Genomic DNA, 144179 nt, shown 5'->3' on the forward strand with positions numbered 1-144179 from the left:
ATGGGCTATGTACAGGTGCAGTGATCTGTAAGCTGCTCTGACAGCTGGTGCTTAAAGCTAGTGAGGGAGATGTGAGTCTCCAGCTTCAGAGATTTTTGCAATTCGTTCCAGTCATGGGCAGCATAGAACTGGAAGGAAAGACGACCAAAGGAAGAATTGGCTTTGGGGGTGACCAGTGTAATATACCTTCTGGAGCGCATGCTACGAGTGGGTGCTGCTATGGTGATTAGTGAGCTGAGATAAGGCTGGGCTTTAGCTAGCAGATTCTTGTAGATAACCTGTAGCCAGTCAGTGGGTTTGGCGACGAGTATGAAGCGAGGGCCAACCAACGAGAGCGTACAGGTTGCAATGGTGGGTAGTGTATGGGGCTTTGGTGACAAAATGGATGGCACGGTGATAGACTGCATCCAGTTTGTTGGGTAGAGTGTTGGAGGCTATTTTATAGATGACATCACCGAAGTCGAGGATCGGTAGGATGGTCAGTTTTACGAGGGTATGTTTGGCAGCATGAGTAAAGGATGCTTTGTTGCGATATAGGAAGCCAATTCTAGATATAATTTTGGACTGGAGATGCTTAATGTGAGTCTGGAAGGAGAGTTTACAGTCTAACCAGACACCCATGTATTTGTAGTTGTCCACGTATTCTAAGCCAGAGCCGTCCAGAGTAGCGATGCTAGACGTGCGAGCAGCTGAGGGCAATGATCGATTGAATAGCATGCATTTAGTTTTACTTGCGTTTAAGAGCAGTTGGAGGCCACGGAAGGAGAGTTGTATGGCATTGAAGCTCGTCTGGAGGTTAGTTAACACGGTGTCCAAGGAGGGGCTAGAAATATACAGAATGGTGTCGTCTGCGTAGAGAAAATCAACAGCAGCAAGAGCAACATCATTGATGTATACAGAAAAGAGAGTCGGCCCGAGAATTGAACGCTGTGGCACACCCATAGAGACTGTCAGAGGTCCGGACAACAGGCCCTCCGATTTGACACACTGAACTCTATCAGGGAAGTAGTTGGTAAACCAGGCGAGGCAATAATTTGAGAAACAGAGGCTGTCGAGTCTGCCAATAAGAATGTTGTGATTGACAGAGTCGAAAGCCTTGGCCAGGTCGATGAATACGGCTGCACAGTAATGTCTCTTATCGATGGCGGTTATGATGTCGTTTAGAACCTTGAGCGTGGCTGAGGTGCACCCATGACCAGCTTTGAAACCAGATTGCATAGCGGAGATGGTATGGTGGGATTCGAAATGGTCAGTAATCTGTTTGTTAACTTGGCTTTCGAAGACCATAGAAAGACAGGGTAGGATGGATATAGGTCTGTAGCAGTTTGGGTCTAGAGTGTCACCCCCTTTGAAGAGGGGAATGACCGCGGCAGCTTTCCAATCTCTGGGAATCTCAGACGATACAAAAGAGAGGTTGAACAGGCTAGTAATAGGGGTTGCAACAATTTCGGCAGATCATTTTAGAAAGAGGGGGTCCAGAGTGCTGTGGAGGGTGCCAGGCAGTTGACCGGGGTAGGGGTAGCCACGTGGAACGCATGGCCAGCCGTAGAAAAATGCTTATTGAAATTCTCAATTATAGTGGATTTATCAGTGGTGACAGTGTTTCCTAGCCTGAGAGCAGTGGGCAGCTGGGAGGAGGTGCTCTTATTCTCCATGGACTTTACAGTGTCCCAGAACTTTTTTGAGTTAGTACTACAGGATGCAAATTTCTGTTTGAAAAAGCTTGCCTTAGCTTTTCTAACTGCCTGTGTATATTTGTTCCTAACTTCCCTGAAAAGTTGCATATCACGGGGGCTATTTGATGCTAATGCAGAACGCAACAGGATGTTTTTGTGCTGGTCAAGGGCATACAGGTATGGAGTGAACCATGGACTATATCTATTCCTAGTTCTACATTTTTTGAGAGGGGCATGCTTATTTAAGATGTTGAGGAAGGCACTTTTAAAGAATAGCCAGGCATCATCTACTGATGGGATGAGGTCAATGTCATTCGAGGATACCCCGGCCAGGTCGATTAGAAAGGCCTGCTCGCAGAAGTGTTTCAGGGAGCGTTTGACAGTGACGAGGGGTGCAGGCAATGAGGCAGTGATTGCTGAGATCTTGATTGAAAACAGCAGAGGTGTATTTGGACGGCGAGTTAGTTAGGATGACATCTATGAGGGTCCCCGTGTTTACTGATTTGGGGTTGTACCTGGTAGGTTCATTGATCATTTGTGTGAGATTGAGGGCATCAAGCTTAGATTGTAGGATGGGGTGTTAAAACCTGTTGATGCCAGGAGTTCCTCTAGAGGAACACCCCCCCCCCCGTTCAGCTCAAACGGTGGCGCATGGAACGCAAAAATATTCTTAGAAATATTTAACCTCCACACATTAACAAGTCCAATAGCTCAAATGAAAGATAAACACCTTGTTCATCTACCCAGCATGTCAGATTTTTTAAATGTTTTACGGCGAAAACACACCACACATTTATATTAGACCACCACCGAAACCAAGACAAGCGGCAGCCATTTTGTCCCAGAAAATATAAAATTATAAAAGCAGGATTAAAAAATAAATCGCTCACTAACCTTTTGAAAATCTTCATCAGATGACAGTGATAGGACATGTTACACAGTACATTTTTTTTTTTTCAATAATATGCCATATATATCCATAAATGTCCATTTACAATGCACTCATGTTCAGAAATTACTCAAAAATGCCCGCAGGAAATCTAGGTAGCTCGGCAAGATAACGTAAATAGACATCATAAACTTTGGCTAAATATACATGTTCTACATATAGTTAGAAAGATACACTGCTTCTTTATGCAACCGCTGTGTTAGATTTATTTTTAACGTTACAGAAATCGCACACTATTCCATATGCTGAGACAGCGCTCAGTTCCAAGCTACATTTCCACGTAATGTTGGAGTCAACAGAAACACAGATTTAAGCATAAATATTCCCTTACCTTCGATGGTCTTCGTTCAGAATGTTCTGGAAGGCTTCATACTTACCCAATACATCGTTTGGTTTCAAGTCTTGCGTCTTTGTATTAGCTACTGCTAATAACATCAGCTGAAATGCACCCAAAACGTCCTCCGGTCCGGAAACGTTGCGCATCAAAACTTCAAAATTACATATTATATGTCGACTAAACAGGTCAAACTAAGTGCAGAAGCAAGCTTTATGATGTTTTAGACGTGCAAAACAAACTTCAATTCAACCGGGCATCGTTTGCTCTTCCCAGGAGTGCTGGAACAAAGGAATGGCTGTGACCAATTCGCGCCCTAACGCACAGGTTTTTTTCTCGCGACACTTACTCCAATCACTCCTATAGGGCCAATTCTCGCGCGATTTGAACGATTGAACGCTCTAGAGAAAGAGGACATCTAGTGGAAGAGATGGAAAGTGTCCCCAGATCCATAAGTGGTCGGGAAGGGTGGGGGCCATGACGTCAAAGTTGCTCCAACTTTCATGGCCACAAAAACTAGTTTGGAAGAATGCATGCCCTGTGAGTTCTGCTATACTTACAGACATAATTCCAACGGTTTTAGAAGCTTTAGAGTGTTTTCTATCCAATAATAATTATTATATGCATATATTAGCAATTTTTGATATTTTTTTTTTCAGTTTACTAGGGGTACCCAATTTCTCCAAAGGGGGCGTAAATCTGCCATGCCCTCAAAAGGTTATTAAGCATGTCCCAGTTTAGGTCACCTAGTAGCACAAACTCAGAAGATAGATGGGGGGCAATCAATTCACATATGGTATCGAGGGCACATCTGGGGGAAGAGGGAGGTCTATAGCAAGCGGCAACAGTGAGAGACTTGTTTCTGGAAAGGTGCATTTTTAGAAGTAGCTCAAATTTTTGGGGTACAGACTTAGATAGTAATACAGAACTCTGCAGGCTATCTTTGCAGTAGATTTGCAACACCGCCCCCTTTGGCAGTTCTATCTTGGATGAAAACGTTATAGTTAGCGATGGAAATTTCAGTTTTTTTTGTGGTTTTCCTAAACTAGGATTCAGACACGGCTAAGGCATCTGGGTTGGCAGTGTGCTAAAGCAGGGAGTAAAACAAACTTAGGGAGTAGGCTTCTAATGTTAACATGCATGAAACCAAGGCTTTTACGTTTACAGAAGTCAACAAATGAGAACACCTGGGGGGTGGGAGTGGAGCTAGGCACTGCAGGACCTGGATTAACCTCCACATCACCAGAGGAACAGATGAGAAGTAGGATAAGTGTACGGCTAAAGGCTATACGAACTGGCCGTCTAGCACGTTCGGAACAGAGAGTAAAAGGAGCAGGTTTCTGGGCACAATAGCATAGATTCAAGGCATAGTGTACAGACAAAGGTAAGGTAGGATGTGAGTACATTAGAGGTAAACCTAGGCATTGAGTAATGATGAGAGAGTCTCTAGTCTCTAGAGATGTTTAAACCAGGTGATGTCATCGCACATATAGATGGTGGAACAACATGGTTGGTTTAGGCATATTGAGCAGGGCTAGAGGCTCTACAGTGAAATACGACAGTAATCACTAACCAGGACAGTAATGGACGAGGCATATTGATATTAGAGAGAGGCATGCGTAGTGCACCCATGATCAGCTCGGAAACCAGATTGCATAGCGGAGAAGGTACGGTGGGATTCGAAATAGTCGGTGATCTGTTTATTAACTTGGCTTTCAAAGATTTTAGAAAGGCAGGGCAGGATGGATATAGGTCTATAACAGTTTGGGTCTAGAGTGTCTCCACCTTTGAAGAGAGGGATGACCGTGGAAGCTTTCCGATCTTTGGGAATCTCAGACGTATCGAAAGAGAGGTTGAAAAGGCTAGTAATAGGGGTTACAACAATTTCTGTGGATAATTTTATAAAGAGAGGGTCCAGATTGTCTTGCCCAGCTGATTTGTAGGGATCCAGATTTTTGCAGTTCTTTCAGAACATCAGCTGTCTGGACTTGGGTGAAGGAGAAGCGAGGGGGGGAGGATTTGGGCAAGTTGCTGCAAGGGGTGCTGAGATGTTGGCCGGGGTATGGGTAACCAGTTGGAAAGCATGGCCAGCCGTGGAAAAATGCTTACACCTGTTTCATTCGGCGCATGTGACAAATGCAATTTTATTTGAATACACTCTCAATGTAGATGCCGCTTGGCCCGCATCAAGCAGTGACTGTGGAAATGGCAAAACCGTTTGCACATATGGCTCTCAAACCAGGTAAAGAATATTCCCCATCACATTTGATGAAGCATTGGTAGAATAAGCCATTGCGCTCCATAATGTGTTCGCCACTTTGTCCTGAAGGCCTAGACTGGTACACTAACACCTCTCAGAGGCTAAGCCCGAATCTGGAGGTGGTGCGGGTCCGGATGTCACGTTGTCCCCCCAGCCTGAAGAGAAGGTCAGGCCAAGAGGAGAGACGACAGAAGGATGAACCATGGTGTTCTCAGCCAGCATTGAGCTATCAAGAGCAGCTGGTGGCCAATCAAGATGACCATGTCTAGCGTAGCTGTGATCAGGGGAAATGGTGGGAAAGTGTTGCCGGCCAATCGTGAGCGAGGACGTCCAGACCCATAGGGTCCGACATCGAGAACCAACTGGGGCAATGAGTTTTCTCCTGAAATGTGAACAGGTCCCCCTGTGCTATCCCGAACCTTTCCCAAAGCCGTAGCACCACCTGAGGGTGTAGACTCTAGCCCCCTTTGCAGGCCGTCGACAGAGCATGTCCGCTTTATTGTTCAGGACGCCGGGGATAGAGGCTCACTGTGATGCTAAAGCGTGTCTGGGTTCACGGCAAGAGCTCTTGAGCCATTGGATCAGGAAATGCTGTCCTACCAGGTAGGGCTTTAAGTGTTGAAGAGTCAACCCGTCAGAAAGGCTTAAGTACACACCAGCTCTTTGTGGTGGACTCTGATCTAAGAACCCCCACTCCCATTTAACAGGAAGGAGCGGAACAGCCACTTTGATAGAGTCCTCTAACATGCACTCAACACCAACAGTTGACAGTGTCTGCATTGTTTTGTGTGCTGGACGTGGAAGTTGAACCATCGCTGGAATGACGTGATGGAGAATGCCCATAAAGAATCAACAGTGAAACCACCATCAGTAGGCCGAGTTACTGTTGGCACTCTAACACCGACATGGCTCATCCGAGCCGTAAACAGTTGAGGTAGGATAGGATTTTGTTAGGCTCACCTGAGGGAGACGTGCCCTAATGAGAGTCGAGTCCATGGACTTCCCGAGGTACATCAACTTCCGTAAGGGGTCAGGTGACTCTTCTCCTCATTTAGGGTGAGGCACAGAACTCAAATCTGGTTCAAGAGGGTCCTTGTGTCCGTTGTGGCCTGTTCCATGGATGGGGCAGACTATCCAATCGTCCAGGTAAGGCAATTACTCCTCCAGTAGAATGTACCACCACAGCAAATGGCAAAGGCCAGTGGGCCAGCCGAATTTATGCAGTTGTGCTGCCAACGGCAAGCACCTCAGGGTGACTGCAGAGTGTCACCCTTCTTAGACCCAGTCTGCTGCCTGTGGGCAGGGACACCTTGCATTTTTCAAGGTGAAAATACATACTGGAAATGGTAGTTTCTCTCTGTGGGAAGAAGAGATGGGAAGTGTATATAACAAAATGCAGTAGAACAAAATAATATGGCAACCCCCGTAAGACCAGCAGTGTATTCTAGTGTGTTATGTGAGTTTCAAAGGGAAACTAGGATGGTTACTGTCAGTATGGAAACTAATGTAAGAAGCTATAGTAAACCCATACTGAAAACCTCAGTGTAATAGATTTGAGTTGTGAGTTTCCAGGGGAAACTAAGATAGTGACTGTCTTAACTGTAAGTAAAACAGAAAACGAGTAAACCCAGCTACACACTGTGCAAGACCGCAGTGTAATCGCTGAAAAGTGATTTTTTTTTGACACTAGGATAGTAACTGGAAACTAGCATAGTTACTGTACTAGTAAACCCAGCTACACACTGAAAAAAACAATGTAATAATGCTGTCAGTTTCCAATTAAGGTATAGTTACTGTCTGTACTTTAAAGTAGTGCAACAGAACTACACACAGATTTTTGCAGTTCTTTCAGAACATCAGCTGTCTGGACTTGGGTGAAGGAGAAGCGAGGGTCGTGGACCTCAGTGTAATAGAGCTGAGATGTGAGTTTCCAAGGGAAACGTGGAAAGTTACTGTCTGTACTGTAAAATAGTGTAACAAAAACTATCGCAACCCAGCAACTGTGTGAAAAAAACAACAGTGTAATCTCACTATGGTTGGGCTAACATATAAACTCAGCCCAATACGTCAAAATGAAGCCAACAGTGTAATATTACTGTGTCTATAGTACTGTATACAAAGCAAATTGAGGAAAACACTACCGAAGTTCTATCAACACATTGACTGTAGTACCAGCTTAGGAAAAACATTAGATCACTGCTACTCACCTTTGAGATGCCTACAAGGCCCTCCCCATTCAGCAAATCAGATCACGACTCCATTTTGCTCCTCCCTTCCTGTAGGCAGAAACTCAAACAGGAAGTACCCGTGCTAAGGTCTATTCACTGTTGGTCTGACCAATGGGAATCCATGCTTCAAGATTGTTTTGATCACGCGGACTGGGATCTGTTCCGGATAGCCTCAGAGAATAACATTGACGTTTACACGGACACGGTGGCTGAGTGTAGGAGAATGTTGTTCCCACAGTGTCTATTAAAACTTACCCAGACCAGAATCCGTGGACAGATGGGAGCATTCGCGCAAAACTGAAAGCGCGAACCACCATATTTAACCATGGCAAGGTGACTGGGAATATGGTTGAATAGAAACAGTGTAGTTATTCCCTCCATAAGGCAATCAAACAGACAAAACGTTAGTACAAAGTGGAGTCGCAATTCAACAGCTCAGACACGAGGCGTCGCAATCGCTGTCGCATTGCACACTGCCCTATCCCATCTGGGCAAGAGGAATACCTACGTCAGAATGCTGTTCATTGACTATAGCTCAGCCTTCAACACAATAGTATCCTCCAAGCTCATCATCAAGCTTAGGGCCCTGGGTCTGCACCCCGCTCTGTGCAACTGGGTCCTGGACTTCCTGATAGGCAGGTAGTGGTGAAGGTAGGAAACAACACCTCCACTTTGCTGATCCTCAACACAGGGACCCTCAAGGGTGCGTGCTCAGCCCCCTCCTGTACTCCCTGTTCACCCATGGCTGCGTGGCCACCCACGCCTCCAACTCAATCATCAAGTTAGCAGATGACACAACAGTAGTAGGCTAGATAACCAACAATGCCGAGACAGCCTACAGGGAAGAGGTGAGGGCCCTTTTTCGTGGTCTGAGAGTCTTTTAGGTACATTTTGGCAATTTTCAAGTGGGCTGTCATGTGCCTTTTACTGAGGAGTGGCTTGGGTCTTGCCACTTTACCATAAAGGCATGCTTGTTGGAGTGCTGCAGAGATGGTTGTTCTTCTGGATGGTTTTCCCATCTCCACAGAGGAACTCTGGAATTCAGTCATATTGACCATCGTGTTCTTGGTCACCTCTCTGACCAAGGCCATTCGCTTCCGATTCCACAGTTTGGCCGGGTGGCCAGCTCTAGGAAGAGTCTTGGTTGTTCCAAATTTCTTCCATTTAAGAATGATGGAGCCCACTGTGTTCTTGGGGACCTTCAATGCTGCAGACATTTTTTGGTACCCTTCCCCAGATCTGTGCCTCGACACAATCCTGTCTCGGAGCTCTATAGACAATTACTTCAACTTCATGGCTTGGTTTTTGCTCAGACATGCATTGTCAACTGTGGTACTTTATAGTGTGTGTGTGTGTGTGTGTGTGTGTGTGTGTGTGTGTGTGTGTGTGTGTGTGTGTGTGTGTGTGTGTGTGTTTCCAAAACATGTCCAATAAATTGAATTTACCACAGGTAGACTACAAGTTGTAGAAACATCTCAACGATGATCAATGAAAACAAGATGCACCTGAGCTCAATTTTGAGTCTCATAGAAAAGGGTCTGAATACTTATGTAAATAAGGTATTTCTGTTTAGTTTTTTTCATAAATTTGCAAATATTCCTAAAACCTGGTTTTGTTTTCATTATGGGGTATTGTGTGTAGATTGATGAGGAACCAAATTAATACATTTTACTATTAGGCTGTAACATAACAATGTGGAAAAGGGGAAGGGATCTGAATACTTCTGAATGCCCTGTATGTGCATTGCATAAAGCTTGCTAATTAGCTTGTACTAGGACTAGTGAGCTGTATCCGTTGAAATAATAACTATACTATTCTTCTGGACTTGGAAATGTATGCAAACCTCGAGATTCCACCAAGTAGGTGGAAGTATCGTAGTATCGTTATAGGCTACTTTTAGCCATTTGTTAGGGTTGTCTCCCCAGCTGGTCTCCGGGAAGTTTGAAAGGACATATAGGCAAGCCATCAAGAATCAACTTTATCTAAATACCTAGACCGTTCAAGAGCCTGAAAGACGAAGGAGTTACATGACATATCAAAGACTAGCAAATGAGATTGAGATAAACCTTCTCACTAGCCAGCCAGCTAACATCAGCTAACGGGCAAAAAAGCTAGGGGTAAACAAACAGTGGCTTAAAGCATAATGCGACAGCTTTACTGTCCGTGTTAGTATATCAGCTAAGAAATTAGTGGGAGAGTAAGTATCATGCAAATCATTTGTTGTGATTGCCAAGTATGGTAATAACGTCACGTTAGGCTGCTGTAAACGTTTATTGAAACAACAAAAATGTGTCAGTTGTTTCCTTAGGATGATGCCTAAGTTTGGCTAATTACATGGGATTACTAACGGTACCCTACGGCTGTACCCTACTCTGGGGCGTGGTCACGTTAAATAACACCTCGCCTTGTGTATCTATTTGATACAAATATTTTTAAATAATTAGCCAATCAGAGTTGAGCTGAGTTCAGCTGTGGGTTGTCCTGCTGCAGCAAAACGTCCCCAAGGGAGGCAGGTTTGGATTTGGCACCACATCAGAAGCAAAACGTAATTGTTTGAAAAAAAAGTATGTTTCTAGTCTGCTTGTGATGTGTTGTTGTCCTGCACTAGCTAGCTAGCTAGCTAAGTCTGCCCTTTCCAAAGCCATTGATGGAGACGAGGATTTTTACTTAATTATTTGTGCAGGCCAATGACTATAATGATGATTCTGATCTAACCATACACTGTGCCACTGGCTTGAGACAATTGCAGTTCAATATGTATCCTACATGTAGCTGGCTCATGTTAATTATCTAGCTAGTTTACTTATCTCATTCATTGTTGCCCATGCGAGGAAGTTAGGCTCGCAAGCATTTTAGCACCGTAGCCTAGCTTAGGACATCAAAAACCAAACGCATGTACTACTATATGACAGTCATAAACCATTTTGCCAACCAGAAAAGGAGGTTAGCATTGGTGTTCATCTAGTCTTCCCCTTTTAAGTTTTTTAATTTATTTTCTTGCAACGTTTTCTGTAAGTCTTCACAAGCTTTTCACACACTGTTGCTGGTATTTTGGCCCTTTCCTCCATGCAGATCTCCTCTAGAGCTGGGGCTGTTGCTGGGCAACATGGACATTCAACTCCCTCCAAAGTTTTTTTATGGGGTTGAGATCTGGAGACTGGCTAGGCCACTCCAGGACCTTGAAATGCTTCTTACGAAGCCACTCCTTCGTTGCCCGGGCGGTGTGTTTGGGATCATTGTCATGCTGAAAGACCCAGCCACGTTTCATCTTCAATGACCATGCTGATGGAAGGAGGTTTTCACTCAAAATCTCATGATACATGGCCCCATTCATTCTTTCCTTTACACGGTCGTCCTGGTCCCTTTGCAGAAAAACAGCCACAAAGCATGATGTTTCCACCCCCATGCTTCACAGTAGGTATGGTGTTCTTTGGATGCAACTCAGCATTCTTTGTCCTCCAAACACGACTAGTTGAGTTTTTACCAAAAACTTATATTTTGGTTTCATCTGACCATATAACATTCTCCCAATCTTCTTCTGGATCATCCAAATGCTCTCTAGCAAACTTCAGACTGCACTGGACATGTACTGGCTTAAGCAGGGGGACACGTCTGGCACTGCAGGATTTGAGTCCCTGGCGGCGTAGTGTGTTACTGATGGTAGGCTTTGTTACTTTGGTCCCAGCTCTCTGCAGGTCATTCACTAGGTCCCCCCGTGTGGTTCTGGGATTTTTGCTCACCGTTCTTGTGATAATTTTAACCCCACGGGGTGAGATCTTGCGTGGAACCCCAGATCGAGGGAGATTATCAGTGGTCTTGTATGTCTTCCATTTCCTAATAATTGCTCCCACAGTTGATTTCTTCAAACCAAGCTGCTTACCTATTGCAATATTTAGTCTTCCCAGCCTGTTGCAGGTCTACAATTTTGTTTCTGGTGTCCTTTGACAGCTCTTTGGTCTTGGCCATAGTGGAGTTTGGAGTGTGACTGTTTGAGGTTGTGGACAGGTGTCTTTTATACTGATAACAAGTTCAAACAGGTGCCATTAACCTGTCTACGATACTGGTTCCCAATTGGGAATCAACCCTCCCACGTTCAGCTGAAACGGTGGCGCATGGAACGCAAAAATATTCTTAAAAATATTTAACCTCCACACATTAACAAGTCCAATAGCTCAAATGAAAGATAAACACCTTGTTCATCTAGCCAGCAAGTCAGATTTCTAAAATGTTTTACGGCGAAAACATAGCACATATATATGTAAAACCACCACCAGACACAGCTCATTTCAATAGCCAAAACATGCAATCAACAAACGCAGTACATATCAATGTTACACAGTACATATTTTTTTTTTCAATAATATCCATTTATATCCATAAATGTCCATTTACAGTGAGTTCACGTTCAGAAATTACTCAAAAATGCCCGCAGGAAATCTATGTAGCGCGGCAAGATAACGTAAATAGACATCATAAACTTTGACTAAATATACATGTTCTACATATAGTTAGAAAGATACACTGCTTCTTTATGCAACCGCTGTGTTAGATTTATTTTTAACGTTACAGAAATCGCACACTATTCCATATGCTGAGACAGCGCTCAGTTCCAAGCTACATTTCCACGTAATGTTGGAGTCAACAGAAACACAGATTTAAGCATAAATATTCCCTTACCTTCGATGGTCTTCGTTCAGAATGTTCTGGAAGGCTTCATACTTACCCAATACATCGTTTGGTTTCAAGTCTTGCGTCTTTGTATTAGCTACTGCTAATAACATCAGCTGAAATGCACCCAAAACGTCCTCTGGTCCGGAAAAGTTGCGCATCAAAACTTCAAAATTACATATTATATGTCGACTAAACAGGTCAAACTAAGTGCAGAAGCAAGCTTTATGATGTTTTAGACACGCAAAACAAACTTCAATTCAATCGGCCATCGTCTGCTCTTCTCTTGAGTGCTGGAACAAAGGAATGGCTGGGACCAATTCGCGCCCATACGCACAGCCTATTCTCTCGTGGCACGCACTAATTTCACTCCCATAGGGTCAATTCTCGATTCAACGATTCAAAGCTCTAATGAAAGAGGACATCTAGCGGAAGAGATAGAACGTGTCCCCAGAATCATAACTGGTTGGGAAGGGTGGGGGCCATGACGTCAAAGTTGCTCCAACTTTCATGGCCACAAAAACTAAACTTTATTTGCATATATTAGCAATTTTTGACAGATTTTTTTTCCAGTTTACTAGGGGTACCCAATCTCTCCAAAGGGGGCGTATGTCTGCCATATCCTTAACAGGTTTAATACAGGTAACGAGTGGAGGACAGAGGAGCCTCTTAAAGAAGACGTTACAGGTCTGTGAGAGCCAGAAATCGTGCTTGTTTGTACGTGACCAAATACTTATTTTCCACCATAATTTGCAAATGAATTCATTAAAAATCCTTCAATGTGATTTTCTGGATTTTTTTTCCCTCATTTTGTCTGTCATAGTTGAAGTGTACCTATGATGAAAATCATATTTTTAAGTGGGAGAACTTGCACAATTGGTGGCTGACTAAATAATTTTTGCCCCGCTGTATTACCTCAACTACCTCGTACCCCTGCACATTGACTCGGTACTGGTACTCCTTGCATATAGCCTCGTTATTGTTATTTTATTGTGTTACTATTTCTTCTTTTATGCAACATATTTATTTTGTTCTTACTTTTTAGCTCTGCATTGTTGGGAAAGAGCTCATAAGTAAGCATTTTATGGTAAAGTCAACACCTGTATTCGGCGGATGTGAATCAGTACCATGGACAGCCACATGATATCTAGCAACGTTGATACGATTAAATCGATTATTATTATTTTTTAAAGATTTTTAAAAGTTTAGTTTTCACTATTAGGCTAATCATATGTCAAGAATTTTCAATCCCAATGATATTAATATCTTGTGACTAGGGGGCAGTATTTTCATTTTTGGAAAAATAACGTTCCCAAAGTAAACAAGATATTTTGTCAGGACAAGATGCTAGAATATGCATTGAATTTACAGCTTAGGATAGAAAACACTCTAAAGTTTCCAAAACTGTAAAAATATTGTCTGTGAGTATAACAGAACCGATATTGCAGGCGAAAGCCTGAGAAAAATCCAATCCGGAAGTGCCTCATCTTTTGAAAGTTCTGCGTTCCAATGCGTCCCTATTGAGCAGTGAATGGGCTATCAACCAGATTCCTTTTTTCTACGTATTCCTCAAGGTGTCTACAGCATTGGGACATAGTTTTACGCCTTTATGTTGAGGAATACCCATAAGCGGCTACATTGTGTAAGTGGTCACCTGATGGCTCTGAGTGATTCTCGCATAAAATACAGAGATAGCCATTTTTCCAATCGGTCCTACTGAAAAACCAATTGTCCCGGTGGATATATTATCGAATAGATATTTGAAAAACACCTTGAGGATTGATTATAAACAACATTTGCCATGTTTCTGTCGATATTATGGAGCTAAAGTGGAATATTTTTCGGCGTTGTCGTGACCGCAATTTCCGGTCGATTTCTCAGCCAAACATGAAGAACAAACGGAGCTATTTCGCCTACAAAAATGATATTTTTGGAAAAAAGGAACATTGGCTATCTAACTGGGAGTCTCGTGAGTGAAAACATCCGAAGCTCATCAAAGGTAAACAATTTAATTTGATTGCTTTTCTGATTTTCGTGACCAAGTTACCTGCTGCTAGCTGGACATAATGCTATGCTAGGCTATCGATAAACTTACACAAATGCTTGTCTTGCTTTGGCTGTAAAGCATATTTTGAAAATCTGAGATGACATGGTGATTAACAAAAGGCTAAGCTGTGTCTCAACATATTTCACTTGTGATTTTCATGAATAGGAATATTTTCTAGTAATATTCATGTCCGTTGCGTTATGCTAATTAGTGTCAGTCGATGATTACGCTCCACCTGACACCCCACCTGGGATGGGGTGTCACTAGAGGATAACTAACAATCAATAAGCTTTGACCAATCTCAGAGGTTTGTAAGACCCTGGGTTTAATCATAATTAGGCAAAGACTCAGCTTATGCAAAAGGCTCGTAACGTTTATTCACGAGAGTGCTCTGAAGTCCATAATACAAAGACATCCATTGTATGACTTGCGCACGTACCTCCACACAAACAGTAGATATCCTACGCACATACATACACATGAACAGTAGGTGAGTTGTATCCTTCCCCAGAGTTCTCACCACTGTTTATCACTACCCAGTGCTGTTAGTTCCATTCCCCCGAGATTAGAGGAACCTTGAAAAGGACTCCCTGTCCTATCATAAGTTTCTCAGAGTTCTAGCCAGGTCGGGTCAACCACAGTTGAATTGTTCTCGGTATTTTCTTAGACACACACACACACAAACACCTTTCTCTCCCTCACATGTCTCTACCGAACATTATTGGACTTATGTTTAGTACTTTAATCATTCATTATACATGCTACATAAAGTAATAATCACTAATAGTTACGTTTCAGGGTGGAATACTTTAATCATTACCTTTAAGCATATAATTCCCTTGTCATCATATTATAGACTGATTGGAGGATGTTTAAAATAGTGTTGAAGTAGTTTCTTTGTGTTGATAGTTCACGCTCCCAGGTCTAGAGAAACTTTATCTATTTAAACTACCTTGAACATAGGCCTATCACAATCATAGTGTAATACCTCTGGTTCACAGTCTAAGATTAATTTAGAACATCTAACCCCTTTTAAACATTGTGTGTTTGAGCTACAGGCTTCGGTTGTACCATTGCATTTGTCCATTTCTTCTGCATCTGTTGCTACCAACAATTAGCCTGTGTGATTACTGGGGACTGAGCTAGAGCGGTGTTCGTGAGACAACGGTGGATCCCGACGGGGCCCAGGATTGGATCTTTTTACAAAAACTACTGTAGAGCCACAATGGTTTGAGCTATCTATGAAAAGCTGAGACTCTCACAAACACGCACATGTTACATGTTTTGTTCTGACGCTCACAAGCTAAATAACAGTTGTTGGAAGGTAAGGAGTTCTTCTACATAGACGATCGTAGGAAATCACAGTATCTATAATACTGTAATAAGCTCACGTAGTTGCTTTCATAAATTCCACACAGTTGTCACTGACTATTTTCTGTACTTACAGCATTCCTATAAATTCATTTTTATCAGGTTTTTGCTTTGGTGGACCAGATATTTTTAGGTGAACGAGCTACCAGCGCTTTGAAAAGTTCATTTAATTAGACTTTACTGTGAATATATTGTCTCACATTCCTACCTGCAAAAGGACCAACCGACTTCTGTTGACTCCACAACATGACGGGTATTTGTATGGCTTGTTTTTGTGTCTGAGCGCTGTTCTCAGAATATTGCATTATTGCATGTATTTTTTAAATCTGACACAGCGGTTGCATTAAGGAGAAGTGGATCTACAATTCCATGCATAACACTTGTATCCTTTAGCAATGTTTATTATGAGTATTTCTGTAAATTGATGTGGCTCTCGCAAAATCGCCGGATGTTTTGGAGGCAAAACATTACCGAACATAACGCGTCAATGTAAACTAAGATTTTTGGATATAAATACGAAAAAAACATACCTGTATTGTGTAACATGAAGTCCTATGAGTGTGCAACATGAATTAAAAATTCTTTATATATTATAACAAATTTCGCTTTCTCCCGCATTGGATAGCGGTTGCTGTCTGCGGTTCTGGAACATCAGTGCACTGGAATGATCTAGTAACCGAAAAAGTGCTAAACAAATCAAAACATATGAGATTCTTCATAGTAGCCACCCTTGCGTTGATGACAGCTTTGAATTCTCTCAACCAGCTTCATGAGGTAATCACCTGGAATGCTTTTCCAATAGTCTTGACGGAGTTTCCAGATATGCTGAGTACTTGGATGCTTTTCCTTCACTCTGTGGTCCAACTCATCCTAAACCATCTCAATTGCGTTGAGGTTGGGTGATTGTGGAGGCCAGGTCATCTGATGTAGCACTCCATCACTCTCCTTCTTGGTCTAATAGCCCTTACACAGCCTGGAGGTGTGTTTTGGGTCTTTGTCCTGTTGAAAAACAAATGATAGTCCCACTATCGCTGAAGAATGCTGTGGTAGCCATGCTGGTTAAGTGTGCCTTGAATTCTAAATAAATCACTGACAGTGTCACCAGTAAAGCACGCCCACACCATCACACCACCTCCTCCATGCTTCACGGTGGGAACCACACATGCGGAGATCATCTGTTCACCTACTCTGCGTCTCACAAAGACATGGCGGTTTGAATCAAAAATCTCAATTTTGATCTCATCAGACCAAAGGACAGATTTCCATGTCCATTTTTTGTGTTTCTTGGTTCAAGCAAGTCTCTTCTTATTATTGATGTCATTTAGTAGTGGTTTCTTTGCAGCAATTCATCCATGAAGGCCTGATTCACGCAGTCTCCTCTGAACAGTTGATGTTGAGATGTGTCTGTTACTTGAACTCCGTGAGATAAAATCTGAGGCGCAGTTAATTGCAGATTTCTGAGGCTGATAACTTTATTGAACTTATCATCTGCAGCAAAACTAACTCTGGGTCTTCCTTTCCTGTGGTGATCCTCATGAGAGCCAGTTTCATCATAGCGCTTGATGGTTTTTGCGAATGCACTTGAAGAAACTTTTAAAAGTTCTTGAAATTTTACGCATTGACTGACCTTAGTTTCTTAAAGTAATGATGGACTGTCATTTTTTTTTGCTTATTTGAGCTGTTCTTGCCACAATATAGACATGGTCTTTTACCAAATAGGTCTATTTTCTGTATACCACCCCTACCTTGTCACAACACAACTGATTGACTCAAATGCATTAAGAAGGAAAGAAATTCCACAAATTAACTTTTATCAAGGCACACCTGTTAATTGAAATGCATTCCAGGTAACTACTTCATGAAGCTGGTTGAGAGAATGCCAAGAGTGTGCAAAGCTGTATTCAAGGCAAAGGGTGGCTACTTTGAAGACACTTTTTTGTTTACTACATGATTCCAGATGTGTTATTTCATAGTTTGAATATCTTCACTATTATTCTACAATGTATAAAATAGTGAAAATTAAGTAAAACCCTTGAATGAGTAGGTGCGTCCAAACTTTTGACAGGTATTGCATATCTACAGAAATAAGACAGATCCAGCTTCTGTTTGAGTGCTTGTTTAATTGCCTACTGATTCCGTGAATTTCATGTCGGATAAACAATTTCACAAATTCGGCTGTTTTTAATCTTTGTTATGCTGTACTGAAGGCTTTACACTTTTTTTTGTTAGAACAGCCTCTCTGGTATTACTTATAATTCTTGTTAACACTCTTCCAAATTGTCAGATTTAAAAAATAAAAATAATAATAATTCTCCTTTATCTAAATTTCATTTTCATTCATTATATTAATAAGTAATGTTGTTATCATTAGTTGGCTTAGTATAGCTGCCTTGTACCACCATCAAGATGTTGGCCAAAGAGGACATCCTGTTTATTCTTAATACCGTAACGTCCTTAGGCCTGTATTTCAATAGTTACAGTATATAGGTCACTGTATCAATCAATATTCATGTCATCACACAGAACTTTTCAGTCAGAAATGGCTGTAATTATGTTGCAGGTTCAGCAACATGGACAGCGCGACAAACATTGTTTAAGTTTTGTAGTGGTCGCTGCAGGATGGAGGGGAGAGAGACAATAGGTGCTAGTCACACAGTCATGCGCTGTCATTTTTTAACACAGCACAGCAAGTCTGAGCACAATCAAATCAATTGCGGTTGGACTCCCTCTAGTCATTTGTGTGCCTTAATTATTTCATCAAACATGTGCTTAAAGCATCAGACAAGGTAAGTGTATATAATTTATTTAATTAAGATTGATTAAGTGTCTATATATGGAAAAATACACGTTCTGAAATTTCAACCAATCGAATGGTCAAAAGAACAGACGACTCAAAGAAAATGACTCTCATTCTGTGACACAACATGGGCTATGTCATAAATGGCACCCAATTCCCTATGTAGTGCACTACTTTTGACCAGAGCCCTATGTACTATGTAAATGAAGGGAATACTATGTACTATGAAGGGAATAGGGTGCCATTTGTGACTTTACTATCTGCAGGCCAACCCTAGTATGACTCCATACTACCAACCCTTCAGTGATCCTCCCTACTTCTGCATGTTCAAATACTGAGGGACACCCTGTATTTCATGAAAGGTAAGTGAACAGGTCCCACTGCTTCTCTCCTATTGTTTTGCAGTTATTAATGATCATGCTAAGCTGTAGTGAATCCCCAGATTCATAGACCTCTTTGCAGGTATCAATAAGATTAAATCAATTTTGGTGAACCAATCCTTTTAAAGTGCATTAATAACTGTGTTCTCAGCCTTGCAGCAATGATTTGTGATGGTGGTAAATGAAGATGTATTACATGGGTTGTGAATTAGTAATAATGTGTAATGTTGAAATTTGAAGAAATTGGACTTTTCACCCAAAACGCCGACAAACTTTTACAGATGCACAATAGAGAGCATCCTTTCGGGCTCTATCACAGCTTGGTACGGCAACTGCACCGCCCTCAACCACAGGGCTCTCCAGAGGGTGGTGCGGTCTGCACATCACCTGGGGCAAACTACCTGCCCTCCATGACACCTACAGCACCAGATGTCACAGGAAGGCCAAAAAGATCATCAAGAACAACAACCACCCGAGCCACTGCCTGTTCACACTGCTGTCATCCAGAAAGCGAGGTCAGTACAGGTGCATCAAAGATGGGACCGAGAGATTGAGAAACAGCTTCTATCTCAAGGCCATCAGACTGCTAAACAGCAATCACTAACTCAGAGAGGCTGCTGCCTACATTGAGTCCCAATCACTGGACACTTTAATTAATGGATCACTGGTCACATTAAACAATGCCACTTTAAATAATGCCACTTTAATAATATTTACATGTCTTACAATACTCATATCACATGTATATACTGTATTTTCTACTGCAGCTTGCCTATGCCGCTCGGCCATCGCTTATCCGTATATCCATATTCTCATTTACCCCTTTAGATGTGTGTGTATAAGGTAGTTGTTGGGGAATTGTTAGATTACTAGTTAGATATTACTGCACTGTCGGAACTAGAAGCACAAGCATTAAGCTACATTCACATTAACATCTGCTAACCATTTGTATGACCAATAAAATATGATTTGATTTGTGTTCTAAGCCCTCCACCCAGCACGACTTTGTGCTGGAGCAGTTCAGCAGCAGCCAATTAGCGCTGCAGAGTGTGCTCCATGATGCAGGGAGGCTGCCAGGGGAACACAACCCCCTCAAACTCCGTTGCCAGGCCAATTCAGCCTGTGTAGACCTCAATGGTGTGGGCTGTGAAAGACGAGCCATCATTTATACAATTTGCTCAAAAGGGGCAGTTCTGGCAGGCTGGCAAGCTCCCTGACTTCACACAGGGTGGTAACTAAGTCTATGGACAACAATTATCTATAATTTTTCATATTGTCACACCCTGACCATAGTTTGCTTTGTATGTTTCTATGTTTTGTTTGGTCAGGGTGTGATCTGAGTGGGCATCCTCTATGTTACATGTCTAGTTTGTCTATTTCTATGTTTGGCCTGATATGGTTCTCAATCAGAGGCAGGTGTTAGTCATTGTCTCTGATTGGGAACCATATTTAGGTAGCCTGTTTGGTGTTGGGTTTTGTGGGTGATTGTTCCTGTCTCTGTGTTTGTTTTCACCAGATAGGCTGTTTAGGTTTTCTCACGTTTATTGTTTTGTTAGTCTATTCATGTATAGTTTATTTATTAAAGAACCATGAATAATAACCACGCTGCATTTTGGTCCGCCGATCCTTCAACTCAAGAAAAGCGTTACAGAATCACCCACCACAACAGGACCAAGTGGTGTGGTAACTAACGGGCAGCAGCAGGAGCAGCGAAATAAAGACTTCTGGACTTGGGAAGAAATCCTTGACGGGAGAGGACCCTGGGCAAAGCCAGGGGAGTGTCGCTGCCCCAAGGTGCAGCAGGAGAAGCGGCAGCAGGAGCAGCGCAAGGAGGAATGGACATGGGAGGACGAATTGGATGGAAAAGGACCCTGGGCACAGCCTGGAGAATATCGACGCCCCAAAGAAGAGCTGGAGGCTGCGAAGGCAGAGAGGCGCTGGTATGAGGAGGCAGCATTGCGGCGTGGATGGAAGCCCAAGAGTCAGCCCCACACAAGAAGTGTGGCGAAGCCAGGTAGGAGACCTGCGCCAACTTCCTGTGCTTACCGGGGGGCGAGAGAGACCGGGCAGGCACCGTGTTATGCGGTGGAGCGCACGGTGTCCCCAGTGCGGGTGCATAGCCCGGTGCTAGAGTGAGCATCATCGAGCCAAGTGCCATGAAGCCGGCTCTACGCATCTGGTCCCCAGTGCGTCTCCTTGGGCCGGCTTACATGGCACCAGCCTTGCGCACGGTGTCCCCGGTTCGCCTGCATAGCCCAGTGCGGGCTATTCCACCTCGCTGCACTGGCAGGGCGACCGGGAGCATTCAACCGGGTAAGGTTGGGCAGGCTCGGTGCTCAAGAGCTCCAGTGCGCCTGCACGGTCCGGTCTATCCAGTACCACCTCCACACACCAGCCCTCCGGTGGCAGCTCCCCGCACCAGGCTTCCTGTGCGTGTCCTCGGTCCAGTACCACCAGTGCCAGCACCACGCATCAGGCCTACAGTGCGCCTCGCCTGTCCAGCGCTGCCGGAGCCTTCCTCCTCTCCAGCACTGCCGGAGTCTCCCGCCTCTCCGGCGCTGCTAGAGCCTTCCTCCTCCTCTCCAGCGCTACCGGAGTCTCCCGCCTGTTCGGCGCTGCCAGAGCTCCCGCCCCTCATTCCAGAGGCGCTAGAGTTCCTCATTCCAGAGGCGCTAGAGTTCCTCATTCCAGAGGCGCTAGAGTTCCTCATTCCAGAGGCGCTAGAGTTCCTCATTCCAGAGGCGCTAGAGTTCCTCATTCCAGAGGCGCTAGAGTTCCTCATTCCAGAGGCGCTAGAGTTCCTCATTCCAGAGGCGCCAGTGCCCCCTCAGCCCCTCTGTCCCGAGCTGCCCCCTCTGTCCCGAGCTGCCCCCTCTGTCCCGAGCTGTCCCTCTGTCCAGTGGGGTCATTTAGTAGGGTCGCCGTGTTTACGAGGCCACGGAAGCGGACAAGGTGGTGGACTAAGATTATGGTGAAGTGGGGGCCACGTCCAGCACCAGAGCCGCCACCGCGGACAGATGCCCACCCAGACCCTCCCCAATAGGTTCAGGTTTTGCCGGAGTCCGCACCTTGGCGGGGTGGGGGGGGGGGTGTACTGTCACACCCTGACTATAGTTTGCTTTGTATGTTTTGTTTGGTCAGGGTGTGATCTGAGTGGGCATTCTGTTACATGTCTAGTTTGTCTATTTCTATGTTTGGCCTGATATGGTTCTCAATCAGAGGCAGGTGTTAGTCATTGTCTCTGATTGGCAACCATATTTAGGTAGCCTGTTTGGTGTTGGGTTTTGTGGGTGATTGTTCCTGTCTTTGTGTTTGTTTTCACCAGATAGGCTGTTTAGGTTTTCTCGCGTTTATTGTTTTGTTAGTCTATTCATGTATAGTTTCTTTATTAAAGAACCATGAATAATAACCACGCTGCATTTTGGTCCGCCTCTCCTTCAACTCAAGAAAACCGTTACACATATTACATGCACAACGCTTTTTATGGAAACTTTGTACAGTATATGTATTGGGTATACTTTCCAAGTTACAGTATATCCTTTATAATATTTTTTATGATATCACAAATTGACATCAGTGTTCTATAGATCGCCTCTGACCATTCTCCATGTACCATGTTAGAAATATTGTTCCAGTATTTGCTGTTGGTCTGTTGAAACAAAGGACATTCGTTTGGTGAATGTTGAGAGCGCAAGCCTGGATCTTCTCCCTTGGTTTACAACAAGTAGTTATTTCCCCCCTCTATCTATCAATCAAATGTATTTCTAAAGCCCTTCTTACGTCAGCTGATGTCACAAAGTGCTGTACAGAAACCCAGCCTAAAACCCCAAACGGCAAGCAATGCAGGTGTAGAAGCACGGTGGCTAGACAAACTCCCTAGAAAGGCCAGAACCTAGGAAGAAACCTAAGATGAGAGGGGATCTTGTTTAAGTTATTCATTGCAAACCTGATCTGACCTATTTTGATTCTAGTGGACAGTCATGAGACATAGATAGTTTGATTAATCATGTTGACAATAGCAGTCATGCTTGAATGTAACACTAACAATTGCTGCTTAATATTTATAGGGACATGTCCTGATGGGCCTTCTATTGCCATGAGCCACTATTTCAGTGTCCCTAGAGATTTAACAACTGCTGCCTATCTCCTCTTTCCTCCCTTTGTGCTCGTAGAGCCATTAATCTGTGCCTCAAACTTTCTGAGAAGCTACAGTCCAAGACCTCCAGTAAAGTCATTATTGCACACATGCCCCTGCTCATCTGCTGTCGACAGGTAATCTTCTCCTTCTTCCTCCTTTTTCTATGGCTCTTGTCTTCTATGCTCTGTGTGTCACACCCTGGTCTTAGTATTTTGTGTTTTCTTTATTATTTTGGTCAGGCCAGGGTGTGACATGGGTTAATTATGTGGTGTGTTTTGTCTTGGTTTTTTGTAGGTATTGGGATTGTGGTATAGTGGGGTTATCTAGGAAAGTCTATGGTTGCCTGAAGTGGTTCTCAATCAGAGGCAGTCAGGCACCCAAGCCAACTGGCTAATGTTGGCTAGCTTGCTCTCTACTTCCGGACACAAATGAGGGAACAGCTCATTCTGACCATTTTACTCACCCTAGCAGAGTTGGTTAGGCTGTATTTATGTTATCCAGAGCGTTGGTGACTGCAACTGTGCTTCTGGCAATTTAATTATGCTTTTTTTGCCAACGTTTACTGACACCATCCATATTCAATGGATGTTGAGCATTTGTAAATGTGTCTTTAATTTTGCCAGCGAATTTACAGTTGTCGCAGTGGCATCATGAACATTCTATTAAAATGTTTAATTGCATAGTGGAGTATTTTGTTTAGACATGTAACTTAGTTTGCTAGCTAAACAATGAACCATAATCCCAACTCGTAACGTTAATATCCTGCATGAATTTGCAGGTAGCTAACCCACCAGGTTTAATGTTAGTTAGCTAACATTAACATTTGCTAGCAATGCAAATGGCTCTGAGATACGAATAATATTACTACACAGATCAGACACGTAACGTTAACTAGTGAGACAACCAGCTAACGTTAGCTAGCTAACAGTATGCTTTAACTTGGAACTAAAATTACTTTCTGACTAAATTAGAAACGTGTAATATCTGAAAATGTATACAAAAATGGACGCTTCTCCCTCTCTGTCACAGATGCCTTGGTTGCCTTAGTTTGAAGATGTAATCCAGAGACAGATGTATTATAACAGCCTTCTGTGTGTTCTCTTTTCGACTCCGTCTGCATATTTGCAATCAAACGCCAGAATTTTCTCCATCTCCTTAGCTATCATATTCTAATTCCACTGTGCATTCCACTGATTTCAAGACTCAGTCCTCCAGAAAGTGGAGAACAATACCTTTGCAGTTCTATTACGTAATATCTTTCAAAAAAGCGGTGTTAGATTACCTACACATACTGACCGGCTCATGTTATAGACAGAAGAGGGCTACATGGCAGACCAATCATCTCATCTCTCGACATATCCAGCCACCCATTATCTCAGCCAATCATGGCTAGCGGGAAGGTACCTGTCTCTTTTCTGTGGCTAAACCAACTGGGCTCTTAATTTAACTATTTACATATGGCATGCGAGTTTATTATTAAGGCACATGAAAGTTCACATGTTCCAGATGGCATTTCTGCCAAAAACGCATTTTGATAAAAAATGTCTTAGACTGATGGACTGTGCCATCAAATTAAATCAAATGTATTTATACAGCCCTTCGTACATCAGCTGATATCTCAAAGTGCTGTACAGAAACCCAGCCTAAAACCCCAAACAGCAAGCAATGCAGGTGTAGAAGCACGGTGGCTAGGAAAAACTCCCTAGAATGTCCAAAACCTAGGAAGAAACCTAGAGAGGAACAAGGCTATGTGTGGTGGCCAGTCCTCTTCTGGCTGTGGAGATTATAACAGAACATGGCCAAGTTGTTCAAATGTTCATAAATGACCAGCATGGTCGAATAATAAGGCAGAACAGTTGAAACTGGAGCAGCAGCACGGCCAGGTGGACTGGGGACAGCAAGGAATCATCATGTCAGGTAGTCCTGGGGCATGGTCCTAGGGCTCAGGTCCTCCGAGAGAAGGAGAGAATTAGAGAACGCACACTTAGATTCACACAGGACACCGAATAGGACAGGAGAAGTACTCCAGATATAACAAACTGACCCTAGCCCCCCGACACATAAACTACTGCAGCATAAATACTGGAGGCTGAGACAGGAGGGGTCAGGAGACACTGTGGCCCCATCCGAGGACACCCCCTGACAGGGCCAAACAGGAAGGATATAACCCCACCCACTTTGCCAAAGCACAGCCCCCACACCACTAGAGGGATATCTTCAACGATCAACTTACCATCCTGAGACAAGGCTGAGTATAGCCCACAAAGATCTCCGCCATGGCACAACCCAAGGGGGGGCGCCAACCCAGACAGGATGACCACATCAGTGAATCAACCCACTCAGGTGACGCACCCCTTCCAGGGACGGCATGAGAGAGCCCCAGTAAGCCCGTGACTCAGCCCCTGTAATAGGGTTAGAGGCAGAGAATCCCAGTGGAAAGAGGGGAACCGGCCAGGCAGAGACAGCAAGGGCGGTTCGTTGCTCCAGAGCCTTTCCGTTCACCTTCCCACTCCTGGGCCAGACTACACTCAATCATATGACCCACTGAAGAGATGACTCTTCAGTAAAGACTTAAAGGTTGAGACCGAGTTTGCGTCTCTGACATGGGTAGGCAGACCGTTCCATAAAAATGGAGCTCTATAGGAGAAAGCCCTGCCTCCAGCTGTTTGCTTAGAAATTCTAGGGACAATTAGGAGGCCTGCGTCTTGTGACGTGTAGGTATGTACGGCAGGACCAAATCAGAGAGATAGGTAGGAGCAAGCCCATGTAATGCTTTGTAGGTTAGCAGTAAAACCTTGAAATCAGCCCTTGCTTTGACAGGAAGCCAGTGTAGGGAGGCTAGCACTGGAGTAATATGATCAAATTTTTTGGTTCTAGTCAGGATTCTAGCAGCCGTTTAGCACTAACTGAAGTTTATTTAGTGCTTTATCCGGGTAGCCGGAAAGTAGAGCATTGCAGTAGTCTAACCTAGAAGTGACAAAAGCATGGATTAATTTTTCTGCATCATTTTTGGACAGAAAGTTTCAGATTTTTGCAATGTTACGTAGATGGAAAAAATCTGTCCTTGAAATGGTCTTGATATGTTCTTCAAAAGAGAGATCAGGGTCCAGAGTAACGCCGAGGTCCTTCACAGTTTTATTTGAGACGACTGTACAACCATTAAGATTAATTGTCAGATTCAACAGAAGATCTCTTTGTTTCTTGGGACCTAGAACAAGCATCTCTGTTTTGTCCGAGTTTAAAAGTAGAAAGTTTGCAGCCATCCACTTCCTTATGTCTGAAACACATGCTTCTAGCAAGGGCAATTTTGGGGCTTCACCATGTTTCATTGAAATGTACAGCTGTGTGTCATCCGCATAGCAGTGAAAGTTAACATTATGTTTTCGGATAACATCCCCAAGAGGTAAAACTTATAGTGAAAACAATAGTGGTCCTAAAACGGAACCTTGAGGAACACCGAAATGTACAGTTGATTTGTCAGAGGACAAACCATCCACAGAGACAAACTGATATCTTTCCGACAGATAAGATCTAAACCAGGCCAGAACTTGTCCGTGTAGACCAATTTGGGTTTCCAATCTCTCCAAAAGAATGTGGTTTTCTAAAATGTTTGAGAGGAATGGAAGATTATTTATATGACGATAGTTTTTTATATTTTTGGGGTCAAGGTTTGGCTTTTTCAAGAGAGGCTTTATTACTGCCACTTAGTGAGTTTGGTACACATCCGGTGGATAGACAGCCGTTTATTATGTTCAACATAGGAGGGCCAAGCACAGGAAGCAGCTCTTTCAGTAGTTTAGTTGGAATAGGGTCCAGTATGCAGCTTGAAGGTTTAGAGGCCATGATTATTTTCATCATTGTGTCAAGAGATATAGTACTAAAACACTTGAGCGTCTCTCTTGATCCTAGGTCCTGGCAGAGTTGTGCAGAATCAGGATAACTGAGCTTTGAAGGAATACGCAGATTTAATGTGGAGTCCGTAATTTGCTTTCTAATAATCATAATATTTTCCTCAAAGAAGTTCATGAATTTATCACTGCTAAAGTGAAAGTCATCCTCTCTTGGGGAATGCTGCTTTTTAGTTAGCTTTGCGACAGTATCAAAAATTAATTTCGGATTGTTCTTATTTTCCTCAATTAAGTTAGAAAAATAGGATGATCGAGCAGCAAGTAAGGGCTCTTCGGTACTGCACGGTACTGTCTTTCCAAGCTAGTCGGAAGACTTCCAGTTTGGTGTGGTTCCATTTCCGTTCCAATTTTCTGGAAGCTTGCTTCAGAGCTTGGGTATTTTTTGTGTAGTTTCTTATGATAAATGTTTTTAGTTTTTAGGGGTGCAACTGCATCTAAGGTATTGCGCAAGGTTAAATTGAGTTCCTCAGTTAAGTGGTTAACTGATTTTTGTCCTCTGGCGTCCTTGGGTAGACAGAGGGAATCTGGAAGGACATCAAGGAATCTTTGTGTTGTCTGTGAATTTACAGCACGACCTTTGATGTTCCTTGGTTTGGGTCTGAGCAGATTATTTGTTGCAATTGCAAACCTAATAAAATGGTGGTCCGATAGTCCAGGATTATGAGGAAAAACATTAAGATCCACAACATTTATTCCATGGGACAAAACTAGGTCCAGAGTATGACTGCGGCAGTGAGTGGGTCCAGAGACATGTTGGACAAAACCCATTGAGTCAATGATGGCTCCGAAAGCCTTTTGGAGTGGTTCTGTGGACTTTTCCATGTGAATATTAAAGTCACCAAAGATTAGAATATTATCTGCTATGAATACAAGGTCCGATAGGAATTCAGGGAACTCAGTGAGGAACGCTGTATATGGCCCAGGAGGCCTGTAAACAGTAGCTATAAAAAGTGATTGAGTAGGCTGCATAGATTTCATGACTAGAAGCTCAAAAGTCCACATCATTTTTTTTGTTGTAAATTGAAATTTGCTATCGTAAATGTTAGCAACACCTCCGCATTTGCGGGATGCACGGGGGATATGGTCACTAGTGTAGCCAGAAGGTGAGGCCTCGTTTACACAGTAAATTCATCAGGCTTAAGCCATGTTTCAGTCAGGCCAATCACATCAAGATTATGATCAGTGATTAGTTATTTGACTATAATTGCCTTTGAAGTAAGGTATCTAACATTAAGTAGCACTATTTTGAGATGTGAGGTATCATGATCTCTTTCAATAATGACAGGAATGGAGGTGGTCTTTATCCTAGTGGGATTGCTAAGGCGAACACCGCCATGTTTAGTTTTGCCCAACCTAGGTCGAGGCACAGACACGGTCTCAATGGTGATAGCTGAGCTGACTACACTGACTGTGCTAGTGGCAGACTCCACTATGCTGGCAGGCTGGCTAACAGCCTGATGCCTGGCCTGCACCCTATTTCATTGTGGAGCTAGAGGAGTTAGAGCCCTGTCTATGTTGGTAGATAAGATGAGAGCACCCCTCCAGCTAGGATGGAGTCCGTCACTCCTCAGCAGGTCAGGCTTGGTCCTGTTTGTGGGTGAGTCCCAGAAAGAGGGCCAATTATCTACAAAATCTATCTTTTGGGAGGGTCAGAAAACAGTTTTCAACCAGCGATTGAGTTGTGAGACTCTGCTGTAGAGCTCATCACTGCCCCTAACTGGGAGGGGGCCAGAGATAATTACTCGATGCCGACACATCTTTCTAGCTGATTTACACGCAGAAGCTATGTTGCGCTTGGTGATCTCTGACTGTTTCATCCTAACATCGTTGGTGCCGACGTGGATAACAATATCTCTATACTCTCTACACTCGCCAGTTTTAGCTTTAGCCAGCACCATCTTCAGATTAGCCTTAACGTCGGTAGCCCTGCCCCCTGGTAAACAGTGTATGATCGCTGGATGATTCGTTTTAGGTCTAATACTGTGGGTAATGGAGTCGCCAATGACTGGAGTTTTCAATTTGTCAGAGCTAGTGGTGGGAAGCTTCGGCTTCTCAGACCCCGTAACGTGAGGAGTAGAGACCAGAGAAGACTCAGCCTCTGACTCCGACTCCCTGCTTAATGGGGAAAACCGGTTGAAAGTTTCTGTCGGCTGAATGAGCGACACCGGTTGAGCGTTCCTACAGCATTTCCTTCCAGAAACCGTGAGAAAGTTGTCCGGCTGCGGGGACTGTGCCAGGGTATTTATACTACTATCTGTACTTACTGGTGGCACAGGCGCTGTTTCATCCATTCCTACACTGAAATTACCCTTGCCTAACGACTGCGTCTGAAGCTGGGCTTGTAGCACAGCTATCCTCACCGTAAGGCAATCATTCTCCTGTATATTATGAGTACAGCGACTGCAATTAGAAGGCATCATGTTAAAGTTACTACTTAGCTTCGGCTGTTGGAGGTCCTGACGAACCGTGTCCAGATAAAGCGTCCGGAGTGAAAAAGTTGAGGAAAAAAATATCAACGGTAATTAAAAAGTAAAAACCGTAAAGTTGTCAGGTAGCAAAATAGGTTGGCAACAAAACGCACAGCAACTCGAAAACAAGTCTGCAAGTTGTGACCGGAAATTACGTGTGGTCTATACACCAGTAACGTGTAACGGAAAAAACAACAGGCAAGAGCATGAAAGAATCACAGTGACCTCCACAATTGATCAGTCCGCTAAGACAGGCGCAAATCAGACAGGTGCCTTGTACACCATGATTTTTTTACAGTTTTTTTTGCTACTGCTCTACTAAGGAAATCTGGGTCGACCAACAGCCTGTTGACTAAATGGGGTCAGCCTTAATGTGGCGATATGGGATCAGGGCATGTCGTTCTATTTCATACCGAGGTTTGGTGGTTATCGAGGGGGAGTGTTGGAAAGATTTTTTGCATTGAAAGAGGAACTGCTGTTATTCAATGGATGTAAAAAAACCAGACTTCCTGTGTAATGAAAAGAAAATAACAGAAAACAGCATCAGTAAGTGTCCCACATGAGTGATGACTGCTCACCTACAAAGCTTGGAAGAGCACTTTGGAATCGAACAGCCGATCTAGCCGTCATGTGACCGAATGCTGCAAACAACCCATTTACAGGTCACTACAGAGGAGTTTTGGTTCCTGACTCAAAGAAAAATACTCTGCCGTCTCCCTCTGATCATTAATGCTGCATTCAAAACAACTGGGAACTGGGAATTTGAAAATCTCAGACTTCAAAGCATTCAAGACAACTGGGAAATCGTAAAGAAACGAGCTCCGACTGGGAAAAATATTTTGAGTGGTCATCCAACTTAGAATTCCAACTCGGGAACTCGGGAGCCTCTGTCTAGAGCTCTGACTTTCCGACCTAAAGATCACTGACGTAATATTTTTCTGAGTTCCCAGTTGTCTTGAAGCACCATAAAACTAATGGTAGGCTACCCTTTGCCAGCTCATATCTGTGTGAAGCTGGAGTCAGTGCTCTAGTCTACATTAAAATCAAATATCGATCCAGGTTGGATGTGACAGAAGAGATGACCACGACCCCTGACTTTGAGAAGCTCCGACAAGAGCTGCATCAAGCACACCCATCTCATTAGTGATGGTTAGATAAGAAACATTGTCACACTATTTTGCAATTGACTATTTTGCAACGTGATGGTGAGTTGAGAGGACAATCAGAAATACTGTTAGAAATGTTTTTCTATTGACTCCCATAGCCCCAAATAGAAAAGTTAACATTTGATTTAAAAAAGTCATAGTCAATTGATCAATAATACAGTAATACTCTTACCAAAAATTATTATCTTTAATTTACAATCTGTAGAAACTATGAAAATAGAAAGGTTCAGAACTTTTGTGAAACATCACAGCACAGTTGAAAAATATATGGCAAATAGAAATCAAAACTGGATGGTGTTCAGAGATCGATGGGAGGGGTTAAGTGGAGCTGAAGGGTGGGACTAAAAATAACAAGATAACTCATATAAAATGTACTGCATCTGTAAAATCTATATAGGTTCAGAACTTTTGTGAAACAGCACAGCATAGTTGAAAAATATATGGCTAATATAAATTAAAACTGGATTGTCTTCAGAGAAAAAAAAAACACATTTCACCTGTCACCTTATTTTACATTAGCGTTCTATAGTCTCTGTTGTGTGGCGCTCATGAGGTGATGAAGTTACACAATTTACTTGTAAGTGTATGCAATATCTCATTGTTTTCTGCCAGAAGTCAAAGCGCTCTGGATTAGTTATCTGTGCAGTTGCCATTTTTTCTCCTCCATTCTTCTCCCCTCAAAGAACAAAGAAAAAATACCATGATTTTGTACTAGCAGCATGTAGTGAAACATGAAAGCATGATAGTTGTTTACAATGTTTTATGGTGGTCTGTGTCCCACCGTTTTTCAGGTAAAGTGACCAAAGATATAGCAATTTATGGTACTCACATAACGCAACATTGACTACTCGTTCTGCAATGGCAAAGTGTAGGCCAATAACCCTCTTGAACCCCTTTAGCTCATAGTGAAAAACCACAACACACATGGTCTAGTAGTAAACCTTGGAACCTGGATAGGGTATGGTGAGAAGCATCAAGGGATTCTGAATCCTTGAAGATTTAATATAGTCAGTTTATCTGTTGCATCTCTCTTTAACTTTTTCAGTTGTCTCTCTCTCTCTCATTCAACTGACTTGGCAACTCTTAATTCTAAATAGCCAACATACAAACAGTTTTGGGGGTAAAGTATTATCATCTTTTCTCATAGATACATTTTCATGATGTAATTCTAATCATATCCTTAAAAACAGCAATATAAAATGTTTCCCTTTGTTTACACTCTGTGTGAACCTTCGTTGGTCCTGTTGCCATGACTATGACAGGCTAACTTGACTGAAGTTAATTTTAGACCACGTTAGCTTATATGCTAATTGCCTTTTGGAAATTAAACTGTCAAGCATAATAAAAAAATACAATTAAATCATTACACTCTGCTTAATCTGGTGTGTCATATCCTATGCTTTATAACTCGCTAACCGTGATAACGTTTAAAATATTTTTTTATCTGGTGCTTCATTCTTCAGTTTTCAGTTTGCTCTCATTCAACTGTCTCACTGGCAGGCTAGTGCGAGAGCCACTGTAGAGTGAGAGCGTGTGTGGCAACCATTAGACCGAGCGGCTCCCTCTGCGGGCCAAATCAAGCACAACATCCCTTGAATATAAATACTGTAAATTATTACAAAATGCTAAAGATTAGACTACACTATATCTCACATTCCCCCACATTTCAGGTTGGCAACACCGGGAACCCAAACAGACAAACTTGGACCAACAATAATAGCCTGCCTCTGACTTTATCAGAAAGTTGCCCATACTGGTATATAAATTAATCAAATAATACCAACCAACCTCTTTTGACTCTGGGGGGTTTGTTAAAATGTAATGCATTGTACTATGGTAACTCACAATTAAAGATGGTACAATATGATAATTTTTGGTACCATTTATCATAATTGTGCATTACCATATGGTAGAATGTACAATGCAGGTAAAACCATGTATTTCCATAATATACATCTAAACCATGGAAAAATTAAACAATTCCATGGTATTATTTAAGTGCATGGCAGTACCATCATATTTCAAAGCTAAAACCTTGGTACATTTCCATGATTCAGATCTATACCATGGTATGACTGAAAGTACCATGGTACATTTTTTGTAAGGGTTGCACAATTTCTCTTGTTCACTTTCGCTTGTAAATGTCCACGCTCACAAAAAAATGACATTCGGCAGCTATTAGCTATGCTTGTATATGAGCTGGATTTGCCTGTCTTTGCAATTACATTTTTTTGGGGAGCTTGCTAGCATTTAGCTAACAGCGTCTGTGATTTTGCTATTAGTTTGTGCTAATTTTGTTAGCATTCTGGTAATAGAAGCCCAATGGTATTTTCTTGTGTTTTTAGCACAGTCTGCTTTGCCAGGAATACCGTAAATCCCAGGATGAGGGAAGGACGGTATGACAATATGAAAATCTTGATACCGCCCAAGCCTAGCGTGCTCTGCTCTGTGTAAGTCTGTATTGTCCAGGGGTATACAAATCCAAGACTGGAGGCCAGGAGTACCTGATAATTAATTGAAACCACCTGGTGTCTCATGCCTTAATCAGACTTGTTTAGAGGGAAAGAATGAAAATCAACAGTGGAACTGGATTAAAGGTCCAGATTTTAATGTATCTGGACTATGGCACCTGTGTGAGAGGTTTCCACAACTTTGCAGTAGTAGCCCACTCTGCTCTGAGTCTGTCTGTAGGGTCTAGGGCGCCTGGGTTAGAGGTGTCCAGTAGTAGCCAACTCTGCTCTCTCTCTCTGTGTCTGTCTGTCTGTAGGGTCTAGGGCGGCTGTGTGAGAGGTTTCCAGTAGTAGCCCACTCAACCACCACATCACTCAGAGACTTCCTGGTTGTGCCCTCCCCGGTACTCATCAAGCACTACAAATAACACAGCCAATACAACGCAGGTAACCATGACTACCATCGGCATAAGTTTCCACAATATTTAAGAGTGGATTTATATCTACCAGATACGGGACAATCAAGTACCGTCTGACCGCTCAGCCTTTCAGTTCGATTCTCCCGGAGAATCTTGTCAGAAGTTCTCACATTACGTGCTATCAGTTCACATTTGCATGCGCCATGGCTGACCATTAATCACACAGTATAAATTGCGTGTCGTTCGTGTGGGGAAAAAACTTAGAGGTTTTGGAGCTGGGACTGTTGTTCCGACATCTCAGAAATATATAAATCCATTCTAAGTCTCTTGCGCTCTCTGTCTACATCTCTCAAATTAAAATTAAAATTACTTTATTGGCATGAAAAATGTTACCACATACATTGCCAAAGCAGACATATAGACACATATCAAATCAATGATGATGCAGATAGATAATAAGAGGAAAAATAATACTCAACGAGTAGTAACAATTAACAGGACACTACAATAAGAAATGAATGAGGACAATAATTAAATAGTGAGAAAGACACGGGTAGCGATGTTATTGCTCTGGTTGGTTCCACTAGCTGTCCCTACGGGTGTGGCAGAAAGCTACTTATTTTGCAGCTAATATGGCACAAAGGGGGTTTTCTCTCAATAGATATATGATTTTCTCCTTTTCTGTTTAGATTTAAATTATTATTATTCATTTTAGGGAAGGAAATTGCCCGTCAGTTTGTATAGCTCTCGCAGTTTAGGAGAAAATGCAGCTCTGTCTACAACTTGATTGGAGTCCACCTGTGGTACTTTCAATTGATTGGACATGATTTGGAAAGGCACACACCTGACTATATAAGGTCCCACAGTTGACAATGCATGTCAGAGCAAAAACCAAGCCATGAGGTAGAAGGAATTGTCCATAGAGCCATCAGAGCCATCGGTTCCCATTTATGTTGTTGTTCTTATCTAAGTTTTTCCTGGGGGGTTATGAGGGGAGAGACATGCTGATGTTTGTCTTGTGGTGGATTAATGAGAATTAGTTGGGTAACATAAGTCATTACGATGTCATATCTGCATAATATTCTTATGTGATATACTTTTTATTAGAATGTATTTCTAATAGACTCTAGTGTTGGCAGATGCATTTCTTCCCTCAGCTGGGGCTCAGTCATTTGGGGCCCAGAGAGGGGAGAGGTCAGGCTTGTCTTTTACAAGTCTCTGGTGCTATGCAGAATATCAGAAAGGGAAGAGGACAGTATGGAACATTGTCTTCATATGTGAATGTATCTGTTAAACCATGTGAAGGGATGGCGTGATTAAGAGGGAACCAATTACTTGTCTCCACAATGTCTGTGTGCAAGTCACTCCCCTCAGTGAGCTTGTCCATCAGTGGAGTCAAGAGGGGGTTTACTTGAGATGGGAGTATCTAGAATTGAGTTATGCCTTGGATGAGGTATTGTTTTGGTACTATGAAGTACCAGGAACGAGATTAGAACCTCGTTTTAGAGACCAAACTGAGTGATAATTTATAGCGAATGCTATCTCACTAATGGATACTACTTTCTCAAGTAAAAGGCCCTTTCTGAAGAGTTCCTAAGATCTGTGGTTTGTCATGTAAGTTGAGAGGGGTGTATCTTGGCTATAAAATATATTTGTATTCTTCTGTAGTCACTCTCAAAAGGGCTCTTATTAAGCTATTAAGCTCATATTATTAAAGATTAAGTTTAAGTATAACTCTGACTGGTGTGTGGTTTGTAACTCTCCTCATTTGGTAATACAGGAAAATGCCAAAATGTCTCCCTGTGTGCTAATGGTGCCTGGTTCTTCGACAGTCCTAGCATTAAGATCCCCACAGATCAGAGCATTCTTCTAGGCCTGGAATTGACTGATATCTTCTAGGATGGAGAATCTCTCTCTTTCTTGTAGGCTCCTGTTGCATGGGTGGAGGTGCTGAGGGGTGCAGGAGTGGCTCAGTCCTGGTGAAGCCCATAGGGGGGTATCTGTTGCTGGTTTGGGGGGTTCGGTTGTGCTGGGTTTAGGTGCTGGGGGGGGGGGGGGGGGGGGGTGGCAGGGTGGAGGTTGGCTGTGCTGGCTTTGGGGTTTGATGATGGGTGTGGTCGGTGGTACTCCTCTCTTGGCGGGGGGCCTCTCAGTGCATGTCTGCTGGGGTGTGGGGCTGGTCTCTGCTGGGTTGGAGCTCTTCTGATGCTCCTATTGGATTTGATGCGCTGGCATTCTAGGGTGACGTTCTTCAGCCAAAGGTGGGGACTGATGTACAGTACCAGTCAAAAGTTTGGACACCTACTCTTTCAAGGGTTTTTCTTTATATTTATTATTTTCTACATTGTAGAATAATATTGAAGATATCAACACTATGAAATAACACATGGAATATGTTACTTTTGGGATAGGGGGCAGCATTTTCACTTTTGTGGATGAATGGCGTGCCCAGAGCGAACTGACTCCTACTCTGTCCCAGATGCTAATATGTATATCATCCAGACAAAAACTCGAAAAGTTCCGTTACAGGTCATAGAAACAAGTCAAATGATGTATGGAATCAATCTTTAGGATGTTAACATAAAACATCAATAATGTTCCAACCGGAGAATTCCTTTGTCTGAAGAAAAGCACTGGAACGAGAACTAAGTCTGTCAGGAGCGCGCGTCACAAGCCTGAGACACTCTGCCAGACCACTGACTCAAACAGGTCACATGAGCCCCTCCTTTATAGTATAATCCTCATTCAAGTTTCTAAAGACAGTTGACATCTAGTGGAAGCCGTAGGAAGTGCAACTTGACTCCATAGACACTGTGTATTCGGTAGGCCAAGCTTTGAAAAACTACAAACCTCAGGTTTCCCACTTCCTGGTTGGATTTTTCTCAGGTTTTCCCCTGCCATATAAGTTCTGTTATACTCAGACATCATTCAAACAGTTTTAGAAACTTCAGAGTGTTTTCTATCCAATACTAATAATAAAATGCATATATTAGAAACTGAGACTGGGGAGCAGGCCGTTTACTTTAGGCACCTTATTCATTAAGCTACTCAATACTGCCCCCCAGCCATAAAAAGTAAAATTCCACCTGTCTCAATCATTTCTAGTGAGGTTGATCAGGCCTCACCAGAAAGTCAGGACAAAGATCATTCAACACCATTACGTATTTATTTTCTATTTTCTTTCCCTGTCCTTCAGAAACCATTTAAAAAATATTTGAAACATTTCCAACATTCTGCTTACCCAATTTAAAACCAAATTGAAGAGACCCCACACAATAAATCCCACAGTATTAACACCACTAACCCATTTTCATAACCAGTAAGTTGTGTGTGTGTGTGTACTAAACCGTAGGTCAAAACACACACATAACCAGGCCTTACTTATCTGGGAGCTCCTTTTACAGCCTAATCCGGATACCTTCATACTTATAACACTGTAGCATTTCACTAACTGCTCTCCCAAGACCACAGTCTTGGGAAGCATTCCAAAGAGATAATGAAACCCCCACTTCTGGTAAAGAAAGTGTACATTTCATTAGCATTTACTATGCTACATCTTAATCAGCAACCCAAAAATTTCAACTACAAACAAAACATGAAAATGAGTCCACTGTCATCCCTTCAATCATTAAACCTTTGCTTTAATCCACCCAACATTTATGTATCCTTTATTAGCATACTACCCTTAGACACAGCGGCATATCTCTCGCCACAAATCTAACGATTTACTGGTCTCTCTTTCCCCCAACAACAGTTTTTTTAAGTTAATTTTAGATTTGGTAACTCCAATGCTGTTGTTTGACAGACTTTCTTCTTTAAACTCTACTAACAATTACTCACACTTAACTCCACTCTAATTCCCTGTGACTCCTCCTACCTTTTGTCCATTCTATAGATCTATTTCAGAATAAGACAACATAAAATGTCTCATGAGATTAAAAAAAAAACAGGGTTTCCAGATTTTTGCACGGAATGTTTGGCCTCATTTTAATATGTTACCTTTTTTAGAATCCATTCCCCTGGCATTTCACAGATTCTTCAACCCAAAATACCCTTTCCTGTGGCAAATTCAGCCAATTCTTCATTGTAAGGAATCGCGATATTTAATCCCAGGCATCTATTAAAAAGTTGTTTGAAACATTGCCTATGTCTCTCTTCACATAGAAACTGTAATCTCCATTAACCACTATCAATCGAACCGAGACCATACACTGTTATGTAACATTTTCCTGTCCCGCTGCATTCAAGAGGGCTTGTTGCTGCTCTTTTGACAAAGATGCAAACACTTGCAACGTAGCATCCCCCTGAATCCCACGAGTGCAGTAGTCTCCATTACCACTCTACATTCTTCCAATGACCAACAGCCCCACATTTAAAACAGGGATCTGTCCACCTACGCTTTGATGTTTTTTCACAATTTTTTCCTCTTTGTCTTACCTTGGCCATTGAAACCGCTGTTAGTGACTTTCACTGTGACCATATTAATCCCGTGCACGACTGTGAAGTGAGAGGAGTTCTATTCCACTTTCAAAGCATCCTGATCCATTTCATCCACTACCCCTGCAATTGCCGTTTTGATCACAGGTTTCAAACCTGCCATCAAAGCCAACGTACAAATTCCATCAATGTACTCATGACCCAGTATTTTTGGAGCTGAGTACATCGGTTATACTCTTCTGTTGATAAAAGACCGACATCAAAACACTTGCAATTTCTCATTGATGTTATTGTGCCATACTGCAAAAGCATCTCTGAGTTCTTTATTAGATTGGAATTTTCCGTCAGCGGGTTATGCTGACCAATTTTATCTAGATCGAGCCGAATTAATAAATATAGGCAAATTTGGGCAGTCTTGATACAACATTTTGAACATTAATGCAATGGTTCATTGGATCAGTCTAGAACTTTGCACATACGCTGCTGCCATCTAGTGGCCAAAATCTAAATTGCAGCTGGCTGGAATAATACACTATGGCCTTTCTCTTGCATTTCAAAGGTGATGGTAAAAAAAATACAAAATAATGTTTTTTTTCTCTTTGTATTATCTTTTACTAGATCTATTGTGCTATATTCTCCTTCATTCCTTTCACATTTCCACAAATGTCAGTGTTTCCTTTCAAATGGTGCCAAGAAATACATATCCTTGCTTCAGGGCCTGTTACAGGCAATTAGATTTGGGAATGTCATTTTAGACAAAAATTGAAAAAAGGGGCGGACCATTATAGGCAGAATCGGGGCCATCTGTCGCCATTTCAAAAGTTATTATTCCGAAACCTGATGGTGTCCAGGGTGTTTAGAACTCATCAGATGGATCTGATGGCATCACATTCTAACCCAAACAAATCTGAGCTCCATCTAATTAGTTTAACCTCTCTAGGATAGGGAACGCTCGCGTCCCACTTGGCCAAAAACCAGGGAAAAGCAGTGCGGCAAATTCAAATAAATTGATATAAAACTCAAACTTCCATTAAATCACACATGTAAGATACTCAATTAAAGCTACACTCGTTGTGAATCCAGCCAACATGTCAGATTTTAAAAAGGCTTTTCGGCGAAAGCATAAGAAGCTATTATCTGATGATAGCACAACAGTAAACTAAGAGGGTAGCATATTTCAACCCTGCAGGCGCTACACAAAACTTTTGTAATACAACTTTAGGTATTTTTAAACGTTAATAATCGATCAAATTGAATACGGGTCTATCTGTTTTCAATAGAGGATGAGAGGAAACTAACGCTACTTTTCATGTCTTGGCCAACTCTCAACAGTGTTACGCAGTTCCTAGATGGCATACTTCTTCATTGCATAAATGAAGAACCTCAACCAAATTCCAAAGACTGGTGACATCCAGTGGAAGCGGTAGGAACTGAAAACAGGTTCCTAAGAAATATAATTTGCCAATGAGAACTCAGTGAACAGACAGAGACCTAAAAAAAAAGAAAAATCTGAAAAGCCTTGTCCTCGAAGTCCACTGACTGGGGCTCCGCAAAATACTCTCGGTTCCACCACCACCTCTTTTTTTCACGTACAGGTCGTTAACGGATCGCAATGTTGTATCCAAAGTTCCGTCGGAAGAGTCTGTGCGTAAGCTTCCGTAACAGCTTGTGTACAGTAGCGTTGTCATAGTGATGGCTTGCATTGACGAAATCGGCAAATCCCAGCGTCTGGGTATAGCTGCGTATATGTTTTGGGCCCCGCTCCAAGTGACATCATTCCCATGGCAATAGAGATTCCGATGGGCGCCAGCAGAATGTTGTCGGTCTGGTTGACATCGTTCCGAAGGCTACGGTAGAGTTTAAAGCCAAAGTGGGCGTTGACCAAATTGATTCGTTGGAGGCGCGAGTGGCCATGGAATAGGCATAGGAGTCTGGCCCGCCGCGTCTTTGGGTCTGGGGGTTCAGCGAAGATGTCGATATCTGGAGCGGAGTTGCGATCTCATCAATCTCATCCCCTTCACTGTAATAATATAAATATTTTGAAAATAGCTAACCCACAAGCATGCACCATGCTCCAGCCAACTGTGCCACTTCAATCAAACATATGTCTACAGAGCTTCCCAGTGCTCAAATCACATGACACAAATATAAATTTTCACAAAGTTTGCTGCTTCAGTGTCTTTAGATATTTTGTTACTATGGAATACTGAAGTATAATTAGAAGCATTTCTAAGTGTCAATGGCTTTTATTGACAATTACATGAAGTTGATGCAAAGAGTCAATATTTGCAGTCTTTTTCAAGACCTCTGCAATCTGCCCTGGCATGCTGTCAATTAACTTACTGCTGGCAGCACATTCTGGCATAATCAATGCTTGGAGTTTTTCAGAACTTGTGGGTTTTTGTTTGTCCACCCGCCTCTTGAGGATTGACCACAAGTTCTCAATGGGATTAAGGTCTGGAGAGTTTCCTGGCCGTGGACCCAAAATACAATGTTTGGTTCCCCGAGCCACTTAGCTATCACTTTTTCCTTATGGCAAGGTGCTCCATCATGCTGGAAAAGGCATTGTTCGTCATCAAACTGTTTCCTGGATGGTTGGGAGAAGTTGCTCTAGGAGGATGTGTTTGTACCATTCTTTATTCATGGCTGTGTTCTTAGGCAAAATTGTGAGTGAGCCCACTCCCTTGGCTGAGAAGCAACCCCACACATGAATGGTCTCAGGATGCTTTACTGTTGGCATAACACAGGATTGATGGTAGCGCTCACCTTGTCTTCTCCGGAAATGTTTTTTTTTCCGGATGCCCCAAACAATCGGAAAGGGGATTCATCAGAGAAAATGACTTTACCCCAGTCCTCAGCAGTCCAATCCCTGTACATTTAGAAGAATATCAGTCTGTCCTTGATGTTTTTCCTAGGAAGAAGTGGCTTCTTTGCTGCCCTTCTTGACACCAGGCTATCCTCCAAAAGTCTTTGCCTCACTGTGCATGCAGATGCACTCGCACCTGCCTGCTGTCATTACTGAGCAAGCTCTGTACTGATGGTGCCCCGATTCCGCAGCTGAATCAACATTAGGAGACGGTCCTGGTGCTTGCTGGACTTTCTTGTGCTCCCTGAAGCCTTCTTCACAACAATTGAACCGCTCTCCTTGAAGTTCTTTATGATCCGATAAATGATTGATTTAGGTGCAATCTTACTGGCAGCAATATCCTTGCCCTTGAAGCCCTTTTTGTGCAAAGCAATGATGACGGCACGTGTTTCCTTGCAGGTAACCATGCTTGACAGAGGATGAACAATGATTCCAAGCACCACCCTCCTTTTGAAGCTTCTAGTCTGTTATTCGAACTCAATCAGCATGACAGAGTGATCTCCAGCCTTGTCCTCGTCAACACTCACACATGCGTTAATGAGAGAATCACTGACATGATGTCAGCTGGTCCTTTTGTGGCAGGTCTGAAATGCAGTGGAAATATTTTGGGGAGATTCAGTTCATTTGCATGGCAAAGAGGGACTGCAATTCATTGCAATTCATCTGATCAATCTTCATAACATTCTGGAGTATATGCAAATTGCCATCATACAAACTGAGGCAGCAGACTTTGTGAAAGTGAATATTTGCGTCATTCTCAAAATGTTTGGCCACGACTGTACTCATCCTCTAACAATGTATATCACCTACCTGTAGTCATCCCCCCCCTCGGCCAGGATCTTGTCAAAGTCAATGTAGTCTTCGTCCTCGAAGCCTTCCAGGGGCAGATCGTTGGTCACAGTGTTCTCTTTGTGGAACTCCAGAGGAATGTTCTCCATGTCCAGACCTCCACCCTGGCTAAGGCCTCGTGGGTCTGGCTCAGGGTTTGGGGTCGGACTCTGGTCATAGAATCTGAAGTGAGAGCCCAGGTCCTTGACACCGACCCCAGTGTTTCTAGTCAGGACTGCATCTTAAGCCACCACACAGCAGGAATCAGGAACCCACCATTTGAGAAACACTGACCTAAGGTATTTATCATGCGCAAATAACCATGGTCAATATCAACATGTTTAGCCTTTTTTTGGTTGGATACCTAAGACAGTTTCCCCATACACCAAAGAACATCCAAACGGGTTATTAGACTTGAATTAACACTTTATTAAAACCCTTTCATTGTGGACAGTTTTCAGCAAGTTGCAACATTGAAATACAGAAAAACTTTTTTACATAAACAAGCTCTAAATCATGTTTGATGCACTCTGGATGTCCATGTTTTGCTGTGCTTTCTATTTGAGATGAAATGAACATTGTGGACAGTTTTCAGCAAGTTGCAACATTGAAATACAGAAAAAACTTTTTTACATAAACAAGCTCTAAATCATGTTTGATGCACTCTGGATGTCCATGTTTTGCTGTGCTGTCTATTTGAGATGAAATTAACATTGTGGACAGTTTTCAGCAAGTTGAAACATTGAAATACAGATTTTATTTTTTTCCATAAACAAGCTCTAAATCATGTTTGATGCACTCTGGATGTCCATTTTTTGCTGTGCTGTCTATTTGAGATGAAATGAACATTGTGGACAGTTTTCAGCAAGTTGCAACATTGAAATACAGAAAAAACTTTTTTACATAAAAAAGCTGTAAATCATATTTGATGCACTCTGGATGTCCATGTGTTGCTGTGCTGTCTATTTGAGATTAAATGAACATTGTGGACAGTTTTCAGCAAGTTGCAACATTGAAATACAGAAAAAACATTTTAAAAAAACAAGCTCTAAATCATGTTTGATGCACTCTGGATGTCCATTTTTTGCTGTGCTGTCTATTTGAGATGAAATGAACATTGTGGACAGTTTTCAGCAAGTTGAAACATTGAAATACAGAAAAAAAATGTTTTTCCATAAACAAGCTCTAAATCATGTTCGATGCACTCTGGATGTCCATGTTTTGCTGTGCTGTCTATTTGAGATGAAATTAACATTTTGGACAGTTTTCAGCAAGTTGCAACATTGAAATACAGAAAAAAACATTTATTTCCATAAACAAGCTCTAAATAATGTTTGATGCACTCTGGATGTCCATTTTTTGCTGTGCTGTCTATTTGAGATGAAATGAACATTGTGGACAGTTTTCAGCAAGTTGCAACATTGAAATACAGAACAAACTTTTTTACATAAACAAGCTCTAAATCATGTTTGATGCACTCTGGATGTCCAATTTTTGCTGTGCTGTCTATTTGAGATGAAATGAACATTGTGGACAGTTTTCAGCAAGTTGAAACATTGAAATACAGATTTTTTTTTTCCATAAACAAGCTCTAAATCATGTTTGATGCACTCTGGATGTCCATTTTTTGCTGTGCTGTCTATTTGAGATGAAATGAACATTGTGGACAGTTTTCAGCAAGTTGCAACATTGAAATACAGAAAAAACGTTATTCCATAAACAAGCTCTAAATCATGTTTGATGCACTCTGGATGTCCATGTTTTGCTTTGCTGTCTATTTGAGATGAAATGAACATTGTGGACAGTTTTCAGCAAGTTGCAACATTGAAATACAGAAAAAACTTTTTTACATAAACAAGCTCTAAATCATGTTTGATGCACTCTGGATGTCCATGTTTTTATGTGCTGTCTATTTGAGATGAGATGAACATTGTGGACAGTTTTCAGCAAGTTGCAACATTGAAATGCAGAAAAAAACATTTATTTCCATAAACAAGCTCTAAATCATGTTTGATGCACTTTGGATGTTCAATTTTTGCTGTGCTTTCTATTTGAGATGAAATGAACATTGTGGACAGTTTTCAGCAAGTTGCAACATTGAAATACAGAAAAAAACATTTATTTCCATAAACAAGCTCTAAATCATGTTTGATGCACTCTGGATGTCCATTTTTTGCTGTGCTGTCTATTTGAGATGAAATGAACATTGTGGACAGTTTTCAGCAAGTTGCAACATTGAAATACAGAAAAAACTTTTTTACATAAACAAGCTCTAAATCATGTTTGATGCACTCTGGATGTGCATTTTTTGCTGTGCTGTCTATTTGAGATTAAATTAACATTGTGGACATTTTTCAGCAAGTTGAAACATTGAAATACAGATTTTATTTTTTTCCATAAACAAGCTCTAAATCATGTTTGATGCACTCTGGATGTCCATTTTTTGCTGTGCTGTCTATTTGAGATGAAATGAACATTGTGGACAGTTTTCAGCAAGTTGCAACATTGAAATACAGAAACAACTTTTTTACATAAACAAGCTCTAAATCATGTTTGATGCACTTTGGATGTTAAATTTTTGCTGTGCTTTCTATTTGAGATGAAATGAACATTGTGGACAGTTTTCAGCAAGTTGCAACATTGAAATACAGAAAAAAACATTTATTTCCATAAACAAGCTCTAAATCATGTTTGATGCACTCTGGATGTCCATTTTTTTGCTGTGCTGTCTATTTGAGATGAAATGAACATTGTGGACAGTTTTCAGCAAGTTGCAACATTGAAATACAGAAAAAACTGTTTTACATAAACAAGCTCTAAATCATGTTTGATGCACTCTGGATGTCCAATTTTTGCTGTGCTGTCTATTTGAGATGAAATGAACATTGTGGACAGTTTTCAGCAAGTTGCAACATTGAAATACAGAAACAACTTTTTTACATAAACAAGCTCTAAATCATGTTTGATGCACTTTGGATGTTAAATTTTTGCTGTGCTTTCTATTTGAGATGAAATGAACATTGTGGACAGTTTTCAGCAAGTTGCAACATTGAAATACAGAAAAAAACATTTATTTCCATAAACAAGCTCTAAATCATGTTTGATGCACTCTGGATGTCCATTTTTTTGCTGTGCTGTCTATTTGAGATGAAATGAACATTGTGGACAGTTTTCAGCAAGTTGCAACATTGAAATACAGAAAAAACTGTTTTACATAAACAAGCTCTAAATCATGTTTGATGCACTCTGGATGTCCAATTTTTGCTGTGCTGTCTATTTGAGATGAAATGAACATTGTGGACAGTTTTCAGCAAGTTGAAACATTGAAATACAGATTTTTTGTTGTTGTCCATAAACAAGCTCTAAATCATGTTTGATGCACTCTGGATGTCCATTTTTTGCTGTGCTCTCTATTTGAGATGAAATGAACATTGTGGACAGTTTTCAGCAAGTTGCAACATTGAAATACAGAAAAAACATTTTTTCCATAAACAAGCTATAAATCATGTTTGATGCACTCTGGATGTCCATGTTTTGCTTTGCTGTCTATTTGAGATGAAATTAACATTGTGGACAGTTTTCAGCAAGTTGCAACATTTAAATACAGAAACAACTTTTTTACATAAACAAGCTATGAATCATGTTTGATGCACTCTGGATGTCCATGTTTTGCTGTGCTGTCTATTTGAGATGAAATGAACATTGTGGACAGTTTTCAACAAGTTGCAACATTGAAATGCAGAAATAAGCACTTTTCCATAAACAAGCTCTAAATCATGTTTGATGCACTCTAAATAAAAAAAAAACATTTATGTTTATTCGAGTTGTTATGAAAACACTGTAGACAGTTTTCAGCAAGTTGCAACATTGAAATGCAGAAATAAGCACTTTTCCATAAACAAGCTCTAAATCATGTTTGATGCACTCTGGATAAAAAAAAAAATATTTGTTATGTTTATTCGAGTTGTTATGAAAACACTGTAGACTGTTTAGAGCAAGTTGCAACATTGAAATGCAGAAATATGCACTTTTCCATAAAAAAGCTCTAAATCATGTTTGATGCACTCTGGATAAAAAAAAAACATTTGTTTATGTTTATTCGAGTTGTTATGAAATCACTGTTTTCAGCAAGTTGCAACATTGAAATGCAGAAATAAGCACTATTCCATAAACAAGCTCTAAATCATGTTTGATGTACTCTGGATAAAAAAAAAACATTTGTTATGTTTATTCGAGTTGTTATGAAAACACTGTAGACTGTTTTCAGCAAGTTGCAACATTGAAATGCAGAAATAAGCCATTTTCAAAAAACAAGCTCTAAATCATGTTTGTTACACTACTGGATATTTTTTTTTTGTTGTTATGTTTATTCGAGATGTTATGAAAACACTGTAGACTGTTTTCAGCAAGTTGCAACATTGAAATGCAGAAATAAGTACTTTTCTATAAACAAGCTCTAAATCATGCTTGATGCACTCTGGATAAAAATAAAACATTTGTTATGTTTATTCGAGTTGTTATGAAAACACTGTTTTCAGCAAGTTGTAACATTGAAATGCAGAAATAAGCACTTTTTCATAAACAAGCTCTAAATCATGTTTGATGCAATCTGGATAAAAAAAAAAACATTTATGTTCATTCGAGTTGATATTGAAAACACTGTAGACTGTTTTTCAGCAAGTTGCAACATTGTAAAGCAGAAATAAGCACTATTCCATAAACAACCTCTAAATCATGTTTGATGCACTCTGGATGTCCAATTTTTGCTGTGCTGTCTATTTGAGATTAAATGAACATTGTGGACAGCTTTCAGCAAGATGCAACATTGAAATGCAGAAATATGCACTATTCCATAAACAAGCTCTAAATCATGTTTGATGCACTCTGGATAAAACAAACATTTGTTATGTTTATTCGAATTGTTTTGAAAACACTGCAGACTGTTTTTCAGCAAGTTGCAACATTGTAATGCAGAAATAAGCACTATTCCATAAACAAGCTCTAAATCATGTTTGATGCACTCTGGATAAAAAAAAAAACATTTGTTATGTTTATTCGAGTTGTTATGAAAACACTGTTTTCAGCAAGTTGCAACATTGAAATGCAGAAATAAGCACTATTCCATAAACAAGCTCTAAATCATGTTTGATGCACTCTGGATGTCGAATTTTTGCTGTGCTGTCTATTTGAGATGAAATGAACATTGTGGACAGTTTTCAGCAAGTTGCAACATTGAAATGCAGAAATGAGCATTTTTCAAAAAACAAGCTCTAAATCGTGTTTGTTACACTACTGGATATTTTTTTTTTTTTGTTATGTTTATTCGAGATGTTATGAAAACACTGTAGACTGTTTTCAGCAAGTTGCAACATTGATATGCAGAAATAAGTAATTTTCTATAAACAAGCTCTAAATCATGCTTGATGCACTCTGGATGAAAAGAAAACATTTGTTATGTTTATTCGAGTTGTTATGAAAACACTGTAGACTGTTTTTCAGCAAGTTGCAACATTGAAATGCAGAAATAAGCACTTTTACATAACAAGCTCTAAATCATGTTTGATGCACTCTGGATTAAAAAAAAAACATTTGTTTATGTTTATTCGAGTTGTTATGAAAACACTGTTTTCAGCAAGTTGCAACATTGAAATGTCCAAATAAGCACTTTTCCATAAACAAGCTCTAAATCATGTCTGATGCACTCTGGATAAAAAAACAAACATTTGTTATGTTTATTCGAGTTGTTATGAAAACACTGTAGACTGTTTTTCAGCAAGTTGCAACATTGAAATGCAGAAATAAGCACTTTTACATAACAAGCTCTAAATCATGTTTGATGCACTCTGGATAAAAAAAAAATCATTTGTTTATGTTTATTCGAGTTGTTATGAAAACACTGTAGACTGTTTTTCAGCAAGTTGCAACATTGTAATGCAGAAATAAGCACTATTCCATCAACAAGCTCTAAATCATGTTTGATGCACTCTGGATTAAAAAAAAAACATTTGTTTATGTTTATTCGAGTTGTTATGAAAACACTGTTTTCAGCAAGTTGCAACATTGAAATGTCCAAATAAGCACTTTTCCATAAACAAGCTCTAAATCATGTCTGATGCACTCTGTATAAAAAAACAAACATTTGTTATGTTTATTCGAATTGTTTTGAAAACACTGTAGACTGTTTTTCAGCAAGTTGCAACATTGTAATGCAGAAATAAGCACTATTCCATAAACAAGCTCTAAATCATGTTTGATGCACTCTGGATAAAAAAAAAAAAAATTGTTATGTTTATTCGAATTGTTTTGAAAACACTAGACTGTTTTTCAGCAAGTTGCAACATTGAAATGCAGAAATAAGCATTTTTCAAAAAACAAGCTCTAAATCATGTTTGTTACACTACTGGATAAACTTTTTTTTGTTATGTTTATTCGAGATGTTATGAAAACACTGTAGACTGTTTTCAGCAAGTTGCAACATTGAAAGGCAGAAATAAGCACTATTCCATAAAAAAGCTTTAAATCATGTTTGATGCACTCTGGGTAAAAAAAACATTTGTTATGTTTATTCGAGTTGATATTGAAAACACTGTTTTCAGCAAGTTGCAACATTGTAATGCAGAAATAAGCACTATTCTATAAACAAGCTCTAAATCATGCTTGATGCACTCTGGATGAAAAGAAAACATTTGTTATGTTTATTCGAGTTGTTATGAAAACACTGTAACTGTTTTTCAGCAAGTTGCAACATTGAAATGCAGAAATAAGCACTTTTACATAACAAGCTCTAAATCATGTTTGATGCACTCTGGATTAAAAAAAATCATTTGTTTATGTTTATTCGAGTTGTTATGAAAACACTGTAGACTGTTTAGAGCAAGTTGCAACATTGAAATGCAGAAATATGCACTTTTCCATAAAAAAGCTCTAAATCATGTTTGATGCACTCTGGATAAAAAAAAAAACATTTGTTTATGTTTATTCGAGTTGTTATGAAAACACTGTTTTCAGCAAGTTGCAACATTGAAATGCAGAAATAAGCACTATTCCATAAACAAGCTCTAAATCATGTTTGATGCACTCTGGATAAAAAAAAAACATTTGTTATGTTTATTCGAGTTGTTATGAAAACACTGTAGACTGTTTTTCAGCAAGTTGCAACATTGAAATGCAGAAATAAGCACTTTTCCATAACAAGCTCTAAATCATGTTTGATGCACTCTGGATAAAAAAAAACATTTGTTTATGTTTATTCGAGTTGTTATGAAAACACTGTTTTCAGCAAGTTGTAACATTGAAATGCAGAAATAAGCACTTTTTCATAAACAAGCTCTAAATCATGTTTGATTTACTCTGGATAAAAAAAAAAAACATTTGTTATGTTTATTCGAGTTGTTTTGAAAACACTGTAGACTGTTTTTCAGCAAGTTGCAACATTGTTATGCAGAAATAAGCACTATTCCATAAACAAGCTCTAAATCATGTTTGATGCACTCTGGATGTCCAATTCTTGCTGTGCTGTCTATTTGAGATTAAATGAACATTGTGGACAGTTTTCAGCAAGTTGCAACATTGAAATGCAGAAATAAGCATTTTTCAAAAAACAAGCTCTAAATCATGTTTGTTACACTACTGGATAAACTTTTTTTTGTTATGTTTATTCGAGATGTTATGAAAACACTGTAGACTGTTTTCAGCAAGTTGCAACATTGAAAGGCAGAAATAAGCACTATTCCATAAAAAAGCTCTAAATCATGTTTGATGCACTCTGGGTAAAAAAAAACATTTGTTATGTTTATTCGAGTTGATATTGAAAACACTGTTTTCAGCAAGTTGCAACATTGAAATGTAGAAATAAGCACTACCATAAACAAGCTCTAAATCATGTTTGATTTACTCTGGATAAAAAAAAAACATTTGTTATGTTTATTCGAGTTGTTTTGAAAACACTGTAGACTGTTTTTCAGCAAGTTGCAACATTGTAATGCAGAAATAAGCACTATTCCATAAACAAGCTCTAAATCATGTTTGATGCACTGTGGATAAAAAAAAAAAACATTTGTTATGTTTATTCGAGTTGTTTTGAAAACACTGTAGACTGTTTTTCAGCAAGTTGCAACATTGTAATGCAGAAATAAGCACTATTCCATAAACAAGCTCTAAATCATGTTTGATGCACTGTGGATAAAAAAACAAACATTTGTTATGTTTATTCGAGTTGTTTTGAAAACACTGTAGACTGTTTTTCAGCAAGTTGCAACATTGTAATGCAGAAATAAGCACTATTCTATAAACAAGCTCTAAATCATGCTTGATGCACTCTGGATGAAAAGAAAACATTTGTTATGTTTATTCGAGTTGTTTTGAAAACACTGTAACTGTTTTTCAGCAAGTTGCAACATTGAAATGCAGAAATAAGCACTTTTCCATAAACAAGCTCTAAATCATGTTTGATGCACTCTGGATGTCCATTTTTTTGCTGTGCTGTCTATTTGAGATGAAATGAACATTGTGGACAGTTTTCAGCAAGTTGCAACATTGAAATACAGAAAAAACTGTTTTACATAAACAAGCTCTAAATCATGTTTGATGCACTCTGGATGTCCAATTTTTGCTGTGCTGTCTATTTGAGATGAAATGAACATTGTGGACAGTTTTCAGCAAGTTGAAACATTGAAATACAGATTTTTTGTTGTTGTCCATAAACAAGCTCTAAATAATGTTTGATGCACTCTGGATGTCCATTTTTTGCTGTGCTCTCTATTTGAGATGAAATGAACATTGTGGACAGTTTTCAGCAAGTTGCAACATTGAAATACAGAAAAAACATTTTTTCCATAAACAAGCTATAAATCATGTTTGATGCACTCTGGATGTCCATGTTTTGCTTTGCTGTCTATTTGAGATGAAATTAACATTGTGGACAGTTTTCAGCAAGTTGCAACATTGAAATACAGAAACAACTTTTTTACATAAACAAGCTATAAATCATGTTTGATGCACTCTGGATGTCCATGTTTTGCTGTGCTGTCTATTTGAGATGAAATGAACATTGTGGACAGTTTTCAGCAAGTTGCAACATTGAAATGCAGAAATAAGCACTTTTCCATAAACAAGCTCTAAATCATGTTTGATGCACTCTAAATAAAAAAAAAACATTTATGTTTATTCGAGTTGTTATGAAAACACTGTAGACAGTTTTCAGCAAGTTGCAACATTGAAATGCAGAAATAAGCACTTTTCCATAAACAAGCTCTAAATCATGTTTGATGCACTCTGGATAAAAAAAAAATATTTGTTATGTTTATTCGAGTTGTTATGAAAACACTGTAGACTGTTTAGAGCAAGTTGCAACATTGAAATGCAGAAATATGCACTTTTCCATAAAAAAGCTCTAAATCATGTTTGATGCACTCTGGATAAAAAAAAAAACATTTGTTTATATTTATTCGAGTTGTTATGAAATCACTGTTTTCAGCAAGTTGCAACATTGAAATGCAGAAATAAGCACTATTCCATAAACAAGCTCTAAATCATGTTTGATGTACTCTGGATAAAAAAAAAACATTTGTTATGTTTATTCGAGTTGTTATGAAAACACTGTAGACTGTTTTCAGCAAGTTGCAACATTGAAATGCAGAAATAAGCCATTTTCAAAAAACAAGCTCTAAATCATGTTTGTTACACTACTGGATATTTTTTTTTTTGTTGTTATGTTTATTCGAGATGTTATGAAAACACTGTAGACTGTTTTCAGCAAGTTGCAACATTGAAATGCAGAAATAAGTACTTTTCTATAAACAAGCTCTAAATCATGCTTGATGCACTCTGGATAAAAATAAAACATTTGTTTATGTTTATTCGAGTTGTTATGAAAACACTGTTTTCAGCAAGTTGTAACATTGAAATGCAGAAATAAGCACTTTTTCATAAACAAGCTCTAAATCATGTTTGATGCAATCTGGATTAAAAAAAAACAACATTTATGTTCATTCGAGTTGATATTGAAAACACTGTAGACTGTTTTTCAGCAAGTTGCAACATTGTAAAGCAGAAATAAGCACTATTCCATAAACAACCTCTAAATCATGTTTGATGCACTCTGGATGTCCAATTTTTGCTGTGCTGTCTATTTGAGATTAAATGAACATTGTGGACAGCTTTCAGCAAGATGCAACATTGAAATGCAGAAATATGCACTATTCCATAAACAAGCTCTAAATCATGTTTGATGCACTCTGGATAAAACAAACATTTGTTATGTTTATTCGAATTGTTTTGAAAACACTGCAGACTTTTTTTCAGCAAGTTGCAACATTGTAATGCAGAAATAAGCACTATTCCATAAACAACCTCTAAATAATGTTTGATGCACTCTGGATAAAAAAACAAACATTTGTTATGTTTATTCGAATTGTTTTGAAAACACTGCAGACTGTTTTTCAGCAAGTTGCAACATTGTAATGCAGAAAGAAGCACTATTCCATAAACAAGCTCTAAATCATTTTTGATGCACTCTGGATAAAAAAAACATTTATGTTTATTTGAGTTGTTATGAAAACACTGTAGACTGTTTTTCAGCAAGTTGCAACATTGAAATGCAGAAATAAGCACTTTTCCATAAACAAGCTGTAAATCATGTTTGATGCACTCTGGATGTCCAATTTTTGCTGTGCTGTCTATTTGAGATTAAATGAACATTGTGGACAGCTTTCAGCAAGATGCAACATTGAAATGCAGAAATATGCACTATTCCATAAACAAGCTCTAAATCATGTTTGATGCACTCTGGATAAAACAAACATTTGTTATGTTTATTCGAATTGTTTTGAAAACACTGCAGACTGTTTTTCAGCAAGTTGCAACATTGTAATGCAGAAATAAGCACTATTCCATAAACAAGCTCTAAATCATGTTTGATGCACTCTGGATAAAAAAAAAAACATTTGTTATGTTTATTCGAGTTGTTATGAAAACACTGTTTTCAGCAAGTTGCAACATTGAAATGCAGAAATAAGCACTATTCCATAAACAAGCTCTAAATCATGTTTGATGCACTCTGGATGTCGAATTTTTGCTGTGCTGTCTATTTGAGATGAAATGAACATTGTGGACAGTTTTCAGCAAGTTGCAACATTGAAATGCAGAAATGAGCATTTTTCAAAAAACAAGCTCTAAATCGTGTTTGTTACACTACTGGATATTTTTTTTTTGTTGTTATGTTTATTCGAGATGTTATGAAAACACTGTAGACTGTTTTCAGCAAGTTGCAACATTGATATGCAGAAATAAGTAATTTTCTATAAACAAGCTCTAAATCATGCTTGATGCACTCTGGATGAAAAGAAAACATTTGTTATGTTTATTCGAGTTGTTATGAAAACACTGTAGACTGTTTTTCAGCAAGTTGCAACATTGAAATGCAGAAATAAGCACTTTTACATAACAAGCTCTAAATCATGTTTGATGCACTCTGGATAAAAAAAAATCATTTGTTTATGTTTATTCGAGTTGTTTTGAAAACACTGTAGACTGTTTTTCAGCAAGTTGCAACATTGTAATGCAGAAATAAGCACTATTCCATCAACAAGCTCTAAATCATGTTTGATGCACTCTGGATTAAAAAAAAAACATTTGTTTATGTTTATTCGAGTTGTTATGAAAACACTGTTTTCAGCAAGTTGCAACATTGAAATGTCCAAATAAGCACTTTTCCATAAACAAGCTCTAAATCATGTCTGATGCACTCTGGATAAAAAAACAAACATTTGTTATGTTTATTTTAGTTGTTATGAAAACACTGTAGACTGTTTTTCAGCAAGTTGCAACATTGAAATGCAGAAATAAGCACTTTTACATAACAAGCTCTAAATCATGTTTGATGCACTCTGGATTAAAAAAAAAACATTTGTTTATGTTTATTCGAGTTGTTATGAAAACACTGTTTTCAGCAAGTTGCAACATTGAAATGTCCAAATAAGCACTTTTCCATAAACAAGCTCTAAATCATGTCTGATGCACTCTGGATAAAAAAACAAACATTTGTTATGTTTATTCGAATTGTTTTGAAAACACTGTAGACTGTTTTTCAGCAAGTTGCAACATTGTAATGCAGAAATAAGCACTATTCCATAAACAAGCTCTAAATCATGTTTGATGCACTCTGGATAAAAAAAAAACATTTGTTATGTTTATTCGAGTTGTTATGAAAACACTGTTTTCAGCAAGTTGCAACATTGAAATGCAGAAATAAGCACTATTCCATAAACAAGCTCTAAATCATGTTTGATGCACTCTGGATGTCGAATTTTTGCTATGCTGTCTATTTGAGATGAAATGAACATTGTGGACAGTTTTCAGCAAGTTGCAACATTGAAATGCAGAAATAAGCATTTTTCAAAAAACAAGCTCTAAATCGTGTTTGTTACACTACTGGATATTTTTTTTTTGTTGTTATGTTTATTCGAGATGTTATGAAGACACTGTAGACTGTTTTCAGCAAGTTGCAACATTGAAATGCAGCAATAAGCACTACCATAAACAAGCTCTAAATCATGTTTGATTTACTCTGGATAAAAAAAAACATTTGTTATGTTTATTCGAGTTGTTTTGAAAACACTGAAGACTGTTTTTCAGCAAGTTGCAACATTGTAATGCAGAAATAAGCACTATTCCATAAACAAGCTCTAAATCATGTTTGATGCACTGTGGATAAAAAAAAAAAACATTTGTTATGTTTATTCGAGTTGTTTTGAAAACACTGTAGACTGTTTTTCAGCAAGTTGCAACATTGTAATGCAGAAATAAGCACTATTCCATAAACAAGCTCTAAATCATGTTTGATGCACTGTGGATAAAAAAACAAACATTTGTTATGTTTATTCGAGTTGTTTTGAAAACACTGTAGACTGTTTTTCAGCAAGTTGCAACATTGTAATGCAGAAATAAGCACTATTCTATAAACAAGCTCTAAATCATGCTTGATGCACTCTGGATGAAAAGAAAACATTTGTTATGTTTATTCGAGTTGTTATGAAAACACTGTAACTGTTTTTCAGCAAGTTGCAACATTGAAATGCAGAAATAAGCACTTTTACATAACAAGCTCTAAATCATGTTTGATGCACTCTGGATAAAAAAAAATCATTTGTTTATGTTTATTCGAGTTGTTATGAAAACACTGTAGACTGTTTTTCAGCAAGTTGCAACATTGTAATGCAGAAATAAGCACTTTTCCATAAACAAGCTCTAAATCATGTTTGATGCACTCTGGATAAAAAAAAAATATTTGTTATGTTTATTCGAGTTGTTATGAAAACACTGTAGACTGTTTAGAGCAAGTTGCAACATTGAAATGCAGAAATATGCACTTTTCCATAAAAAAGCTCTAAATCATGTTTGATGCACTCTGGATAAAAAAACAAACATTTGTTTATGTTTATTCGAGTTGTTATGAAAACACTGTTTTCAGCAAGTTGCAACATTGAAATGCAGAAATAAGCACTATTCCATAAACAAGCTCTAAATCATGTTTGATGCACCCTGGATAAAAAAAAACATTTGTTATGTTTATTCGAGTTGTTATGAAAACACTGTAGACTGTTTTCAGCAAGTTGCAACATTGAAATGCAGGAATAAGCCATTTTCAAAAAACAAGCTCTAAATCATGTTTGTTACACTACTGGATATTTTTTTTTTGTTGTTATGTTTATTCGAGATGTTATGAAAACACTGTAGACTGTTTTCAGCAAGTTGCAACATTGAAATGCAGAAATAAGTACTTTTCTATAAACAAGCTCTAAATCATGCTTGATGCAGTCTGGATAAAAATAAAACATTTGTTATGTTTATTCGAGTTGTTATGAAAACACTGTAGACTGTTTTTCAGCAAGTTGCAACATTGTAATGCAGAAATAAGCACTATTCCATAAACAAGCTCTAAATCATGTTTGATGCACTGTGGATAAAAAAACAAACATTTGTTATGTTTATTCGAGTTGTTATGAAAACACTGTTTTCAGCAAGTTGTAACATTGAAATGCAGAAATAAGCACTTTTTCATAAACAAGCTCTAAATCATGTTTGATGCAATCTGGATTAAAAAAAAAACATTTATGTTTATTCGAGTTGATATTGAAAACACTGTTTTCAGCAAGTTGCAACATTGAAATGCAGAAATAAGCACTACCATAAACAAGCTCTAAATCATGTTTGATTTACTCTGGATGAAAAAAAAAACATTTGTTATGTTTATTCGAGTTGTTTTGAAAACACTGTAGACTGTTTTTCAGCAAGTTGCAACATTGTAATGCAGAAATAAGCACTATTCCATAAACAACCTCTAAATAATGTTTGATGCACTCTGGATAAAAAAACAAACATTTGTTATGTTTATTCGAATTGTTTTGAAAACACTGCAGACTGTTTTTCAGCAAGTTGCAACATTGTAATGCAGAAAGAAGCACTATTCCATAAACAAGCTCTAAATCATTTTTGATGCACTCTGGATAAAAAAAACATTTATGTTTATTTGAGTTGTTATGAAAACACTGTAGACTGTTTTTCAGCAAGTTGCAACATTGAAATGCAGAAATAAGCACTATTCCATAAACAAGCTCTAAATCATGTTTGATGCACTCTGGATAAAAAAAAAAACATTTGTTATGTTTATTCGAGTTGTTATGAAAACACTGTTTTCAGCAAGTTGCAACATTGAAATGCAGAAATAAGCACTATTCCATAAACAAGCTCTAAATCATGTTTGATGCACTCTGGATGTCGAATTTTTGCTGTGCTGTCTATTTGAGATGAAATGAACATTGTGGACAGTTTTCAGCAAGTTGCAACATTGAAATGCAGAAATAAGCATTTTTCAAAAAACAAGCTCTAAATCGTGTTTGTTACACTACTGGATATTTTTTTTGTTGTTATGTTTATTCGAGATGTTATGAAAACACTGTAGACTGTTTTCAGCAAGTTGCAACATTGATATGCAGAAATAAGTAATTTTCTATAAACAAGCTCTAAATCATGCTTGATGCACTCTGGATGAAAAGAAATCATTTGTTTATGTTTATTCGAGTTGTTATGAAAACACTGTAGACTGTTTTTCAGCAAGTTGCAACATTGTAATGCAGAAATAAGCACTATTCCATCAACAAGCTCTAAATCATGTTTGATGCACTCTGGATTAAAAAAAAAACATTTGTTTATGTTTATTCGAGTTGTTATGAAAACACTGTTTTCAGCAAGTTGCAACATTGAAATGTCCAAATAAGCACTTTTCCATAAACAAGCTCTAAATCATGTCTGATGCACTCTGGATAAAAAAACAAACATTTGTTATGTTTATTCGAATTGTTTTGAAAACACTGTAGACTGTTTTTCAGCAAGTTGCAACATTGTAATGCAGAAATAAGCACTATTCCATAAACAAGCTCTAAATCATGTTTGATGCACTCTGGATGTCGAATTTTTGCTATGCTGTCTATTTGAGATGAAATGAACATTGTGGACAGTTTTCAGCAAGTTGCAACATTGAAATGCAGAAATAAGCATTTTTCAAAAAACAAGCTCTAAATCGTGTTTGTTACACTACTGGATATTTTTTTTTTGTTGTTATGTTTATTCGAGATGTTATGAAAACACTGTAGACTGTTTTCAGCAAGTTGCAACATTGATATGCAGAAATAAGTAATTTTCTATAAACAAGCTCTAAATCATGCTTGATGCACTCTGGATTAAAAAAAATCATTTGTTTATGTTTATTCGAGTTGTTATGAAAACACTGTAGACTGTTTTTCAGCAAGTTGCAACATTGTAATGCAGAAATAAGCACTATTCCATCAACAAGCTCTAAATCATGTTTGATGCACTCTGGATTAAAAAAAAAACATTTGTTTATGTTTATTCGAGTTGTTATGAAAACACTGTTTTCAGCAAGTTGCAACATTGAAATGTCCAAATAAGCACTTTTCCATGAACAAGCTCTAAATCATGTCTGATGCACTCTGGATAAAAAAACAAACATTTGTTATGTTTATTCGAATTGTTTTGAAAACACTGTAGACTGTTTTTCAGCAAGTTGCAACATTGTAATGCAGAAATAAGCACTATTCCATAAACAAGCTCTAAATCATGTTTGATGCACTCTGGATAAAAAAAAAACATTTGTTATGTTTATTCGAGTTGTTATGAAAACACTGTTTTCAGCAAGTTGCAACATTGAAATGCAGAAATAAGCACTATTCCATAAACAAGCTCTAAATCATGTTTGATGCACTCTGGATGTCGAATTTTTGCTATGCTGTCTATTTGAGATGAAATGAACATTGTGGACAGTTTTCAGCAAGTTGCAACATTGAAATGCAGAAATAAGCATTTTTCAAAAAACAAGCTCTAAATCGTGTTTGTTACACTACTGGATATTTTTTTTTTGTTGTTATGTTTATTCGAGATGTTATGAAGACACTGTAGACTGTTTTCAGCAAGTTGCAACATTGATATGCAGAAATAAGTAATTTTCTATAAACAAGCTCTAAATCATGCTTGATGCACTCTGGATGAAAAGAAAACATTTGTTATGTTTATTCGAGTTGTTATGAAAACTCTGTAGACTGTTTTTCAGCAAGTTGCAACATTGAAATGCAGAAATAAGCACTTTTACATAACAAGCTCTAAATCGTGTTTGATGCACTCTGGATAAAAAAAAATCATTTGTTTATGTTTATTCGAGTTGTTATGAAAACACTGTAGACTGTTTTTCAGCAAGTTGCAACATTGTAATGCAGAAATAAGCACTATTCCATCAACAAGCTCTAAATCATGTTTGATGCACTGTGGATAAAAAAACAAACATTTGTTATGTTTATTCGAGTTGTTTTGAAAACACTGTAGACTGTTTTTCAGCAAGTTGCAACATTGTAATGCAGAAATAAGCACTATTCTATAAACAAGCTCTAAATCATGCTTGATGCACTCTGGATGAAAAGAAAACATTTGTTATGTTTATTCGAGTTGTTATGAAAACACTGTAACTGTTTTTCAGCAAGTTGCAACATTGAAATGCAGAAATAAGCACTTTTACATAACAAGCTCTAAATCATGTTTGATGCACTCTGGATAAAAAAAAATCATTTGTTTATGTTTATTCGAGTTGTTATGAAAACACTGTAGACTGTTTTTCAGCAAGTTGCAACATTGTAATGCAGAAATAAGCACTTTTCCATAAACAAGCTCTAATTCATGTTTGATGCACTCTGGATAAAAAAAAAATATTTGTTATGTTTATTCGAGTTGTTATGAAAACACTGTAGACTGTTTAGAGCAAGTTGCAACATTGAAATGCAGAAATATGCACTTTTCCATAAAAAAGCTCTAAATCATGTTTGATGCACTCTGGATAAAAAAAAAAACATTTGTTTATGTTTATTCGAGTTGTTATGAAAACACTGTTTTCAGCAAGTTGCAACATTGAAATGCAGAAATAAGCACTATTCCATAAACAAGCTCTAAATCATGTTTGATGCACCCTGGATAAAAAAAAACATTTGTTATGTTTATTCGAGTTGTTATGAAAACACTGTAGACTGTTTTCAGCAAGTTGCAACATTGAAATGCAGGAATAAGCCATTTTCAAAAAACAAGCTCTAAATCATGTTTGTTACACTACTGGATATTTTTTTTTTGTTGTTATGTTTATTCGAGATGTTATGAAAACACTGTAGACTGTTTTCAGCAAGTTGCAACATTGAAATGCAGAAATAAGTACTTTTCTATAAACAAGCTCTAAATCATGCTTGATGCAGTCTGGATAAAAATAAAACATTTGTTATGTTTATTCGAGTTGTTATGAAAACACTGTAGACTGTTTTTCAGCAAGTTGCAACATTGTAATGCAGAAATAAGCACTATTCCATAAACAAGCTCTAAATCATGTTTGATGCACTGTGGATAAAAAAACAAACATTTGTTATGTTTATTCGAGTTGTTATGAAAACACTGTTTTCAGCAAGTTGTAACATTGAAATGCAGAAATAAGCACTTTTTCATAAACAAGCTCTAAATCATGTTTGATGCAATCTGGATTAAAAAAAAAACATTTATGTTTATTCGAGTTGATATTGAAAACACTGTTTTCAGCAAGTTGCAACATTGAAATGCAGAAATAAGCACTACCATAAACAAGCTCTAAATCATGTTTGATTTACTCTGGATAAAAAAAAAAACATTTGTTATGTTTATTCGAGTTGTTTTGAAAACACTGTAGACTGTTTTTCAGCAAGTTGCAACATTGTAATGCAGAAATAAGCACTATTCCATAAACAACCTCTAAATAATGTTTGATGCACTCTGGATAAAAAAACAAACATTTGTTATGTTTATTCGAATTGTTTTGAAAACACTGCAGACTGTTTTTCAGCAAGTTGCAACATTGTAATGCAGAAAGAAGCACTATTCCATAAACAAGCTCTAAATCATTTTTGATGCACTCTGGATAAAAAAAACATTTATGTTTATTTGAGTTGTTATGAAAACACTGTAGACTGTTTTTCAGCAAGTTGCAACATTGAAATGCAGAAATAAGCACTATTCCATAAACAAGCTCTAAATCATGTTTGATGCACTCTGGATAAAAAAAAAAACATTTGTTATGTTTATTCGAGTTGTTATGAAAACACTGTTTTCAGCAAGTTGCAACATTGAAATGCAGAAATAAGCACTATTCCATAAACAAGCTCTAAATCATGTTTGATGCACTCTGGATGTCGAATTTTTGCTGTGCTGTCTATTTGAGATGAAATGAACATTGTGGACAGTTTTCAGCAAGTTGCAACATTGAAATGCAGAAATAAGCATTTTTCAAAAAACAAGCTCTAAATCGTGTTTGTTACACTACTGGATATTTTTTTTGTTGTTATGTTTATTCGAGATGTTATGAAAACACTGTAGACTGTTTTCAGCAAGTTGCAACATTGATATGCAGAAATAAGTAATTTTCTATAAACAAGCTCTAAATCATGCTTGATGCACTCTGGATGAAAAGAAATCATTTGTTTATGTTTATTCGAGTTGTTATGAAAACACTGTAGACTGTTTTTCAGCAAGTTGCAACATTGTAATGCAGAAATAAGCACTATTCCATCAACAAGCTCTAAATCATGTTTGATGCACTCTGGATTAAAAAAAAAAACATTTGTTTATGTTTATTCGAGTTGTTATGAAAACACTGTTTTCAGCAAGTTGCAACATTGAAATGTCCAAATAAGCACTTTTCCATAAACAAGCTCTAAATCATGTCTGATGCACTCTGGATAAAAAAACAAACATTTGTTATGTTTATTCGAATTGTTTTGAAAACACTGTAGACTGTTTTTCAGCAAGTTGCAACATTGTAATGCAGAAATAAGCACTATTCCATAAACAAGCTCTAAATCATGTTTGATGCACTCTGGATGTCGAATTTTTGCTATGCTGTCTATTTGAGATGAAATGAACATTGTGGACAGTTTTCAGCAAGTTGCAACATTGAAATGCAGAAATAAGCATTTTTCAAAAAACAAGCTCTAAATCGTGTTTGTTACACTACTGGATATTTTTTTTTTGTTGTTATGTTTATTCGAGATGTTATGAAAACACTGTAGACTGTTTTCAGCAAGTTGCAACATTGATATGCAGAAATAAGTAATTTTCTATAAACAAGCTCTAAATCATGCTTGATGCACTCTGGATTAAAAAAAATCATTTGTTTATGTTTATTCGAGTTGTTATGAAAACACTGTAGACTGTTTTTCAGCAAGTTGCAACATTGTAATGCAGAAATAAGCACTATTCCATCAACAAGCTCTAAATCATGTTTGATGCACTCTGGATTAAAAAAAAAACATTTGTTTATGTTTATTCGAGTTGTTATGAAAACACTGTTTTCAGCAAGTTGCAACATTGAAATGTCCAAATAAGCACTTTTCCATGAACAAGCTCTAAATCATGTCTGATGCACTCTGGATAAAAAAACAAACATTTGTTATGTTTATTCGAGTTGTTATGAAAACACTGTTTTCAGCAAGTTGCAACATTGAAATGCAGAAATAAGCACTATTCCATAAACAAGCTCTAAATCATGTTTGATGCACTCTGGATGTCGAATTTTTGCTATGCTGTCTATTTGAGATGAAATGAACATTGTGGACAGTTTTCAGCAAGTTGCAACATTGAAATGCAGAAATAAGCATTTTTCAAAAAACAAGCTCTAAATCGTGTTTGTTACACTACTGGATATTTTTTTTTTGTTGTTATGTTTATTCGAGATGTTATGAAGACACTGTAGACTGTTTTCAGCAAGTTGCAACATTGATATGCAGAAATAAGTAATTTTCTATAAACAAGCTCTAAATCATGCTTGATGCACTCTGGATGAAAAGAAAACATTTGTTATGTTTATTCGAGTTGTTATGAAAACTCTGTAGACTGTTTTTCAGCAAGTTGCAACATTGAAATGCAGAAATAAGCACTTTTACATAACAAGCTCTAAATCGTGTTTGATGCACTCTGGATAAAAAAAAATCATTTGTTTATGTTTATTCGAGTTGTTATGAAAACACTGTAGACTGTTTTTCAGCAAGTTGCAACATTGTAATGCAGAAATAAGCACTATTCCATCAACAAGCTCTAAATCATGTTTGATGCACTCTGGGTAAAAAAAACATTTGTTATGTTTATTCGAATTGATATTGAAAACACTGTTTTCAGCGAGTTGCAACATTGAAATGCAGAAATAAGCACTACCATAAACAAGCTCTAAATCATGTTTGATTTACTCTGGATAAAAAAAAAAAACATTTGTTATGTTCATTCGAGTTGTTTTGAAAACACTGTAGACTGTTTTTCAGCAAGTTGCAACATTGTAATGCAGAAATAAGCACTATTCCATAAACAAGCTCTAAATCATGTTTGATGCACTCTGGATAAAAAAACAAACATTTGTTATGTTTATTCGAATTGTTTTGAAAACACTAGACTGTTTTTCAGCAAGTTGCAACATTGTAATGCAGAAATAAGCACTATTCCATAAACAAGCTCTAAATCATGTTTGATGCACTCTGGATGTCCAATTCTTGCTGTGCTGTCTATTTGAGATTAAATGAACATTGTGGACAGTTTTCAGCAAGTTGCAACATTGAAATGCAGAAATAAGCATTTTTCAAAAAACAAGCTCTAAATCATGTTTGTTACACTACTGGATAAACTTTTTTTTGTTATGTTTATTCGAGATGTTATGAAAACACTGTAGACTGTTTTCAGCAAGTTGCAACATTGAAAGGCAGAAATAAGCACTATTCCATAAAAAAGCTCTAAATCATGTTTGATGCACTCTGGGTAAAAAAAACATTTGTTATGTTTTTTCGAGTTGATATTGAAAACACTGTTTTCAGCAAGTTGCAACATTGAAATGCAGAAATAAGCACTACCATAAACAAGCTCTAAATCGTGTTTGATTTACTCTGGATAAAAAAAAAAAACATTTGTTATGTTTATTCGAGTTGTTTTGAAAACACTGTAGACTGTTTTTCAGCAAGTTGCAACATTGAAATGCAGAAATATGCACTTTTCCATAAAAAAGCTCTAAATCATGTTTGATGCACTCTGGATAAAAAAAAAAACATTTGTTTATGTTTATTCGAGTTGTTATGAAAACACTGTTTTCAGCAAGTTGCAACATTGAAATGCAGAAATAAGCACTATTCCATAAACAAGCTCTAAATCATGTTTGATGCACTCTGGATAAAAAAAAAACATTTGTTATGTTTATTCGAGTTGTTATGAAAACACTGTAGACTGTTTTCAGCAAGTTGCAACATTGAAATGCAGAAATAAGCCATTTTCAAAAAACAAGCTCTAAATCATGTTTGTTACACTACTGGATATTTTTTTTTTGTTGTTATGTTTATTCGAGATGTTATGAAAACACTGTAGACTGTTTTCAGCAAGTTGCAACATTGAAATGCAGAAATAAGTACTTTTCTATAAACAAGCTCTAAATCATGCTTGATGCACTCTGGATAAAAATAAAACATTTGTTATGTTTATTCGAGTTGTTATGAAAACACTGTTTTCAGCAAGTTGTAACATTGAAATGCAGAAATAAGCACTTTTTCATAAACAAGCTCTAAATCATGTTTGATGCAATCTGGATTAAAAAAAAAACATTTATGTTTATTCGAGTTGATATTGAAAACACTGTTTTCAGCAAGTTGCAACATTGAAATGCAGAAATAAGCACTACCATAAACAAGCTCTAAATCATGTTTGATTTACTCTGGATTAAAAAAAAAACATTTGTTATGTTTATTCGAGTTGTTTTGAAAACACTGTAGACTGTTTTTCAGCAAGTTGCAACATTGTAAAGCAGAAATAAGCACTATTCCATCAACAACCTCTAAATAATGTTTGATGCACTCTGGATAAAAAAACAAACATTTGTTATGTTTATTCGAATTGTTTTGAAAACACTGCAGACTGTTTTTCAGCAAGTTGCAACATTGTAATGCAGAAAGAAGCACTATTCCATAAACAAGCTCTAAATCATTTTTGATGCACTCTGGATGAAAAAAACATTTATGTTTATTTGAGTTGTTATGAAAACACTGTAGACTGTTTTTCAGCAAGTTGCAACATTGAAATGCAGAAATAAGCACTTTTCCATAAACAAGCTGTAAATCATGTTTGATGCACTCTGGATGTCCAATTTTTGCTGTGCTGTCTATTTGAGATTAAATGAACATTGTGGACAGCTTTCAGCAAGATGCAACATTGAAATGCAGAAATATGCACTATTCCATAAACAAGCTCTAAATCATGTTTGATGCACTCTGGATAAAACAAACATTTGTTATGTTTATTCGAATTGTTTTGAAAACACTGCAGACTGTTTTTCAGCAAGTTGCAACATTGTAATGCAGAAATAAGCACTATTCCATAAACAAGCTCTAAATCATGTTTGATGCACTCTGGATAAAAAAAACAACATTTGTTATGTTTATTCGAGTTGTTATGAAAACACTGTTTTCAGCAAGTTGCAACATTGAAATGCAGAAATAAGCACTATTCCATAAACAAGCTCTAAATCATGTTTGATGCACTCTGGATGTCGAATTTTTGCTGTGCTGTCTATTTGAGATGAAATGAACATTGTGGACAGTTTTCAGCAAGTTGCAACATTGAAATGCAGAAATAAGCATTTTTCAAAAAACAAGCTCTAAATCGTGTTTGTTACACTACTGGATATTTTTTTTTGTTGTTATGTTTATTCGAGATGTTATGAAAACACTGTAGACTGTTTTCAGCAAGTTGCAACATTGATATGCAGAAATAAGTAATTTTCTATAAACAAGCTCTAAATCATGCTTGATGCACTCTGGATTAAAAAAAAAACATTTGTTTATGTTTATTCGAGTTGTTATGAAAACACTGTTTTCAGCAAGTTGCAACATTGAAATGTCCAAATAAGCACTTTTCCATAAACAAGCTCTAAATCATGTCTGATGCACTCTGGATAAAAAAACACACATTTGTTATGTTTATTCGAATTGTTTTGAAAACACTGTAGACTGTTTTTCAGCAAGTTGCAACATTGTAATGCAGAAATAAGCACTATTCCATAAACAAGCTCTAAATCATGTTTGATGCACTCTGGATGTCGAATTTTTGCTGTGCTGTCTATTTGAGATGAAATGAACATTGTGGACAGTTTTCAGCAAGTTGCAACATTGAAATGCAGAAATAAGCATTTTTCAAAAAACAAGCTCTAAATCGTGTTTGTTAAACTACTGGATATTTTTTTTTGTTGTTATGTTTATTCGAGATGTTATGAAAACACTGTAGACTGTTTTCAGCAAGTTGCAACATTGATATGCAGAAATAAGTAATTTTCTATAAACAAGCTCTAAATCATGCTTGATGCACTCTGGATAAAAAAAAATCATTTGTTTATGTTTATTCGAGTTGTTATGAAAACACTGTAGACTGTTTTTCAGCAAGTTGCAACATTGTAATGCAGAAATAAGCACTATTCCATCAACAAGCTCTAAATCATGTTTGATGCACTCTGGATTAAAAAAAAAACATTTGTTTATGTTTATTCGAGTTGTTATGAAAACACTGTTTTCAGCAAGTTGCAACATTGAAATGTCCAAATAAGCACTTTTCCATAAACAAGCTCTAAATCATGTCTGATGCACTCTGGATAAAAAAAAAAACATTTGTTATGTTTATTCGAATTGTTTTGAAAACACTGTAGACTGTTTTTCAGCAAGTTGCAACATTGTAATGCAGAAATAAGCACTATTCCATAAACAAGCTCTAAATCATGTTTGATGCACTCTGGATAAAAAAAAAACATTTGTTATGTTTATTCGAGTTGTTATGAAAACACTGTTTTCAGCAAGTTGCAACATTGAAATGCAGAAATAAGCACTATTCCATAAACAAGCTCTAAATCATGTTTGATGCACTCTGGATGTCGAATTTTTGCTGTGCTGTCTATTTGAGATGAAATTAACATTGTGGACAGTTTTCAGCAAGTTGCAACATTGAAATGCAGAAATAAGCATTTTTCAAAAAACAAGCTCTAAATCGTGTTTGTTACACTACTGGATATTTTTTTTTTTGTTGTTATGTTTATTCGAGATGTTATGAAAACACTGTAGACTGTTTTCAGCAAGTTGCAACATTGATATGCAGAAATAAGTAATTTTCTATAAACAAGCTCTAAATCATGCTTGATGCACTCTGGATGAAAAGAAAACATTTGTTATGTTTATTCGAGTTGTTATGAAAACACTGTAGACTGTTTTTCAGGAAGTTGCAACATTGAAATGCAGAAATAAGCACTTTTACATAACAAGCTCTAAATCGTGTTTGATGCACTCTGGATAAAAAAAAATCATTTGTTTATGTTTATTCGAGTTGTTATGAAAACACTGTAGACTGTTTTTCAGCAAGTTGCAACATTGTAATGCAGAAATAAGCACTATTCCATCAACAAGCTCTAAATCATGTTTGATGCACTCTGGGTAAAAAAAACATTTGTTATGTTTATTCGAGTTGATATTGAAAACACTGTTTTCAGCAAGTTGCAACATTGAAATGCAGAAATAAGCACTACCATAAACAAGCTCTAAATCATGTTTGATTTACTCTGGATAAAAAAAAAAAACATTTGTTATGTTCATTCGAGTTGTTTTGAAAACACTGTAGACTGTTTTTCAGCAAGTTGCAACATTGTAATGCAGAAATAAGCACTATTCCATAAACAAGCTCTAAATCATGTTTGATGCACTGTGGATAAAAAAACAAACATTTGTTATGTTTATTCGAGTTGTTTTGAAAACACTGTAGACTGTTTTTCAGCAAGTTGCAACATTGTAATGCAGAAATAAGCACTATTCCATAAACAAGCTCTAAATCATGTTTGATGCACTCTGGATAAAAAAACAAACATTTGTTATGTTTATTCGAATTGTTTTGAAAACAATGTTTTCAGCAAGTTGCAACATTGAAATGCAGAAATAAGCACTTTTCCATAAACTTGCTCTAAATCATGTTTGATGCACTCTGGATAAAAAAAAAACATTTATGTTTTTTCGAGTTGTTTTGAAAACACTAGACTGTTTTTCAGCAAGTTGCAACATTGTAATGCAGAAATAAGCACTATTCTATAAACAAGCTCTAAATCATGCTTGATGCACTCTGGATGAAAAGAAAACATTTGTTATGTTTATTCGAGTTGTTATGAAAACACTGTAGACTGTTTTTCAGCAAGTTGCAACATTGAAATGCAGAAATAAGCACTTTTACATAACAAGCTCTAAATCCTGTTTGATGCACTCTGGATAAAAAAAAATCATTTGTTTATGTTTATTCGAGTTGTTATGAAAACACTGTAGACTGTTTTCAGCAAGTTGCAACATTGAAATGTCCAAATAAGCACTTTTCCATAAACAAGCTCTAAATCATGTCTGAAGCACTCTGGATAAATAAACAAACATTTGTTATGTTTATTCGAAATTTTTTGAAAACACTAGACTGTTTTTCAGCAAGTTGCAACATTGTAATGCAGAAATAAGCACTATTCCATAAACAAGCTCTAAATCATGTTTGATGCACTCTGGATGTCCAATTCTTGCTGTGCTGTCTATTTGAGATTAAATGAACATTGTGGACAGTTTTCAGCAAGTTGCAACATTGAAATGCAGAAATAAGCATTTTTCAAAAAACAAGCTCTAAATCATGTTTGTTACACTACTGGATAAACTTTTTTTTGTTATGTTTATTCGAGATGTTATGAAAACACTGTAGACTGTTTTTCAGCAAGTTGCAACATTGAAATGCAGAAATAAGCACTTTTACATAACAAGCTCTAAATCCTGTTTGATGCACTCTGGATAAAAAAAAATCATTTGTTTATGTTTATTCGAGTTGTTATGAAAACACTGTAGACTGTTTTTCAGCAAGTTGCAACATTGTAATGCAGAAATAAGCACTATTCCATAAACAAGCTCTAAATCATGTTTGATGCACTGTGGATAAAAAAACAAACATTTGTTATGTTTATTCGAGTTGTTTTGAAAACACTGTAGACTGTTTTTCAGCAAGTTGCAACATTGTAATGCAGAAATAAGCACTATTCCATAAACAAGCTCTAAATCATGTTTGATGCACTCTGGATTAAAAAAAAAACATTTGTTATGTTTATTCGAGTTGTTATGAAAACACTGTTTTCAGCAAGTTGCAACATTGAAATGCAGAAATAAGCACTTTTCCATGAACTTGCTCTAAATCATGTTTGATTTACTCTGGATAAAAAAAAAAAAACATTTGTTATGTTTATTCGAGTTGTTTTGAAAACACTGTAGACTGTTTTTCAGCAAGTTGCAACATTGTAATGCAGAAATAAGCACTATTCCATAAACAAGCTCTAAATCATGTTTGATGCACTGTGGATAAAAAAACAAACATTTGTTATGTTTATTCGAGTTGTTTTGAAAACACTGTAGACTGTTTTTCAGCAAGTTGCAACATTGTAATGCAGAAATAAGCACTATTCCATAAACAAGCTCTAAATCATGTTTGATGCACTCTGGATAAAAAAACAAACATTTGTTATGTTTATTCGAATTGTTTTGAAAACAATGTTTTCAGCAAGTTGCAACATTGAAATGCAGAAATAAGCACTTTTCCATAAACTTGCTCTAAATCATGTTTGATGCACTCTGGATAAAAAAAAAAACATTTATGTTTTTTCGAGTTGTTTTGAAAACACTAGACTGTTTTTCAGCAAGTTGCAACATTGTAATGCAGAAATAAGCACTATTCTATAAACAAGCTCTAAATCCTGTTTGATGCACTCTGGATAAAAAAAAATCATTTGTTTATGTTTATTCGAGTTGTTATGAAAACACTGTAGACTGTTTTCAGCAAGTTGCAACATTGAAATGTCCAAATAAGCACTTTTCCATAAACAAGCTCTAAATCATGTCTGAAGCACTCTGGATAAATAAACAAACATTTGTTATGTTTATTCGAAATTTTTTGAAAACACTGCAGACTGTTTTTCAGCAAGTTGCAACATTGTAATGCAGAAATAAGCACTATTCCATAAACAAGCTCTAAATCATGTTTGATGCACTCTGGATGTCCAATTCTTGCTGTGCTGTCTATTTGAGATTAAATGAACATTGTGGACAGTTTTCAGCAAGTTGCAACATTGAAATGCAGAAATAAGCATTTTTCAAAAAACAAGCTCTAAATCATGTTTGTTACACTACTGGATAAACTTTTTTTTGTTATGTTTATTCGAGATGTTATGAAAACACTGTAGACTGTTTTTCAGCAAGTTGCAACATTGAAATGCAGAAATAAGCACTTTTACATAACAAGCTCTAAATCCTGTTTGATGCACTCTGGATAAAAAAAAATCATTTGTTTATGTTTATTCGAGTTGTTATGAAAACACTGTAGACTGTTTTTCAGCAAGTTGCAACATTGTAATGCAGAAATAAGCACTATTCCATAAACAAGCTCTAAATCATGTTTGATGCACTGTGGATAAAAAAACAAACATTTGTTATGTTTATTCGAGTTGTTTTGAAAACACTGTAGACTGTTTTTCAGCAAGTTGCAACATTGTAATGCAGAAATAAGCACTATTCCATAAACAAGCTCTAAATCATGTTTGATGCACTCTGGATAAAAAAAAAAACATTTGTTATGTTTATTCGAGTTGTTATGAAAACACTGTTTTCAGCAAGTTGCAACATTGAAATGCAGAAATAAGCACTTTTCCATGAACTTGCTCTAAATCATGTTTGATTTACTCTGGATAAAAAAAAAAAAAACATTTGTTATGTTTATTCGAGTTGTTTTGAAAACACTGTAGACTGTTTTTCAGCAAGTTGCAACATTGTAATGCAGAAATAAGCACTATTCCATAAACAAGCTCTAAATCATGTTTGATGCACTGTGGATAAAAAAACAAACATTTGTTATGTTTATTCGAGTTGTTTTGAAAACACTGTAGACTGTTTTTCAGCAAGTTGCAACATTGTAATGCAGAAATAAGCACTATTCCATAAACAAGCTCTAAATCATGTTTGATGCACTCTGGATAAAAAAACAAACATTTATGTTTTTTCGAGTTGTTTTGAAAACACTAGACTGTTTTTCAGCAAGTTGCAACATTGTAATGCAGAAATAAGCACTATTCTATAAACAAGCTCTAAATCATGCTTGATGCACTCTGGATGAAAAGAAAACATTTGTTATGTTTATTCGAGTTGTTATGAAAACACTGTAGACTGTTTTTCAGCAAGTTGCAACATTGAAATGCAGAAATAAGCACTTTTACATAACAAGCTCTAAATCCTGTTTGATGCACTCTGGATAAAAAAAATCATTTGTTTATGTTTATTCGAGTTGTTATGAAAACACTGTAGACTGTTTTCAGCAAGTTGCAACATTGAAATGTCCAAATAAGCACTTTTCCATAAACAAGCTCTAAATCATGTCTGAAGCACTCTGGATAAATAAACAAACATTTGTTATGTTTATTCGAAATTTTTTGAAAACACTAGACTGTTTTTCAGCAAGTTGCAACATTGTAATGCAGAAATAAGCACTATTCCATAAACAAGCTCTAAATCATGTTTGATGCACTCTGGATGTCCAATTCTTGCTGTGCTGTCTATTTGAGATTAAATGAACATTGTGGACAGTTTTCAGCAAGTTGCAACATTGAAATGCAGAAATAAGCATTTTTCAAAAAACAAGCTCTAAATCATGTTTGTTACACTACTGGATAAACTTTTTTTTGTTATGTTTATTCGAGATGTTATGAAAACACTGTAGACTGTTTTTCAGCAAGTTGCAACATTGAAATGCAGAAATAAGCACTTTTACATAACAAGCTCTAAATCCTGTTTGATGCACTCTGGATAAAAAAAAATCATTTGTTTATGTTTATTCGAGTTGTTATGAAAACACTGTAGACTGTTTTTCAGCAAGTTGCAACATTGTAATGCAGAAATAAGCACTATTCCATAAACAACCTCTAAATCATGTTTGATGCACTGTGGATAAAAAAACAAACATTTGTTATGTTTATTCGAGTTGTTTTGAAAACACTGTAGACTGTTTTTCAGCAAGTTGCAACATTGTAATGCAGAAATAAGCACTATTCCATAAACAAGCTCTAAATCATGTTTGATGCACTCTGGATAAAAAAAAAAACATTTGTTATGTTTATTCGAGTTGTTATGAAAACACTGTTTTCAGCAAGTTGCAACATTGAAATGCAGAAATAAGCACTTTTCCATGAACTTGCTCTAAATCATGTTTGATTTACTCTGGATAAAAAAAAAAAAACATTTGTTATGTTTATTCGAGTTGTTTTGAAAACACTGTAGACTGTTTTTCAGCAAGTTGCAACATTGTAATGCAGAAATAAGCACTATTCCATAAACAAGCTCTAAATCATGTTTGATGCACTGTGGATAAAAAAACAAACATTTGTTATGTTTATTCGAGTTGTTTTGAAAACACTGTAGACTGTTTTTCAGCAAGTTCCAACATTGTAATGCAGAAATAAGCACTATTCCATAAACAAGCTCTAAATCATGTTTGATGCACTCTGGATAAAAAAAACAACATTTGTTATGTTTATTCGAGTTGTTATGAAAACACTGTTTTCAGCAAGTTGCAACATTGAAATGCAGAAATAAGCACTTTTCCATAAACTTGCTCTAAATCATGTTTGATGCACTCTGGATAAAAAAAAAAACATTTATGTTTTTTCGAGTTGTTATGAAAACACTGTAGACTTTTTTTCAGCAAGTTGCAACATTGAAATGCAGAAATAAGCACTTTTCCATAAACAAGCTCTAAATCATGTTTGATGCACTCTGGATGTCCAATTTTTGCTGTGCTGTCTATTTGAGATTAAATGACCATTGTGGACAGTTTTCAGCAAGTTACAACATTGAAATGCAGAAATAAGCATTTTTCAAAAAACAAGCTCTAAATCATGTTTGTTACACTACTGGTAAAAAAATGTTTTTGTTATGTTTATTCGAGATGTTATGAACACTGTAGACTGTTTTCAACAAGTTGCAACATTGAAATGCAGAAAAAAGCACTTTTCAAAAAACAAGCTCTAAATCATGTTTGTTACACTACTGGATAAAACATTTTTTTTGTTATGTTTATTCGAGATGTTATGAAAACACTGTAGACTGTTTTCAGCAAGTTGCAACATTGAAATGTCTAAATAAGCACTTTTCCATAAACAAGCTCTAAATCATGTTTGATGCACTCTGGATTAATAAAAAACATTTGTTATGTTTATTCGAGTTGTTATGAAAACACTGTTTTCAGCAAGTTACAACATTGAAATGCAGAAATAAGCACTTTTCAAAAAACAAGCTCTAAATCATGTTTGTTAAACATCTGTTTGAATAAACATAACATTTTTTTATATCCAGAGTGCATCAAACATGATTTAAGAGGTTGTTTTTTGAAAAGTGCTTTTTTCTGCATTTCAATGTTGCAACTTGTTGAAAACAGTCTACAGTGTTCATAACATCTCGAATAAACATAACCATTTTTATTTAAATCCAGAGTGCATCCAACATGATTTAGAGCTTGTTTATGGAAAAGTGCTTTTTTCTGCATTTTTTTCTGTTATACTCACAGACAATATTTTTTACAGTTTTGGAAACTTTAGAGTGTTTTCTATCCTAAGCTGTCAATTATATGCATATTCTAGCATCTTGTCCTGACAATATATCCCGTTTACTACGGGAACGTTATTTTTCCAAAAATGAAAATACTGCCTCACCTGAAACCTCACCTGAAACGCCTCACCGAAAGAGCAGGTGAATATGAAGCGGTTGGAAAAATCGCTACTTGTGTACTTGACGCAAGATTTTCTGCGGGATACACCATGTGACCACTTGCTCAATGTGGTCCCTTACGGCTATTCTTCAACATAAATGCGTAAAAAGACGTCCCAATGCTGTAGACACCTTGGGGAATACGTAAAACACGTAAGCTCATTCGTAGCTCATTCACAGCCATATAAGGAGTCATTGGCATGAAGCCGTTTAAAAAAATTCCTTCCTGATTGGATTTTTATCTGGGTTTCGCCTGTAACATCAGTTCTGTTGCACTCACAGACAATATCTTTGCAGTTTTGGATACGTTAGAGTGTTTTCTATCCAAAGCTGTTGATTACATGCATAGTCGAGCATCTTGTTGTGACAAAATATCCCGTTTAAAACGGGAACGTTTTTTATCCAAAAATGAAAATGCTGCCCCCTAGTACCAACAAGATAACAGATATCAAAAATTCTATACAAACAACTTGATCGAGACCGTTGCGAATTAGTTGATATTGGAACAGCATTTCTAGCTTAAAGAGATGGGTGGGGCTACGGATTAAGAGGGTGTGAACAATGCTGAATGGGTGTAGACAAAGGGCTCTCCAATAGTAGTGTAGTGGAACACAAAAAGGATCTCCCCTCTGACCTGCCTTTCATCCCGACTCAACAAATACCCATGAAAGAACTGACAGTACCGGATGAACTACCTGCCTGGACTATCTCACCCCCTGAAGAACCAAGCTTCCAAACAGCAGAACCTGACTGGTATCAACTGGCTCCGCCCACGGTAGAAGAAGAATCTGCTGACTGGGAAAACCTATTAGAATCATTATTGCTTGAATAGGCTGGACTCTAGGTAGGTAAGGTAGCGCTTTAAGCTATGTCGGAAGTACATCCTTATATGGGTATGAACAGATGTATGTACTAGCCAACCACACAGGAAATAATATTGGGAGGATGTAGTAGGTAATAACAGGATGAATTATTCTGTGGAGGACACCTAGGGGATTTTGGACGGTGAAAAAAGGTATATATAGAGAAAATGCCGATACTTCGGCGCTGACTTCTTGAATTCTGAATTCATAGAGACAACCATTTGAACCAGGTATGGCTCAACTCTAGATTCTAACTCTATTGAATTTGGACTAGACTCTTGTGCTGAGACTCCTCATGTTCCTATCTATTCCAAACCATTACTACTGGCAGTGTGTGGTTCTTGAGGCTTTGTCCACTATATGACAGTCCCTGCTTTGTGATCGCCTGACCAAGGTCTAATCACCGGCATTACTGGAAATAGTTTGGCATCCCGAGACAGGACTTAAACACTGAAACCAGGGGGTTTTCGTTGGAGGATAGGGAAACATCAGTAGACGATCAATTGACCAAGAACGACTCTAGTTTCTTCATTCAATATAACTTGAATCCAATTTAGTTAAAATAGCGACTCAAATTCAACCTCTCGGCAGTTAGAGGGGAGTCGCTAAACTAAATTAAAATTTTGACCGATTGGAAATACCGCTCCTGATCTCGTGGGTCTCCCTGTCATCTTTTAAAGGTAAATAAGTTGAAGTATTATATTTTATTAGAGATAAGTGTTATCATTGTACCAGGCATTGTAGAGCATTAAGGCATTTGCATGTTTTTGATTAACGCTGTGTGTGACCAAGTAACAAATTGTGTATTTTGAAGTGTGTTTGATTGTAAAAGACAAAAAACAGAGTGTTTCCAAAAATAAACGGTAGTCTTGCTTTGTCGCGAGTACATGCCCTCCCAAGACAGTTAACGGCAAGGGAGATAACAACTTTGACACTCCCCTCTACCGGGACACTGGAAACGGAGACCAATACTCTGTGATTGAGTGAGTTACCATTAAAAGACAAAGCGGAAGGTGTGTCCAGTAGTGATTCATTAATTGTCTTATCGATCTATCTAAGTTTTATTTTCCAAGCGATACATAGCCGACGGGCAGAGTAGTGAGACTAAGTTGACTAAAGGTCTTCACACTTTAAACTAGATACATCACAGAAGGGAAATACTCAACCACAGGGAAATCATATAGAGACTGGTAGGACTAGTGCTTAATAACAACTCAAGGATAAATTAGTGGTGAAACAAAGAGTCTAGAGGATAAACGTGGGGTTCACACATCCCAGCTAGAGCTAGACCGTTGAGAGTGACAAGGCAAAATACCTCTCTACGCGGACAACGCTTCGATACAGAGAGAGAGGCAGGGCTACGCGAGCGGTCCTGGTTATACAAAGATAACCTGAAGTATCTATAGTGCCCTGTCCAATCCAGGGAACGGGACGCTAACCACCTCTAGCACCATGCTGCCGGCCAAGGGGCGGGGCTGAAGGTTTCTTATCGCGACAGTAGCACCAAAACAATGAAAGACTGTTTTCTCAGTGAGTTTACAAGCTGATCAACTTTCAAAGCAGAATTACTTTCCCATTGTTTCCTCAAATGCAGTGTATGATATAACATTTTGTAGCTACAGTGCCTTGCGAAAGTATTCGGCCCCCTTGAACTTTGCGACCTTTTGCCACATTTCAGGCTTCAAACATAAAGCTATAAAACTGTATTTTTTGTGAAGAATCAACAACAAGTGGGACACAATCATGAAGTGGAAGAACATTTATTGGATATTTCAAACTTTTTTAACAAATCAAAAACTGAAAAATTGGGTGTGCAAAATTATTCAGCCCCTTTACTTTCAGTGCAGCAAACTCTCTCCAGAAGTTCAGTGAGGATCTCTGAATGATCCAATGTTGACCTAAATGACTAATGATGATAAATACAATCCACCTGTGTGTAATCAAGTCTCCGTATAAATGCACCTGCACTGTGATAGTCTCAGAGGTCCGTTAAAAGCGCAGAGAGCATCATGAAGAACAAGGAACACACCAGGCAGGTCCGAGATACTGTTGTGAAGAAGTTTAAAGCCGGATTTGGATACAAAAAGATTTCCCAAGCTTTAAACATCCCAAGGAGTACTGTGCAAGCGATAATATTGAAATGGAAGGAGTATCAGACCACTGCAAATCTACCAAGACCTGGCCGTCCCTCTAAACTTTCAGCTCATACAAGGAGAAGACTGATCAGAGATGCAGCCAAGAGGCCCATGATCACTCTGGATGAACTGCAGAGATCTACAGCTGAGGTGGGAGACTCTGTCCATAGGACAACAATCAGTCGTATATTGCACAAATCTGGCCTTTATGGAAGAGTGGCAAGAAGAAAGCCATTTCTTAAAGATATCCATAAAAAGTGTTGTTTAAAGTTTGCCACAAGCCACCTGGGAGACACACCAAACATGTGGAAGAAGGTGCTCTGGTCAGATGAAACCAAAATTGAACTTTTTGGCAACAATGCAAAACGTTATGTTTGGCGTAAAAGCAACACAGCTGAACACACCATCCCCACTGTCAAACATGGTGGTGGCAGCATCATGCTTTGGGCCTGCTTTTCTTCAGCAGGGACAGGGAAGATGGTTAAAATTGATGGGAAGATGGATGGAGCCAAATACAGGACCATTCTGGAAGAAAACCTGATGGAGTCTGCAAAAGACCTGAGACTGGGACGGAGATTTGTCTTCCAACAAGACAATGATCCAAAACATAAAGCAAAATGTACAATGGAATGGTTCAAAAATAAACATATCCAGGTGTTAGAATGGCCAAGTCAAAGTCCAGACCTGAATCCAATTGAGAATCTGTGGAAAGAACTGAAAACTGCTGTTCACAAATGCTCTCCATCCAACCTCACTGAGCTCGAGCTGTTTTGCAAGGAGGAATGGGAAAAAATGTCAGTCTCTCGATGTGCAAAACTGATAGAGACATACCCCAAGCGACTTACAGCTGTAATCGCAGCAAAAGGTGGCGCTACAAAGTATTAACTTAAGGGGGCTGAATAATTTTGCACGCCCAATTTTTCAGTTTTTGATTTGTTAAAAAAGTTTGAAATATCCAATAAATGTCGTTCCACTTCATGATTGTGTCCCACTTGTTGTTGATTCTTCACAAAAAAAATACAGTTTTATATCTTTATGTTTGAAGCCTGAAATGTGGCAAAAGGTCGCAAAGTTCAAGGGGGCCGAATACTTTCGCAAGGCACTGTATGAGTATACTTTATCCAATTTATAAAACAGAAATTAAAATGTTGCTACGTAAGGCCGAATCCAGGTGGTGAGTGGCATATTTAAAAGGAGGTAAGGAAGTTAGTTCCAAGTCAAATTATTTAATTGTTTTATGGGTTTCATAACGCTTGTATCTAAACCAAAGTAGATCCTTTTAAGATTGTTCTATATATCAGTTGGGCTGTCCATACCATTTTCTAGCTCTGAGTCTCTACTGTTATCCATTTCAAATTTTGTTACATAAGACCGAATCGAGCCGGTCGGTCACATATTTAATTCAGTACAGAAATGTGTAGGAGGCTTAATTTACCCTGTCCCGCGACACAACCTACTCCATACCCGGGGTTAGTTGTGTCAAGAGACCACTTTGTTTTCAAAAGCTATGTTTTCAAATCTGTAGTGTTTACATGAATTCTGATTATTTCCAGGGATACACAAGATCATGAAATATGCATATGTCTTTGTTAGAAAGAAAATGATATTTCCTTTGAAGGAGTGATGCTGAATGTTAAAACAACTCAACCTACCCCACTTTTTCTTATTAATTTAAATGACCTGAAACACTCTTCTCTGAGTGACAGGGCTCCCAATGTGGTAGCTCTCTCCGTCCATCACGGCCATTACCATGTCTGCGTCCTCTACCATCGCCATCTCACTGTCGCGCTTACCCAGCATGCTTCTGTCGTTGATGTTGGCTGAGCCTGCCAGCAGACACACAGGATGAACTTATAAATTGTGCTTGGAGTGCCACTTTAGTCTCCTTAGGTACCTCATTTAACACCTGATTTACTTACATATCAATAGGTGGTCCAGGTATGTCATGACATGGCACAAGCGGAGGGTAAACACCCTACTCCTTGAAGTTTCCAGTTGTATCTAAAAATCTAAAATGTTCTCAAAAAGTATTATTTAATGTGTGAGGAAATTAGTTAACTAGGGGACAGATGTTCTGGGTGAAAGATGTTATTTGAATGGTTTTCAGAACACGTTTGCAGCCAAACACTGCAGCATTGCCTGCAGCTGGAGCATGCTCTCTGCTATTTCCCTGTGTGACATTGCCATCTACAGGGCAGATGGTGTACTTCTCTCTTTTTCAACAGCAAACAAAAGTTGCACAGCACCAGTACTTAGTTTGTCTTCCTGAGTGCATTGTGAAGTTATTTCTCATGTCATGTTTTGTAGTGTATAGGGTTAGATGCAGTCCAGCTTACTGATGATGATCATCATATCGCCCATGTGGTGCTGTCTTGTGTTTTTATTTTATATAATCTTACTGACCGATGATGATGGTGTGATTGTTCACTATGACCAGTTTGTTGTGGTTATGTTATTTTATGTTGTGTTGTATAGTATTGTTGTTACAGTAAATTATCTTACTGACCGATGAGGATGGTGTGATTGTTCACTAAGACCAGTTTGTTGTGGTTATGTTATTTTATGTTGTGTTGTATAGTATTGTTGTTACAGTATATTATATTACTGACCGATGATGATGGTGTGATTGTTCACTATGACCAGCTTGTTGTGGTTATGCTATGTTGTGTTGTATAGTATCTTTATTTCTATTTACAAAAGGGCCAGTGCTGCTCAGTTGACGCCATACATATGCAGGTTTTGTGCACTGTCGATAATGAGTGTTCAGGGGGCAGTGAGAGAGGGGCCATGTTCAGGGGGCCGTGAAATGAATTGGCAGCCAATGGGACGTCTAGTTACTCACACATTTCAGGCTCTCAATGTGATCTCCCCAGCACATGGTCCTGTAGGGAAGAGAAGAAACAGACATCAATCCTCTTGTCTTTCTTTTCATATCCACTTTCATTACTCTTTTCTTTTCCCATTTCTCTCCTCTCTGGCCATCCCTTCTTCTTTGCCCACTTAGCTCAGAACTGGCTTATCAAAGCTTTCTTTTATATATTTTCTCATTTTTGCACTGCGTGGGAGACGTGATGTTTTTGTGTGTTCCTTAATCGCCTTTTAAGTGTGAGATGAGGTAACTGTTGTTTTTAGCCTGGCCATTGTAATTTGCTTGTCTCTAAGGCAAAGGCGTGTGTCCAGTGCTTATTTAGAGCTTAATTGAGGCAATTAGGGGAGGAGTGTGTGAGAGGGTGTGAGATTGTGTGAGCAGTGATTACCTGTAATTAAAGTACATGATGGCTTTGATGGCTTGGGCCCCTCCTGAGGAGATGTCGCCTTCGAAGCTGGGTTGCAGAGGCATCACTATGTACACCCGGAAGCGCCTTTTCTCGCTGAACACACACACACACACACACACACACACACACACACACACACACACACACACACACACACACACACACACACACACACACACACACACACACACACACACACACACACACACACACACACACACACACACACACGCACACAAGATACATACTGTAGTAAGATACAAGAGTAGTCCTATAAATCTACCCTGAAAATCCTCACTAATCATGGAACTGTTATTACAACGGTCCAGTCGGCGTGAACCGTGCTCCAGGGTAAAACCTATGGTTTGTGTTCCATAATGATTCAAATAGCCTACATGTCCCAAATTATTGCACAACTTGTAATAAGCTAGCCTAATAATAACCTTATAATGCCAGCATTTCATATGCTTCAATGTGGAAAAGGTAATATGTTGATATGCTTCAGTTTGCTGGCATATGACTGGTTTCACATTTCTCTCTAGCACATCACAAGGTAAAATAGATCTACATTTTTTAAAATGTAAAATGTAAAATCCCCTTATCCAAACGGCTACTCATTTATAGTGGCGGCTCGCCCATAAGGGTATTAGGGGCCCGGCGCCCCACTTGTGATTGGCCAATAAAAGAAAGTAATTGTATTAAAAAATATATATATATGTATGTATGTATGTATGTATGTATGTATGTATGTATGTATGTATATGTACTATATAATTCATGGATAACGTTTTAAATGATCATATAAGTGCAGTAAATTTGTACATTTTCCTGTTTCAAAAATATATTGTTCAAAACAAGCTGTTCAGGTACTTACTACCCTCTCCCTCAGTGACTGCCAGCTCCACCTTGATTGTGTTGCCAGCTATTTGCTATGAGGGGGGAAATGCCCCAATGAAATCACAGGATTTAATAGCATAAATTATAACAGCACAAAGTAAATGGACCATCCTGGGGATGCTCAAATGTGCGTCCGCTCAGTCAGAAATTCTAGGCGTGCTCTTGTCTCCTTTCAATGAGTCTCTCGCGCTATATGGCTTACTTCTGCATGTGAGACTAGATCTGCTCTATCAGGTACAGACGGCACTAAAGCAAAAAGCAAATTGCAATTAACTTGTAAATAAATGGTCATAACAGTCATGGGAGCCTGGGACTTGATAAACCGAACAACTTCATCCGACAAGAGTCCAAGAACAGTGGGATACACTAGCTAGAACCTCTGCTTGATTTTTTCAAAAGACATTGTCACTATATTTATAATTTTAAAACAGCAACTGCTGGTATTGTTTGTATTAAATAATCATTACTAGAACAAATTATTATACTGCACAATAATTGATACATACAGTATGTTGAACTGGAGCCAAAATAATGTAACTTTCAGCGTGAATATGAACGGTCAACAGCAAATCGTTAAAAAAAAAAACATTAAAGAAACTTGTTTCATTTGACTATATACTGTACAACACTGGATGGCATGAAAGACTGCAAAAATAATGATCATAATTGAAATTCAGCTTGCAGGAATGGGTACTAAACTCAGCAAAAAATAAATGTCCCTTTTTCAGGACCCTGTCTTTCAAAGATAATTATTAAAAATCCAAATAACTTCACAGATCTTCAAACACTGTTTCCCACCATAAACAATTAATGAACATGCACCTGTGGAACGGTCATTAAGACATTAACAGCTTACTGACGGTAGGCAATGAAGATCACAGTTATGAAAACTTAGGACACCAAGGAGGCCTTTCTACTGACTCTGAAAAACACCAAAAGAAAGATGCCCATGGTCCCTGCTCATCTGCGTGAACGTGCCTTAACTTCTTGACGCTACCCATCCCATTAGCGGGATCATTTTCGTCAGCAATCGCTGAAAAGCATAGTACCACAGTCAAATAATATTACTAAAAAATATTCATATTCATGAAATCACAAGTGCAATATTGCAAAACACAGCTTAGCCTTTTGTTAATCCACCTGTCGTCTCAGATTTTGAAATTATGCTTTACAGCGAAAGCAATACAAGCGTTTGTGTAAGTTTATCGATAGCATAGCAAAACATTATGTACACTAAGCATTAAGTAGCTAGGTCACGAAAATCAGAAAAGCAATCAAATTAATCGTTTACTTTTGATGATCTTCGGGTGTTTTCACTCACCAGACTCACAGTTACACAACAAATGTTCCTTTTGTTCCATAAAGATTATTTTTATACCCAAAATACCTAATTTTGTTTGTCGCATTATGTTCAGAAATTCACAGGAAGTATATTCCAAATAATATCCATAATGTCCACAGAAACATGTCAAACGTTTTTTTATAATCAATCCTCAGGTTGTTTTTAAAATGTATATTCGATAATATATCAACCGGGTGTGTAGGTTTTCAATAACACCGGGAGAAACAATGGCCATTTTACTCTGTATCGCAAAACTCACTGAGAGCCCCCACCTATCCACTTACGCAATGTGATCTTTCAGAAGAATAGAATATGCATATAATTGACAGCTTAGGATAGAAAACACTCTAAAGTTTCCAAAACGGTAAAAATATTGTCTTTGAGTAAAACAGAACTGATATTGCAGGCAAAAGCCTGAGAAAAATCCAATCAGGAAGTGACTCTAATTTTGAAAGCTCTGTGTTCCTATGCATCCCTATTGACCATTGAAAGGGATATCAACCAGATTTTTATTACACCTTTTTGTATGGCTTCCCTAAGGTGTCTACAGCCTTTAGACGTAGTTTCAGGCCTTTATTTTGAAGAATGAGCATGAACGACCACATTGCGTAAGTGGATAGGTATAAAAAACGTTTGCCATGTTTCTGTCGACATTATGGATATAATTAGGAATTTTTGCGTTGTTGTGACCGCAATTTCCGGTGGATTCCTGGGCATAACGCACCAAACTAACGGAGGTATTTGGATATAAAAAATATCCTTATGGAACAAATGGAACATTTGCTGTCTAACTGGGAGTCTTGTGAGGGAAAACATCCGAAGATCATCAAAGGTAAATTTGATTGCTTTTCTGATTTTCGTGACCAAGCTTCCTGATGCTAAGTGGAAATAATGCTATGCTAGGCTATCGATAAACTTACACAAACCCTTGTATTGCTTTCGCTGTAAAGCATAATTTCAAAATCTGAGACGACAGGTTATTAACAAAAGGCTAAGCTGCGTTTCAAAATATTTCACCCAGGATGGTCCAAATATGAATATTTTCTAGTAATATTTTTTGTCTGTTGCGCTATGCTATTCAGCGGTTGCTTATGACAAACCACTGTTTCTTATCTTTATCTCTCTCTCATTCTCTTGCAATCAATGAACATTAACTTTTTAGCTACCTAACTTGTTTTTTGGGGTACAGGGATGAAAAATACCATGGCTCGTGCTATAGTAAGTGAAACATTTAGACTAACGTTAGCTATAGCAATGTGTCTTCAAACAGGTCTTCAATAGTACTGTCATGGCTTTCCCTCCTGGGTGAGGATCAAAGAGAGCCCTCCCCTCTCTGCCACCAAAGAGGAAGGGGGGAAGTGGGGGTTTTATGACTTAACGACCGTCCGTAAATGGTTTCGAACTTTCTCCCTCTGCCTCTCAGTATCCAATAATGGAATGTCTGAGTGGTATAGAGAGACTCTTGCACAAAGAACTTCAACATCCAATAGTGGATAATGAAACAATATTCTAAACATAAATAATGTGAGAAATGATCGGTGGGGATCCAAACAATGATTATGTTGTATCATTTGTGATTTTGTGATGTCATTAAAGACGGTATAATGGAAACATTGTAACTTTAAGAGCTTTCACAATGTATATGTCAGAATTACATCTAAATGTTGTAAACATTTTATGATTAAATATGGGAACACTTTGTGAAAAAGCGGTGCGATTTTAGCCTTCAAAATGAGATAATGATGTTTCATATGAACCTACCAAGTCAGTAACCACTCCCATGTGAGCACAGACATTGTGACAACGTGATGGAACCGCCCTCCAAGGCGGGGGCTTAAAAGGACACGCAGAAGAATTTAAATTAGACCGGAAAGTGTGGAATGGTGGCTATACGTTGAAATGGTTTAAAAATACAAGACCAGTATGCGTGCAGTGTGAGCTGAACGTTACGAAATGGTTAGAAACTCGGAAACTTTCAACAGAGAAGAAGACTAGACTAAGAAATGCACTGCCTGCAGCTCTGCATGTAAAGTAGTCTAGGGAACTCGACCGAAGACTAGAAAAGAAGAACATTTCCCTCTCAACACAATGTGGTATGTCTGATGTATCCAGTCTAATGAACACTCAGAGACAAAGAAGCTTACTACAGCTGAGGACATTGTATTCTCTGGTGGACAACCAGAAACTTACACAACCAGACATACATTGAACGACTCGTCATAGACGGACGAGTGGTTTCAGAGATGACAAAGCCATACAAGCGTAAATATATGTGTTGCATTTCTTTTGGAATAAGCGGTCGTTCCATGTGCGTCGTATTCATTTTTCATGAGCATAACTTCCACATGTATGTACCAGCCCACCCTGTTTGTCTCTCCCGCTCACTTTATCTTACACTTCCCCCTCCATTGTGTAACAAGCCATCATATTGGGTTAGTCCACTAGGGACTTTTCATTACATTATGTTAGTAATCAAATCGATGTATACCGTGTGTGTTTATTTATTTCTGTGTGATTATTTAGTTAGTTAGTAAATTAATAATTAAGCCAATTTGTGTATTGCTGAATCATCATTTAGACTAGGGTTCGTGCAGATATCCAATAATTTTGCGACGTTCAGAATGAGAAATAATGAATAATGGATGACTGGTATGCTAACGATATATTCTGATACATTCTTGAGTTCATTTGGGAAAAGGTAATTCATTAAACAAAATGTTCCATGGTGCACCAAGTTACTAATGAGTTAATTGTTACATGATAAATTGAATCACGTAATAATAAAACATTGATTTCATAAAATAGCCGTCATCACATTAATGGTAGTCACGTCACGACATATTGGAGCTCCGTGCAAGGAATCTAAGATATAATGAGGCCTTCATGTTGAATTCAGCCTACATTAATGGAAAGGCAGATTAAATTATACACCCAGATTGAGGTATACACCATTAGAGCTGTAGGTGGGAATTGTTGAGGTGTGTGTTTCCATTTGAACAAACAAACAGAGGTTGTCTCTGTGTTGTTTCTCTGACATAGCCAGAACGTTGGGTCAATTACCAAATTCTACGAGCCAGGTCAGACAAATGGACCGGCCGGTTGAAGTATTCTGAGAAATAAGATTCGTTGGGCCAGACGTAGTACTATTTCTGACTCTTGCATTTCAGGAGCGAGTAGACTAGGTCATTATTAATTTTGTGTGCCAAAATTAGAGTAGATACAGTGCCTTGCAAAAGTATTCATCCCCCTTGGCGTTTTCCATTGTTGTTGCATTACAAACTGCAATTTAAATAGATTTTAATTTGGATTTCATGTAATGGACATACACAAAATAGTCCAAATTGGTGAAGTGAAATAAAAAAATAACTTGTTTCAAAAAATGTAGAAATAAATTTAACGGAAAAGTGGTGCATGTATATGTTTTCACACCCTTTGCTATGAAGCCCCTAAATAAGATATTGTGCAACCAATTAACTTCAGAATTCACATAATTAATTGAATAAAGTCCACCTGTGTGCAATGTAAGTATCACATGATCTTTCACATGATCTCAGTATATATACACCTGTTCTGAAAAGCTCCAGTGTCTGCAACACCACTAAGCAAGGGGCACCACCAAGCAAATGGCACCATGAAGACCAAAGAGCTCTCCAAACAGGTCAGGGACAAAGTTGTGGAGAAGTACAGATCAGGATTGGGTTTTGAAAAAATATCAGAAACTTTGAACATCCCAAGGAGTACCATTAATTCCATTATAAAAAATGGAAAGAATATAGCACCACAACAGACCTGCCAAGAGAGGGCCGCCCACCAAAGCTCACGGAACAGGCAAGGAGGGCATTAATCAGAGAAGCAACAAAGAGAGCTGCAAAGCTCCACAGCGGAGATTGGAAAATCTGTCTTTAGGACCACTGTCAGCCGTATACTCCACAGCGCTGGACAATACAGAAGAGTGGCCAGAAAAAAGCCATTGCTCAACCTCTCTGGGACATGTGGGATGGTAGCTTCCCACCTCGCCAACGGCCAGTGAAAGTGCAGGGCGCCAAATTCAAAACAACAGAAATCTCATAATTAAAATTCCTCAAGCATACAAGTATTTTACACCATTTTCAAAATAAACTTCTCATTAATCCAGCCACAGTGTCTGATTCCAAATAGGCTTCATGGCGAAAGCACACCAAACTATTATGTTAGGTAAGCACCTAGTCACAGAAAAACACAGCCATTTTTCCAGCCAAAGAGAAGAGTCACAAAAAGCAGAAATAGAGATAAAATGAATCACTAACCTTTGATGATCTTCCGCAGATGACACTCATAGGACTTCATGTTACACAATACATGTATGTTTTGTTCGATAAAGTTCATATTTATCTCCAAAAATCTGAGTTTACATTGGCCTGTTATGTTGAGTATTTCTGTAAATTGATGTGGCTCTGCATAAATCACAGGATGTTTTGGAACTACTCATCATAAATGTTGATGAAAATAATACATGGAACTTTAGATAAACTTATCCTTAATAACTTCTTGACGCTACCCATCCCGTTAGCGGGATAATTGTCATCAACAACCGCTGAATTGCAGAGCGCCACATTCAAATAATATTACTAAAAATATTTATATTCATGAAATCACAAGTGCAATATAGCAAAACACGGCTTAGCTCTTTGTTAATCCACCTGTCGTGTCAGATTTTGAAAATATGCTTTACAGCGAAAGCAATCCAAGCGTTTGTGTAAGTTTATCGATCACCAGACAAAACATTATGAACCCCTAGCATCACAGTAGCTTGGTCACGAAAATCAGAAAAGCAATCAAATTAATCGCTTACCTTTGATGATCTTCGGATGTTTTCACTCACGAGACTCCCAGTTACACAATAAATGTTCCTTTTGTTCCATAAAGATTATTTTTATATCCAAAATACCTCCGTTTGTTTGGCGCGTTATGTTCAGAAATCCACAGGCTCAAGCGGTCACGACAACGCAGACGAAAATTCCAAATAGTATCCGTAATGTCCACAGAAACATGTCAAACGTTTTTTATAATCAATCCTCAGGTTGTTTTTAAAATATATAATCGATAATATATCAACCGGCATTGTCTCTTTTTCAGTAAGAGAGGGAGAGACAATGGCTGCCAAAGCTCTGTTGTGCAAGCAAAACTCATGCGAACACCTGAGTGATCTTTCTCGCTAATTTTTCAAAATAAAAGTCAAAAGTCTAAAGACTGTTGACACCTTGAGGAAGCGATAGGAAAAGGAATCTGGTTGATATCCCTTTAAATGGAGCGAAGGCAGGCTATGGAACATGGAGCTTTCAAAATAGAAGCCACTTCCTGGTTTGATTTTCCTTAGGTTTCGCCATCAATATCAGTTCTGTTATACTCACAGACAATATTTTGACAGTTTTGGAAACTTTAGAGTAGGATAGAAAACAATCTGTCAATTATATGCATATTCTAGCACATGGGCCTGAGAAATAGGCAGTTTACATTGGGAACGTTATTTTTCCAAACATAAAAATAGTGCCCCGTAGCTGAAAGAGGTTAACCGCTGTGTCAGGTTTCAAATAAGCTTTAGCCGAAAAAGCACAACATGCAATAATCTGAGTACAGCGCTCAGACAACAAAACAGCCAAACAGGTATCAGCCATGTTGTGCAGTCAACAGAAGTCAGAAATAGCATTATAAATATTATCTTACCTTTGATGATCTTCATCAGAATGCACTCTCAGGAATCCCAGTTCCACAATACATGTTTGATTTGTTTGATAAAGTCCATCATTTATGTCCAAATACCTCCTTTTTGTTCACACGTTTAGTACACAATCCAAACTCATGACGATCAGGCAATTCCAAGCGAAAGTTCAGACGAAAAGTTATATTACAGTTCATAGAAACATGTCAAACGAAGAACAGAATCAATCTTTAGGATGTTTTTATCATAAATCTTCAATAATGTAACAACCGGAAAATTCCTTTGTCTGTAGAATTGCAATGGAACGCAAGCTACCTCTCACCTGAAAGTGCGTGACCAGCTCATGGCACTCTGGCAGACCTCTGACTCATTCAGCTCCCATTCCCCCCTCCTTCACAGTAAAAGCATCAAACAAGTTTCTAAAGACTGTTGACATCTAGTGGAAGCCTTAGGAAGTGCAATATGACCCCATAGACACTGTATATTTGATAGGCAATGAGTTGAAAAACTACAAACCTCAGATTTCCCACTTCCTGTTTGGATTTTTTCTCTGGTTTTTGCCTGCCATATGAGTTCTGTTATACTCACAGACATCATCCAAACAGTTTTAGAAACGTCAGAGTGTTTTCTATCCAATACTAATAATAATATGTATATATTAGCATATGGGACTGAGTACGAGGCAGTTTACTCTGGGCACGCTATTCATCCAAAAGTGAAAATGCTGCCCCCTACCCCAAAGAAGGTTAAACTTGCCACAGCTTTGCCACAGCTTTGAAAGTAGAATTCAGTGGTTCTGTGACTCACAAACACAGCAGCACATTGGCTTTCACTGTCAAACAAGCTCGAAATGAACACCCACCGGCTTACTATCATAGGCTTTGTTCAGCTTACTTTGGCCAACTCACTGAAACAGGAATGGAAGAGCTGTTACCATTCAAACAAATGTTTCTGTCAAACATGTATCCCACCTTCATTACCTACTTGGGCCCTACAGTCCACATTGGCTTGCCTATCTTACAGCTTGTGAGCACAGCTCAAAGTATGCAACGCTAAGAGCCCTGACATCTCAGTTTCGAAGTTTGACCGTGATCACTCACTTCAAATAGAGGGTGCATCATCAGGTATTGGAGCGTTGAGAGATGAAGCACAACAACGGTTTCTACCAAGAAACCATGATACCAATACCCACCACAGTCAAAATAACTAAAGTACGTCGCCATCGAAACAACTACCATTACAATAAACCTGATCACTATGTTCCTGCACCCAACCCACACAAAGTGTCAGAGCACAATGGCAACAAAGGGTTCAAGGATGATCAAAATGTAGACCAATTTAAAAGTTCTACTACATGAAGAACTAAAATGAGAAAAGTCACTAACACTAGATGTGGAATTGGAACAGGTCTGCCGGAATTAACGCCCTTGTTAACAAGGACGTTAGAAATCAAATTACTCCTGCTCTCAATCGAGACCCTATCCAAGGCCCGCTCGATCAAAAGCCCACAGGCTTTCCAAAGCCCACAGGCTTTGTCTATAGACTCGGATACAAAGCTTGCGAAGAAAAAGGTAAAAAGCTTCGCAAAAGCGAAGTCCACTCAAAATTCGATAAGTCGATCTGCTTTCACCATGAACAGAAATGACATATCACTTTGTTGAAAACAACCCCTCCACTTTGTGGGTAATTTGTTCGCTACATGCAACTCAAAGAGAACATACCTGGAAACAGTCCTGGAGGACTGCTTAACCTGTCATGTGCTAATTGATTCGTGTTCGACAATATCGCTAATCTCTCAAATGCTGTTCAATGATCTCAAAAGGGATATGAAGCCAACTAAACATTGATTAAAAAGGGAATGATGTGACACTACACTTCGAGGTTTCACTCAGACTACCTCGCCTCTCACATTGAGACTCATGCTGAAACTACACTACCAGGACGTATCGCTTGTTTACCAGCCTCAAATCTGAACCCTGCTACTTGGAGCAGACTTGATGGATCGTTTTACTCACACTGATGGATTGGAAAACCAACCAAGTATGGTCACTGGTCACAGTGCCGACTCCACAACCACACTGTCTCCCCCTAAAGCTAACTGCAACGCAGTCATCCACGCGGGGTATCTGTCAACAGCATCACTTCAGAAAAATACATTTTGAAACCTCTTGGTGCAGAATACGATCCAAGGAGATATTACGATATCTTGACACATTACATCAACATACCTGATTGACCATTCTTTTCATGATTTCGAGCCAGCAGTCTGTGAATGAGCAACTTCCCTCCTCCTTACAGTCGTGCAATACTGTAGTTGAGATGAAACCCCTAACCCTAATTGTAAACCTAAACCGAAGCCTAAAATAGCCTTTTGTCTTGTGAGGACTGGCAAAATGTAATTTTCTTTGTTTTACTATTCTTTGAGGACTTCTGGTCCCACAAGGACAGTACAACCATTTACAAACACGTGTGGACACACAGACACATAAGCACACATTGTAAACCCACATGTGAACACACACATCATAAAAACTAAAATGCAAACACACACACACACACACACACACACACACACACACACACACACACACACACACACACACACACACACACACACACACACACACACACACACACACCTGTACGCTCGTAGGATCCTCTCTGTCACTGCATCTCCTATGCTGTTGTGAATGGTTCTGTCTGCACAGCTGATGAACAACTGGTTCTGGAAGAGATGCATTGGTTATGTACCAAAAATGATTGACTGATGAAGGGCCAAAACATTTCTTATTGTAAGACCACACCGACATCGCACTGCACTTGACATCGCATTTAACCGACATCAGCTCAAGAATAAATTACCTTTAAAAGTCAAGTTCAGTGTGATGTTGGCGCAGTGTGACTTGTTTGAATCCCAGTTTAAGACAAGTAAGTTATCATACAACCTCATTTGACCTAGGTAAGCAGTCTTATAGCTAAAGTATGACGGTCACCTCTACAGTATGTAGATGAAGTGTTTGCTGTTCTGGATGGCAGAGATGTATGCCAGGTATATAGCCTCCTTGTGGATGTTAGACCCTATAGACTACTGGCCTGTCAACCTCAATACCTAAATGCAGAGAAATACATTTTCTATACCTTTAAAACACACACACACAGTTTTATAACACATGCTGATAGCACAGTATATACGTATAGTTTTGTGTGTGTGTGTTCTCCCTACATGTACATTACTCCTGTGTATGTGTTCCCAGGAGTGGCGGCTGCTCCATGGGGGCAGAGAGAGAGACACACACACACACACACACACACACACACACACACGAGACAAAAAGAGAGTTGATTAAGACCAGACATCAGAGCATTGCGTTGACTGTGAAAATCATCCCCAGAAAAAGGCTACTAATTACACAGGAGAAAAGCTATGTGATGTCACAGTTCCCTTTGACTCCAATATGCTGCCCTTACATCCACTTAGACAGAGGATCAGTGTGTGGTGTTCAGAAGTCACTGGCCTTCTCTGTCTACTTTAACAGTGGGTCTGATTGCAGTGAATGCGGGGTGTACGAGGGTAAACTCATCCACTAACTGTGCTCTTAATGTTCTAGAATCCCTATTGTCCACACCAGACACAACTCTTTAACTACTGTGTCTGGTGTCTCTTGATGAGCTTGACCAAATCAAGGGAGAATGACTGAGGTCAGTAGAATGGTGTTCTCATAAGAACAGTATTGTTCTTCAGGGGGCAACTAACTGCTAGTCTGGGTGCCCGGCTGAGCGATTAGCATTGTTTGGTGCAAAGCAGATTTACTTGGTAAAGCAACCTCCAAATCTCTCAAATTCTGCTTTTAAGAAAGGAACGACAAAATGTAATGTACTGTGTGTGATGTTTTTTGTTGAATTGTTGTATTTATAAGAGTTTAAACTAGCCTTTTAAAGTGACAATGTTTGGATTTCAGCTTTATCCAAGTTTCCTTATTTCCTTATCAACATTTAACTTTCATTATCAGAAGCTGCATTCTCATCTTCCGTCATTTTCAAAACATTCATTTAATCTCTTATTTTTTCTCCCTCCACAAATTTGTGGCTGATAAGTAAGGTGGTGGTGGTGCAAATTAGCCGTCTGTATCTCATGTCAACATTCACCACAGGACCAAGGCTAATCCCAGCCCTGTGTTTTTAAACAGATGGTTACTAGTACAATAAAAAGTAGCGAATTATTTTAGCAGCAGGCGTCTCAGGCAATTAACAACTGGCATAATGTGTTGATTAAAAATCCATTCAGTCTCAATGAAGAGAGAAACGCTCTCCTTCTCCGCCTAGACTGTTGTTGGCACACATCCGAGAGCCTGCTACTCAAACTAAGGTGACCTTGATACAGAGAGAGACAAAGGTAGACTTACCAAAGACAAAAATAACAATTTCAGATACTGTGTTCATTCGGTCTTTGTTTATAGAGTTCAGTCAAGTGTTGGTCTAGTTGGTTTTATGGAGAGACAATAGAGAGGGATGAAGAGGTTAACACAATAAACAAACTGGGTCTTTGGGTTGATTAGGTTGCGTGTGTTTTTTTAAGCACAGGTTGAATCCACCTATTTCAAACCAAAATGAAACGACAAGCATCAACTTATTTAATGTTGAATTCACATTAGTCGATAACCTGAATTCAACAAAACTGGATGTTGAGCAGATATCTGGTTGTAACTTGTTTCAGATCGTCCTACTGTTCTATTGAGCACTGTTATTTGAATTCATGGCAAGTTATCTTTTACGTAGAAACCGTAACAGGCGTAACATGTTTATCTTTTAGTGGGATGGCATCAACTAATCTATAGTAACAGACACAAAACAGCAGACACAAACTGGGGATTGTACAGTGGGGGAAACACTAGAAGTCTTTATAGTAACTGATAATGAGGGCCTACAGTTTATACACAAATTTACTGAACAGTACATCTGATATGGCTTCATGTTCATATCTCTGATTAAATTATTTTCATTTTGAAACTGTGCTTTCTTTGTGAGACCAATGAATAGAGAAAATGACTTCGGGCCTTGTTCCCTGATCAGCAGTAGTCAATTGCCACCCCAATTGACTACCCCGGGCAACCCAATGCAATTGCACTTTGTCTTTGAGCCAGAAATTTCTCATTTTCACTCAAACACATAATCAGGGCCATTCATCTGGCTGCGGTCCCCCTGTATTCTCCTCTTTCTCTCTTTCTCCCATTCGCACCTAGCTTCTCCCTTTCTTTAATTACTCGGGAAAAAACGCTGCTCCTCTGATCCCCAGCCAAGCCTGAAATATGACTGACGTTATTCTAAAGGAAACCATACAGGCTCAAATCAATTCAATTACCCGACAATCAAATTGCCCTCAAATTGCCCTGAAATGGGAGCGAGGTAGAGATGGTTTTGGTGGTAGTATGGGTGAGCGAGGCAAAGACTAACTGCAGGGGGTGCTAGGCTCAAGCTAATAAATTTCCCTCTATTGGAGAAGGACTGGAGAAGGCCTGGAGCACTAAGAGAAGTGGGAAACAAATCAACAACCTTATAGATAATTTAGATAGCATGTTTGTCCCCGACTGCAGCACTTAAGGTATATTTAGTTCATAATTTCACGTATTTCGACTATGCTTTATGCGAAATTGTATATGAGAGTGCAGAGTGTGAAAATGAGAATTGATGAGGCATTTGCAAAGCTAATATAATGTATAATGCATTGTCTTAAAGCTTTTGGAAAGTTGTAAACAACTTAAGAAATTATAGTTTCCTGTACCTGAAATAAATGTTTTAAAATATGTTACTATTATTATTATTATTATTATTATTATTATATATATATTTTTAATTGCCTTCGACTTCAAGACTTCCATATCATAGGATATTGCGAAGAGAAAGATATGATAACCAAAAACAAACAGTATGTAAAGAAACAATGTTCTTTTGTCTTACCTTTGTAAAATTCCATCTCTGAATGAAATGCCTAGCAATATCTCGGGCAGCTCTGCCCTGCACCGCCACCCCAATATCACGGCATTTGAGGGTGTTTTGAACCTGTCGATAAAGTCTTCAACAAAATCAAACAAACAAACAAACAAACAAGGACAAATCAAAAACATAACTTTGATAAGCCTACCAGGAATATGCCTACATCTGCATTGTTAGGAGGTAGTCAAATAAGCATTTCACTGCACCCGCTATAACATCTGCTAAACTGTGTGTGCGACCAATAAACTTTTATCTGATTTTGATTTGACACACAGACACAATTGAGCCTGTGTGCATTGTGATTGTGCATTCACACAAAATAAGAAAACTACCACTCCTTCCCCACCACCCACCCCAACTCAATAAGGAACAAAACGTGGCCCCTCGTCCAATGTGAGTGGGGGTGGGGGGGGGGGGGGGGGGTGATCAAAGATTGGCTTTAATCTCAGTCATTCCCTGCCTGCCCATGTTTCCCCTTACCTTCGTCCGGAAATGGCAGACTATTTTAATGTATGTATCTGCCAACAGTCCCCTCCACCTGCTGTGTCTTACCTAGTTATTACTGTGTGAGCCCTAGACCCACAGCTTTATAAAAGCACAAATGCCAGGGCTGGGGGAGGTATGCTTTGTCCCAAATGTCAGCCTATTCCCTATACAGTACACACATTATGACCAGGGCTCTGGTCAAAAGTAGTGCACATATAGGGAATAGGGTGCCATTTGGAATGCACATGTTGCGAGCAGTGGAGAGAGAACTGTCAGCAACCCCCACTGACTGCAGAATGGGATAGTTTGGGAGAACTCAGGTGCAAACTGACAACTTCGATTTTTTGTTTTTATGGCTTGTTTGTTTATTTTGTTTGTGAGGGGTTATTTTTTGTTGTTTGTTTCTTTGGGCCATTTGATGAGTTGGGATGATCGTATGAAAGAGAATCCAGTTGTCTTATATATATATATATATTTTTTTAAATGTGACCTTTTGTTGTTTCTGCAATTGTAAAAAAAAAAAAAAAAACACACACAGACACAGACACACACACATTAAATCAAAACCAACTCAATGTCCTTCATGGTTTTTGGCATGTTCCAGGTTAGTCTATGCTTGACTAGGCACAGCACTATGCAGTGTTTGTGGATGAGGTTAGAAAACAACATTTTAATATTTGGAATGTCAAACTGTGTATATCAGAATACGGGCTGCAACTGAAATGGAAGAATGTCGACCAGTCCAGGACTGAACAAAATAATGGACACCAGGGTTCAGGTAAATAAGAAAATAAAAAAGTATTTGTAGATGTTCTGATGCTCATTAGAACTTCTTTGGGAAAGGGGGGGAAGTATTGAGTAGCTTGGATGAATAAGGTGCCCAGAGTAAACTGCCTGCTACTCAGGCCCAGAAGCTAGAATAATCAAATTAGTAGATTTGGATAGAAAACATGCTAGAGTATCCAAAACTGTTAAAATAATGTATGTGAGTATAACAGAACTCATATGGCAGGCAAAAACCTGAGAAAAGTCCAACCAGGAAGTGGGAAATCTTAGGTTTGTAGTTTTTTTAAGTGATTGCCTATCCAATATACTGTGTCTATGGGATCAGATTGCACTTCCTAATGCTTCCACTAGATGTCAACAGTCTTTAGAAAGTTGTTTCAGGCTTCTACTGTGAAAGGGGAGCGAATAAGAGCTGTTTCAACCACTGGTCAGGCTGAAAGCCTTGAGTTGTTTATCGCGCGCGGCTGTGAGCTCCGTTCCCTTTCCTTTCTAATGACAAAGGACGTGTCCGGTTGGAATATTATTGAAGATTTATGATAAAAACATCCTAAAGATTGATTATAATGATCGTTTGACATGTTTCTACAAACTATAATGGAGCTTTTTTGACTTTTTGTCTGGACTTTGTGAGCGAACTTTGTGCATTTAGATTACTGAACTAAACACATGAACAAAAACATGGAGACCATGGAGACCTGGGAGTGCCATCAGATGAAGATCATCAAAGGTAAGTGATTAATTTTAACGCTATTTTTTACTTTTGTGACACCTCTCCTTGGTTGGAGTGACACCTCTGGCACTGACCTAAAAAATCTGAAAAATCCATTCAGGAGGTTTTTTTTGTTTTGTTTTTGTAGTTCTCTATTCAATGCCATCACAATATCCATTGACTTAGGGCTCAATTTGCAGTTCCTATGCCTTCCACTAGATGTCAACAGTCTTTAGAAATGGTTTCAGGCTTGTATTCTTATAAATGAGGGAGTAAAACCAGTCTGAATGAGTGGACCCTGACGTGTCACAAAGCTTTTTCATGCACAATCCCGAGAGAGTGCATTTCTTGTTTACATTTTATATTGACAAAGTTATTGTCCAGTTGAAATATTATAGATCATTTAGTCTAAAAACAACCTGAGGGTTGATTATAAACATTGTTTGACGTGTTTATGGATACAATTAGGATTTTTTTTGTCTGCCTGTTTTGACTGCGTTTGAGCCTGTGGATTATTGAAGATAATGCGAACAAAACTGAGGTTTTTGAATATATAAAGAGACTTTATTGAACTAAAGGAACATTTATTGAGTAAATTAATATCTTCTGAGTGCCACCATATGAAGATCATCAAAGGTAAGGGATTCATTTTCAGAGACTTGATAAGTAATAGTGGTATTAGAATAGTAGCAGTAGTAGTAGTGGTATTAGAATGTAGAAGTAGTAGTAGTAGTAGTAGTAGTAGTAGTAGTAGTAGTGGTAGTAGTAGTAGTATTAGAATAGTAGTAGTAGTATTAGAATAGTACCAGTAGTATTAGAATAGTACCAGTAGTATTAGAATAGTAGTATTAGATTGTAGTAGTAGTAGTGGTATTAGAATGTAGTAGTAGTGGGTAATAGTAGTAGTAATAGTAGTAGTAGTAGTAGTAGTAGTAGTGGTATTAGAATGTAGAAGTAGTAGTAGTAGTAGTAGTAGTAGTAGTAGTAGTAGTAGTAGTAGTAGTAGTAGTAGTATTAGAATAGTAGTAGTAGTATTAGAATAGTACCAGTAGTATTAGAATAGTACCAGTAGTATTAGAATAGTAGTATTAGATTGTAGTAGTAGTAGTGGTATTAGAATGTAGTAGTAGTGGGTAATAGTAGTAGTAATAGTAGTAGTAGTAGTATTAGAATAGTAGCAGTAGTAGTAGTGGTATTAGAATGTAGTAGTAGTAGTAGTAGTAGTGGTGGTATTAGAATAGTAGTAGTAGTAGTAGTAGTATTAGAATAGTAGCAGTAGTAGTAGTAGTAGTAGTGGTGGTATTAGAATAGTAGTAGTAGTAGTAGTAGTAGTAGTATTAGAATAGTGGTAGTAGTAGTAGAATTAGAATATTAGCAGTAGTAGTAGTGGTATTATAATGTAGTAGTAGTAGTAGTAGTAGTGGTGGTAATAGAATAGTAGTAGTAGTAGTAGTATTAGAATAGTAGCAGTAGTAGTAGTAGTAGTAGTAGTAGTATTGGTGGTATTATAATAGTAGTAGTAGTAGTAGTATTAGAATAGTAGTAGTAGTAGTAGTAGTAGTAGTAGTAGTAGTAGTAGTAGTAGTAGTAGTAGTGGTATTAGAATAGTAGCAGTAGTGGTATTAGAACGTAATAGTAGTAGTATTGGTAGTGGTAGCAGTGTTAATAGAATAGTAGTAGTACTAGTAGTAGTGGAGGTGGTAGCAGTGTTAATAGAACAGTAGTAGTAGTATTATAATAATAGTAGTACAGTATCAGTAGTAGTAGTGTAAGAATAGCAGTAGTAATGGTAATAGTAGTATTAGAATAGTAGCAGTAGTAGTGGTAATAGTAGTATTAGAATAGTAGCAGCAGTAGTAGTAGTATGAGAATAATAGTAGTTCAGTATAAGTAGTATCAGTAGTAGTAGTACTGGTAGTAGTAGTAGTGGTAATATAATAGTAGTAGTAGTAGCAGTAGTATTAAAATAGCAGTAGTAGTGGTAATGGTATATATATATATACAGACACCAGATAGTCAGGCTTATTGAGGTAGTATGAACATGTAGGTATGGTTAAAGTGACTATGCATATATGATGAACAGAGAGTAGCAGTAGCGTAAAAAGAGGAGTTGGAGGGTGGTGGGTGGCGGGACACAATGTAGATAGCCCGGCTAGCCAATGTGCGGGAGCACTGGTTGGCCGGGCCAATTGAGGTAGTATGTACAAGAATGTACAGTTAAAGTGACTATGCATAGATGATAAACGGAGGGTAGCAGCAGCGTAAAAGAGGGGTTGGGGAGGCACACAATGCAAATCATCCGGGTAACCATTCTGTTCAGGAGCCTTATGGAGCCTTATGGCTTGGGGGTAAAAACTGTTGAGAATACTTTTTGTCCTAGACTTGGCACTCCGGTACCGCTTGCCATGCGGTAGTAGAGAGAACAGTCTATGACTGAGGTGGCTGGGGTCTTTGACAATTTTTAGGGCCTTCCTCAGACACCGCCTGGTGTAGAAGTCCTGGATCTTTTGAGGATCTCAGGACCCATGGCAATCTTTTTAGTTTCCTGAGGGGGAATAGGCTTTGTTGTGGCCTCTTCATGACTGTCTTGGTGTGTTTGGACCATTCTAGTTTGTTGTTGATGTGGACACCAAGGAACTTGAAGCTCTCAACCTGCTCCACTACAGCCCAGTCGATGAGAATGGGGGCGTGCTCGGTGCTCCTTTTCCTGTAGTCCACAATCATATCCTTAGTCTTGGTTACATTGAGGGATAGGTGGCTTTCTGGCACCACCCGGCCAGGTCTCTGACCTCCTCCCTATAGACTGTCTCATCGTTGTCGATGATCAGGCCTACCACTGTGGTGTCGTCTGCAAACTTAATGATGGTGTTGGAGTCGTGCCTGGCCATGCAGTCGTGGGTGAACAGGGAGCACGCACCCCTGGGGAGCTCCTATGTTGAGGATCAACGTGGCAGATGTGTTGCTACCTACCCTCAACTCCTGGGGGCGGCCAGTCAGGAAGTCCAGGATCCAGTTGCAGAGGGAGGTGTGTAGTCCCAGGTTCCTTAGCTTAGTGATGAGCTTTGAAGGTACTATGGTGTTGAACGCTGAGCTGTAGTCAAGGAATAGCATTCTCACGTGTTCCTTTTGTCCAGGTGGGAAGGGCAGTGTGGAGTGCAATAGAGATAGCATAATCTGTGGATCTGGTTGGACGGTATGCAAATTGGAGTGGGTCTAGGGTTTCTAGGATAATGGTGTTGATGTGAGCCATTACCAGCCTTTCAAAGCACTTCATGGCTAAGGACGTGAGTGCTACGGGTCTGTAGTCATTTAGGCAGGTTGCCTTTGTGTTCTTGGACACAGGGACTATGGTGGTCTGCTTGAAACATGTTGGTATTACAGACTCAATCAGGGACATGTTGAAAATGTCAGTGAAGACACCTGCCAGTTGGTCAGCACATGCCCGGAGCACACGTCCTGGTAATCCGTCTGGCCCCGCAGCCTTGTGTATGTTGACCTGTTTAAAGGTCTTACTCACGTCGGCTACGGAGTGCATGATCATCCTCGACCGGAACAGCTGATGCTCTCATGCATGCCTCAGTGTTGCTTGCCTTGAATCGAGCATAGAAGTGATTTAGCTCGTCTGGTAGGCTTGTGTCTCTGGGCAGCTCGCGGCTGTGCTTCCCTTCTGTAATAGTTCGCTAGCCCTGCCACATCCGACTAGCGTCGGAGCCAGTGTAGTGTGATGTAATAGCAGTATGAGAATAGTAGTAGTTGGTGTAGTAGTAGTAGTTTATTAAAGATTTGTGTTTTCTCCAAGTTTTGACTGTAGTCAACAGTAAGTTTCTGCAGTTGATCTTCACCAACTTTATCCTGCAGCCATCGCCTGCAATGTCAGAAGCTCTATTGTCATTTAATCAGTACGTGTTTTGTATGACCCATGCGAACGTGACCAAAGACATGACTGAAACAGGAACCAATTTGTTGAGATTTATGTGTATAGTGGATATATACAAATAAATGTGATATTTGAGCCACTCTCTCACTTATTGATTGTACACACAATATTATATTATGATTTCATTTTGTGATATGTGTAATATGGGGGTAAGACACTGTACATGTTTGATAAACATTGGCAACACTACCATTTTGATATAAGCATTGCTGTTGGAAAAAGACATTACCGTCCGACTTTCGACTGTCGCAGATGCACCTCCCCCGACTTCACTCTTCGACTTTCACCTATAGTTGGATGCTTTAGCCTTACCACTCAAAGGCGCCCAATATCAGTCTTGATGCTCATGGCTACGTCATCTTGCTGTGTCTACCTATAAAATCCAAAATCAATTTCAATGTGACACTCCAGGTTCAAAAGCTTGAAAACCCCCTTAGACTAAAAAGCTCAAAAACCCCACTCGAAAAATTGTTCTCATGGCTCAACTTGCCATTGGCTTGTCATTGGCTCAGTTTACCCCATGGCCAGTGGCTCAACTTACCCCAAGGCAAACATTTGGACTATATTATCCCATACAGCTACAAGGATGCACTTTAATTATAGGTTTAGGACCTCATGTTGAAGTTTATAGAGACCCCAAGTCCCAACGGATCTACTTTTTTAAAGGATCTACTTTGGTTTAGATACAAGCGTCATGAAACCTCTTCCACAATAAATTAATTTGAATCTCAAAATCTGTTTTTTAGACCTAACTTGCTTACAGCTTTTTCCATGTGGTTTCTTCCTTCACAGACACCATGAAATGATGACCTCTTCCTAAATAGTTGATCAAATGATTACATTTGAGTATGGTTTCCTAGAAACAAGGGTGGCTTAACTTACTCATTTGGTTCAGCTTTCCCCACTCTCCCCTATAATGTAATTGTATCACTCACCATAAGGCAAGGGCAGGGAGTAGTGAATACAAGGAGAGTCAGACTTGTTGTGCCATTCTCTATAAAACAGCATCCTCAAGCTGAGGCTGGCATTGCTACTGCAGTTCTCTGAGATGGAGAAGATACAGAGATAGAAATACATTTCTGGAGATACATAGATATATACAGAGGCTCAAAGAGGCACATACTGTGTACTGAACAAAATTATAAATGCAACAGGTAAAGTGTTGGTCCCATGATTCATGAGCTGAAATAAAATATCTCAGAAATGTTCTGTACGCACAAAAGGCTTATTTCTCTCAGATGTTTTGCACAAATGTGTTTACATCCCTGTTTAGTGAGCATTTTGCCTTTGCAAAGATAATCCATTCACCTTACAGGTGTGGCATAACAAGGAGCGGATTAAACAGCATGATCATTACATAAGTGCACCTTATGCTGGGGACAATAAAAGGCCACTCTAAAATGTGCAGTTTTGTCACACAACACAATGCCACAGATTTCTTAAGTTTTGAGGGAGCGTGCAATTGGCATGCTGACTGCAGGGATGTCCACCAGAGATTTTGCCAGAGAATGTAATGTTAATTTCTCTACCATAAGCCAATTTCAATGTTGTTTTAGAGAATTTGGCTGTATGTCCAACCGGCCTCACAACCACTGACCAATTCTTCACCTGCGGGATCGTCTGAAACCAATCACCCGGACAGCTGATAAAACTGTGGGTTTGTACAACAGAAGAATATCTGCACAAACTGTAAGAAACTTTCTCACAGAAGCTCATCTGCGTGCTCTTCGAGGGTCTTGACCTGACTGCAGTTCGGCGTCGTAACGGCTTCAGTGGGTAAATGCTTACTTTCGATGGCCACCGCCATGATGGAGAAGTGTGCTCTTCACATATGAATCCCGGGTTTTAACTGTACCGGGCAGATGGCAGACAGCGTGTATGGCGTCGTGTGGGTGAGTGGTTTGCTGATGTCAATGGTAGTGGTGGGGTTATGGTATCGGCAGGCATAACCTGTGGACAATGAAACACAATTGCATTTTATCGATGGCAATGTGAATACACAGACACCGTGACGAGATCCTGAGAGCCATTCATCTGCCGCCATCACCTCATATTTCAGCATGATAAGGCATGTCGCAAGGATAATTACACAATCCCTGGAAGCTGAAAATGTCCCAGTTCTTCTATGGTATGCATACTCACCAGACATGTCACCCATTGAGCAGGTATGGGATGCTTTGGATTGACGTGTACGACAGCGTGTTCCAGTTCCCGCCAGTATCCAGCAACTTCACACAGCCTTTGAAGAGGAGTGGGACAACATTCCACAGACCACATTGAACAGCCTGATCAACTCTATGTGAAGGAGATGTGTCGTGCTGCATGAGGAAAATTGTGGTCACACCAGACACTAACTGGTTTTCTGATCCATGCCCCTACCTTTTTTAAGGTATCTGTGATATCCATACATTAGGGCCTAATGAATTTATTTAACCTCTTGAAACTCTGGGGGCAGTATTTCATTTTTGGATGAAAAACGTTCCCGTTTTAAACAAGATATTTTGTCACGAAAAGATGCTCGACTATGCATATAATTGACAGCTTTGGAAAGAAAACACTCTGACGTTTCCAAATCTGCAAAGGTATTATCTGTGGGTGCCACAGAACTGATGCTACAGGCGAAACCAAGATGATATTTCAAACAGGAAATGCCCCAGATTTTGGAGGCGCTGTGGTCCAATGTCTCCTTATATGGCTGTGAATGCGCAAGGAATGAGCCTACACTTTCAAATCAAATCAAATCAAATTGTATTTGTCACATACACATGGTTAGCAGATGTTAATGCGAGTGTAGCGAAATGCTTGTGCTTCTAGTTCCGACAATGCAGTAATAACAAGTAATCTAACTAACAATTCCAAAACTACTGTCTTGTACACAGTGTAAGGGGATAAAGAATATGTACATAAGGATATATGAATGAGTGATGGTACAGAGCAGCATAGGCAAGATACAGTAGATGGTATAGAGTACAGTATGTACAAATGAGATGAGTATGTAAACAAAGTGGCATATTATAAAGTGGCTAGTGATACATGTATTACATAAGGATACCGTCGATGATATAGAGTACAGTATATACGTATGCATATGAGATGAATAATGTAGGGTAAGTAACATTTATATAAGGTAGCATTGTTTAAAGTGGCTAGTGATATATTTACATAATTTCCCATCAATTCCCATTATTAAAGTGGCTGGAGTTGAGTCAGTGTCAGTGTGTTGGCAGCAGCCACTCAGTGTTAGTGGTGGCTGTTTAACAGTCTGATGGCCTTGAGATAGAAGCTGTTTTTCAGTCTCTCGGTCCCAGCTTTGATGCACCTGTACTGACCTCGCCTTCTGGATGATAGCGGGGTGAACAGGCAGTGGCTCGGGTGGTTGATGTCCTTGATGATCTTTATGGCCTTCCTGTGACATCGGGTGGTGTAGGTGTCCTGGAGGGCAGGTAGTTTGCCCCCGGTGATGCGTTGTGCAGACCTCACTACCCTCTGGAGAGCCTTACGGTTGAGGGCGGTGCAGTTGCCATACCAGGATGTGATACAGCCCGCCAGGATGCTCTCGATTGAGCATCTGTAGAAGTTTGTGAGTGCTTTTGGTGACAAGCCGAATTTCTTCAGCCTCCTGAGGTTGAAGAGGCGCTGCTGCGCCTTCTTCACGATGCTGTCTGTGTGAGTGGACCAATTCAGTTTGTCTGTGATGTGTATGCCGAGGAACTTAAAACTTGCTACCCTCTCCACTACTGTTCCATCGATGTGGATAGGGGGGTGTTCCCTCTGCTGTTTCCTGAAGTCCACAATCATCTCCTTAGTTTTGTTGACGTTGAGTGTGAGGTTATTTTCCTGACACCACACTCCGAGGGCCCTCACCTCCTCCCTGTAGGCCGTCTCGTCGTTGTTGGTAATCAAGCCTACCACTGTTGTGTCGTCCGCAAACTTGATGACTGAGTTGGAGGCGTGCGTGGCCACGCAGTCGTGGGTGAACAGGGAGTACAGGAGAGGGCTCAGAACGCACCCTTGTGGGGCCCCAGTGTTGAGGATCAGTGGGGAGGAGATGTTGTTGCCTACCCTCACCACCTGGGGGCGGCCCGTCAGGAAGTCCAGTACCCAGTTGCACAGGGCGGGGTCGAGACCCAGGGTCTCGAGCTTGATGACGAGCTTGGAGGGTACTATGGTGTTGAATGCCGAGCTGTAGTCGATGAACAGCATTCTCACATAGGTATTCCTCTTGTCCAGATGGGTTAGGGCAGTGTGCAGTGTGGTTGAGATTGCATCGTCTGTGGACCTATTTGGGCGGTAAGCAAATTGGAGTGGGTCTAGGGTGTCAGGTAGGGTGGAGGTGATATGGTCCTTGACTAGTCTCTCAAAGCACTTCATGATGACGGATGTGAGTGCTACGGGGCGGTAGTCGTTTAGCTCAGTTACCTTAGCTTTCTTGGGAACAGGAACAATGGTGGCCCTCTTGAAGCATGTGGGAACAGCAGACTGGTATAGGGATTGATTGAATATGTCCGTAAACACACCGGCCAGCTGGTCTGCGCATGCTCTGAGGGCGCGGCTGGGGATGCCGTCTGGGCCTGCAGCCTTGCGAGGGTTAACACGTTTAAATGTCTTACTCACCTCGGCTGCAGTGAAGGAGAGACCGCATGTTTTCGTTGCAGGCCGTGTCAGTGGCACTGTATTGTCCTCAAAGCGGGCAAAAAAGTTATTTAGTCTGCCTGGGAGCAAGACATCCTGGTCCGTGACTGGGCTGGATTTCTTCCTGTAGTCCGTGATTGACTGTAGACCCTGCCACATGCCTCTTGTGTCTGAGCCGTTGAATTGAGATTCTACTTTGTCTCTGTACTGGCGCTTAGCTTGTTTGATAGCCTTGCGGAGGGAATAGCTGCACTGTTTGTATTCGGTCATGTTACCAGACACCTTGCCCTGATTAAAAGCAGTGGTTCGCGCTTTCAGTTTCACACGAATGCTGCCATCAATCCACGGTTTCTGGTTAGGGAATGTTTTAATCGTTGCTATGGGAACGACATCTTCAACGCACGTTCTAATGAACTCGCACACCGAATCAGCGTATTCGTCAATGTTGTTGTCTGACGCAATACGAAACATCTCCCAGTCCACGTGATAGAAGCAGTCTTGGAGTGTGGAGTCAGCTTGGTCGGACCAGCGTTGGACAGACCTCAGCGTGGGAGCCTCTTGTTTTAGTTTCTGTCTGTAGGCAGGGATCAACAAAATGGAGTCGTGGTCAGCTTTTCCGAAAGGGGGGCGGGGCAGGGCCTTATATGCGTCGCGGAAGTTAGAGTAACAATGATCCAAGGTCTTTCCTCCCCTGGTTGCGCAATCGATATGCTGATAAAATTTGGGGAGTCTTGTTTTCAGATTAGCCTTGTTAAAATCCCCAGCTACAATGAATGCAGCCTCCGGATAAATCGTTTCCAGTTTGCAGAGAGTTAAATAAAGTTCGTTCAGAGCCATCGATGTGTCTGCTTGGGGGGGGATATATACGGCTGTGATTATAATCGAAGAGAATTCTCTTGGTAGATAATGCGGTCTACATTTGATTGTGAGGAATTCTAAATCAGGTGAACAGAAGGATTTGAGTTCCTGTATGTTTCTTTCATCACACCATGTCACGTTGGCCATGAGGCATACGCCCCCGCCCCTCTTCTTACCAGAAAGATGTTTGTTTCTGTCAGCGCGATGTGTGGAGAAACCCGTTGGCTGCACCGCTTCGGATAGAGTCTCTCCAGTGAGCCATGTTTCAGTGAAGCAAAGGACGTTACAGTCTCTGATGTCCCTCTGGAATGCTACCCTTGCTCGGATTTCATCAACCTTGTTGTCAAGAGACTGGACATTGGCAAGAAGAATGCTAGGGAGTGGTGCACGGTGTGCCCGTCTCCGGAGTCTGACCAGAAGACCGCCTCGTTTCCCTCTCTTTCGGAGTCGTTTTTTTGGGTCGCTGCATAGGATCCACTCCGTTGTCCTGTTTGTAAGGCAGAACACAGGGTCCGCGTCGCGAAAAACATATTCTTGGTCGTACTGATGGTGAGTTGACGCTGATCTTGTATTCAGTAGTTCTTCTCGACTGTATGTAATGAAACCTAAGATGACCTGGGGTACTAATGTAAGAAATAAAACGTAAAAAAAAAAAAAACTGCATAGTTTCCTAGGAACGCGAAGCGAGGCGGCCATCTCTGTCGGCGCCGGAAGTCAAGTTTCTGTCGTTTCCTCAAGGTGTTTGTGACGTATTTGTAGGCATATCATTGGAAAATTGACCATAAGAGACTACATTTACCAGGTGTCCGCCTGGTGTCCTCCGTCGAAATTGGTGCGCAATCTCCAGCTGCATGCATTTTTCCATGTCGTTCAGAGGAGAAACCAAACTTCCACAAATGATATATCATCGAATAGATATGTGAAAAACACCTTGAGGATTGATTCTAAACAACGTTTGCCATGTTTCTGTCGATATTATGGAGTTAATTTGGAAAAAAGTTTGGCGTTATAATGACTGAATTTTCGTTTTTTTTTGGTAGCCAAACGTGATGAACAAAACGGAGCGATTTCTCCTACACAAATAATCTTTTTGGAAAAACCGAACATTTGCTATCTAACTGAGAGTCTCCTCATTGAAAACATCCGAAGTTCTTCAAAGGTAAATTATTTTATTTGAATGCTTTTCTTGTTTTTGTGAAAATGTTGCGTGCTGAATGCTAGGCTTAATGCTATGCTAGCTATCAATACTCTTACACAAATGCTTGTTTTGCTATGGTTGAAAAGCATATTTTGAAAATCTGAGATGACAGTGTTGTTAACAAAAGGCTAAGCTTGAGAGCCAATATATTTATTTCATTTCATTTGCGATTTTCATGAATAGTTAACGTTACGTTATGGTAATGAGCTTGAGGCTATAATTACGCTCCCGGATACGGGATTGCTCGTCGCAACAGGTTTTAAAAGGACTGATTTCCTGATATGAACTGTAACTCATTAAAACCTTTAACATTTTTGCATGTTGTGTTTATATTTTTCTTCAGGGTACATAGAGACACATAGAAGTACAGAGGCACAGAGAGATACTTACAAAAAAAATACTGTGAACGGGCTGATTGACTGACAGACAGACAGATTGACGAACGGAAGAGCAGACATACAGATGGATGGACGGACAGACAGAGACACATAAAGAGATACCAAAAAATACAGGTTCCTCTCACTTGAATCGGAACAGTGGTGGTAGAGGCTTTGGAGGGGTGCACAGTCATAGGCTGCCCTGTTGGAGGTGGGTAAGTGGGCAGGATTTGTCTTCCATAGGCCTACCCTAGCTCTGCCACTGTACGAGTGCAAAGACCTACATAGCACCCGCTCTGCTCCTTCATGCCGTGCAGGGCATCTCTTCCATTGCTCTCTACTTGATTTCTGATCCTGGGTTGGGGGGCGCTGTCATAGGTCTCCCTTTGAAAGGCAACATTACTTTCACCGTTCCCGGGCACTTTTACTACAGGAAGGGCAAGACACTCCTTTTCAAAAGACCCACTCTGGGGCTCCCTGCTGGGGAAGGGGGCTTTTCCACAGCCCTCCTCTTGGTGGTCAATACTAGGGTGGCCAGTGTTGGCTTCCACATTCCTTTGCTGTGCATCTATAGCCATCTTCCTCTGGGCAAGGCCTCTGTAACTCGGTCTCTGGGGCTGTGGTCATACCCAGGACTCATCACCAGAAGCAGGGTGAGGCTCAACAAACTCTGCCCCTGGAGGGTGAGGCTCCTATAGCTCTTACCACCCCCCCCCCTCTCTCCCCCACTGCTCTGAAGGACTATGTCTACTGTGACTCCTCTTCAGGTCAGCGAGAATATCCCCCACCTCGCTGTACTTCCTCCTCCTCTTCCTTGGCAATAGTAACCGATTGGTGGGGAGAGACACAGAAAGAGTCCTTGATAAAATCTTTCTAGGTCATTAAAAAGCTTTGAACTTTGGCAGGATAGCACAGTGTAAGAACGGAGGGGTAAAGGCTACAAAATCCCATACAATTCTTGACATAGTATTTATTGGGACACTTTTTGTAGTTTTAGTGAGGAAGTATCCTGAGCTTGTCAAGCAAAATCAAGAAGTATGAGCAATACAACAATAGAAATACAGTAGTGGAATAGCATTATAATATACAGTATGCTGTGATATAATACATAATACATGATCTCGTACGTCCATTTAAACCATGCTATGATAAGTAGACTGACTGATATGAGAGAGTAATGTGGGTAAGGGGGACATTGTCTCTCACATATGAATGCTAATGGCTCATAAAACATCACTGCCGCCTCAATTTGACAAATTGCAAATGTCAGTGCCGTATTCTCCTGGAAGGCATCATTTTATTAAGTGCAAATATTTCTATGATCCGTAGGAGACAGTCGCAAAGGTTAGACCAACAGCTGTAACAGTTGAATGTGTATTAGCCAATATTTTACAGGCAGGGAGGCCCCCCGAGTTGATGGATACAAGCATTCAACCATGAGAGAGAGAGAGAGTGAGAGAGTGAGAGACAGAGAGAGCGAGAGAGAGAGAGAGCGATAGAGAGATACAGAGAGAAAGAGATCGAGAAAGGGGTGGTGTATAGAGGGCCAGAAAATGTATCCATTTAGTGACTGTGGTAATTTGTTGACTCACTCATCCATGTAGGGTCTTTATGTTTAATGCAGGCCCCCAAGGAAAGAGAGGGTTGAGGTGGGAGAAAGAGGAGGAAGATGAGTGAGGGGGAAACATGAGGGAGAGGAGAGAGTTAGCAGCCCTTCAAAGTGGACCCTAGAGGCTCTTTAATTGCCATTTTACATTAGCCCTCGACCCACCTGAATATATGGGCCCCAAAATTGATCCCCATAATAAGAAAATTAACTGCTGAGATTCTGTCGGTGGCGTGGAAACTGGAAAACAAAAATACTTCTCTCCAGAAATTATTTAAATCACTAACAAATAACAGCAGAAATACTTTTGACATTCATACATGTGCAGAAGAATCGACACTGTAACGGAAAACTGTAATTTATACAAGAAAATTGTGTATTAGCAACTGTGAAATGTTTTACTGCCGCATACTGCAAATTATGATACATCGTGGAAAAATGTTGTAGGCTGGGAAATAATTGCTGTGTTTCGAATGGTCCTGTAATTCTACCCCACAGAATACAGTACCATACCATATATTTGGAGTGCCCAAAACCATTTGACCACTAGTGGGTGCATGGTATTATTGTTGCGGGTGCATTAACATATTTAAAGACTTGCCTTGTAAGAGGATGTATTTGTTGCACACGTTAGTGAGTGCTGTAACAATTTAACATATGTGGTAATAGTACCCCATCATTTAAAAGTGTATAGGGGACAGACTGGAGTGGCAGTAAGTCTTAAATATTTAAAACTCCTTGAGTCACATCGTATCGCCTGCAGGTTTTGGACTTCTAACCCCTTTTAAACATTGTGTTTGTGTGATAAATGTGGGCTAAGCTAGATACGTTTTTGTGAGACAAGGGCGGATCCCGAAAGGTTCAGGGGCTGGGTATTCCCACAAAAACATCTGTAGAGTCAAATTATTTGAGCAATATGACTCTCACAAACAAGTACATGCAATCTGTTTTGCTCTTTGACATTCACAAGACACACAAGATTAGTTAGAAGTTAAGGAGTTCTTCTACATAGAATATCACAGAAAATACCAGGACATAGTGTCTATAATACTGTAAGGGGTTCTTCTACATGGAATATCACAGAACATACCAAGACATAGTGTCTATAATACTGTAAGGGGTAATCTGCATAGAATATCACACAACATACCAGGACATAGTGCCTATAATACTGTAAGGGGTTATTCTACATAGATTATCAAAGGAAAAACCAGGAAAAAGTGTCTATAAGGACTGTAAGGAGTTCTTCTACATATAATATCACAGGAAATACCAGGGCATAGTGTCTATAATATTGTAAGGAGTCCTTCTACATAGAATATCACAGGAAATACCAGGACAGACTGTCTATAATACTGTAAGGGGTCCTTCTACATAGAATATCACAGGAAATACCAGGATCTAGTGTCTATAATACTGTAAGGAGTTTTCTACATAGATTATCACGGGACATACCAGGACATAGTGTCTATAATAATGTAAGGGGTTCTTCTCCTTATAATATCACAGGAAATACCAGGACAGAGTGTCTATAATACTGTAAAGCGTTCTTCTACATAGAATATCACAGGAAATACCGGGACATAGTGTCTATAATACTGTAAGGGGTTCTTCTACATAGAATATCACAGGAAATACCAGGATATAGTGTCTATAATACTGTAAGGAGTTTTTATACGTAGAATATCACAGGAAATACCAGGACAGAGTGTCTATAATACTGTAAGGGGTTGTTCTACATATAATATCACAGGAAATACCAGGACAGAGTGTCTATAATACTGTACGGGATTGTTCTACATAGAATATCACAGGAAATACAAGGACATAGTGTCTATAATACTGTTGGGGTCCTTCTACATAGAATATCACAAGAAAAACCAGGACATATTGTCTATAATACTGTAAGGAGTTTTTATACGTAGAATATCACAGGAAATACCAGGACAGAGTGTATATAATATTGTAAGGGGTCCTTCTACATAGAATATCACAGGACATACCAGGACATAGTGTCTATAATACTGTAAGGGGTTCTACTACATGGAATATCACAGGGAATACCAGGACATAGTGTCTATAATACTGTAAGGGGTTCTTGTCCATAGAATATCACATGAAATACCAGGACATGGTGTCTAAATACTGTAAGAAGTTCTTCTACATAGAAATCCACAGGACATACCAGGACATAGTGTCTATAACACTGTAAAGTGTTCTTGTACATAGAATATCACAGGACATACAAGGACATAGTGTCTAAAATACTATAAGGGGTTGATAAACATAGAATATTACATTAACTGCCAGGACGTAGTGTCTATAATACTGTAAGGAGTTTTCCTACGTAGAATTTCACAGGAAATGCAAGGACATAGTGTCTATAATACTGTAAGGAGTTCTTCTATATATAATATCACAGGAAATACCAGGACATCGTGTTTATAATACTGTAAGGAGATTTTCTACATAGAATATCACAGGAAATACCAGGACATAGTGTCTATAATACTGTAAAGGGTTCTTCTCCATAGAATATCACAGTAAATACCAGGTCATAGTGCCTATAATACTGTAAGGGGTTCTTCTCAATAGAACATCACAGGAAATACCAGGACATAGTGTCTATAATACTGTAAGGAGTTTTTATACGTAGAATATCACAGGAAATACCAGGACAGAGTGTCTATAATACTGTAAGGGGTTGTTCTACATAGAATATCACAGGAAATACCAGGACATAGTGTTTATAATACTGTAAGGAGTTTTTCTACATAGAATATCACAGGAAATACCAGGACAGAGTGTCTATAATACTGTACGGGATTGTTCTACATAGAATATCACAGGAAATACAAGGACATAGTGTCTATAATACTGTAAGGTGTTCTTCTACATAGAATATCGCAGGAAATACCAGGATATGGTGTCTATAATACTGTAAGGAGTTTTTATACGTAGAATATCACAGGAAATACCAGGACAGAGTGTCTATAATACTGTAAGGGGTTGTTCTACATATAATATCACAGGAAATACCAGGACAGAGTGTCTATAATACTGTTGGGGTCCTTCTACATAGAATATCACAAGAAAAACCAGGACATATTGTCTATAATACTGTAAGGGGTTGTTCTACATAGAATATCACAATAAATACAAGGACATAGTGTCTATAATACTGTAAGGGGTCCTTCTACATAGAATATCATAGGAAATAACAGGACATCGTGTCTATAATACTGTAAGGGGTTCTTCTACATAGAAAATCACAGGAAATACCAGGACATAGTGTCTATAATACTGTAAGGAGTTTTTCTACATAGAATATCACAGGAAATACCAGAACAGAGTGTCTATAATACTGTAAGGAGTTTTTCTACATAGAATATCACAGGAAATACCAGAACAGAGTGTCTATAATACTGTAAAGTGTTCTTCTACATAGAATATCACAGGAAATGCAAGGACAAAGTGTCTATAATACTGTAAGTTGTTGTTCTACAAAGAATATCACAGGACATAGTGTATATAATACTGTACGGGGTCCTTCTACATAGAATATCATTGGAAATACCAGGACATAGTGTATATAATATTGTAAGGGGTCCTTCTACATAGAATATCACAGGACATACCAGGACATAGTGTCTATAATACTGTAAGGGGTTCTACTACATGGAATATCACAGGGAATACCAGGACATAGTGTCTATAATACTGTAAGGGGTTCTTGTCCATAGAATATCACATGAAATACCAGGACATGGTGTCTAAATACTGTAAGAAGTTCTTCTACATAGAAATCCACAGGACATACCAGGACATAGTGTCTATAACACTGTAAAGTGTTCTTGTACATAGAATATCACAGGACATACAAGGACATAGTGTCTAAAATACTATAAGGGGTTGATAAACATAGAATATTACATTAACTGCCAGGACGTAGTGTCTATAATACTGTAAGGAGTTTTCCTACGTAGAATTTCACAGGAAATGCAAGGACATAGTGTCTATAATACTGTAAGGAGTTCTTCTATATATAATATCACAGGAAATACCAGGACATCGTGTTTATAATACTGTAAGGAGATTTTATACATAGAATATCACAGGAAATACCAGGACATAGTGTCTATAATACTGTAAAGGGTTCTTCTCCATAGAATATCACAGTAAATACCAGGTCATAGTGCCTATAATACTGTAAGGGGTTCTTCTCAATAGAACATCACAGGAAATACCAGGACATAGTGTCTATAATACTGTAAGGAGTTTTTCTACATAGAATATCACAGGAAATACCAGGCCATAGTGTCTATAATACTGTATGGAGTTTTTCTACATAGAAATCCACAGGACATACGAGGACATAGTGTCTATAATACTGTAAAGGGTTCTTCTACATAGAATATCACAGGAAATACCAGGACATAGTGTCTATAATACTGTATGGAGTTTTTCTACGTAGAATATCGCAGGAAATATCAGGACATAGTGTCTATAATACTGTAAAGGGTTCTTCTCCATAAAATATCACAGTAAATACCAGGTCATAGTGCCTATAATACTGTAAGGCGTTCTTCTCCATAGAACATCACAGGAAATACCAGGACATAGTGTCTATAATACTGTAAAGGGTTCTTCTCCATAAAATATCACAGTAAATACCAGGACAGAGTGTCTATAGTACTGTAAGAGGTCCTTCTACATATAATATCACAGGAAATACCAGGACATAGTGTCTATAATACTGTAAGGGGTTCTTCGACATAGAATATCACAGGACATAGTGTCTATAATACTGTAAGGGGTTCTTCTCCATAGAATATCACAGGAAATACCAGGACATAGTGTCTAAATATTGTAAGAAGTTATTCTACATAGAAATCCACAGGACATACCAGGACATAGTGTCTATAACACTGTAAAGGGTTCTTGTACATAGAATATCACAGGACATACCAGGACATAGTGTCTAAAATACTATAAGGGGTTGATAAACATAGAATATCACATTAACTGCCAGGACGTAGTGTCTATAATAATGTAAGGGTTAATCTACATAGAATATCACAGGACAAACCAGGACATAGTGTCTATAATACTGTAAGGAGTTTTCCTACGTAGAATTTCACAGGAAATACCAGGACATAGTGTCTATAATACTGTAAGGGGTTCTTCTATGTATAATATCACAGGAAATACCAGGACATCGTGTTTATAATACTGTAAGGAGATTTTCTACATAGAATATCACAGGAAATACCAGGACAGAGTGTCTATAATACTGTAAGGGGTTCTTCTACGTAGAATATCACAGGAAATACAAGGACATAGTGTCTATAATACTGTAAGGGGTTGTTCTACATATAATATCACAGGAAATACCAGGACAGAGTCTCTATAATACTGTAAAGGGTTCTTCTACATGTAATATCACAGGAATTACCAGGACATAGTGTCTATAATACTGTAAGGGGTCCTTCTACATAGAATATCACAGGAAATACCAGGATATCGTGTCTATAATACTGTAAGGGGTTGTTCTACATATAATATCACAGGAAATACCAGGACAGAGTGTCTATAATACTGTAAAGGGTTGTTCTACATATAATATCACAGGAAATACCAGGACAGAGTGTCTATAGTACTGTAAGAGGTCCTTCTACATAGAATATCACATGAAAATCCAGGACAGAGTGTCTATAATACTGCAAGGGTTCTTCTACATAGAATATCACAGGACATACTAGGACATAGTGTCTATAATAATGTAAGGGGTTGTTCTACATAGAATATCATAGGCAATAACAGGACATCGTGTCTATAATACTGTAAGGGGTTCTTCTACATAGAAAATCACAGGACATACCAGGACATAGTGTCTATAATACTGTAAGGGGTTCTACTACATGGAATATCACAGGGCATACCGGGACATAGTGTCTATAATACTGTTGGGGTCCTTCCACACAGAATATCACAGGAAATACCAGGAGATAGTGTCTATAATACAATAAGGGGTTGATAAACATAGAATATCACAGGAAATACCAGGACATAGTGTCTATAATACTGTAAGGGAATCTTCTACATATAATATCACAGGAAATACCAGGACATAGTGTCTATAATACTGTAAGGGGTTCTTCGACATAGAATATCACAGGACACAGTGTCTATAATACTGTAAGGGGTTCTTCTCCATAGAATATCACAGGAAATACCAGGACATAGTTTCTAAATACTGTAAGAAGTTATTCTACATAGAAATCCACAGGACATACCAGGACATAGTGTATATAACACTGTAAAGGGTTCTTGTACATAGAATATCACATTAACTGCCAGGACATAGTGTCTATAATACTGTAAGGGGTTGTTCTACATTTAATATCACAGGAAATACCAGGACAGAGTGTCTATAATACTTTAAAGGGTTCTTCTACATATAATATCACAGGAATTACCAGGACATAGTGTCTATAATACTGTAAGGGGTCCTTCTACATAGAATATCAAAGGAAATACCAGGATATCGTGTCTATAATACTGTAAGGGGTTGTTCTACATATAATATCACAGGAAACACCAGGACAGAGTGTCTATAGTACTGTAAGAGGTCCTTCTACATAGAATATCACATGAAAATCCAGGACAGAGTGTCTATAATACTGTAAGGGGTTCTTCGACATAGAATATCACAGGACATAGTGTCTATAATACTGTAAGGGGTTCTTCTCCATAGAATATCACAGGAAATACCAGGACATAGTGTCTAAATATTTAAAGAAGTTATTCTACATAGAAATCCACAGGACATACCAGGACATAGTGTCTATAACACTGTAAAGGGTTCTTGTACATAGAATATCACAGGACATACCAGGACATAGTGTCTAAAATACTATAAGGGGTTGATAAACATAGAATATCACATTAACTGCCAGGACGTAGTGTCTATAATACTGTAAGGGTTAATCTACATAGAATATCACAGGACAAACCAGGACATAGTGTCTATAATACTGTAAGGAGTTTTCCTACGTAGAATTTCACAGGAAATGCAAGGACATAGTGTCTATAATACTGTAAGGGGTTCTTCTATGTATAATATCACAGGAAATACCAGGACATCGTGTTTATAATACTGTAAGGAGATTTTCTACATAGAATATCACAGGAAATACCAGGACAGAGTGTCTATAATACTGTAAGGGGTTCTTCTACGTAGAATATCACAGGAAATACAAGGACATAGTGTCTATAATACTGTAAGGGGTTGTTCTACATATAATATCACAGGAAATACCAGGACAGAGTCTCTATAATACTGTAAAGGGTTCTTCTACATGTAATATCACAGGAATTACCAGGACATAGTGTCTATAATACTGTAAGGGGTCCTTCTACATAGAATATCACAGGAAATACCAGGATATCGTGTCTATAATACTGTAAGGGGTTGTTCTACATATAATATCACAGGAAATACCAGGACAGAGTGTCTATAATACTGTAAAGGGTTGTTCTACATATAATATCACAGGAAATACCAGGACAGAGTGTCTATAGTACTGTAAGAGGTCCTTCTACATAGAATATCACATGAAAATCCAGGACAGAGTGTCTATAATACTGCAAGGGTTCTTCTACATAGAATATCACAGGACATACTAGGACATAGTGTCTATAATAATGTAAGGGGTTGTTCTACATAGAATATCATAGGCAATAACAGGACATCGTGTCTATAATACTGTAAGGGGTTCTTCTACATAGAAAATCACAGGACATACCAGGACATAGTGTCTATAATACTGTAAGGGGTTCTACTACATGGAATATCACAGGGCATACCGGGACATAGTGTCTATAATACTGTTGGGGTCCTTCCACACAGAATATCACAGGAAATACCAGGAGATAGTGTCTATAATACAATAAGGGGTTGATAAACATAGAATATCACAGGAAATGCCAGGACATAGTGTCTATAATACTGTAAGGGAATCTTCTACATATAATATCACAGGAAATACCAGGACATAGTGTCTATAATACTGTAAGGGGTTCTTCGACATAGAATATCACAGGACACAGTGTCTATAATACTGTAAGGGGTTCTTCTCCATAGAATATCACAGGAAATACCAGGACATAGTTTCTAAATACTGTAAGAAGTTATTCTACATAGAAATGCACAGGACATACCAGGACATAGTGTATATAACACTGTAAAGGGTTCTTGTACATAGAATATCACATTAACTGCCAGGACATAGTGTCTATAATACTGTAAGGGGTTGTTCTACATTTAATATCACAGGAAATACCAGGACAGAGTGTCTATAATACTTTAAAGGGTTCTTCTACATATAATATCACAGGAATTACCAGGACATAGTTTCTATAATACTGTAAGGGGTCCTTCTACATAGAATATCAAAGGAAATACCAGGATATCGTGTCTATAATACTGTAAGGGGTTGTTCTACATATAATATCACAGGAAACACCAGGACAGAGTGTCTATAGTACTGTAAGAGGTCCTTCTACATAGAATATCACATGAAAATCCAGGACAGAGTGTCTATAATACTGCAAGGGTTCTTCTACATAGAATATCACAGGACATACTAGGACATAGTGTCTATAATAATGTAAGGGGTTGTTCTACATAGAATATCATAGGCAATAACAGGACATCGTGTCTATAATACTGTAAGGGGTTCTACTACATGGAACATCACAGGGCATACCGGGACATAGTGTCTATAATACTGTAAGGGGTTCTACTACATGGAACATCACAGGGCATACCGGGACATTGTGTCTATAATACTGTTGGGGTCCTTCTACATAGAATATCACAAGAGAAACCAGGACATATTGTCTATAATACTGTAAGGGGTTGTTCTACAGATAATATCACAGGAAATACCAGGAGATAGTGTCTATAATACTATAAGGGGTTGATAAACATAGAATATCACAGGAAATACCAGGACATAGTGTCTATAATACTGTAAGGAGTTTTTCTACGTAGAATATCACAGGAAATACAAGGACATAGTGCCTATAATACTGTACGGTGTTCTTCTCCATAGAACATCACAGGAAATACCAGGACATAGTTCACCCATGTCTTCCGGCACTACGGGGTGCCGGAGGACATCGTTTCTGATCGGGGCCCCCAATTCACGTCCCGGGTATGGAGAGCGTTCATGGAACGTTTGGGGGTCTCTGTCAGCCTGACCTCCGGTTATCACCCCGAGAGTAATGGGCAGGTGGAGAGAGTGAACCAGGAGGTGGGTAGGTTTCTGCGGTCGTATTGCCAGGATCGGCCAGGGGAGTGGGCACGATACATTCCCTGGGCTGAAATGGCTCAGAACTCACTACGCCACTCCTCTACTAACGTGTCCCCTTTTCAGTGTGTGTTGGGGTACCAGCCGGTCCTGGCACCATGGCATCCGAGCCAGACCGAGGCTCCTGCGGTGGAGGAATGGGTACAGCGCTCCAAGGAGACCTGGAGGGCCGTCCAGGAATCTCTACGACAAGCGAGTGGACGGCAGAAGAGGAGTGCTGACCGCCACCGCAGTGAGGCCCCCGTGTTTGTACCGGGGGACAGGGTCTGGCTCTCGACCCGAAATCTACCTCTCCGCTTGCCCTGCCGGAAGCTGGGTCCGCAGTGTGTAGGGCCCTTTAAAGTCCTGAGGAGGATAAACGAGGTGTGTTATCGATTACAACTCCCTTCCTATTATCGTATTAACCCCTCGTTTCATGTGTCTCTCCTCAGGCCGGTGGTAGCTGGTCCCCTGCAGGACAGTGAGGTACCGGAGGTCCCTCCCCCCCCGCTGGACATCGAGGGGTCCCCGGCGTACACGATCCGGGCCATTCTGGACTCAAGACGCCGGGTGAGGGGCCTGCAGTACCTCGTGGACTGGGAGGGGTACGGTCCGGAGGAGAGGTGCTGGGTACCGGTGGGGGACATCTTGGATCCCTCCATGTTGAGGGATTTCCATCGCCTCCATCCGGATCGCCCTGCGCCTCGTCCTCCGGGGCGACCTCGAGGCCGGTGTCGGCGCGCTGCGGGAGCCACGCGTCAGGGGGGGGGGGGTACTGTCACGAGTCCGACCGAGGGTGTTTCCCTTTCCCGGGCAGGTGGCGCTCGGCGGTCGTCGTCACCGGCCTATTAGCTGCCACTGATTGTTTTTCCTTCCCCTCCTTGTATGTTGAGTGGTAGCACCTGTGAATGTGTAATTAGTTTGTCTTTATTAGACAGCCGGCCCGCCTGGTTGTTGTGCGGGATTATTTCATTGTAAACCTTCGGCTCTGTGGTATAGGCACGTTGTGTCCCATTTGTACATTTTGATTTCCCTGTGTTTTGGGAACGTAACGTTTTTGTGAGCACCCTGTGGTGCATTGGTGCGATTAAAGGACGCGCAGCATTGAACTCTCTGTCTCCTGCATTTGACTCCACACCCACGACACCCGGAGCATTACAGGAAATACCAGGACATAGTGTCTATAATACTGTAAGGAGTTTTTCTATGTAGAATATCACAGGAAATGCAAGGACATTTTGTCTATAATACTGTAAGGGGTTCTTCTACATCGAATATCACAGGACATACCAGGACATAGTGTCTATAATGCTGCAAGGGGTTATTCTACATGGAATATCACACGACATACCAGGCCAAAGTGTCTATAATACTGTAAGGGGTTCTACTACATAGAATATCACAGGAAATACCAGGACATAGTGTCTATAACACTGTAAAGGGTTCTTGTACATAGAATATCACAGGACATACCAGGACATAGTGTCTATAATACTGTAAGGGGTTCTTTTACATAGAATATCACAGGACATACCAGGACATAGTGTCTATAATACTGTAAGGAGTTTTTCTACGTAGAATATCACAGGAAATGCAAGGACATAGTGTCTATAATACTGTAAGGGGTTCTTCTACATATAATATCACAGGACATTCCAGGAAATAGTGTCTATAATACTAAAAGGGGTTGATAAACATAGAATATCACAGGAAATACAAGGACATAGTGTCTATAATACTGTAAGAAGTTCTTCTCCATAGAATATTACAGTAAATACCAGAACATAATGTATATAATACTGTAAAGGGTTCTTCTACATAGAATATCATATGAAATACCAGGTCATAGTGTCTATAATACTGTAAGGGGTTCGTCTACATAGAATATCACAGGACATACCAGGACATAGTGTCTGTAATACTGTAAGGTGTTCTTCTACATATACTATCACAGGAAATACCAGGACATAGTGTCTATAATACTGTAAGTGCATAGACGTTGTCGTCCCCACAGTGACTATGAGAACGTATCCGAACCAAAAACCATTGATTACAGGCAACATCCGCGCTGGGCTAAAGGCAGGAGCTGCCGCTTACAATGAACGGGACACAAACATGGACGCATACGAGAAATCCCGCTACGACCACCGACAAGACATCAAACATGCAAAAGGACAATATAGGAAGTTGTATGTGTGCAGACGATAATGGATTACAAAGGGAAACCCAGCCATGGGCTGCCCAGCGATGCAAAACTCCCACATGAACTAAATAACTGTCATGCTCGCTTCGAGGAATATAACACTGTGAAAGCCATTGGTTTCCAGATGACTCTGTGATCTCGCTCTCCGTGACCGACGTATGCAAAAAGTTAACCTGTTAAGGGGCGCTATTTCATTATTGGATAAAAAAACGTGCCCGTTTTAAGCGCAATATTTTTTCACGAAAATATGCTTGACTATGCATATAATTGACAGCTTTGGAAAGAACACAGTCTAACGTTTCCAAAACTGCAAAGATATTATCTGTGAGTGCCACAGAACTCATTCTACAGGCGAAACCAAGATGAAACGTCAAACAGGAAATTAGCAGAATCTCTGAAGCTCTGTTTTCAAATGTCTCCTTATATGGCTGTGAATGCAGCAGGAACGACCATGTGCTTTCTGTGGTTTCTTCAAGATGTCTGCAGCATTGTGACGTATTTGTAGGCATATCATTGGAAGATTGGCCATAAGAGACTACATTTTCCAGGGGTCCGCCCGGTGTCTAAATTCGTGCGTAATCTCCAGTTGCGGTAATTTTGTCCTGGGATTCAGAACGGAACGCACACTTCCACGAAGGATATATCATCGAAGAGATATGTGAAAAACACCTTGAGGATTGGTTCTAAACAACGTTTGCCATGTTTCAGTCGATATTATGGAGTTAATTTGGAAAAACGTTCGGCGTAATTGATGACTGGATTTTCGCTTTTTTGGGTAGCCAAACATGACGCACCAAACGGAGCGATTTCTCCTAAACAAATAATCTTTCAGGAAAAACTGAACATTTGCTATCTAACAGATTCTCCTCATTGAAAACATCTGAAGTTCTTCAAAGGTAAATGATTATTTGAATGCTTTTCTGGTTTTTGTGAAAGTGTTGCCTGCTAAATGCTAACGATAATGCTAACGCTAAATGCTACGCTAGCTAGCTACTGTTACACAAATGATTGTGTTCCTATGGTTGAGAAGCATATTTTGAAAATCTGAGATGACAGTGTTGTTATTAACAAAAGGCTAAGCTTGAGAGCTAGCATATTTATTTCATTTCATTTGTGATTTTCATGAATAGTTAACGTTGCGTTATGCTAATGAGCTTGCCGGGATAAATTCACTCCTGGATACAGGTTTTTTTGGTAGCCAAACGTGACGCACCAAACGGAGCGATTTCTCCTAAACAAATAATCTTTCAGGAAAAACTGAACATTTGCTATCTAACAGAGTCTCCTCATTGAAAACATCTGAAGTTCTTCAAAGGAAAATTATTTTATTTGAATGCTTTTCTGGTTTTTGCGAAAGTGTTGCCTGCTAAATGCTAACGATAATGCTAATGCTAAATGCTACGCTAGCTAGCCACTGTTACACAAATTATTGTTTTCCTATGGTTGAGAAGCATATTTTGAAAATCTGAGATGACAGTGTTGTTAACAAAAGGCTAAGCTTGAGAGCTAGCATATTTATTTCATTTCATTTGCGATTTTCATGAATAGTTAACGTTGCGTAATGGTAATGAGCTTGAGTCTGTATTCACGATACCGGATCCGGGATGGGTAGATCAGAGATCCTCTTCAGTCTACCCCCTCCTTTTTCGAACATTCTGTTAAAAATCGCGCAACATTTCAGCGTCCTGCTACTCATGCCAGGAATATAGTATATGCATATGATTAGTATGTGTGGATAGAAAACACTCTGAAGTTTCTAAAACTGGTTAAATTACGGCTGTGACTATAACAGAGGGTGTGTTTCATCGAAAAGCGCAAGAAAAACTGGTCACTGAAAGCTGAAAAAAGTATCCATGCGCCACTTGCATGTATTGTTTAAAGGACACCAAATTAAATATGGACACGGATTCAATTCCTACAGCTTCCACACGATGTCGCCAAAAACGTCATTTTCATTGACAAAAATCCTTTGAGACATGACCAATAGATCCGTCATTCCATCCAGCCTACAACAATCGATTTTGGAAGATTGAAAAATGGACATTGTTTTCTTGAGTAGCTGCTATTGAATACAGATCGCCCAGTGATCAATTTGATCGCTTATTAACGTTTACAAATACCTAAAGTTGGGTTACAAAAGTAGGTTGAAGTGTTTTGTCAAAGAATATAGGCAACTTATATAATTTTTAAAAATGACGTTGCGTGTTGGAAAAGAGCTTTTTTCCTGAACCAGACAGGCTATACAAATGGATATTTTGGGCCTACATGGACGGATTTAATCGGGAAAAAGACCAATTTGTGATGTGTATGGAACATATAGGAGTGCCAACAAAGAATATCATCAAAGGTAATGAATGTTTTATATTTTATTTCTGCGTTTTTGTGTTGCGTCGACTACACTAATTATTTTGTTTACGTCCCCTTTAGGTATATTGGGGTGTTGCATGCTATCAGATAATAGCTTCTCATGCTTTCGCCAAAAAGTATTTTAAAAATCTGACTTGTTGGCTAGATTCACAACGAGTGTAGCTTTAATTCAATACCCTGCATGTGTATTTTAATGAACGTTTGAGTTTTAACGAGTACATTTAGCATTTAGCGTAGCGCATTTGCATTTCCAGGTGCCTACTTGAGACGTCTGCGTCTCAAGTAGAATCAACAGGTTAAAGAACCGTCAGACCAAGAGTTCTGAAACTTTAGAAACCTGTTCTAGACCTCAGGTCGATAGTCCATGGTGAGTTATGTGGCTCTAGAAGGTTCTCGGACCAAGAAAACAGCCTCACACATTTGCAATGACTTCAATTCATTTTGATCATTACGAAAATGACGCCATTTAGAAGTCCCAGAGTCGCAAAACTAGGTGCATTGAAACCGGCTCGGCCCATAGAGACGGACCCCAACGTTTCTGTCAGATAGCTCATTCAATGACCCCGTAGCAAGGCATGGACAAAAGTGGATTTTCAGCACCAATTAAGGTCTTGCTCGGGCACCGAATGACCTAACGAGCTGAAACTCGGGATTCGGGGTCGCCTCACATAGGCCTACACATAATTTCAGAACTGGACCCGCAGCTAGAACGTAACTATGTGTTTTACGTTTTTATTATGTATTAAACTGAAGGGTCTGTGATTTATGGGCCTGCTCTGAAATATGTGATAGTTGGCTTCTAAATGAGTTGTAAAAAGTGGGTTTGGTATCAGATGGTATCAGTTTGGTGTCAGAATGACATCAAATTGACTGATGGACACTGACTTGCTAGTTGACTTTTGTACATTTGCAATATGTAAGGCTAGGCAGAATACTGCCCCCTTTGGAGGAATTGCGTGCCCATAGTAAACTGAAAACAAATCTGTCAAAAATTGCTAATATATGCATATAATAATTAAAACACTATAAAGCTTCTAAAACCTTTGGAATTATGTCTGTAAGTATAGCAGAACTCACAGGGCAGGCATTCTTCCAAACTAGTTTTGTGGTCATGAAAGTTGGGGCAACTTTGACGTGATCGCCCCCCACCCTTCCCAACCAGCTATGGATCTGGGGACACTTTCTATGTCTTCCACTAGATGTCCTCATTCAGTAGAGCGTTTAATCTTTCAAATCCCGCGAGAATTGGCCCTATGGGAGTGAATTGAGTGAGTGCCGCGAGAAAATACCTGTGCGTTAGGGCGCAAATTGGTCCCAGCCATTCCTTTGTTCCAGCACTCCGGAGGAGGACAAACAATGACCGGTTGAATTGAAAATTGTTTTGTATGTTTACAACATCCTAAAGCTTGATTCTGCACTTAGTTTGACCTGTTTAGTTGACATATAATATGTAATTTTTCCGGACCAGAGGACATTTTGGGTGCATTTCAGCTGATATTGTTAGCAGTAGCTAATACAAAGACACAAGACTTGAAACCAAACGATGTTTTGGGTAAGTATGAACCCTTCCAGTACATTCTGAACGAAGACCATCAAAGGTAAGGGAATATTTATGCTGAAATCTGTGTTTCTGTTGACTCCAACATAGCGGAGAAATATAGCTTATATCTGAGCGCCGTCTCAGAATATTGAATAGTGAGCGATTTCTGTAACGTTAAAAAAAAAGAAACGTAACAAAGCGATTGCATTAAGAGGCAGTGTATCTTTCTAACTATATGTAGAACATGTATATTTAGTCAAAGTTTATGATGTCTATTTACGTTATCTTGCGGCGCTACCGATATTTTCTGATGACATTTTTGAGTATTTTCTGAACATGAATTCAATGTAAATGGACATTTATGGATATAAATGGCATATTATTGGAAAAAAAATGTACTGTGTAACATGTCCTATTACTGTCATCTGATGAAGATTTTCAAAAGGTTAGTGAATTATTTATTTTTTAATCCTGCTTTTATAATTGTATATTTTCTGGGACAAAATGGCTGCCTCTTGTCTTCGTTTCGGTGGTGGTCTAATAAAAATATGTGGTGTGTTTTCGCCGTAAAACATTTAACAAATCTGACATGCTGGGTAGATGAACAAGGTGTTTATCTTTCATTTGAGGTATTGGACTTGTTAATGTGTGGAGGTTAAATATTTCTACGAATATTTTTGCGTTCCATGCGCCACGTTCCAGCTGAACGTGGAAGGGGATGTTCCCAAAAGGGATCCCTAACTCCTCATCAGGTTAAACGGAGAGGGACCATCACCAAAATGGCATTCTGAAATCAAATCTAAAAATGGCATCACCATAGTCTCCAGACTGTGCCGAGTTCAACGAGATGCACCGCTTGACCGTAGCTCGCTCTGAGTGCAGCAAAGGTGAAAAAAAGCAGGCTCAAAATGAGGCCTGTTCCTAAATTTCAGGGCTTTTGGGGGATGGCGGCAGAACCGTTAGGTTTAGAAAGACAATTCAACCACAGGAATGTTCCCAAGGTCCTCCCGATCTGTGCAAGCCTAACCTTGACTGTATAGCATTAACCCTTAACCTCTAGCATCGAGCAATCCCGTATCCGGGAGCGTAATCATAGCCTCAAGCTCATTACCATAACGCAACGTTTCCTATTCATGAAAATCGCAAATGAAATGAAATAAATATATTTAAACACAAGCTTAGCCTTTTGTTAACAACACTGTCATCTCAGATTTTCAAAATGTGCTTTTCAACCACAGCTACACAAGCATTTGTGTAAGAGTATTGATAGCCTAGCATAGCATTAAGCCTAGCATTCAGCAGGCAACATTTTCACAAAAACAAGAAAAGCATTCAAATAAAATAATTTACCTTTGAAGAACTTCAGAAGTTAAAAAAAATATGATAATAAAATTGGACGAAAGTATAGTCATACAGTTCTTACACATGTGTAATTGACAAAAGAAATCGAAAGAATTTCGAAAAACGGTCCAGAAAGCACTTTAAGGGGATGATATGTTTTTGAAAAAAAATTCAGTTTTTCAAAATTGTACTTTTGGATGTTGACTTGTGTTACATTTGCAATATGATAAATCACGGTGAAGCGCACTCGCAATCTGTTGGATTTTTAAAGTGTTATACTTGGCATTTGCCATATGGCATTTGCAATCAACTTTAAATGAAACAACGCCAAATTGAGTGGTATTGGACACCGTGTATATGGTTTGTCCAGTGCCAATGATTTCCCATTCATTTTGTACATTTCAGGGGGATGTTCCCTTACTGATGAAGCCCGTGACTGTTGTGGTAAACTCCTCGATGTTATCAGATGAATCCTGGAACATATCCTAGTCTGTACTAGCAAAACAGTCTTGTAGTCTAGCGTCTGCTTCGTCTGACCACATGCATATTAAGCGCATCACTTGTACTTCATGTTCAAGCTTTTGTTTGTGAACAGGAAGCAGGAGAATGGAGTCATGGTCAGATTTGCCAATAGAATGGAAGGGAGCGCACGAACATCGATCACACAGAGTGAGTCCATGCAACTTATTTTGTGACTTGTTTAGCACATTTTTACTCCTGAACTTATTTAGTCTTGCCATAACAAAGGAGTTAAATACGTATTGACTCAAGACATTTCAGCTTTAAATGTATTAATTTGTAAAAAATATTTTTAACATAATTTCACTTTGACATGATGGGGTATTGTGTGTAGGCCAGTGGCACAAAATCGAAATGTAAACCATTTAAAATACCGTCTGTAACACAGCAAAAAGTCCAGGGCTGTGAATATTTCTGAAGGCACTGTAGGTGTATACGGAGTGGGTGGTATATATAGATCCGGTTAATGATCCCATGTGAGAACGATAGTCTAACATACCTCCAGTGTTTTTGTAGCTCTTCAGTCTCCATCCATCCCCTGCACCTCACAGCTCAGTTAGACAGACTCATATTTAAAGAGCTGAGATATGTTGGGACTGAAGATCAGAGAGGCTGGAGAAGACAGATCTTCTACCCAGAGAAACTGAGATTTGCCAAACTCTATCCAATAGACAGGGTTTCCTCTTTCACCTGAACATCGATATTCACCTGTCTGATTCAGTCCAACAGGGCTGAGTGTAGGAACCTCCAGCCTCCCGATTACTGTCTGATAGCAGCTGTGCAGAGGAATACTGGTTATGGTTCACAATTTTGTACCAGGAGAACCTCCAGTCTGTAGACCCGTCTTCAACCCCCCAACTCAGATTCACTGAGTCTACAACATTCGGTTACCATGATGCAGGAGACATACTCAGGACAGCTTTGAGAACAGCCTTTGGTTCTTGAGTCAGTCCTGTGTATGTACATGTGTGCACTCATTAAAAGAAGCATTTAGAGCAGGGCTGCCCAATTCCGGTTCTGGATGGCCGAAATACTTCCGTTTTTTGTTTGTACCTGGTAGTAAAATTGCACTCACCTGGTGTCCCAGGTCTGAATTAGTACCTGATTAGAAGAAGAGGATGATAACCAGAACCGGAATTGGGCAGCCATGATATAGAGTGAAGGGTGTGCCATCATGCCCTGCCAGTGAATGTTAACTCTTCAGTCCAGAGTGTGTTATATAGTACAGTATTTTCCCTAAGTTCCAGTGCAGACACACTGATGTGCAGACACACTAAATGAACACCACTTACAGTGTACATAGAGTCATTAGTGAGAAAAGTCTACCAGTTGTGATAAACAATTATTTAAGACATATGAGCTGTCTGCTCCGATTCACACCTTCTATTATTTAATTGTGTGAACAGATCTGCAGTAAACAGGAGATAAAGAAGAAAGTTTCTATGAACTGATCAAATATTTAATACTACAGTACATTATAACCAAACGTGTGTGTGTGTCAGCTGTGCACTCTCGCCTACCACCTCCTCTAGCTGTCCTGTGAGCATAAGGCTTGCAGGAAGCACCAGAGCAGCAGCAGCCAGACCGTCCTCCAAACAGCCAGCAGGGACACAGCAGCAGCCAGGCATTCAGTGAGAAGTAATAATTATAGTTGACTGTCTGCCACTCAGACAGGACGGGGGACAGGTGGAGAGAACGAGAAGCAAGGAGGGAGGGAGAGAGAGAGAGGGGGAGGCAGGGAGAGAGGGATGAGAGATATGGCAGAAAATGAGGTAGAGGGAGAGGGCAGAGAGAGAGAAAGAAAGAGGGAGGGAGAAAACAAAAAAATAAAAAAGCAGTCAATGGATTGATACGATTAATCTTGGTGTACTAGACTTAAGGGGATACTTCGATGGTAAAACGGTTACGAGTAAGTGCTAAAAATACTTTAGTGCTGTGAAACAAAACTCTTTCAACAATGCTTCCAAAAGATGGGCGAGGTAACAAATTGCCATTCGAATCGTTATCTAGCCTACATACCTTAATACAGTATCTAAGTCTGGGTGATATGGCCAAAATATCATGTTACAATATACAATATACAGTATTTGACAGTAAAACGGCATTTTATGTTTTTAAATAATAAAACTTCTAAATATACTTGATGAGTAGTTCATGACCCTAGGGTGGTGATTTCAATTATAAGTAATTTTAATGGAGCGTACTCCATTCTGATTGATTTATACTCTTCAAATCAACTTCAAACATTTTGGTTTTTAGCATTTCTTGCACTTTTGATGTCATTTCCACACTGTGCCATGCAGGGCTGCATGATATGGGAAAAGCATCTAGGCCTTGTTAATTTGTAAACAGTTGAAATCATGGAAATAAAATTTAAACAAATGAATAAACCAGGGAGGAATTATTGACAGGGTAAGAACCAAAAAATTGGTCAGTGCTTCCAGTGGACCCTAATTATATGGTACATTACATGTTTTCTTACCTCATGTAGCTAACTAGCTAGCGCAGATATTCATACTTTGTCTATTCCTCTCAAGATAGCTTTGCACAAACATGCGTATCTAGGCTTAAACCGGGCTGCATTACCTAGCTATGTTTGCTATGATTCTTAGTACATTTAGCAAGCTAGCTAGCCAGCTAACTAGTGCTTAGCATTAGCAGCTAATACGATTTATTTTAGCCACAATTTGCAAAGAAAAGACAAACTAGCAGACAGTAGTTTGCAGACAGTAAGCTACACAAACTAATAGTGTAATTAAATACCTATTGGAAAGCAGCATTGTTGTCACCAACATCTTTTTGCAGCTAGCTACCCCTATTACTAGTCTGTTGAACCTCTCTTTCGTATTGCCCGAGATTCCTAAAGACTGGAAAGCTGTTGCGGTCATCCCCCTCTTCAAAGGGGGAGACACTCTAGACCCAAACTGTTACAGACCTATATCCATCCTGTGCTGCCTTTCTAAAGTTTTTGAAAGCCAAGTTAACAAACAGATCACTGACCATTTCGAATGCCACTGCACCTTCTCCGCTGTGAAATCTGGTTTCCGAGCTGGTCACAGGTGCACCTCAGCCACGCTCAAGGTACTAAACGAAATCATAACCGCCATCAATAAAAAACAGTACCGTGCAGCCGTCTTCATCGACCTGGCCAAGGCTTTTGACTCTGTCAATCACCGTATTCTTCTCGGCAGACTCAACAATCTTGGATTCTCAAATGACTGCCTCACCTGGTTCACCAACTACTTCTCAGATAGAGTTCAGTGTGTCAAATCGGAGGGCATGTGGTCCGCACCTCTGGCAGTCTCTATGGGGGTACCACAGGGTTCGATTCTCGGGCCGACTCTTTTCTCTGTATATATCAATGATGTCGCTCTTGCTGCCGGTGATTCCTTGATCCACCTCTACGCAGACGACACCATTCTGTATACATCTGGCCCTTCTTTGGACACTGTGTTAACAAACCTCCAATCGAGCTTCAATGCCCTACAACACTCCTTCCGTGGCCTCCAACTGCTCTTAAACGCTTGTAAAACTAAATGCATGCTCTTCAACCGATCGCTGCCCACACCTGCCCGCCCGACTAGCATCACTACTCTGAACGGTTCTGACTTAGAATATACGGACAACTACAAATACCTAGGTGTCTGGCTAGACTGTAAAGTCTCCTTCCAGAGTCATATAAAGCATCTCCAATCCAAAATTAAATCTAGAATTGGGTACCTATTTTGCAACAATGCCTCCTTCACTCACATACCCTCGTAAAACTGACTAACCTACCGATCCTCTGCGATGTCATTTACAAAATAGCCTCCAACACTCTACTCAGCAAACTGGATGCAGTCTATCACAGTGCCATCCGTTTTTGTCACCAAAGTCCCATATACCACCCATTACTGCAACCTGTATGCTCTCATCAGCTGACCCTTGCTACATATTCGGCGCCAGACCCACTGGGTCCAGGTCATATTCAAGTCTTTGCTAGGTAAAGCTCCACCTTATCTCAGCTCACTGGTCACCATAACAACACCCACCTGTAGCACACGCTCCAGCACGTATTTCTCACTGGTCATCCCCAAAGTCAACACCAACTTTGGCCGCCTTTCCTTCCTGCTCTCTGCTGCCAATGACTGGAACAAATTGCAAAAATCGCTGAAGTTGGAGATTTATATCTCCCTCACTAACTTTAAGCATCAGCTATCTGAGCAGCTTACCGATCGCTGCAGCTGTACATAGCCCATCTGTAAATAGCCCACCCAACTACCTACCTCATCCCCATTTTGTTTTTATTTCCTTTTTTGCTCATTTGCAAACCGTTATATCTACTTGCACATCATCATCCATCACTTCAGTGTTAATTTGCTAAATGGAAATTACTTCGCTACTATTATTGCCTTACCTCCTTACTCCATTTGCACACATTGTATATAGATTTTTCTATTGTGTTGTTGACTGTACTTTTGTTTATCCTATGTGTAACTCTGTGTTGTTTTTCATCATTTATCCTATGTGTAACTCTGATGTTTTTCATCTGCAGGTACTGGGAAACTGGTCAGAATTGAAGGATGGCGCTAAATACAGGGAGCTTCTTGAAGGAAACCTGTTTCAGTCTTCCAGATATTTAAGACTGGGGCGGAGGTTCACCTTCCAGCAGGACAATGACCATACTGCTAAAATAACACTCAATTGGTTTAAGGGGAAACATTTACATTTCTTGGAATGGTCTAGACAAAGACCAGACCTCAATTCAATTGAGAATCTGTGATATGACTTAAATACTGCTGTACACCAGCGGAACCCATCCAACTTGAAGCAGCTGGAGCAGTTTTGCCTTGAAGAATGGGCAAAAATCCTAGAGGCTTGATGTGCTAAGCTTATAGAGACATACACCAAGAGACTTGCAGCTGTAATTGCTGCAAAAGGTGGCTCTACAAAGTATTGACTTTGGGGGGTTGAATAGTTATGCACAATCAAGTTCTGTTTTGCATCTTCAAAGTGGTAGGCATGTTGTGTAAATCAAATGCTACAAACTTCCCCAAAATACATTTTAATTCCAGGTTGTAAGGCAACAAAATACGAACATGTCCAAGGGGGGTGAATACTTTTGCAAGCCACTGCACTGCGGAGTGAATGGCAAGAAAGTGCTCCCTCCTTGAGTGACAGGAAAACGGCATTTCAGCAGGAGGAGCGGGAGTAAAGTCAACTCAAGTAGCAAATGGAGTAAACTATAAAAACTGACATTATACCCACCAGAGATGCATATGACATTAACAAACCAAACATGGAAACACTGCTATAGAGTTTAAAGTGAAATCCCAAACCAGTCCGTGCATCAACACCGGTACAGTATATAGTAAAAACAGTATACCGCCCAACCCACCAGTATGTAGTATCATTCAGCATGGTTGAGGGGATCAGTTTGAGCAAGGAGCGGGAGCAGAACAGATAATCTTGATCATGTAATGACTAGTTATTTCGGGTTTAATGTAAGTCACAGATCAGTGATTAACAAACACGCAAATTCATAGACTCACTCACCTACTGTACCGGAATGTGGGCCAGACACAAGGAGAACCAAAATCCTACCTGCCAGCCCCATTGGTCTTAAAAAAAGAAAACAAACATTTGAGACTATATCTAATGACATTGTACTCAATATACTCTTTAAACAAATGTCCTGTTTCCTTTCAATAATCACACTTTCCTGTTGGATGCTTTCCTATTACATTTCAATATGTATTCAACTGGCTGTGTCTCACCCTTAATCTTGTAAATATAGCCTCCTTTCTTCTGTCCCTTCCGTCCCACCCTCCCCGGCTTTCCTCTGGACTTGAAATAAATGCCTGCCCTTAGTATCTCTATTCCACTGCTCCTGCCATCTCTACACCATCACTGTCCATATCAGGCTTTTTGCCTCTGCCTTGCTCATTGAAATGACAACATCAACATTCACACTACTAAGTGCTTGTTTAGCCAGTATATCAACTGCCTTGTTCCCCTCCACCCCACATGGGCTGGGACCCAAGTAAATCTTATCTGTATACACACACACACAGATCTGTCTAATCCTGCCATGGGTTTGTAGCACCTCATAAAGTAGATCTTGTCTGCTACGTGAGCTAAAGGCCTGAAGACTCATCAACTATGCACATAAATCAAAGCAAATTAACTGCTGGCTTGACTTCCTCCATCCAGCTCAGGGTAGGCAGAACGGTCAAAACCTTGAAAATCTAGAAAACAGGGACTGGACTGGACTAGACTAGCGCAAGAGGAAAACCGCTGGTATCTTTCACAAAACAAAACAAACTGGCAACAGAGAATACAGGTATAAATACACTGGGGATAACGGGGAAGATTGGTGACACCTGGAGGGGGGTGGAGACAAATACAAAGACAGGTGAAACAGATCAGGGTGTGACAGTTTTACCTTTTTTCTAAAAAAATGTTTGTATATATCCATAAAAATGATGCCAGCTGATTCATGATTTCGACTGGTTGAGAAAATCTGCCTGCCTGTGTCTCGTCTCGACTCCCGACACGTTCATTACTATGGGACTGCAGGAGATCGAATTTGAATATTGAAACAGCGTTGCAAATGTCATAGAGACACACAGCAAGGTTTATACAAATCTCCGCTGTTGAAAACAAAACGTTTGTCTAAAAGAAATGTGAGATAATGTCTAAATGCTTTTTATAGTGGAGATCAAATTTACAAGCTGCCTGCCTGGGCTGATGAGACAGGGGATTGCACAGTCAGATGGAACATAGTAAATAGGCATTTTAATGTTGTAGATTTAGCCGGTGTTAACTTCTGGAATAGACACTGGCTGGAATGCGGTTTTAACCATTTAGCATTCAGGATTAGACCCACCCATTGTATAAATAGTAATAATTCATACATCTTGCAAAACTAAACATGGTTGCATCATTCAGTGTAGATAAGTTCACAACAACATCAACAAATGGATCCAAATGAAGTATGCTTATCTAACCACGGCACAGGGTACATGATTGGTACATGTTAGATTGGCCTATTAGTAATAGAGGGTGTGGATGTAAGACTGTTAGAGAGTATGGATGGTCAGGTCCATAAATTTTGGCAATATTGGACAACAATGAGCAAAAGATACTATAAAATAAATAATGATCAAAGAAAGATATTTAGTTTATCAAATTTTAACACATTTTTAAAAGATAGCGGTCAAAATTATTGTCACCCCTATTTTCAAAATTCTAGCACCCTCCCCTCGCTAGGATAACGACACCTTGGGCTCTCAGCTGGCATTAAGTCAGCGCAAGTTTGTTGGCAACTTTGACCTGTTAAAGCCTGCTATTTTCAAACTGTTGCCCAAGGATTGGTACTTTACCTGTCATATATCAGATCGTTTGCAATCAGATGGTAGACGTGGACATTTTTTCAGTGTGTCCTGTAAAACATGATACAAAGTGTTAATTTCAAGACCAACCAAAAGCTGGTTTTAGTGGTAGTGCCGTTGGTTATTGCATAATTTTTTTACTGTGGAAACTCAGCCTATCCAGCCGTGACGCACAATGCCCATATGCACATGGAACAAGAGTAATGTGCTTTCTGTGCATGTATAATTCATATTTAGAAACATAAAAAACGTATGTTTTTGCCCATTTAGTTTTATTTTATTAAAAACCGAACATCGTAAATGAAGGCTTATTTTTTCCCCTGCCCTATGCAATTACCAAGTAGACAAGTCTGTCGATAAAGGGTTTGGCTCGTTAGACCGCTTGGAAATCAATCTTAATCACCAAAGCTTTATTAAAAGATGACATTTGAGAGGAGCATAACAGTGAACTGACATTCCATTTTAATGTATTTATTTTAGGCAGGCCTACATTATTTTAGCCATGCAGCTTCCGTATTGGACGTGCGTAAACCCCCCTTCCATGATGTAGGCTACACGTGTCCATGCCCATCATGAAACGAGAGATGAGAACCTTGCTGAATACTGATTAACCTTATTTAAAAACTATTTTCCTGTAACAATTGTTTGTTTTCCATTTCATATATTCAAAACTACTTCAAAAATCTTTTCCAAGCATTACTTTTCTGTCCCTCCCTTATTTTCTCTTTCACAGCTTTTGATTATTGATTTTTTAGTAATTTTTGACTAACTTTTCAGTGATTAGCTGTGTACGCTATTTGGCGCGCGTACAGTTTAGCCCTGAAGTTTAGACTTATGCACTAATACCAGATAGCCTAAAATAATTAATATTTTAATCTGCCCTTGGACACTTCTGGTACCTCTGAAAGGATCAGCTGAAGACAACTGAGGCAGCCAACAGCGCTACATATAGTCTAAATGCATTTTTTAACAAACTACTCATAAACAGCAGAATACCACTCTGCACCCCACTGCTGGCTTGCTTCTGAAGTTAAGCAGGGTTCATCCTGGTCACTCCTTGGAGGACAGACCATATGTTGCAGGAAGTGGTGTTGGAAGGCCAGTAGGAGGCACCCTTTCCTCTGGTCTAAAAAAAGAATGTCTCAGGGCATTGATTAGGGAAGTTACCCTGTGCAGTCTTTTGGATGGAAGTTAAATGTTTCTCCTGACTCTCTGTAGTCGCTAAAGATCCCATGGCACTTATTGTAAGAGTTTTGTTGTGTTAACCCGGTGTCCTGGCAAAATTCAATATCTGGCCATCATGGCCACCTAATCATCCCCTGCTTCCAATCCAATTAATCTTTCCTGTAACTGTTCCCAGGTTGTTGCTGTCAATGGTCTCAGTCAACCTACTGGGTAAAATATAGCACAACAGTGCATACCATTTTTCTCTATCTGCTCCTGAACTATATATAACTGCCTTACTGCCAGCATCCAGCTCAGGAGTCTCTCTCATTCCTGGCCTGTGTGTGCACTATCTTGCTCTCTTGCTCTCTTTCTCTGTCAGTGTGTGAGAGTATGCCAAGAGTGTGCAAATCTCTTAAAAAAAAAAAAATGTTACCCCTCTTTCTCCCCAATTTCGTGGTATCCAATTGTTGTAGTAGCCGTACTGCTTTTTAACACAGCGCGCATCCAATGTGTCGGAGGCTACACCATGCACCTGGCAACCTTGGACGCATGACATTCAGCCTTCCTCTCTCCCTGCACCCAGCCCACCACAGGAGTCGCTGGTGCAATCCCTCCCTAACCCAGACGACGCTAGGCCAATGTTACGACAGAGCCTGGGCGCGAACCCAGGGACTCTGATGGCACAGCTGGCGCTGCAGTACAGCGCCCTTAACCACTGCGCCACCCGGGAGGCCTCGCTTCGAAGAATCTCAAACATATTTAGATTTGTTTAACACTTTTTTTGGTTACTACATGATTTCATATCTGTTCTATCCTAGTTTGGATGTCTTCACTATTATTCTACAATGTAGAAAATAGTAAAAAATAAAGAAAAACCCTTGAATGAGTTGTGTCACAAACCAGCTCAAAGTTCATTACAAAAAGGGAGACAACATACAGATAAGGAACAACAAAATATATTTATTAACTAAAGTAAACTAAATACAATTAACAATGGTGTGTGTAGTCGGTAATCAGTAGTGTATGGGAGTGGTTGCGTGCATACATGTGATAATGAGGGGAAGGTGCCAAAGCAAAAAAAAACAGCCACAAAAAAAAAAAAAAAAAAAATGCCACAACCAAAATCTATCAGTGTGTCTGCATGGAGAGAGTCTCCTCAATGAATGGGGAAGTGGTGCATTTATCCTGGGACACACCCGGGCCCAGGTGTGTCCCATGTCGCTGACGACCCTCCCAGCTCCGCCCACCGACATCCTAATAAGGATAACAAGAGCAAGGAGAAAGAATACGGCAGACAGAGTGGGAGGGTCGTCACAGTAGGTGTGTCCAAACTCTTGACTGGTAATGTTTATATTTTTAAAATATATTTTCCTTTATTATTTTCCCCTAACCCTACCATCCCTCCCCTAATTGGAGTAAACTAATGGACAACAACACTTAGGCTTCGACTTCCAGTTTATACATACAATATACATTTCACGGACACAGTATATATTACAATAGTTATATTTTGTTTGTTTTTAGTCCTATCCTTCAGCTCCACTCAACCCCTCCCATCTATCTCTGAACACCATCCAGTTTTGATTTCTGTTTTGCCATGTATTTTTCAACTGTACTGTTTCACAAATGTTCTGAACCTTTCTATTCTCATAGATTATACATATTGTAAATTTAAAATATACATTTTTGCTAAGAGTTATTATTGTTGATCGATTTGACTTTTTAAATCTGCCAGCAGTGCTATTTACAGAGGGGGACATAACTTAACTGTCACACCCTGGCCTTAGTATTCTGTGTTTTCTTTATTATGTTGGTTAGGCCAGGGTGTGACATGGGTGATTTATGTGTCTTGTTTTGTCTAGGGGTTTTGTAGTCTATGGGGTTGTGTTTAGTTGAGTGTTCTAGGTAAGTCTATGGTTGCCTGGAGTGGTTCTCAATCAGAGGCAGGTGTTTAATTGTTGTCTCTGATTGGGAACCATATTTAGGCAGCCATATTCTTTAGGTATCTTGTGGGTGATTGTTCCTGTCTCTGTGTTTTGCACCATTTAGGACTGTTTTGGTTTTTCCACAGTTTCTTATTTTGTATAGTGTTCACGGTTTCATCTTTCATTAAAGATGTTTATAAATAACCACGCTGCATTTTGGTCCTCCTCTCCTTCCCAGGAAGAAAACCGTAACAGTGATCTGGGGGTCCTCAAATTTTGGGGGAAATTTAAAGAATTTCTACACAATCTATGACCCATGGCCTTTCTAGCCATCTATTTGGACAACTAAAAGTTAGCAACCATTCCCACAGTCATCAAGCTAGGTAAGAGATTAAATGTTTAAGTGATTAATAAGACTGAACTAGCTAGATCCCTGATAATTCAGTAATCAATATTGTGTTGCACCATTAACCAATATCCTAACAAATGAACACCTCTTACAAATAAAGTACAAAGACAACTTCTGATTGACTTTAAGACATCCTCTATAGCAAATTTCAGCCAGACTGCCCAGCCAACCCGAGCCACTTGCACCCCACCAGTCTAGTCAATAACTCTCTCCCCAACACAACTTCGTTTTGATCTTTTTTTGATTGAATAATTGAAATAACCATTATTCCCAGATCCCAGACTGTAGGCTTAAAGTAAGCCGTCCATTGTAAATAAGAATTATTTCTTAACTGACTTGCCTAGTTAAATAAAGGTTAAATAAATAAAAAATTACATTTAAGCTGCTATCCTGTAGATACTGTAGGTCTACCCATCAACTCAAGATGGAACTTTGTATCATTCACTGATATTGTTAATATAATGCAACATTCACCTGAGCTCTGTAGACTGGTCTTCCCTGGCTGTCTGACCGTGCTGGGACACCTGTCACCATCTGATCATGTTAAGACATGATGAGCATAGTGTTATAGTGTACTGACTGTGCACTAGATGACTGCATCCCTGCGGGTGCCTGCGCGTCCCTTTCTGATTTGTATGCATATTTCACACACTCAGAATTCGCTGCTTCAACTCACTAGCCTACCTCACCTAGCTGGGCGGGAGAGTTCAAGTGGGCCTAGTATGTGTGGTCTCATTGAAATAAAGTATGCTGTCTACTTGGGCGGAGAATCACGTGGCAGTTAACTTGAATATGAAATGTACTTAAATATGATTAGACTGTAGTTTTCTACAGTGTCTATAAATAAATATTGATGATAAAAATAAGTGGAGGGCTCTCAACCAACGTGAGTCGAAGTGCAATCAAAAAATGTAACCAGTATTGAAAAGGCATAATGCATACAAATGTTGGGCTACTACGGTAAGCAAGCGTGTAGCGTATTTATTTGAGAGGGGTAAAGAATGATTTTGTTAGGGCGCCAGGCAGGTATTAACCATGCCGAAAGGAAAAGAGTAGAATAGAGAGAGTACCACTACCAGACCCACACACAGAAGAGACTGCCTAGAGTGTAGCCTGTTTACCAGATAGCCAGTGGAGAGAAAAAATAATACATACCATATAAAACCCACATCACAGCACAGGGGTAACCCCAACAAGAATACCTCATACAATAATAATAATACTAATGGCAGAGCAATTTAACAGCAACTTCATACAAGAAATAACCCAGTCATCAACAGATGATTTGAAATAATATGTCTTATCGTCCAGTGGAGGAGTGCAGAGGGTATGAATGTGAGGGGTGTTCATAGACACAACAAAGGCCTTAAATGTCCACAATCGTCTCGGCCACATGTCATTAGTACACCTCAATACAGTTCACATAACAATGCATAACTGCAAGCAACCTCCCTTTTAACTAAAATGTCCACCCAAATACTTCTGGCAGGGCAATAATAGTCCAGCTCTAATGAACTTCAATTGGAAAAATAGAGAGTCTATTGCAGGGTAAAGCACTGGAAAGAGAAAGAGAACAAGAGAGATCTTAGCTGTGGTCTTCAGGCGTACTGTCTGACTGTCCGATGGTTTGTATGTTAAAGCTTCGCAACAATGTTGCTACTAATCCATGCGATCCATAACGGGCGCGGTCCCAAACAAAAACAACCATGACCTAGAGCGACGATGATTGAGTTAAATACTTTATAAACTACACACGCTGAAAACAAACAAAACTTCTGCAGCACAGCCCACACAATCAAAAGAGCTCCTCCCCAAAGAGCTAAATGAGCTCTTTATTTCCTCCTTCCTTACTGCTCATGCGCTCTTAAAGTGGCAGTGCACGGTGAAGGCTCCGTGCAGATTTCGCCACACTTCTCCCCCCATGAAAAAACAACGCCTGTAGAAACAGAGAGGATGCAGGCTTTGACAGGTTCATGTTCCTGCTACACAAAACCAGGGAAGTCCTCATCACCAGAGTCCTCCACGAAGAGGTCCTGCAGGTGTTGCTTTTGCCTGCGATCCAGCTCTTCTGCCATAGGGTTGCAGGGCTTTAGGTCAACAACATGCACCGTCCTGACATCTTCCCCAGTGTCCTTCAAACAGACCAAGTAGTTCACTGGTCCCAACTGCTGCACTACACGGTATGGACCTTTCCATCTCGAAGCTAGCTTGGCAGTGAACTTCTTAGACTCCTTTGATAGATGATGTGAATGTACCCAGACACGAGACTTGGGTGGGAAAAACACGTCTCGTCTATGTTTGTCATAGTTTCTCAGCTGTCGTTGTTTGTCTTTGGTTTTGCTGACCTCCACTCTGGCTAGCAAGGTGTGGTGGTGTTGTAGGGCATCAAACGCTGGGCAGTCAGGTGAAACATTGGAACTTTGCAAGACTCTGTCCATCTGACCTTTTAGTGGTCTTCCCAGGTGGAGTTCGGCGGGAGTGACCCCGGAAGTCTCCTGCACGGCAGAGTTCAGTGCAAAGCGAAATTCAGGGAGATGCTAATCCCACCTTGTGTGCTGATCCCCCACGAATTAAGCAATCATCCCCTTCAGGGTTCAGTTTACCCTCTCGGTCAGGTTGGTCTGAGGATGATAGGCTGTGGTCAACTTGGCAATTACACCCCAGTAGGTACAGAGCTCTTTGTAGATTCCTGATATGAACTGCGGAACTCGGTCAGAGAGGATTTGGTCTGGAATCCCGAATCTGGTAAAGACCTCCCTTCTCAGAATTAGAGCAATGGCTGATGCAGTTGAGGTCAATTCCCAACATTTCATTTGGATGGTTCACCACGGTCTGCTGCATTTTCCCGGCAGGTCTGCCAATGTCTGATTTGTATTTCTGGCAGACTTCACACTGCTGTACAAACTTCCGGGTATCAACCCACATGCCAGGCCAGTAAACCACCTCTTGTAGTCTTCGATAAGTTTTAAAAACTCCAAGATGGCCACTCATGGGATTGGCATGATAAACTTGGATTATCTGGTCGCTCATTGTAGAGGGAATGAAGATGCGATAATGGGTGCTGTGTATTCCATCTCCTCTTGGAGTTTTTCGATACACTTTATCCTGAATTATGCTATACTTATCACTGAAGCGACTCTTGTGGATCGCCATGATGGCAGCATCCTTCTGCTGTGCTCTCCATACACTCTCATCATCCAGACATTTAGCGGTAGTATAAATACTGCACAAGGGAGGACAAACATTGGCAGTCTCTGTAATCCGAGAAAGGGCATCTGGTACAGCGTTCAGTTTTCCTTTGCGATACTCAATGATGAAGTCAAACTTCTGCAGTCTGATAGACCAGCGAATAAGACGGCTGTTGGTTTTGCCTGATGCCAGAACCCACTGCAGAGCAGCATGGTCTGTGACAACGGTGAAGATCTTTGCCTCCAAGTAGTAGCTCCATTTCTCCAAAGCCCAGACCACAGCGAGGCACTCCCTTTGTCGTTGAATAATTCCTCTCGGCTGAATTAAGGGTGTGACTTGCATAGGCAAGAACTTCTTCTGTTCCAAGTCCTGTTTGTTGAGCCAAGACTGCTCCAAGTCCTGTTTGACTTGCATACGTGTACACAATGAAATGAGCATTCAGGTTAGGATGTCCAAGCACTGGAGGAGTAATTAGACTGTTTTTGAGTGCTTCAAATGCACCTTGGCATGCAGGGGTCCATTGGAATTTCACACCTTTCTTCTTAAGGTGGTTGAGGGGTTCAGCTACCTTTGAAAAGTCAGGCACAAACCTATGGTACCATCCAGCCAAACCCAGAAACCGCTGAACAGCCTTGAAGGATGTGGGAATTGGGAATTCAGCAACTTTGGCTGGATCTGCATGGATACCTTCAGCATTAACCACATGACCAAGGAACTTGAGTTCTGGCAGACAGAAACAACACTTCTTCAAGTTCAAGGTCAAACCTGCAGCCTTTAGTCTGTCGAAGACGGACTGAATGTCTTGCAGATGATCCGCGACAGAGGAGGAGTAGATTATGATGTCCTCCAGATACACAAGACAATTTCTACCCCTCAAATCTCCCAGGACAGTCTCCATCAACCTTTGGAAGGTTGCTGCAGCATTCTTCAAAACAAAAGGCATGACTTTGAAGGAGTACAAACCAGCAGGGGTGACAAATGCAGTCTTGTCCTGACTAGCGGGATCCATTGACACCTGCCAATAGCCACTGTTCAGATCTAGATTACTAAAGATGGATGCTCCTGCCAGAGATTCCAGTATGTCATTTATGTTTGGTAGAGGGTAGGCATCGCTTTCTGTTATGGCATTCGGCTTCCTGTAGTCCACACAGAATTGATATCCACCATCTTTCTTAGGAATCAGGACAACCGGAGAAGCCCATCTGGAAAAAGAAGGTTCCACAATTCCATTCTCCAACATGCTTTTGAGCTGTTCATTGAGAATTGCCAGTTTGGCGGGGACAGCCTGTAGGGACGCTGCTTAATGGGGACCTCATGCCGGGTATAGATTTTGTGTTTTGAAGACGGTTGTATGGCCGAGTGTAAGAGTACAGACCTCACTGTTCATGTCCAACATCTGGGATAGCTGCCACCTTTCATCATCCGAAACACATGCCTGTTCCACCGCTTGTTTGATGTAGAAATCAGCATCAGGTTTGCTTTTGATCTCGGATAGAAGGGGGGGTACGGCGGTAATCAGGGTTCTCAGACTTCACTGGTGGAATATGTTTTTGTCTTTGTCTCTTTATATTTTCTCTGTTTCTGACTTGACCTTGTCCAGACTCTGCATAATGTAGCAGGTTCCAACCTGACATCAGTGCATTACCAGGTTGAAATGGATGAGGCTGGGAATAATCAGAGTGTAGCCGATAGGAGGGTTTGGACATAGAGATGGTCAGTCCACTGAAGAACAGGAAGTCTAGGCCAAGGACTACAGCAAATGCAAGGCTTGAAGATTCAAGAATAGCCACAGGAAGGTTAATAGTCTCACCATGCAGTTTTATTATTATACTAATCCAGCCCAAGGGAGTAGTAGGTTCTCCATTGGCCAAGTACAATGGTCCCTCCTCCCATGTTCGTAGCTCCTCGTGAGGTAATGCCATGTTCTGCCACAGGGCCTCTTGTAAGATGTGTAAGATGCCCCTGTGTCGATTATGGCCTTCCCTTTCCAGTTCCTAACAGTCAGAGGAACCAATAGTTGTTCCAGAACAGGAATAAGACCGCTAGCTGTGCTGTCTAAAGGCTTCATGGTGGGCATTAAGGCTGACCCAATTGTATGCAAGCCACCACGCCTGTCTAGACTTTCAGTCTTCGGTCCTTTCTGACCTTTTCCTGAATCCTGACGCTGGACATAGAGTGGGCAAGAATCTGGAGGATGTTGGACTTTACACCTCCAACACATAACTGGACTTTTGTCCTGGATCTTGGGTACAAATATCTGAGATGGTTTCGCCCCAGGAGAGTTCTGGGTATACTGGGATGAGGGAACAGGGTTTTTAGTTTGGAGGTGGTGCTTCCAGTCCTTCTCCAACTGAGTCCCAAGACGCACCAGATCATCCACGTTCTGCACACGTTCTCGAAGTTGACTAGCAAGGCGGGGAACCATGTTCTTAAGAAGGAGTTTGACCATCACCTGCTCAGTAATGTCAGCCTTCCATCTCCTACATAGAACTCGATAGGAGAAGGTATTGGCTCTGCTTCACCCTGGACTCTGTTACCAACACGTTCCGCCAGTTCATCCCCATAGTCCTCTGAGAAGAAGGCTAAGAAGAATATTTTTTTAAACTCCTCCCAGGTTGACACATGTTCACGGGCTATCTCCCACCAGTGTCTTGCTGTACCATGGAGAACACTGCGGAGGTTAGCAAGAACCTCCAAGTCAGTAAGGGGCCGGATAGAAAGAAAATCATTACACTTAGATAAGAAAAACAGTGGATCAACATCATCTTCTGGGCTGCCAAAAGTGGGGAAAAGTAGTTTGATAGGGAGGGAGCGCTCTAGAGGAGGCATGACAGTGGCAGCGGGAGTTCTGTTGTTTAACAGCATCTTCAGAGGGGTTTTTGTAGTACTACCTGTTCCTATTCCATTACTGGCCAAGCAAGTGGCAGAGGTAAAACCTGAGGGAGGTGCAGAAGATTTGTCCAGAAGGGAAAAGCACTGCATTACCTCCTGGTGCAGCTCTTCCAGTTGAAGATCTGTGGCCTTCTGTGCTTTTTCCATGTCATTAACGGTGTCCTTTTCAGTCTGTTCAATCAAACATCGTAATTCCCCTGTGAGAGGGTTCTTCATGTCCTCCATAACATCCTTCAGAAAAGAACACACTCCCTTCACAACAGAGGCTGACTCCTCTGCTCTCTGTTTTTGTTCCTCCTCAAGATAGATTATGACTTGATGATGGTTAGTTTCCATTTGTGTTTTGAACCGGTCCAATTTTCCTTGAATATCCTGCTTCAGAGAATCTTGTAAATATTTCTGTCTCTGAACAATTTGTTGTTGGTTTTCCTCCATTTGACAGGGAAGGTAATCCAACCTCCGCTGCACATCTGTCTGATGAGCCTCCACACATTCACTGAGTTTGCGAATGGCATTCCCTTGCATTGTCAAACTATGATTGGTGTGTGTCCATTGATGTTCCATTTGTCCAGTGATCACAGAGACACCTCTCCCAGTCTCTCTGGACAGGGTAACAGGAAGAGGGTGAGGGGAGGGTAATGGTGGAGATGTTATAGGTGAGCCAGAAGCCTGGGGATTAGGGGCAATGCTATCCAACTCCATTAGTTCGTCGAGTCCTTCCACAATGAAAGAATCCCGAACATGATTACCATCAGGTGTGTCCACATTGACACAGTATGGGGTTCCAACAAAAGACATGATTCAATCTTGTGTGTATCGTGTTATGAGTGTTTCTCTTCAAGTCCCTGTTCGGGCGCCAATTCTGTAGCGGTATTTATTAGAGAGGGGTAAAGAATGATTTTGTTTGGGCGTCAGGCAGGTATTAACCATGCCGAAAGGAAAAGAGTAGAATAGAGGGAGTACCACTACCAGACCCACACACATCAGCAGAAGAGGCTGCCTAGAGTGTAGCCTGTTTACCAGATAGCCAGTGGAGAGAAAAAAGAATACACACCATATAAAACCCTCATCACAGCACAGGGGTAACCCCAACAAGAATACCTCATACAATAATAATAATACTAATGGCAGAGCAATTTAACAGCAACTTCATACAAGAAATAACCCAGTCATCAACAGAGGATTTGCAATAATATGTATTATCGTCCAGTGGAGGAGTGCAGAGGGTATGAATGTGGGGGGTGTTCATAGACACAACAAAGGCCTTAAATGTCCACAATCTTCTCGGCCACATGTCATTAGTACACCTCAATACAGTTCACATAACAATGCATAACTTGCAAGCAACCTCCCTTTAACCTGTTTTGGCTGCATCCCTTTGTTCTCAATTTCCGCCTGAAGACATACCCAAATCTAACTGCCTGTAGCTCAGCCCCAGAGGCAAGGATATGCATATTATTGGTATCATTTGAATGGAACCATTCTGAAGTTTGTGTAAATGTTAATTGAATGTAGGAGAATATAACACAGTAGATCTGGTGGAAGAAAAGAGAAAGAAAGAGCATACGTTTTCTGTTTTTTATTGTTGTAGTATCATCTTTCACATGTACTAGAATAGCCACACAGTCAGATAGGATGCTGGAGATAATTTTGATGGATAACACAAGAGGGCAACTGTAGGTGTGTAAAGTTTCAGACTGATAGGAATGGGTGAGCTACATGACATTTAGCATGAAGTCACCCAGGTGTCGCACACAAGTTGCCCAAATGTACCCAAGTGGCCGAATTGGTGAAATGACCTATAACTATATACAGCAGTGCAAATAACTATATACAACATATCAAAAAGCAATTCTAACACACACACACACACACAATATATATATTTTTTTTAAATGTTAGAAAATAAATATTTTAAAAAACAGTACACACCCCTTGGAAGTCCTCGTCATAATATTTTGCTGCCTGTGCCATGTCCCATAGCAGTCTCTTTCTGATGTAAAGCAGAGGCAAACTGAACAAGTGGTGCATTTCATGCGAGACAGAACACAACGACGCCTCCATGCTGTGCTCTTTTGGCCTTGAGGCACAGTCATGCCTGCAGTAATGAACTGTGGCATATGAACACCACTGGGGGCACAGGTAGAGCGGGCAGCTTGGCACCGGGGCCTCCCAGTCGGAGTCGCTATCACTGTGAAAGAAAATATTTAAAAAATATTTGTATTGTATGAGCCTTTTATCATCACATAAAATAAACAGATATGTATTGATTG

The 144179-nt window shown here is 39.4% G+C and overlaps 1 pseudogene; it reads right to left on the bottom strand.

Annotated features, from left to right (window-relative positions):
• Positions 1 to 39041: 39041 nt before the first annotated feature.
• LOC110504063 (uncharacterized) lies at positions 39042 to 106597 on the bottom strand (annotated as a pseudogene).
• Positions 106598 to 144179: the final 37582 nt, after the last annotated feature.

Source organism: Oncorhynchus mykiss, chromosome 3 (genome assembly GCF_057628025.1).
Source record: "Oncorhynchus mykiss isolate SJ-2025 chromosome 3, ASM5762802v1, whole genome shotgun sequence".
Lineage (NCBI taxonomy): Eukaryota > Metazoa > Chordata > Actinopteri > Salmoniformes > Salmonidae > Oncorhynchus > Oncorhynchus mykiss.